Source organism: Ixodes scapularis, unplaced genomic scaffold (assembly GCF_016920785.2).
Source record: "Ixodes scapularis isolate PalLabHiFi unplaced genomic scaffold, ASM1692078v2 PGA_scaffold0__279_contigs__length_252992795, whole genome shotgun sequence".
Classification (NCBI taxonomy): Eukaryota; Metazoa; Arthropoda; class Arachnida; order Ixodida; family Ixodidae; genus Ixodes; species Ixodes scapularis.
Window position 1 is genome coordinate 79,329,499 of NW_024609835.1, and position 144,179 is coordinate 79,473,677.

The 144,179-nt window shown below is 47.2% G+C and overlaps 1 protein-coding gene across 1 annotated transcript; it reads right to left on the reverse strand.

Annotated features, from left to right (window-relative positions):
- Positions 1-4,674: 4,674 nt before the first annotated feature.
- LOC8027178 (lachesin) lies at positions 4,675-77,722 on the reverse strand. The gene is made up of 6 exons (XM_029976677.4): positions 77,293-77,722; positions 41,841-41,950; positions 36,639-36,864; positions 32,506-32,778; positions 9,102-9,389; positions 4,675-6,332 (listed from the first exon to the last, which is right to left on the reverse strand). The coding sequence occupies exons 1-6, from the start codon at positions 77,330-77,332 to the stop codon at positions 6,193-6,195; spliced, it is 1,077 nt and encodes a 358-aa protein (XP_029832537.3). The 5' UTR covers positions 77,333-77,722; the 3' UTR covers positions 4,675-6,192.
- Between the last annotated feature and the right edge of the window lie 66,457 nt (positions 77,723-144,179).

A 144,179-nucleotide genomic window follows, 5' to 3' on the forward strand; every position in this document is an offset into this window, starting at 1 on the left:
CGTAGAAGTGGAAGCACATTACGTAGAAGTGGAAAGTCGCATTTCCTTATGTAGCCGGAGGGGCAAAATTTGGTGATTAATAACGGAAATTATACTTCTTAGGTGAGTTTCACAATTTATAGGCACAATCTATGTGTACTTAGCAGTACGAAAGAAATATTGTTATTGTTTATTATGTTTAAAAAATTTTAAAAAAACAAATTTCGGCTGTTTGACTGTTTTCCCCCAAATTTGCAGGCCTGTATCTTAGAAAATACTTTAGTCAGAAGAGTCGTATTTTAATTCAATACGCTACTTATTAATGGAAGTAAATTAACTGAAATTAAAATCTGTATATGCGTGGGTTGGGGAAATTTTAGCAAGCAAACACGAGACAAGCACCAAAATAAAAATATTTTAAGTGCGACTTAAAAAAAAACCGTTCTTTATTTTTTTTTTAAACTCTACCCAGTCATTTAACTCTCTCTAGCGGTTAATATCTATTAAAAACATGTTGCATCATACTGATGGTGCAATGAATACAGCTCCTCTCCCGAGCCCCTTATCCGAAGCTCGGCACGGGGTGACCCTGTGTTGGGACGCATTGATTGCAACTTGTTATTTTGTGAAAAAAAAAAAGAAAAAAATATACACATATATATATATATATTATATATATATATGTGTGTGTGTGTGTGTGTGTGACAACGTGGCATCGGGGTCGTCGGAGCAAAAGTGCTCCACATGCACCGAGTGGGCGGACAACATTTGCCGCGCCTTTGCGACCACAGCCTCTCCACGGGAACGCTGTCAATTGCTGACCCCCCTGCCATCAATCTTGACAAGAAATGAAGTCCAGAAATTTATCCCAGAGTCATCGATCTACATCATTAATAGGTCCCAGAAGCTCAGGGAACCGCGGCGTGTGGTATGTGCCCGATCCCTATACAATGTGTAAGGTGAGCCCTGAAAACATATCTGCAGCGGCTGACTACTACATGAAAGACGAGTTAGAGTGTTCTAAGCAGGAGTCCCAATCAGAAGAACGTCATTTCCGTTGTGTCCGAAGGCCAGAAGACATTCAAGCCGAAACGTTTTATGACACGGTCAATCAGAGAAGCGTTTCGTGTATATAAAAGTGACCATCCCGACTCCGGCATCGGATTGACGAAGTTTTACTCCCTGCGACCCCGATGGGTTAAATGCAATCCCCAGCAAGAAGCGTGCGTTTGTGTGTACTGCGCAAACTTTAACCTCTCTGTCGCCTCTCTACCAACGGCCGCTGGCTCACAATTTGACGCAGCGGAATTGAACTCGGTGTTCATTTGCAACCCGCCATCGTGCCAGTGCCTTTTGGGCGAATGTGACCATTGTCCCAAAGGCCAGTCAGTGTCTTACACTCGAAAAACTCAACATTTCCGAGGATGAAGAGATAGTTTCGGCAGCATGGGAGTCAGGCGAGCTCGTGAAAAAGACTTTAGATCCGGTCACTTTTCTGGAAGAGCTTCGTGTGTCGGTCTCAAGGTGGATCATTCACAACCATATCAGACAGACGTAAGGCAAAGCCATCTATGAAGAAAAAAAGCAGTGCGCGCAGCGTTGTAGCATTGTCTTCCACATCGACTTTGCTGAAAACTGAACTGTTATCCTTCTTGACGAGATTCAAGCGTACCACTGGAAAAAAAAATCAGGTCTTAATATTTACGTGTGTATTGACGACTAGAAAGTCGACATACACTTTTGCCGTCATCAGTGACGACTAGCATCCTGACTCCGCTCATGCCTGTTTGGCTGTACAAAAAGTGAGAGAGTGGGTCGATGACAACCTTGCTGTGTACTCTCATTTGACTTATGTAAGTGACGGTGCCGCCAGTCACTTCAAGAATCGCTTCCAACTTCATGAATTCCAAAAAAAAAAAATGTTTTTCCCGAGGCCCAATTGCCAGTGGGCACGGGAAAAACGCGTGGGACGGAGTTGGAGGACTCGTCAAACACCAAGCAACGCTTCACACCTTGAGACAGCTCTTAGGAAAGGCCATACAGTCTGCAAAATGCATGATGAACAGTCTTTCCCAAAAAACTAAAAGGAGTGAATTTCACAATTTTGGACGAATACGAGGTTGTTGAATTCCGTGAACGCAAAAATGAAGAGTGGGTGGGAGTGCGCGCCTTTCCTGGTATTCAGTCGTGGCGTGTGTGGCTATGCAAAACATCAGAAGCTTCGACCTGTGACTTGGAAGTTGCACGGACTGTCGGGTCCCGTTGGAAAAAACTCCTTGAAAAAACCCTTAGAAAAGTGCACACCGTCAGAAAATGTTCGCGTCAAATTCTGTCAATTTTCAAACCTATGAAGGCAGAACTGTGTTGCATATGATGTGTAATTTATTATATTTAATGCTCAATTTATTATAACATGCCAAAGATGTGACTTGCTATACTCGAATGAATAAAAATATACTTTTCTCTCAAAGTAAGAAGTCGCAATTACTGCGTCGTACCACAGGGGTACACCGTGCCGAGCTTCGTGGAAGGGGCTCGGCAGAGGTGCTGTATCTATTACACCATCAATATAATGCAACATGTTTTCAATTGATATTAACCCCCATATAGAGTAGAATGACTGGTCAGAGTTTCAAAAAAAATCAAGAACGGAATTTTTTTTTTAATCGCCCTTAAAATATTTTTATCTTGGTGCTTGTCTCGTGTTTGCTTGCAAAGATCTCCCCGACCCGCGCTTAAATAAATTTGAATTTTAGTGAATGTACTTCCATTTATAAGTAGTGTATTTACGTAAAATATGACGTTTCTGACTAAATTATTTCCTAAGATACAGGCCTGCAAAGTTGAGGTAAAAACGGTCAAGGAGCCCAAAATTGATGCTTTTTATTTATTTTTTAAAACATACTAAAGAATAATAATATTATTCTTCGTATTGCTAAGTACATATAGATTGTGTTAAAACAATATGAAATTGACCTAAGAAGTATAACTTTAGTTATTAATCACCAAAGTTGCCCCCTCCGGCTATGCAAGCTAATGCTACATTCCACCTCTACGTGATGTACGATTTTTCGCGTCCGACAATTTTTTTTCTTGGTGAAAATAATTCTGATTTTGTTTATTTTGGACATCGGGAAATAACATATAAAATTATGGAGCAAATTAAAAAGGTCGACCAGCCACCCCCTGTTCAATCTTATCTGAAATCACCCAATTAAATGCAAAGGTGCAAGCGAGCTCGACAAGAATGACGGAAATAATCCCTGGAGAAGGGGAACAAGAGGGACAAATTACAGACACAAATCTCCAAACACAGCTAGGTGACTGGTGCGCGACCGAAAAAATCCACCTGGATTTTTTCGGTCGCGCACCAGTCACCTAGCTTTCCGGTACTTTCCGAGAAAAGTATGTAACTACCGACTTCAAAGTACATTCTCCAAATTTTGTCTCGGTGATATCAAGCCTTTCGAAGAACAGCCCGCTCATGTTGGTTTTCCCAGTAAGGTCGAGTTTAACCCCCAACAAAAAAAAACAAAAAAATGGCGTATCACGTGAAAACACGGAACATCTTTCGAGACATCATCCGGTCATTTCTCAGATACACAATTTGCCATGGTAAATTGTGTATCTGACCTGTTCCCTCCAACTGCATTTTTGAGGCAATGTTTTTCAAATCTGAGAAATATAAATATAATATAAAGACTGCAGCAAATGCTGCAGCCTTTTTCAATCATTATAGCGATCAAGCCCCACATAGTCTCAGCCTTTGCGCAGAAGCACTTCAAGTACTAGAGCTACATTCGGACAAGACACTCCTTGCAGTCAACAATATTGAGGCTGCATTCGTTGCAGTCCTAAAAACCAACAGGGCATCTCGTTTGGGGAGCGCTTTGCAGCGACTTCACAGCAGCTCAATGCATCTTACTCGTAATGAGACTAGAAACTGCCGTTTTCCTCATGATGCTCAAGAACTTCTAGCAGCATGCTGTATTAGTGAGCACTACATAAATTGCTTGACACAGGCAGTGCCACCACACATCCCATTTGCATTTTCAGAAACAGTTTGATTCCGTGCATGTTAACGGAGCACTTCCTCTACAGTGACCTCATCCTCTCACATCTGAAAATACAACTGCAGATGACTTAACATGAAACCAAACACATAAATGACCTAGAATACCGAGAGTATAGGCCAACGAACCAATGGCCAATAGTTAGGCCTGCACATTGAGCTAGCCATAAGATGCAGGTGCAGTGCTAACCTCTATTTAATCGGGCAGTGTCCTGGGCCGCCCAGCGACGGCCACCTACAACACCACATGCCATTCCATAATGCTTCACTGCACACAGCTGTACCACTTTTATTTGTCATTCTCCCTGATTTGGCCAACTTCCTTGTGGTATGCCTGACAATTCCTTAAATTTTCCAGGTGTTTTGAATTTCTTGACAATTTCTGGTTTTCCAAGTTTTCCTGCTTGCTAGACACGCTCTGAAATACCTGTGTGCAGCCGTACAAGCTTCTAAAATAAGTGTGCCTGAAATCTGTCACTGAAGCTTCCTTTATATTGCAAGCAAATAGCATTTGTCCTTACTTTGCACTGCAAGCAGATAGCAAGTGTGAGAGGCTTAAAGTCAAGCCTTTAAAGTAAAAATAACCCACCAAAATCTCTGGCACCATATAGTCACAGCCAGGCTAGAAGAGTATAAAGTATTTATTCGATAGAAAAATAGAAAAAATCATGTTTACTTTTACACAATAAAACAGTACAGTACAAATTCATGACACATTCGCTTCCAAAACATAGCACTTAGATGACAATTGGATTGTTAGCTACATAATAGTGATCTGTGCAACAACTCAAGCACAAGATCCTTAGTGCATAGTTCAGCTTCCATTGATTTGCATGCATGCATACTTGCCTGAAGTAGAACACAAGGTTTTGTTCGTATGTACAAGTTATGAATTATGAGAATGAAGTCCTCTAGGTTATTCAGAAGTAAATCGAAAGCTAGCAAAGGCTAACTTTCCTCCGTAGAAAAATATGATAAGAGAGCACATGAAAATTGGACAAGAACATGAGGAGTGCACTTAGAATACCAGTCGTGCAGTTAAATAGTCGTCCAATAGTAAAGGCCCCCAGGCATGAAAAGAGCTAGCCACAAAAAATAAATAAAAATAATACCGCTTATGCCCATGGAATAGGTTCAGCTTTAAGGCCCCATAACAGTGGCATCACACAATGAGACACCTACAAAAGTTCCTGCCACTTAGAGTATAGTATATGGTAATCAAAATCATTGCAGTGAAAATACTTGGCCAACTTAATATATATAACAATGTGGCAAGAACAATATTATTGAATATCAGATCTTTTAAAAAGTTATGTCAGATAAAAAATATTATGAGCTGGTTTGCTTTCTAAAAAGAGGACATGCCAAGCTACACTTTCTTACGACACCCACCCTTAATTAAATGGTGTAAACCAAGTCTATCTCACTTGCCAGATCTTTTAAGTAAAAGTTATACAAAATAAAATATTATAAGCTAGTTTGGGAAGCTTTTTTGAAATGAGCTGATTGCAAACCAGTGCATTTGAGATTTAGCTCCCTGAAGAGACACCCGAAGTTCAGCACATGTTAGGGGAGAAAACACCACCATAGGGTTAAGAAAGAGACCTTGATACGTGTTGAAATTAGTCATTAAAAGCAATACTAATCTAACAAATAAGTTACACTATGCTGCATCTGGAGCATACAATTTGAAAGTTTCATACAGTAAATTATTTCAGACCCTCACTTTGAAGATAAGAATTGAATAAAAAGAAATTAATGCCCTCATGGTCACCAATATTGGCAAATTTTGAAAACCTTCCAAATGCAATTGGGAGTCATGTCCTATGAGGCAGATAAAATGCTGCCTTTTGCATAATCCCAAAAACTCGAGGTGATCAGGCTCCTTGAATGTTCCTCCATAGCTCCATATCAATGTGAGAGCTGGTGAAATCTTAGTTCCTTGAAAAAGAGGTTGCGCACTTATCACAGCTGTTCGTTATGACAATGAGGGTGAAAGGGAAACAGCCAGCCATAAATGCTGCGACAAGGAAAAACATAAACAAGATATCTATGGCTTGACTAAATCGTTCCGGCTCTGCTGCTCTTAAGTATGGCTCTTCCTATCATCACGTTCCGAACCTGGCATAAAGGCAGAATGATCAGTGCTTCCCATTAACCCAAAAGAACAAAGCGGCCCAAGCAGCGAGCTGCAAGAACCACAGTGAGCGCGTCTGTAGACGCGTGGCACCAGATGAGTAAGACTTATCACAGGCTGGAGGGCAGATGACGTTGACAGTCTCTGGAAAGAGAAGCAAGCACAAGTCAAAAACAGACCAAGTGCCGCAAAGTTTGGTTCTATTACTAACTGCCCTCGTTTCCAGCTGATCGTGTTCTGCTTCAATACCTTTACATTGCCGTGGATCTGAGGCCCGACCGTAGATGCCGAATGTTCGCACGGAGTTATTGTTCGAGATGGAAGTTTAGCGCAGTTGATGAGTCGGTTTGTTGTCTGCTCGTCCCCATCGAGACTTACTATGCAGTGTGCATCATCCTACTCAAACACTCAAAGTTAAACTGTGGGCTGCTGCACCACTTCAGAATTAGCGATACGTGTTCTCCAGACTATCTACAGCAAAACCAATTGTTAAACCTGAAGTGTCTCTCTATTATTTTTATGTTGATACCATTCTTCCTATATGCTTTGTTTCATCATATGAGAAATGTACCAGCAGAAAACGTTAGACGCCACCAGAGTCAATACATAGCTTACATTGTGTCTTGTGACCACTTGGGTGGCACGGCGCGCAAAGCAACAAAATTGTCTCCTATCACTGATCTGCTTCATGATGTGCTGTTCCTTATGTCAGCACCCAGATCATAATTTTTATGCCCTTAAGTGCTTTACACAAAACAGATTCACTGCCTTTGTTCTTTACAATTTATTAAGAGTTTCTTTTTACCTGCCCTTTAATATTTAATCATACAACAATTTTCAATTATGTTTCTTGGTTACTTTCACAATATTTCCAAACATTCAAATATGAACCAGTTTAGACTGGAATTAACCATTATTTTGTTTACTCTGGAGCTCTACAGAGAGCAAGTTTGTGTAGTTAAGGAAACTCATCCACTTGAATCACTTTCCACAAACAAACTTGGAATTACAAAAAGAATTTGCTAATGAAGTGAGGCCCTTCCATTTCAAGTAAAACACAAGTGTACTACAATACAATATTTTCTACAAAATTCCGGATAACTAGGATCACAAAAACTAATGGCGAATAATACTGGTCGTTTTGGAGCATGCCGAGATCAGAAGACCAGATCTACGGTGGAGCGTGCGACTTGAACGGAGTCGCTCCGTCTCCTGATCGCCAGTGGAACATGACCAGTCCCTCTGGGATCGGTGGATGCCTTCCCGTCATTCACCTTACCGAGAATGCCTTCCCGCGGTTTCGAATCTTGAAGCATATGTTTTCGCAATCGCAGCACTAACGACACGTGTTCAGTGCATAAGCAAACTTAATCATGTTGTGAAAGACGCCTGTCAATAAGAGATGTGCATCAGTGTAGCCCACTTGCCTCTTCATCAGAATACTCGTGAACGGTGTCCAGACACATCTCGATTTTCGGCCTTTCTGCGGAGGACCGAGAAGGCAGTTGAATTTATGTGGGAGATACAAGCACTCCTCGTCGTCGTCGCTGCTCGAGCTGCTAATGCTGGAGGAGCTGCTCAAGCAACTTGACGACGAACTGCCATCAAGCAGCAGCAGCAGTAAGGCCGGTGGCACATCATGAGCGGCCATTACAAATTATTTTTTTTTTAGGCGACATTGGCGAGAGGGTGAAATGTCCCAATGCCCGGCGAGAACGGAAGTCATGTGTGCACACCAAGGGCTGGCCAGGCTGGCTTCCGGTCGAATCCGCCAAAATCAGCGGAGCGACTTTATCTCGGATCCGGATCGAGTTCTGGAGTAGGAGCTGATCAAAACGACGAGTGGAATATGTTCGTCTTGATCCCGATCACCCACTGAAATAGCCGAGCTTCACAAAAGTTGATCCCGGCACGCTCCAAAACGATCAGTGGAATTCATCATAAGTTAACTGCTCTAAGTTCCCTTAGCAGGTACACTGCATACATGAACAAAGAAACAACTGGTTTCTATGCTTCTTTTCTTTTTATAAATAAAAGACCGTCTTTAAAAACTAAAGAAAAACTAAAAATACTTGACATTTTTGTTTATACAGCGTAAGGTTGATCTGCCATCGAGGTGCAGTGACACTGGTTTACACTGTAAATAATAAATTTAGCCAGTGCAGTGCCACTGCTAGCCTGGGGTCTTTAATGTGCATCGTGCAGTAGTGATACACGACCGCACGCCAGTACGATGCTCATCTAGATCGAAATGGGCAAGGGTGAAAACGAAACTCGGGATCCCTGGGTTCTGCAGCGTAAGCTTTCGCTCCACGTACTCAGAGCTGTGGCGCGCTAACACCACACAGCAACCAATTTTCCTACTACTAGTGTGGAAGGAAGGGCACATCTGGCACTCTGACTTAAGAGGTAACATTTGGTGCCCAGCAATAGCCTTCTGGAGTAAAATGCTCAAAAGCGCAGATTTCGTGTTCACGCTAACAGTGTAGCACAGTGTGCACTCTGTGACACTGTCGGAACAAACATAATGTTGGCACTTTTCGCATTTTACTCTGAAAGAGAACTGGTGAGCATTAAATGTTAGCGGTTAGGTCAGTGGCCCAAGTCACACTTTCCGCCACACAAGTAGTTGTAACGACAGTCCATCGAGCCTAAGCGAAAAACTTCAAAAAGTCGGTGACAACTTGTTCGCGCCAACAGTGGCTTTGTTCAATTTACTACCACCTCTTGTGCACGTGCAGAAAAGTGTAGGTCAGTGTACTTTCAGCGTGTGTATTGAGAAACGATTGGAAGTACACCGCCATTAACTTTTTTTTGCCCCGGTGTAGCAGGTGCGGGTAAATCGAGCGAACCTAGTATCGCGCAGTGTAGTGCTGGGCAGGTTCATAACAGTGACGCAGAGGGACCACATACCGTACAACTCCACGACCTGCTCGTCCGACCCGAGCTTGTTGATGGCTTTGCAGGTGTAGTTTCCGTACTGCTTCTTCTCAATGGAGATGATGCGCAAGGTGGAGTCCGTGAACTCGTCGGCAGTGGAGAAGATGGAGATCTGGTAGAACTGGTTGTCGGTCAGGTGGTAGTCGTCCTTGAGCCAGAGCACTGAGGGGGACGGGAAGGCCTCGATGTGGCACTGCAGGTCCATGGGATTCTGGAGAGCCTGCCCGTAGCGTGGTCGGTCCACGGTGACCACTGGTGCGACTGCAAGATGGAAGGCAGTTCATGAGACAGGTGGGTAGCATTTCCATACGTTTAGAGCGTGGCTGTCTCTTCATCTGTCACTACATATATGCACTGACATCACGGCAGCAGGTACCGTGAAAGACCTTGCTGCTGCACGCATACCTACCTTCTGCAGCATGTTTCACTCCACCAAATTTGTTGTCTTGGAAAGAACAAGCAGGAATAACCATTGGTAGAGTGCAATGATGTCACGTGCAAGCCACGTATAGAGACCATAAAAAGGTGATCAAAATCTCATATTCCCCGAATTTAAGTAAGCACTAACTCATACTCGCAAATGAGCCAATATGGCATGGCAGTCTCATTAGCCCACCCAAGGTGTTACAGTAAAGCTTCATTGATATGTTTACAAAATAATGAGAGGGAAAAAGCTTATTTCCGGGAAAACATATAATCCAAACTTGAGAATTGTAGACACTAAAAAGAAGTCTTATCGCTCCTTTACAATGTCAATCTGTTTACGTTCTGGGTCCTAGTCCTAGTCAAGAACCGTAGGGATGTGTAAGCTTTCCTTAATTATCGACAACAATTTTCGCTTTCGGGACACTGTCACTTCAGCATACCTCAGCAAACCTCACTCATAAGGGCCCACACTTACATTCACTCACTTTCATCTTTGCAGGTGAGGTGAGGGTGAGTGAGTTTCTGAACCCCAAAAATTCATGAGTGTAAGGGTGAGTGAAGACCGGGAGGACCTTGAGGCTGTGAGGGGCGTGAGGGCATGAGGGTTGTGAGGGCTGTGAGTGCGTGAAGGCATGACGGGCGTGACGGGCGTGACGACCATGAGTGCGTGAAGGGCATGAGGGCCATGAGGTTCAGTGAGGGTGAGTGAAGGGCTGAAAGTTAGTGTGACTGTGAGGACGAGGGTGAGTGAGGGGCTATGGTGAGTTTGGCTGTGAGGGTGAGTGAGGGCGACCTAAACTGCCGACCTCTGCACTTCAGTAGCGGAAGACAAACTACCGCCAGTCACAAGCTCATGCTGCAATTAGCATAAACAAGAAAAATGCAAGGTTTGTTTGTCCCGTTTGTGTTCGTGTTCATACGTCATAGTGTTGCTAGTGTCACCAAGTCACTCGTCTCGAAGCCACTTCGAAGCATTTGCTGGAGTTATCAAGAGTGACACTTCAGTGCGTCAACACCTAAGCCGCATAAGTGAATGCACCTCCTCTGTGTTGCCAACTGAAATTTGTGTTCCCAGACAGAGCGAGCCTTTGGTGGAGTCTGGTTTTCAGCCGAACACCTACCTGAGCCCTAGCCAAACAAACATGGCATGAGTTACACCAGTAGAGAAAATCGTTTCTACGGATTGGTGTCGTCAGCGAGGCACAGGTTCCTCAACTGTTGCAACAAGTACAAGCGGTATACGTATAAATACAATGATTATGGATAGTAGTGGAAAAATTGCCGGAACACCTCAAGATCACCTGCCATGGCTTTATGCTTGCAGACTCTCCTGTTTCGACTAGATACAGTAAGCCAAGTGAGCCGAATCCTTACTGATCAAGTTTATCACACAATAATAATAAAGTAGACTGCACGCTGTGCATACTTTCCAACATTTGCTGCAAAACGATTGTAATTTCCGGCACAGGCAGCAAGTTTTGCAGAAACCTTCATACATCAGACTGTGCGGGAATTAAACCGGTTGTGATATGGGGTTTGGTCGTCCTATTGGCAAAAGGTGAACCATCCAATCAATGTTCTGCAAAAGATTGACCGAACTTTCCAGAAAACAGTATAATCCAGAAGCATATAAACCGAAAAAGAAAATGAACTGGGAACACATCAATGAGGTAATGTATCGGGTTTTACATTTTGGAAGAACCTACTTTTTTTTCTGCAATCTGTTCAAAAATGTATCAACAAAGTTCTCCCGTGGCGTGCAAGACTGTATTGACTGCATTGCAAATGTTAGTTAGATTGATGATGGAATGAGCAAGAGAAATTTTTTTTTGGTAAAACAATCACTACAACCATGATTGCAGAAATTTACGTAAAGAATGGTGGCATAACGTTAAAGCATAAAAACAAAACTAATATAAACGGTTGACTGACAGACCGGCACTTAAAGCCACTATGGTATCCTCCCTGCTCATTTTAAAGGGAAAGCAGGTTACCTAATCTCCAAAGCCTCTGCAATTCTTGGGACTGGGGGGTATATAAGAAGCACCCAAATGGAAAGGGTTGCATGTATCCCCTGCGACAGCTCATCAATTAGCCTGTCGGACCACCACCTCACTACCAACAGTGGCCACCCTCGAAAATTCAAAACTGCTGCAAGACGTGCCACGTCCCTCTTCACCATGCAGCTCTCTACAGCCTTTCCACAGAATGCTAGCATCAATATAGCCAAAGTTGATGTGGCTGCCGACATAAAGACGTGATCGTTGAATCACAGCACCCCGAACCAAAGCTTCGCAAGCTGTGGTCGTTGCTGTGTCTCCTGAAGGAACAGTTTCTCACCCTCTACATTCCTGAGAGCACTGTAGCAGTGGATGAAAGCTTGGTGCTGTACAATGGGAGGTTATTCTGGAAACAGTAGCTGCCACTGAACCGCTCGCACTTTGGTGTGAAGTTTTTTCTGCTTTGTGGGTCTGAGACAGGGTACACCTCTAACCTCATCGTGTACACCAGCAAGGGGACTGTTATGCCGGACGCGGTCAGTGCCATGGGCACGAAGGTCATCATGAGCCTCTTTGCAAAGCGTACTGCATCACTGTCGATAATTACTACCCCTCTACAAAGTTTTGTAGACAAACTCCTGCAGCAAAAAACGGATGTCTGTGGCATGTTAGTCCAACAAGGAAGGACATGCCCCTCTTCAAAGACCTCAAACTAAAAAAGGAGAAGTTGGTGCGTTCCAGCGAAGAAAGTGCATGGCCCTGCAATGGCACGACAAGCTGGTTACTGCTGCATCTCAGACATCATCTTGTTCGCGCGTGTGCGTCTGGTGTCGGACTAACGACGACGACAACCAACAGACAGTCTCGAGAACAACGCGCGAGCAAATCACTGCAATGGAACTGATGGCCTAGCCCAACTAGCTGCCGATGCCCGGTCTGTTGCAAGAGCACATCTCCTGTAAATACTTGTACATAGATTAAAGAGCACTAGTAACGTCTCTAATAATGTCTAGCAATGGCGACGAGTACCGAACCACCCTCTGAAGTCAACGGACGCAACTCCGAGTCTGCGGTGATGACGTACCAAGTACCACAGTTCGACGAGACGAAAGATAAGTGGACTTCGTATATTATCCGCATTGAGTCCTACTTCGAGGGAAACGGCATCATGGACGATGTAAAGAAGAGAGCGCTTCTCGTTTCGGCACTGGGCTCAAGAGCAATCGACATCTTGAGTGGGCGTTGCGCGCCAAGGAAGGTTAAAGAACTAACCTACTCTCAAGCGATTGAAATTCTCGAGGAATTTTACGCACCGAGACCGAACGAGATAGCTGAAAGCTTCAAATTTTTCACGAGGGTTCAGAAAGAGGAAGAGTCGGCTCAGCAATTCATCGTGGAACTGCGGCAGCTGGCCGATAAATGCAACTTCGGCGACATGTTAGACCGCATGCTACGAGACAAGATAGTGTGCGGAATTCGAAATATCGACGTTCAGAAGGCACTACTTTCCAGGCCCAAGTTGACATTGCAGGAAACTGAGAACATCGTGCTGGCGGCGGAGGCGGCGAGACAAGGTGTCAAACTCATGAAGCCTTCAGACGTGAAGTCAGAGCCGGAACTGCACAAACTGGCGGGTAAGCAACGACCGGGACCGTCACGCCAGTACAGGAAGGAAGAACGTGGACCATCGCTAGCGTGCGAACGGTGCGGCAGCAAGGAACACTCCGAGATGGCCTGCACGTTCAAGTATGCGAAGTGTTTCCAGTGTGGAAAGAAGGGACACATTGCAATAATGTGTCGCTTTAAGGGCAAGCGACAACAGAGGACGTTCGCACTAACCGAAAACTCCGCTGAGGACGACGACACAGCATTCTCCTCGCACCTGCTGTCCCTGAAACAAAATCCGATCGAGGAGAACAAGATCGTCGGTCCAGTTCGGCGCAAGTTCTGTTGGGGCGGAGTCGACATTATCATGGAGATCGACACGGGATCACCTGTGCGCGTGATATCCTGGGACGTTTACAACCAGCACAGGGAGAGTTGGCCAAGACTGGAGAAGTCAACCCTGAAGTTGTCTTGCTACTTGGGGCCACTGCCGATTGCCGGTAAGCTCACGCTTCCTGTTTCGTATGCCGACAAGACTGTCACAGCGTCGATGACTGTACTTCGCCGACCAGGACCATGTTTGTGTGGCCGAGACCTGATCCAAGCACTAAACAACTTGGGGACTCCTGTTCTCAGTGTGTCAAACGCGAAAAGCCAATGTAAAGGGGAGGATCTGGATAAAATCTTGACCGAGTACGAAGAGGTATTTGAGCGAACGCTAGGACTGTTCGAGATTCCACCCGCCCGCCTGTATGTCAAGGAGGGGTCGGTTCCAAAGTTCTTCAGGGCTAGACCTCTTTCGTATGCTATGAGGGACAAGGTTTCTGACGAGCTCGACAGGCTAGTGAAGAACGGCGTTCTGTCTCCGGTTTCACACTCAGAGTGGGCAACCCCGATCGTGCCGGTTACGAAGAAGGACGGGTCAGTCAGAATTTGCGGCGATTACAAGCTAACCGTGAACGCGGCATGCGTTACAGAGCAATATCCGCTACCTGTGATTGATGACCTCTTCGCCGCTCTCAACGAGGGAGACGTGTACAGCACGCTGGATCTTCGCGACGCTTACAATCAGATTCCCCTTGACGAAGAGGCTAAGAAACTGACGGTCATCAATACCCATCGAGGATTGTTTTGTTACAACCGTCTGCCGTTTGGAGTGTCTTCCGCGCCCGCTATTTTTAAGCGTACTATGGAGACTATGCTGAAGGGTATTCCAGGCGTGCAGGCGTATTTGGATGATGTCCTGGTGGCAGAAAAGAAAGAAGATGGTGGAAAGAGCCTCAAGGCGGTTCTGAGGTGCTTCCGAGAAAACGGCGTCAAGTTAAGGAAGGACAAGTGCACCTTCCGGATGCCAGAAGTCTTCTACTGGGGACACAAGATCAGCAGCGACGGACTGCAGCCTCTGGAGAAGAACCTGGATGCTGTGATGAAGGCTCCAAGTCCTAAGAACGTAAGCGAATTACGTTCCTACATCGGGCTTCTAACATACTACAGCAAGTTTCTTCCGAACATGGCTACTTTGCTCGCTCCACTCTACGACCTTCTAGCCAAGGATCGCCGCTGGACCTGGGGTCCCGAGCAGCAAGAATCGTTCGAGAAGTCAAAACAAGCACTGCGACAAGCAAAGATGCTGACGCACTTCGACCCAGCGAAGCCATTGCGCCTGGAGTGCGACGCATCGCCGTGCGGAATAGGAGCGGTGTTGTCGCATCGCGTTGGAAACATAGACAAGCCAATTGGGTTCTGATCCCGAAGACTGTCAAAGGCCGAGAGAAACTACTCTCAACTCGAGCGTGAAGCATTGGCGTTGGTGTTTGGAGTGTCTAGGTTCCGCGACTATCTGCTTGGTCGATCGTTTATTTTAGTCACAGATCACAAGCCTTTGGTTGGACTGTTTCGTGAGGACCGCCCGACACCAGTCATGGCCGCCTCTCGGATTCAGCGCTGGTCTTTGCTGCTGGGAGCTTACAACTACAGGATAGAGTATAAGCCTGGGCCAGACAACCAAAACGCCGACGCACTCAGTCGACTTCCACTGGAGACTTCCGAGGAAGCAACCGATGAGCTACCTGAGTATGTCCATTCGCTTCAACAGCTCGACAATACTCATCTTTCGTCACAAGTGCTTCGCCAACTGACCTTGAAGGATGAGGTCCTCCGTACGGTGAAGTCCTACATTCTCAGAGGTTGGCCTCGGGAGAGGAAAGTGTCTGATCCACGCATGCAAGCGTATTTTACTAGGAGGCTAGAAATGACCGTAGTCCAAGGTCTTATCTACTGGGGCCACCGAGTCATTGTTCCTGAGCCCGCACGAGACCAGATGCTGCAGCTTCTGCACGAGACGCACCAGGGTGCCTCAGCAATGAAGTCTGTCGCACGTACAATCGTGTGGTGGCCTGGACTTGACGGTGAGATCGAACGTCTGGCGAGCAATTGCCACACCTGTGTACAAGCAAGGTCGATGCCGCCGGCGAAGACTCCTGTTAATTGGCCTTTGACTCAGGAGAACTGGTCGCGTGTTCACCTGGATTTCGCTGGTCCAGTAAACGGTGCGATGATCTTGGTTGCGGTGGATTCGCACTCGAAGTGGATAGAGGCAATCGCTATGCAACATGCCACGACCGAGTCCACAATCACGGCATTACGCGAGATTTTTAGCCGGTTTGGCATGCCGAGAACCATCGTGAGTGACAATGGCACTCAGTTTACATCCGAAGCGTTTGCCATGTTTTTGTCCAACAACAACGTGAAACACTTGCGCACAGCTCCGTACCACCCACAATCGAACGGCCTCGCGGAGAGAGCCGTACGCACCATCAAGGAGGGTCTCAAGAAACTTCAGACCGGTAGTTTGTCTATGCGCCTCGCAAAGGTGCTATTCAACTACCGTAGGACGCCATTGGAGGATGCAAGATCTCCGTCCCAGCGGCTTTTAGGATACCAAATCCGCTCCCGCCTGGATACCTGCCTTCCGCCTCCTGCCTCTTTTCCTCTCTGCTCAGAGGGAGATACTGCGAGTAAGCTTTGCCCTGGCGACTCCGTCTGGGCACGCAACTTTGGGGAAGGGGAAAAGTGGCTTCCGGGGACAGTTAAAGAAACAACGGGTTCCCGCATGATCACGGTCAAGACGTCAGCAGGAGAGCTGAAACGGCACATGGACCAAATTCGTCCAAGAGAGAGCACGGCACCTGCACCACCGGTGAGCAAGACGCCACCGGTGAGCAAGACGCCTGAACCACCCCATCAAGATGCAGCCGCACCAGCGCAGCCTGACGCAGCGGAAGACGAGGCCGTCCCGGCTGTTCGGCGGTCGACAAGACCCAAGAAACCTGTTGACCGATATTCACCTTAAGGAGGGAGGAATGCTGCATCTCAGACATCATCTTGTTCGCGCGTGTGCGTCTGGTATCGGACTAACGACGACGACAACCAACAGACAGTCTCGAGAACAACGCGCGAGCAAATCACTGCAATGGAACTGATGGCCTAGCCCAACTAGCTGCCGATGCCCGGTCTGTTGCAAGAGCACATCTCCTGTAAATACTTGTACATAGATTAAAGAGCACTAGTAACATCTCTAATAATGATCTCTAATAATAATCTCTAATAATAATAACCTTGCTGAGTACAGTTCACGACGCGACGGTTGTCGAAGGAATCAACGCCCGGAACGAGGAAGTCGTGAAGCCTGTTGTGGTTTATCACTACAACAACACCGTGGCAGGTGTAGACAAGAGCCACCAGAACCTCTAGCACTGTCCGGCCGTGAGAGATGGGCCAAAGGTCTATTGGAAGATCTTTAGACACCTTTTCGACATTGGTGTCTACGAATCTTTTGTTCGGTACAAGAAATAAAGAGGCACACTAAATCAACTAGACTACCAACTAGACCTCATTGAGAAGGTGGTTGCAGCAAATCATGATGAGAGCCAGCAGAAGAAAGTTGGAAGAAAGTCCGACGATGAAGCCACGAGGCTTACAGCTCGCCATTTTGTAAGCTTTATTTCTCCAACAAAGAGCTCCCAGCCAGTGAACAACTTTATGAGGATCGACGTCCAGTCCAAGAATGCCAAAATAGCTTGGATGAGCTCTACAGCACATGACAAATGAACCCATGTTAAGGCTCTTTGATCCCCTCTACCCATCAAGGATCACAGAGATGCCTGTGCCTGCGGAACCGGAGCTGCTTTGGTGTAGAGGGATGGAACACAAGAGTATGCAGCAAGTTACACCAGTCGGCACCTCATTGCGACTGAGTTGCATTACAGCGACACTATGCGAGTGTGATGTATTCTGGGGGAAAGAACTCAAACAGTGCCAGTGCGTGTGAAACAAACTCGCTATTTGTAACCTTCATAGACGACTATACTTAAAATACACTGTGGTGTACCTCGCGAAGGTCACAAGCGAAGTGCTTCAGAAGTGTGACAAGTACAGACATGTGATGGAAAATCTCCACAACACGAAGGTGAAGACCTTGCATAGTGACGATGAAGAGTACACAAGCAAAGAGTTTGATGAGTACCTGGTCAAGCATGGCATAAGGCGTCAACTGACCATTCTGAGCAGAATAGAGTTGCCGAGAGAATGAACCGAACCCTGCTTGACATGACGAGGTGTCTCCTCATCGAGACTGGTGTCACCAAAGAACTTTTGGGCTGATGCAGTTGTCACTGTGAGTCGCATCAGAAACAAGTGCCCATCGAAAGCGGTCAAAGGATAGTTGCCAGATCTGTGGACAGGGGGAAAATTGAAACTAAACCACCTATAAGAGGGTACGGATGGAGGGCATAGTGTGCGAAACAGACAGTGCAAGGGGAGCAAGTTGGACCCAGAAGGAGTGAAGGGGTACAAGCTGGTGGCACCAGAAAGTAGACCGCTCCATTGTGAGTCGGGACATCACATTTGAAGAAGACTGCTTCCCATGCAAGCTTGCCCTGGCTCCAACCACCAACGTTGAAGCATGTGGCAACAGTAGAGATGTAAAATTTCATCAAATTTTGAGGAGCATGAAAAAAACTGATTTTTTTTTTCATGTTTTTTAGAGAAAATTATGAAAAATTTAAAAAGACGATTGAGCACAGAGCTATGAAAAGCTCGACACATTTATTTCGTTAACGCTGAAAAGAATTTAATTGTTACATTACTGCACCACAGAAGTCCCAGGCTCCAGCAGAGCTTCTGGTTTCAAAATCTAGGCACGATTTTATGTCAAGGCATTGATTTCACATCAAAGCATTAAGACTGACATTTATATCAATCCGTGTCTGATAATTCCGATTCATTCTTGCTTGACGCGTCAATGCTTCTTTGCTGTGCAGCGGACAAAGCCTTCTGGACATTCAGGTTGGAGTGCTTGTACACAAGCTTTTGCACACGATCCCCTGCGAGCCTGTTGCATAGCTTGGTGTGCACATTTTCAAACTCGGACAAGTTTCTTTCACGTGACACAGAAGATGGGGGTGTGGGTAGTGTTGCGAGATTTTTGCGGACTCGAAGGAAAAACGTCTGACTCCGTGTTTGTACAAAACGGTTCTGTTTATTGTCCTCTCAGTCGGCAGCGCGGAAGGGACCGAGCGGCGAGCCCCCGCGGGGGCCCTGTTTTATGACCCTCCGCTGGGGCTGCGGCGTTCTCATTATTTTCACCCCGCGAGGGAAGGGGCCGCGCTGGTCTTGCCGCGCGGACCCCACTTTTTGCTGGTCGATGTGACTGGCAGTGAGGAGACCGCCACAGAGGCCCCCTCCAGTTTCCTGACATGTGAGTTGTATAGCCGGGAGACGATGCGAGAAAAAAAAAAAGAAAGAAAGAAACTCAAAGCTGCGGAAGGGTCCATGTCACTGTCCGGACTCTGCGCTGGAGTGATGGGCTGGGTCCGGTATGCGAGGGGGAGATGACTGAAAATGCAGCTGGGGGGACATCGAGAAAGGCGGGTTTGATGCGGTCGATTGTGATGACTTCCTGCTTGCCTTTAACATCCAAAGTCATGGTCTTCGCTGCGCGTGCCGATACCTTAAAAGGGCCATCGTACGCCGGTGTTAGCGTCTTCTTGACTAAATCGCGGCGCACGAAAGCATGCGTACATGTCTCAAGGTCCTGGGACATGAACACTTTGCGAGAGGCAGGATTTCTTGGGGGCGTTGGCTGCAGTTGGTGGAACGCTTCTCGCAAGCGGTTCAAATAGGCACACGGTGATGGCAAGGCTTGCTCGTTCAGGGGGGTGAAAAACTCTCCTGGTAGCCGTGGTGCTGTGCCGTACACGAGTTCCGCCGAGGTGCATTCCAAATCGGGTTTGAAGGCACATCTGATGCCGAGAAGTACGAGTGGTAGGTGCTAGAGCCAATGCGTGCAGTCGTCCTGTGCTGTGAGTGCGGCTTTCAGCTGCCGGTGAAGTCGTTCCACCATTCCGTTAGCCGAAGGGTGGTAGGCTGTCGTGCGGGTGTGCCGTGCCCCGAGGAGCTGAGCTAATGCCGTAAACAGAGCACACTCGAACTGTCGTTCTCGATCTGTCGTGACGGTAGACGGGCATCCGTACCGGGAAATCCAGTGCACGACGAAGTTCTCCGCGACGGTCTCAGCTGTGATGTTGGAGAACGGTATGGCCTCAGGCCACCGTGTGTACCTATCCACGCAGGTGAGGATATAGCTAAATCCCTGGCCCGGTGGCAGGGGTCCAACCAGGTCCAAATGAATGTGGTCGAAGCAAGCCTCGGGGAGTGGGAAACGTACCAACGGAGTGATGTTGTGTCTCGTAAACTTGGAACGCTGGCAGTGTAGACAGCCTCTGCTCCAGCGGCGCACGTCAGCATTGATACTTGGCCACACGTAACGAGCTGTGACCAGTCGCTGCGTGTTGCAAATCCTGGGATGGTGGGGGTTGTGCAAGGCGTCGAAGACCGCCTTCCGAAACGAAAGAGGTACGAAGGGCCGTGCGTTGCCAGTTGACACATCGCAGGTGATCGTCGATGAGCCCAGGGGCAAGGGAATGTCACCGAGCTGCAGCGACGATTCTTTCTGACGCTCGGCTAGAAGGTCAGGGTCCTCACGCTGTGCTTCGGCCATTGCTAGAAAATCCACTGTCCCAGGTAGGGGCGAAAGTGCCGCCACCCGCGAAAGGCCGTTGGAAGCGGAATTGTCGGATCCTTGCACGTGTCGGATGTCGACAGTGAATTCGGAGATGAATCCCAGATGTCGTATCTCGCGGGCAGAGTAGTTAGTATGATTCCCAATGAACGCGAAGGTGAGAGGCTTATGATCCGTCAGGACGTGAAATGTGTTGCCTTCCAAGATGTGACGGAAGTGTTTTACGCTGAGGAAAATGGCCAACAATTCATGTCCAAAGGTGCTATACCTTGTTTCTGCCGGCTTCATCTTCTGGGAGAAGAATGCGAGAGGGTGCCAGTCACCTCGACGTATTGTTGCAGCACAGCTCCGACAGCGACGCTCGAGGCGTCTGTCATCAAACGAAGGGGGGCATCGGCGCGTGGGTGAACGAGGACGGTGGCATCGACCAGGCGGGCTTTCTTCGCGAGGGAGAAAGCAGACGCCGCTGCGTCCGACCATTCGACCAGCGAGTTAGGGCCTTTCTTCGTGCGGAGCAGATCAGTAAGAGGTTGCAGGATACGGGCACAGTCGGGTATGAAGCGTCGGTAAAAGTTTAGAAGGCCAAGAAATTTGCATAACTTGCGCAGTGATGTAGGTTGGGGAAAGTCACGTACCGCTTGCACCTTGTCGTCCAGTGGCGTGATGCCGTCTGGCGTGATGTGATGGCCAAGAAAATCGATGGTTGGGACACCAAATACGCACTTCCCTGGGTTGACAACGAGGCCGAAGGATCGGAGGCGATCGAAAAGGAGCCGGAGATGTTCTTCGTGTTCCTCAGTGGATGAGCTGGCGACGAGCAAGTCGTGGAGATAGGCAAACACGAAGTCCAGGCCTCGGGTCACCTCCTTGATGAACCGTTGGAATGTTTGTGCGGCGTTTCGCAGCCCAAACGGCATGCGCACGTATTCGAAGAGCCCGAAAGGTGTGGTGATGGCTGTTTTGGCGACATCCGAGGGTTCGATTGGTATCTGGTGATACGCTTTAACCAAGTCTATTCTGGTGAAGACGGACTTGCCTGCGAGGTTCGTTGTGAAGTCCTGAATATGCGGAAGTGGATACCAAACCGGGACGGTGTGGGCGTTCAGCGCGCGGTAGTCGCCACATGGTCGCCAATCACCAGCTACTGCTTTGGGGACCAGGTGCAGAGGCGATGACCAGTTGCTCGCCGATGGCCGTACGATGCCCAGTTGCAGCATGTGATCAAACTCGCGGCGGGCAACGTTGAGTCGCTCACCCGTGAGACGAAACGGTCGAGCGAACGTGGGAGGGCCAGTAGTCACGAGCTGGTGGGTGACTGAGTGCCGCACAGGTTGATCCAGGCTATTGGTCCTTGTGAGTTCGGGAAACTTGGCCAGCAGGTCCTCAAACATTGAACTCGGGGGCGCAGGACGTACCTCCGAGATCACGTAAGAAGACTCGGTGCCGTTGACGGAGAGACGAGTCGTTGCGTCAACGAGGCGGCGGGAATGCATGTTCACGGCGAGGTTGAAGTGGCTCAAAAAGTCTGCGCCGAGAATAGCCATGCGAATGTCCGCCACAATGTAGACCCACCGAAATGTCCGACGCAGGCCCAAGTCGATGGTCAAGGAGCGTTGACCATATGTTGGGATGGACGAACAGTTGACTGCGCGAAGCGGCGTTGTTAGGGAAAGGCGACGCTTCTCGGCTGGTGTCAATGGCAAAACGCTGACTTCCGCTTTGGTGTCCACGAGAAACCGGTGGCCAGCGATGCGATCCACGACGTAAAACAAGCGGCTTTGTCGCGAACCGGGAGCACCTGCCGCTGCTAGTGCCCGGTGGTCGGGTTTCCCTGCCACGAACATGGCTGGGAGCATTTGCGCGCAGCTGCCCTGAAGGTACGATGGTACCAGCAACGTTCGCTGTCCGGCGATACAGCCGCCGGTGAAGTTCGACGGGAGCTTGATCGCCGACGGCAAGACGACGAACGGGAGGCTGGCAGTTGCAGGTCTTGAATGGCCTTTTCCAAGCGGCTGAGTCGAGCCGCTATATCCGAGGAAGGTGCGGCTGCTGTGGGATCCGATGCTCGTGATTGAAAGCTGGTCGCGGCGACAACCGGGGGTGTGGGGTATTCCGCAACACGATCCGCTAAATCAGCCAGGCGCTCCAGGGGCATGTCCTCCGCCGCTGCAAGCACGACGACCATGTTGTTGGGCAAGCGCTGCAGAAATAGCTCACGGAGGAGCGATGTGTCGGCATCCGAAGTGGCGTCGCCCAGAAGTTCCGGTGCAGTAGCTGGGAAGGACGCTGGTCACCAAGCTTCTCCATGTTGAGAAGGTGCTGGAGGCGGCTCCGCTCCGACGCGGTCTTCCGGGCGAGGATAGCGGCTTTGAGGTTGTCATACTGGTTGGATGTCGGCGGCGCCGCGAGGATATCCTCTAGTTCGTCGGCGACTTCAGCTGGCAGCAAGGAGACGACGTGAAGATATTTAGTGGCTTGCGAGGTGATGTGATGCAGCTGAAATTGCGCCTCAACCTGCGCAAACCAGACCTCGGCGTTCTTCGTCCAAAATGGAGGCAGCTTGAGTCGAATTGCCGCCAAAGATCCCGTCGGAACGGCATATCCCCAGCAGCAGACTGTTCGCTTTCGGGCATGGTTGGAAAATTGCCGAGAACCGTGAAGGAGTTGCTCGTCCGGGGTCACCAATTTGTGGGGCAGTGTTGCGAGATTTTTGCGGACTCGAAGGAAAAACGTCTGACTTTGTGTTTGTACAAAACGGTTCTGTTTATTGTCCTCTCAGTCGGCAGCGCGGAAGGGACCGAGCGGCGAGCCCCCGCGGGGGCCCTGTTTTATGACCCTCTGCTGGGGCTGCCGCGTTCTCATTATTTTCACCCCGCGAGGGAAGAGGCCGCGCTGGTCTTGCCGCGCGGACCCCACTTTTTGCTGGTCGATGTGACTGGCGGTGAGGAGACCGCCACAGGGGAATCTGCAGTATGCGACAGGCGAGGGGACTCAAGGGTTGGTTGAAGCAAAGTCTTTGCCACCATGTGGATCGGTTCAGGTGTTTTGCAGACTCCCCAACTTTTCCTATGATTAAATTCCCTTGCAGGTTCTGTATTCCGCGACGTAAGGCCAAGCACGGTAAGGCACATGGCGTTCATCAGAGTCTCTTGCACGTCAGTTTTTGCACGCTCATACTCAGCGTCAAGCAGTCTTGGGTAGTAACGCGTTACTAGTAACGCGTTACTGTAACTTCGTTACTTTTTCGGTAACTTGTAACTGTAACGAGTTACTTTTTAAGAATGTAACTTGTAACTGTAGTTCTATTACTTTTTTCTGAGGTAACGATGAAAGTAACGAAGTTACTTTTGTCGTTACTTTTCAGTTCTTTGTGAATAATATATCATTAAACGAGTATAATCTAGCTATTCCTTGCACTTTCCAAAGTGTCTGTTTCGTCATTTTGAGTGTCAGTTGGCCTTGCACAAACTTGAGAATACGTTCTTTCTCGCGAGTCACTATCCGAATATAGCCACGTGTAGATTTCATGAAGAAAAAAAAAGAAGAATGTAGTTACCTTTACGCACTTGCTTGTACTTTGTGACTGAACACTTACATCTTAGTATATTGAAGCACTACCTCTGTTAAGGTTTTTTCTTTTCCGCGCAAGCATTTTAATCGGGTGAATGAACCGTGAAACAACAATACACGCGGAGGGAACTTCGTATGTTTCGTATTTTGATTAGCGTCACTACTTCGCACTGTGCATGTTTCGTATTTTGATTTGCGCCACTACTCCGGCGTGGTTTCAACGGTGGAGGCAAAATTTACTGTTGTTTGCGCAGGGCTTGTTTCTGGTTTGCCGGGTACGAACTGAAATATATCAAAGGAGTCCACGAACACAGCGCAACCGTCAACGAGCGAGCAATGTGCTAGTGCTACAAGGATAGGGATGTTGATGAGAACAGAACAAAGAACAAGCATGGCCGGCGTACAGAGTATTTTTCTGTGGTGAAGCTGGTTGCTAACTATTTGACCGCAGTATGCAAACTTTGCAACAAGGAGTACTCCGACAACAAGTCTTTGTGTTCAAATCTGAGAAAACACATCCAGTTCAATTTTAGTCTTTATTCTTTTCATAATATTGACTAATTTTCCAGCTAAATTATTAAGTTTGAATTTACCGCTATGGTGAAAGCCCGATTGATTCGTGTCTATATTTTTTTTCTTTCAAACATTAGTTTTTCCTTAATTTTTGTGTTATAGAAAAGTAACTGAAAAGTAACGTCGTTACTTTTTGAAAGTAACTGTAACTGTAACGAGTTACTTTTTTGTTGCGGTAACTGTAACGGTAACTTCGTTACTTTTTTGTGAAAGTAACTGTAACTGTAACAAATTACTTTTTAAAAGTAACTTACCCATGACTGGCGTCAAGTAGGCGGCCACTCAAAACGTAACGGCTAGGTAGATTGTATGAAGGCCGAAGCATCTTGAAAGCAGAGAGCGAGTGCTCATTTTCCACTAAAAAGAACAGTCTGTTCATCGCATACACAGCCCTAGCCAAAGCTTCATCAATTTTTTTGTTGCATTTCAGGTGTAATTTTGTCAACAAGAGAGGAGAAACTTGCGGATTTTTTAACTGAGATAGCTTCCACTGAGATACCGGTGCTTTGGTACTCACTTGATGAGGCCGCCAACAGCTCCTTAACTTCTTGTGGGCACTTTTTGCAGGACAAAAGATGTTTCGTAAGGCGTGTAGCATTGAGGAAACCATGCAAAGCGTCACAGTACTCGCGGAATGCTTGCAGCTTTTTCCCCGCAGTAGGCAAGTCACAGACGTTAAAATGTCTCCCAGCGTGCGATCATGGACGTACCATAGCAGGGACTTGGCTATACTATACGCCACGGTGAAGTAATGCTGCTGTAGTCTTCCTTGCAAGCGCACAGCTTCCGAGATCAGCTCCGTTGCTGTGGCAAATAGGCGCTGAGTTTCTTACCACACCACCAGATGGCGCCGCATTCCCTCCGGCGGCATGTGGCAGCGTTTCACGGTTTGTGAGCTCTGTTTTTTGGGGTTTTTTTTTTCGATTTATTCTGGTCAAAAAAAAAACTGTTTTGCTTTTTTACTAGAGATGCTTACATCTCTAGGCAACACCGATGGCAGAATCATGTTTCAAGTAGAAAACAGCTGGAGCGAGTCACATGATGTTGGTAATTCAGATCGTAATATACTGACCACAACGAAACTGAAGAAGTTAGCTCATCAGCTGGTGAAGACGACGAAGCTACACAAGACAATGAAGTTGTACAAGACGATGAAGCTACATAGCAGATATCCAACGTTACAAATCGTGGTACGCAAGCATCGAGAAAATCGGAGAGACGAGCAAAGAAGGGACCATGTCGAAGTGAATGTCACAGCTGCTGCATAGCCAAGCAAAACAATCGGTAAATCCAGAAACTCTACACGAAGCCTTATCTGCACCAGACAAAGAGGAATGGAAACTAGATAGATAAAGTGAACTGGACAGCCTTGAAGCTTCAGGAACATGGGAACTAGTGCCACAACCGAAGGACAGACAGGTCGTAAAGTGCCAGTGGGTGTTCCTCAAAGAAGTATGATGAGAATGGTGACCGGGAGCGGTACAAGGCATGGTTAGTATAGCGTGTGGATACTCCCAAGTTGAAGGAACCGACAATAAAGAGACCTTCTCTTCTGTTGTCAAGCTGAAGTTCATCAGGACGCTGCTGGCCATAGCAGTTGAGAGAAATTGGAAGATTCACCAGGTTGATACCACGGCAGCATACTTGAATGCTACACTACATGGAACAACCGCAGCCTTTCAGAGACTACAAGAAGGATGAAGTCTGCCTTCTAAAGAAGAGCTTGGATGGGATACGCCAGTCTGGAAGGGAGTGGAATCGCACAAACTGCTGAAGTCGGAAGGGACGACAAGATCAAAAGCAGACCCCTGTGTATATGTCAGCAAAGAGAAGAAGCATATTGTAAGAGTCTACATTGATGACCTCTTGATCATTGCAGAAGAACAGAAAGAGATTGCTGACTTCAAGAGCCGCTTGGGTGAGGAATTTGGCGCGAAAGACCTGGAGGAAGCCAGTCACATCCATTACATACGACTGAAGAGAGCAAAGGATGGAAAGCTGACTCGCAATCAGACGGCTTATGCCGAAGTCACCCTGGAGACATTTGGCATGGCAGATGCAAAGGTAACATTATCTATTCATCTATTTTGGATCCTGGAAGCAAGTACCAAAAAGGCGACAGCAATGACCGCACGAGAGAAGACCTGCCACACAAGTACAGACAAGCAATTGGTGTGTCAATTGCTTTACCTTCTCGGAGGAACCAGAAAGGACTTGGCTTTTGTCACTACTCATGAGTCAGTTCAACGAATATTCCACAGAAGAGCACTGGAGTGCACTAAAGCACATTCTTCACTACGTAAAGCAGAAGAACGATTACGCACTAATCTACCAAAGAACTGGGAAGGCCGGATTCTCAACGCGAACTTACAACGAAAAAAGTGTGTACGACAAATTTGAGAGAAAATCCGTATTCTCGAAACAAAATTGTCGTAACTTTTGCGCAGGTTACGACAGAATCCTACGACAGCTCCGAAGCTGTCTTATGCGCTTTTTACGATCAAATCAACATGGCTGACAGCGTTGCTCAGTTACTTGGTCGCGACGACCAACGGACATTTATTTTTCTACGTGCTCTTCTCGCGCGTCCCGACTTCAAGCAGCAAGAAAAAAGGAAGAAGTACTTGAAACCGACCACGACGAACATGAACGCTGGATCCACAAACACCCGGGAAAAGCAACAAAGGCAACGATCCCACCGACCAAGCCAGCTTGTCAGAATATAGGCCTAGCAGGCACTGCGACGTTTCGGCGACGGTTCTTGGCCAAGACCGTCTGCGCCACGACCGGCTGGCTTGCTGAATGAAATATGCCCGCGCAACCCTTGTGGACCCTTCCTGTATAAATAGTTTGATCGCTGAACTAAATTTCAGAGGCCAATCTCTTTTCCTTGTCATCTCGATCTTTTTGTTTTCCGAGGCAGCGGTGACAAACACTGTCGTCGAAAGGGGACTTTCATTGACTCTATCCCCTTGTTTTGTGTGATATAGAGCTCAAATAAACGCCATATGAATTACTTTCGCAACACGGTATGTACACTTTGTTATTAGTATGCCATTTTCATTCTGACACGACGCTATGTCACTGTCGAGCTATAACAGTTTGTGGGAGCTACGCGATGCCGATCCAACCTTTTTTTGCCGAGTGCCACGTCAGTATCGAGTTGCAATTGTAAAAGATCAGTCCTAAAGCGCTTACCAAGACGCGGTCTAACAGAGCGCGAATATAGCACTTCGATCAAACATGCGCGACCGCTCCAAGTGTGAGCAGGTACGTATTTGCATGGCTCTTGCTGGAAACTCTCGTAGTTCAAACGTATACCTTCTTTAACATCGGCTCACTCCTGCATTTCCGAGGTTGCGAAAAACGCTGTGGCGGTTTGTTTCTATCTACGTCGCTTTGCAAATGACTGGCACAGGGCTTTTAACAATAATGACAGTTGTGTTGACTTCGTAGCGATGGAGTTCATAGCAGTCAACGCAGCGTTTAAATCATGTTAGCGTCAATATATCACTGTACGGACACGAACCCGACAAGCGGTGGTGGAAAGGCCGCCTGTGTTTATCAGAAACAGCTTTAACACTAAACATTTACACACAGACAGGACAGGACATCCACAGACTGACGAGTAGTTAGACTGTGTTTGTTACTAAAAATCCGTGTGCTCTGAACTATGCCGAGCTCTCCGATTGGTTGTTCACATTGCTGAAGAAGCTGTCGCCATAGCAACAGCACTGGAAGTCGTTGTTTCTCCTTAAGAAATTGTAACGGTCATAACTTTCCTTTGCTCACTTAAGAATGCGTTTGTGAATACTGTTTTCGCCTCATCTTACGATGATCGTAACTTTACGAACTTCGTAGCTTAGTTGTTGTAGGTAAGAGGTTTTTTTATGAATCTGGCCTCTGGGAAATGTGTGCTAGCCTTTTGCAAAGCAGACTGGGCTGACAGGTAGTCATTCAGTGGTTATGTGTTCACGCTAGCTGGCCCTGCAATCTCATGAAGCAGCAGGAAACAACAAAGCACTGTGCTGTAAACCGTCAAAGCAGAGTATGTCGCCATGTGTTATGCTAAAAAGGAAGTTATGTGGCTACTGAACTTCACAAAGGAGCCTGGTGGACGTGAGCTCCTACAGGAACCACAGGTCTTCTAGCCGACAACCGGGGTGCAATTGGGCTGGCGTAAAATCAAGTCACGTCAGACAGAAGCAAGAACATCGATCTGAAGTACTTCTTTTTAAAAGAAAAGGTGGAAGAGGGAAAGCTGCAACTCCAGTACATTGAATTGTCGAGTAACTCTGCAGACCTCTTCACCAAACCCTTGAATGGAAGGATGACCCTCAAGCATTATGAACGTAGAGCTTGGACGTGAGGAGCATTAAGGGGAAGTGTTGGTAGTGTAATAAATCATTACGAGATGGCGCCACATACCCAGCGCTAAGGTCGCACAGATCCTTCCCCCTTTCTTTTTCATATTCCCATCACACACAATAAACAAGGTGGCAGCTTGACAGCTGTGTGTCGTCTTGTGGCTCACGCCAATCCACTCAATCTGCGTCCCCAGAAATGTGGTCACCCTACATACTCAACAAAACCAACAGAGGATATTGTTGCCCAAGTGCCTAGGGAACCCCAACTTTCTAAAGTCAGCGATAGCGTGCCAGCACTGATTACACCACTACCGAATTTGGAGGACATGAATCAAAAGCGTTGCCATGATGCAAATCGGCCAGTAGTTCTGAAGTATCTACCACAGAATTAATTTGCAAGCAGTGATCAAATGCCCACTTTTGTACCTGTGCCACTTGTGTCCATGTCAGTGCCTGTAAGGACATTGACGTGTGAGCCAAGATTGGATTGTACCAAAAAACAAAGGGAACCGACAAGTGACCACCCATATTTCAAGTAAACTGATTTTGTGTACTGGTAGCCACTTATCTCAGACCAGTATGTATTCTGAATTCGTAGATGACAAACAATCCTTTTCTCAGTGGGAGATATTTGTAACAAGCATAAAAACGAAACCAGGGTCAGTGGACTGACAGACCGACAAATGGAGTCAATACGCTACCTTATTCTCACCCCCTTTTAAGGGAAAGCGAGCTATCTACCTAATATGAAAAGCCTCTGCTACCCTTTTGACGGGACAGTACATATAAGAAGCACCCGGACAAGGTGGGGCGTAAATATTCCCCGTGACAGCTGGTGACTGAGTCTTGGACCAACCCTGATTGCTCCAGCTGAAGCAGTCTTGGGTACTCAGTTGCATCTTATCAGTACTCTGTCGGCCTGGAGGCAGTTTGAACATGAAATTGTTTCTGTCTTGTAACATAGCAACAATAGTATGAAGAAGAACCATATCAGAAAATGTACTGTCAGAATAAGAGTCTCGCCAGAGAGGTATGACTGTCTTCAAATTCTAACTAAAAGAGAGGACCCTGACGCGGTCTGAGCTCATTGCATACAGAATACGTGGCAATGTGCCATTTCCGAAAGACTTATGTGCAGAGTTACACTTAGTGCTGTCGTCGGCACTATGAACTAAAATAAAACAAGGCCGCCAAAAATAAAAAGATTACAGTCTAAGCTCATTATAACAGACCTGGTTACAACAGACATTTGGATATAACATACCGATTTGTGAAGTTCGGTTGGTTTTCCTCTATGCGCCATTGACTCAACTTCATATCTGCATACAACATACTCCTTTTACAACAGACCAAAATCTTGGTCAAAACCAAGGTCTGTTATAACGAGCTTAGACCGTATTTTGTTTCTGAAAAAATAGGAGCTGAGCACATAGCACAGCTTTTTTCTTGCGACTTCGAGTCGCCCTCAAAGAAATGTCCCAAAACATGTTTGAGAAAGGGCTAGACTATAGCTTCTAGCCTAGCTCTTCCTTGCAAGAAAAACATGTTTAAAAATTTGAGAAAAAGCTTTCTCATGCTTTTGGCTTATCTCTAAGTAACATCTAAAAGAAGCTAAATTACTAAGATTGCCAGTATTGTCTCATCTAAATTGCTGTGTTGCCACATTGCACATTTCTAATCAAACCACCTTGTAAAAAGCTAATTTTACATCTCTTAATTAGAAAAGATGGCACCCTCACCAGCTCTCCTCCACATAAACAAAAAAAGGGGTGATGGTGACGAATCCAACATCAGCATGGTCCCTATAAAGCCATTATGGCAAATTCAGAAGTCCTTACTTATTTTAGGGATGCACCGATCTGCATCTATGCACCAAGTAACTCCTCGAATCACAATTCCTGAACTCAGCATCAACCATTTTGTGCTAAATGCTCAATGCTGGAATAGCAATTTCTGCAGTGTTCCAATGATGACAACACTACTTGCACAAGCGTGTCGCTTCACTGGCATCCCCTTTGCACAAAAGTGTGTGCGAATGAGGCACAGGTCAAAGTCACCTGTTTACACAGCAGTATGGTTTTGCAGCACTGCAGAAACCACATTAGTCTTGACCATAGCACCCCATATGGGGGAAACCCTGCGGGTTTAGCACCAGAACAAGAGCCCACTTGGCAGTGGTAAAAGAAGGAGGAGAATGAGAGAACAAACATAGGACTAGTAAAAGTGTGGCAACCAACTGCAAAACTAAATGCCTCGTGATTACAGGCAACCATATGGCGATAATCAGGGGCTCCACCAAAGTAAGAAGTTTCTCAAGGATGCTTCTCTGCCCCCTCTGGCACAGTGCCCCTCCATGCCTGCCTCGCTCCTTTTCTCTCTCCTAGGTTTGGCGGCCAGTTTTAGCACTGACCTCTCAGGCTTTCCCCCTATATAGGAGCCTTGACACTGTAGCACAACAACACTGATGCTGAGTATAGGTGTGGTATACACGGGCGGCAAAGAAAAGCTCACCGGAGAAAAGCTCACTGCAAAAACCAGCAGATGCGGAGAAAAGCTCACCGACCTTTGAGCGGATGCGGAAAAAAGCTCACCGATTTTTTTTTTTTTTTTAATTCTTTCTTAGCTTAGCAGACAGGGTGTCAGACGTGGCAATTTAACACAATTAGAATTTGTCACTTCATTAAAATAACTGTCTTCTTTTTTGTAATAGTCTTAAAGTTTATTGGGCATATTTACTAATTCCCCAGAAATTAGTTATCACCCATTCTGTATATTAATGACTCCGCAAGTGTAAAATCTGAACATGGGAAACCTGTAAAAAAGACAACAACTTATTGACAGCTCGACAGTACACCGTCGGTAGCCCTGTCAGGTAAAGATGTTTGCTTTTTCCGAGCTATGAATAGCGGTGCGTGAACCATTTTCGCTCTAAGAATGTCTGGTGCCTGATAAGTAGGTGGTCTGTTGAAATAATCAGTGTAGGCTACGCTGTTTTCTTACTGTTATTTTCAAGATCCAACCTCCGGCTCAGACAAAAACACAAACACTGACACCTCACCACCACCACACTCCCGCATTGAGGCCAGGCGCCTGGCCTCGGTGAGGGGGTGTGGTGGTGGTGCGGGGGCTTGGACAGCAAGCACCAACAGGCCCCAACAAAGCAAGGAAGCTTGTCTTTGATTCGCTGTTGGCCTACATTAGAACGGCTGGTGTAGCCGGCCTCACATAGTTCTCCCTCCCCCTCCTCCTCCCCTTCTCCATTTCCCCCTCCCCTCCCCCTTCGCAGCAAAGCCTGCAACTGGCTGTGTCGTACCCTCCAATACCTAAATAAAACGTTTTCAACAACAACTAATAAAACTTTAGTAGTGAAAAGAGCTTCGTCCTGTCGTGTTAATTGTCTTCACTCCGTCTTCCTCATCTGAGCGGTTGTCATAATGTATAACATTTACCAAATCGCCCTTGCAGAAGACTATAGTTCTTACATACATTTTCTTTTTATTGAAAGCTGACGAATTTTAATGATAATAGATTGATATATGTTGCGCATGATCAAACAGCCTTATAGAAAAGAAAAAGAACCATTGGTGAGCTTTCTCCATATACGCTCAATGGCCGGTGAGCTTTTCTCCACATCCGCCAATTTTGTAGTGAGCTTTTCTCCAATATTCGGTATTCACACAAATACAAATCTGGCAGTTAAACACTGAGAGGCCCACCTACTGGCCATTCCTTGGAGCTCAAAAGAGTTGACTCACATTCCACCTCAACACCGATGTTCCTGCGAGCGCCCTCGCCCACGCTGTTGTCGGCGATGCAGTAGTAGGTTCCGCGGTCGTCCTTGGTCACATTGTAGATGTTGAGGACGTTGCCCTTGTACTCGGTGCCGCCGGTCGGGAGTAGGTCGTTGTTCTCTCTCCTCCAGAACACCCTGGGAGTCGGGTAGCCGCCAGCGTAGCACTCCAGGGACACATTAGTGCCCGTGCTGGTGACGATTGACCGGGTGCTGTTGTCCGAGATGATGGGAGGCACTGCAAACAGATGGCATGGTTAGGCTAGCCAAACATTACTGTGAAGACGATTTTGATGAATCCACCATCCTGTTACATCCTGTCTTATAAAGCACAACAACCAGACACTCATAATAAAAGGCTACAACAATATAAGTAAAATTCCGTGTTTACTGAGTTTATTTTTTGTGAAATTTGGTGGGTTGTTTTTTAGTTAATTTTCCGCTGAAAAATTGGGTTTTATCCGAGTTTATTTTTGCGAGATTCAAAAGTCCCTGAAATTCGGAGTTTAGTTTTACTGTGTTCTCAATTTTTCAAAAATCCAAATAAAGATTTTAAAAAAAGAAATTCCAAGGATACCTAAGCATTTCTTATGAGTTGTGAATGTGAAAGCATGAATGTCATTCTTCCGCTCTCTTAGTCTGTCTGCGGCGTACTGGCGTGGACAGCCACGTTTTGCTACTGCCAAGGTAGCGGCCGACGGACAAGCGCACTCTCGTGAAATGGCCGCGCCGCGCTGAGCTCGGCCATGCAGCCTCTCTGAAGTTAGCTCGTCTGGGCTCCGGGCCGCTCTGTGCACTGCGCCGCCATGGAGAGGGCTTCTCTGGTGGCGTTCCTTGGAACTATCCTACACAAGAACCAATGGGATTCTCGTTCCTTGAAACTATGACGCGCACCAGCCAATGGGAGCTTATCCATCAGATTTCTGCTACAGAAGACAGGCTTCGCTCCATTGGCACAAAGGAAAGTGCTGTTTAGCGCGGCTACAAAAGCTGATGAAGTCAGTTCGCTCTATGGGACAGTTAATGCTTTTCCATTAAAAAAATCTAGACATAAACATACCCTTAATTTATCAGAACTCACTTGCATAACATGACAATAATTAAACTCCTGGGCGTAGTCACTGGGAAGCATGAAAGCTTCAGCAGCCCTCCCCTCCTTTAAAATTAATGGGTTCATAGCCATCGCTGTTATAAAACACTACCCTTCCCCCCCCCTCTTCCTCTAAGAACACAAATAGTACAGTCTAAACTAGAAACCTAAACAATGGCTGTTGCTGCGACCCAAAGGTACTACGACCCGTTGTACTGAACGAACCTTGACGAGCTAAAACGTAAGCCCCCTCTTGTCAGTAGCCTGAAATTCTAAAGGAAACTATAAAGTGGCCCTTTCCTCAGGACCAGTGGCACTGTGCTTTCATAAAATTTATTTGTAAAATACTGCCTTTTTTCGCTTTCTGTTTCGCTGTTTTGGTTAAATCCAAATTGACAAAAATATTACTGCCGAGTGTTTTTTCTGATTTTTTTCAAATTTAATATAAGTTATAAAAATTATACATTTAAGTTTTCCTTCTTTCAAAGAACAATTGTTGACAGTAAAAGCCTGCCATCTAAAGTCAGAAATGCAGCCACTTTTTCTGAGTTTCGTAGTGCCTTGTCGCAATGAGTGCACCATGAAATGTGTATTTTTTTTGTTTGTTTTCTGCCTGCACTACAGTCTTGAAAGAGACCAGTAGTACAAATAAAGAAAGAGGGAAAAACTTGATATTCACATGAAAAACAATATATGGGACGTTCGAAAGACAAGAACGGCATTTGCTTTTACCCTAAAAGGATGAGGATCAAGTACCCTAATTTTAGGATGAGGATCAAGTACCGCCCATGACAAAATGCTGTATGAGGGGGAGAAGGGAGAGAAGGCCCCAGCAAAATGGATGGTTTTCGGAGGGGGGGGGGGGGGGGGGGCCAGGACCCATGGCCCCCCCCCACTCCCCCTGGCTATGTGCCTGGCGCCAGATGCCGAGAAGTTGAAAAAGACACTCCGCCATTCTCATTCTGTCGGTGACATTCACTTGACGTCACTCGCTAGGGGCACTGGCATCAACCACTCCAGTCACCATCTTCGAGGTCTCCTTGTATCCCACGTAGCTGTCGGTTGTCGTCTGGCCAGACCTTTCAGCGTGGTTTAGCAAGATTTTACGACTTTAAAGGGTCTTTTTGGGCAAAACTAGGGATTATCTAGTTTCACACGGTCGCAGTGGACAAGTCGTTAGCAGACTTGTCCACTGCGACCGCGTTGTTCTATCGGCTCCGTGCAGCACTCCGTTAAGGTGTTAACACTCCGTGTCGTGCACCATGCTCACGGCGGTAGCTCTTGTGCAAGAACTGTGATTTTTCTAATTTGGTGCTATGGTAGCACAGTCTATTTACTTTTTGTTTTTTTTTTGCTGGTTGTATTCCTTCCTTGTCTCTAGCAGAGAGTGTGTCGTCCTCTTTTTTGTGTCCTTCTTTTTCCTTCTTTTGGTGTTTCTGGTTTTGTTACGTCTGCAATTCACCAGCTGGCCTGTACTTTTAATCTTCTTTCAGCGGACTCTCTTTCTTTACTTCGGCCGTGTGACCCTGTTGCTTCATCGCCTCCGTGTCGTACGTCGTGCCTACTGCGTTCGTTCCTGTGCAAAAAGATACCGCACCGCTCACCGTGTACGCCGCTAAAGAAAATGTGGCGTATTTTTCGTTGGCGAGTGACACTTCCTTTTGAAGTTAAGGCTGTCGTCCTCTCACACCTGTTTGTCACCACTTTTGGGTGATGAAAAAGCCCACTTTAGCAAAGTTTTCATCTATAGGCTTTTTCCGCGTGTGGTTAGAGCATTCTACAACCGCGCAGTACACCATCGCTGAAACCATTTAAGTATAAATTGCATATAAGCAATTCGGCGAGCGACAAGACAAGCGACGGTGACCCATTTCCTTTCACTCCGTCACTTGCACAATGAGGCAAACCGCATGAAAGCAACGGGAGCAAGCGACCAAGGCGATGAGCAACGCTATCTAGAAATCCAAAAACCGAGCGACACAATGAGCAACAGTGAAGGCTGAACCACACGTAAGCTATTTAGCAAGCGCCGAGACGAGTGACGGCGACAGTGACGAGTCAGTGACAAGCGATGGAGATTCCTCACGGTCGCTTGTCGTGTCGATCGGTTTTTGGATTTCAAGAAATCGTCACTCATCACATTGGTTGCTTGCTCCAGTCGTTTTTATGCAGTTAGCCTCATTGCGCGAGTGACTGAGCGACAACGAAGCGGGTCGTCGTCGCTTGTTTCGTTGCTCGCAAGAAGAAGAAAATAAATGGTGCTATGGAGAATTTGGCAGCCTTGAAATGGCGCCGGCTACTCCAATCGTTGCTCGCAAAATCATTTACATGCGGTTTATAGTGGAAAAACCTCCGTCGCTCATTGCTGACTCTCGTCACAGACTTGCGGCTCATCTCGTTGCTCGCTAAATTTCTTACAGGTGGTTCAGCCTTTACACACGGTACTCGGCGGCAACAAGAAAATTAAAACAGCCGGCCCCCGAGATAAAGTTTTTTTCTCTCTTCAATTCAACGAAGCTTCTTCAACGATACGAAATTAACACACGCTACCAACGGACGCCTGCGTACCAAAGTCAGACAAACCGCGACACGAAGATGGCGCTCCCTGGCAATACAATACCTGCAGGATCAGTGAGTACCCCCTATAGGTACTTTGCAACCCTGCTCATTTCTTCACACTTTTGCTGCAGACGTTTTTCCCTCAAGAACCATAGTAAAACACAGTCCGCCTCCTTGCGGAGCATTACTAATGTCCCCCATTATGTAGAGAATTAGAATATGTGCAGGTGCATTTTAGATTAGATATATGTTATCTTATCAAGACGTGCACGCCTCAAATGCCAAAAGCATCGCTTCTTCCTCCGACAACCAAATCTTGCAAGAGCTACTTCGCTTTGAGTATGAAGAATGCGTTAAACTTGCTTTTTGTCTTGAGGTGAAAACGATTATAAAACGTTAATAAAAAGAGGTACCCATCCCATTTGGCAGAAGGAGGACGTTGGACGTACCTCTCACGTGGACCCAGACGTCGGCGGTGATCTTGCTGGTGGCACCAATGACGATCTGGCACTGGTACAGCCCAGTGTCTGTCTCCTGCAGCTTGGTGATCTGGAGCGTGTAGGTGCTGCTGGATTCGTCATGCCGAATGGAGAACCTCTGTCCTGGCACCACAATCTTGCTTCCAGTGGAGATGAACAAGTTGTTATTGCCTTCATTTAGCTTTACCCAGATTACCTGAAAGAAAGAGATACTACGGTCGACTCTCGACAGTTCGAAGCTCACAGGTACAGCGAAACACTTATATTAAGCATACTTCAAATTAAAAAAAAACACACACTCAAACCATTTTTTTTTTGTGCTATACTCAGCAGGAGAAGTTGATTTTTGCTTGCCTCTGCTAATGAAGATGTAGAGTTTTAACATTGCTCTGCAAATTGCAAACCTTTCTCGGGCCACATTTGTTAATGTCTTCACTAAAGAAAACATAAAATTGTAGCCCACGGTGCCACTAGCAGTTTCCACGTCAGCGGTACTTGGCCAGTTGGCAAAACATCTCGTAAGGTTAGGTGATGCCTCGCGGCACCGCGGCGCTCGGATCTGGTCGGAACAGAAAATGCCGCACAAAGCGCCCATGGCGCACCTTGCTCGTATGTTCCCTGCTTTAGTCGTGCGTCGCACTCATTCCCTCTTTTCTCCAACCGCGCACACAGAAGACGAAAGCGATGAGGTGAACACGGGTACAATTTATGCTTGATCAGCATAATCCCAAGACTTTTTCATGCTCCCAGAGTTGCCAGACTTCTCAAGCATGTACAAAGGTTCTTCGAATTAACCAGTCCAAGACGTTAAACTTATAATTACCACATATTTTTTTCCCAGGCACTTGTGTGTGTAATTATCGGGACCACGCCCCTGCTTCGAACTAGCCAAAACATTGAATAAACCGAATGAATTACCGAGAGTTATTGTATTTTTAACGGCTGGCATGGAATATGGCACTGCAACCCTTACACAAAGCTTCCAACCAAGAACCTCGGAAAGCCTGCTGACTTTCTCAGGCTCTCGCTAGACACATTTCTTATATGGTGGTTATGGTTTGATAGCTAGATGCCACAAATAAGAGCTGCATCAATGAACTTCCATATTTTAAATTATTATGTACACTGCAGTGGTGCTTCCAAGAAGTTTGCAAATTAGTTTTTTCTTTTTGTTTTTTCTTTAACAGTATTCAGAAGTTAAAGGGGGTTGCAAAAGAATTTTCAGGTAGTTAGATAATAAACACCACAAACTCCCAAATAAGCACCGTCTGGTGTACGAAAACACCCACACCGTTTCCCTGAGTGAGGTGAAAATACCAAACACTGCCCACCCCATCTAATTCAAGCGATGTTCGACGAGACTCCCTCCATGCCTTCCAAGGAGCGCAAGTTTGTCTGCTTCTTTTGCAAGGGTTTTGGTGACGTCAGAATGCCAACCTATGATTGGCTCTGATCGAAAGATAGTCGGTAGACATCAAAGCAAGCTGTCTTGATGTCTATCTACTATCCTTCAGTCAGAGCCAATCAGAGCTCGGCATTCTGATGTCATCACAATCCCTGTAAAAGAAGCAAACTTACACTCCACATAGCTTTTTTTACTGAGACTGCGATGTAGCAATATGTGCGATAAAAAATATGAGGAAAAGGGAACTGTTAAGTGATCAATGAAAAAAGAATAAGAGGTAAAAGTTGGCCAGGATGTTAACCTGAGACTCAGGTACAGAAACTTAAACTTTTCAAATTGAAAGGGACAAGCAAAAGAAGACAGACAGAAAAATGTTTGAAATGTCTGTCCAACTTCTGTTCATCATGCCTCCCTTCCACTTATGAAAGTTTCACTTCTCATACCCATCTCTGGTTATTTAACATCACGCTCAAGAGAGTTCATTTTCTGTTGTCTGCCCCTTCCACTTATGAAAGTTTCACTTCCCAAACCCACCTCTGGTTATTTAACATCACGCTCAAGAAACTCTTTAGACTTCTTATTTTGTTTTATAGATCAGCCTTCAATGTTTAAATGAGAGGATAATAATTCATATATGAGGATGAATGAATCAAGTTTGATCAAATAAAAAAGGATATTTGAAACTCGCCAAAAACACAATAACTGCAGAATCCAATTCAGTAGTAAACCTGGGTTCAGATTCCAGCTCAGCCAAATATTGTTTTTTGGAGGCTTTCAAAGTTTAATTTCCATTTGGTCAGCATAGTTCGTTTATCTGCATATTTGGATTATTTACTCTCCAGAGACCCCCAAAAAACAATGAATCTGCCCAATGAGAGCATAGTTAAATAAGTTAGGTTATAAACCTAATTTAACAAGAGTGAATAAAATTCTAATTTCATCTCATTATCATGGCCTATATACTCCGTGTCACTAGTTGTGTGCAGTGCAGGCGAAAAGAGAAAGGGCAAGCACTTGGAAGACGGGACGGAAGAGGAAAGCAATGGAAGCTGAGGGGAGAAAGAAACCTCTTCTCCACTAGAAAAGTTTGAGAGGAGAGGAGGTTTCTTTTTTTCTCCCCAGCCTTTCCAGTGCTTGTCCTTTCTCCCCTCGCCTGGCGTTGCCTTCAGCTGTACTGCACGCAACTAGTGACACGGAGCATAGAAGGGGTGGTATGACGACAGCTTGGGCATGGACGGGTTATCACCAGTGTTACCGACTGTTTTTTGCAAAACTCCCTACAGCAACTTTTAAAAAACTCTGCACGTCCCTACATTAACCACAAAAGTCCTTAAAGGGGCGATGCAACAATTTTCGTACTTTGCGCAAATACCACTTAGAACAGATCCCTGACGTTAACGACCTATGAAACACACGTTTGTTTTTCACTTCACGCAATAAAAGTCCCAGAAAAAAAATTTAAAAAAAACGAGCATCGTTCACCCCCCTCAACTCGCAGCCAGAACAAGCGATTATATGCCGCCAATGTTGATCATAGCCACGCGCTGGGGTTGGCGAAGCACAGGACACGCGCTGAGTTCCAGGCACTGTTATGGCTCGGCTTGTCGTCATTGCAGCGATTGGACACGGGCCACTACCCGAATGCTTCCCGAGCTAGTAATTATCACAAGCCCAAATCGAGTGCCCACGTAATGCTCGGGTCCAATCTATGAATCGCATTCAATATTGTCATTGGGCTGTACTGCCATCCCCACAGTACGTCATCAAATTTTGCAAAGGAGAGATTGAATGAAAATGATTGCTTTTGTCCTTGAAATTACACCGCAACAAAAGAATTTCTTGGCCAGAGACATTGTGTGCGAGTACCCCTGAGTCCCACTAGTGCCAGTAAGCTTGTGTAAAGTGAAAAACATTCCAATTGAATATCGTTGCACCGCTCCTTGAAATGTGTCCCTACTTATGGGAAAACTGCCCGGATCATAAACAACACAATTAAGCACACTCTTGCAACCGAGTACGGCCGAGAGAGACGAGACTTCTTAAAACCTCTTAAAATTTCTTAGGACGAGAGAACACACTGGCACGCTGGCGCCATCTATGTGATGACCCTGGAACTGCCTTCCACAAGAGTGAAGGTTTTGCGGGATTTCCGAGGTCAAATGTGCGTAATACCTATGATAAAGGCTCGTTTATAACGTTGACAAAAGTTTTTCAAACCAAGAAAAAATAATGCGCGAGAGAGATAGAAAATATGCTAGACCACAAAGTTTACAGCGCTACCCAATAGATGGTGCCAGTGTGTCCTCTCCCTTTAAGAGGTTTCAAGGAACCCAGTTTTAACAGGTCGCAAGAGTGTGAACGCGCCTTTAGAAGCTTCAGATGTGCTACTGCTTAGTTCTGAAATAACTACAGTTTTGTTTTTTAACAGTGTGTGAGGAACATTCCTTCAATTTGACATTTTAATTACTTGCCTGTGAAAGCACTGAAAAGCCCACAAATATATGGAGATGAATGGCACCAGCAACCAGGAACGGGCCCCATTTCAAAATCAAAGTTTAGAAAAACAGAAATTATGAATATGATAACAGCAAGCCCTAACCTTTGGCATCCGGTGCAGACCACCATTGCTATACCTGGACAGAGACTGAGCATTCGAAGATGAATAGTCTATTTTTCTTGTAAAAAAAAGAAAGAAAAAAAAAAAAAACTTTTTTTGGGGTAATGCTGAATATTGTTAACATACCGTAAATGACTTATTTTTCACGGACTAAATATTTTGCGATTACAGCGCCGTTCACACATATTCAACCGAGTAAGACCGAGAGAGACCAGACCGGTTTTTAAGCCTCTTGCGACGTCTTAGGACCAGCTCCACTAGAGCGCATCCGGTCCTGAGACGTCGCAAGAGGCTTAAAAACCGGTCTGGTCTCTCTCGGTCTTACTCAAGTGCATATGTGTGAACGGCGCTTTAGGTCAAAGCTGAAGTTTTAGAATCATTCGCGGGTTCTAATTTTCATGTCTCGGTGGGCTCTCAATATAGATTTTAATGGGCGCGTCCAGTCACCTCCCTTGCCTCCGAACGGAGTGACTTGAGTCAGAGCTCTCTGAATTTTCTCATCGGAAATCATCACCAGTCAGGAAATAACGTCATCTTTAGCTCCTTTGACTCTACGTGCACCGTCTCAGGACTCGGTGCTTCAAAGCTTGACTCCGAAGCCCCAATGTTACGTGCACCGGAAGTGACTTTTAGCTGTCTAGTGGAAGGAGTCAGTGACTCCTTGACTCCGAACCGCTATTGAACGCGCTTAATGTGTTTACATTTTACCGGAATCATTCGCGGGACCTATTTTTTGCTCATTGTAGGCGATTCCCGAAATTTGCGAAAATTAACTCATTTACAGTAATACACTCACATTCAGTTTATCACCACCAATGCTAGGGCCTGCAGTGAAGAGAAAAAGCTATAAATTACAACATACTATTTTGTTTATCAAACAGTACTTTTGTTTTGGTGCTGGCAATGTTTTGCAACATCCCTTTCTCTCTCACAAGTTCTCATCCAATGCAGAAAAAAAAGTTCTCAAAGCTCAAATTTGAATATTGTGAAAACTGGGCTTACTGAAAGCAAGAAAGGCACTAAATTGTTGTTTATGATGACTACAAACATAATATTAAAACAGGTTTACCAGCAATATAAGTACATTGCTAATGCTTCCCACTTTTGAAAACCGTTCTTAAAAGTTGGATGAAAGTTATGGTAGACTTACAGAATACTCAGATATATATTGAACAGAACACTCAAGGTCCACAGTGTCCCCAATGTTGACGACCCTTTCTTGGCTGATGGACGAAATCACAGGGCTCTGTTGGCAGGAGGCTGCAAAGATAAAGACAGGTACAAGGCACACAATCAATTTTAAATTCTGTAGAAACCACCTACATAACAAAGAATTCATTGTAGGAAACAGCGCGAAAAACACGAGGACGAAGAAGAAATACAGGGGACAGTGCTCGTCCCATGTATTTCTTCTTCGTCCTCGTCTGTTTTTCGCGCTGTTTCCTACGATGGATTCCCACCAACTCGCCCAACTATCCGTTCTTCTAAAGAATTCATTTCATTGAACCGAGCTACCAAATGTTACTTAAACAAACTGCTTTAGCAACAAGTGGGCTGCCATTACCGGGAGGTTAAGATTTCAGTACTTCTTTTTTAATACATATTCCTTGGACTAACTTCAAGAATAAGGAAAAGAACAGACAGTGCATGTGGAACGGTACAACTAGACAAAAGTGCCTTGGACACCAACCCCAATCATTTCTTATTATTTATAAAAAGCTAGAATCCAATGTCAAGAGGCCATTCCAAAAATTCTTTGCTAGAGTGTCCTGTATTTGTTGACAAGAACAAATATATTCAATCAAAACCAAAGGTCCAGCCCAGAGGAATGTGGCAAAGAAAACTCCTGAAGTCAGGTGAGCAGTTTCACATACCATACCTATGCATTCAAGTTCTCTTTAAATCATCATATTCTATATGTTCAGGCAGTCATACAAATTATATATTACTGATTCGATTAGATTTATTAATGAGGCTGTGGACGGCTTATATTAAATATCGAAATTTATGTTAGCCAAAATTTGTTCGCAACACCTCTTATACCGCAGCTATTGAAGACTTATCGAATAACATCACTGATCATGGATCACGCCAAATAATGAAATGGTTGGAAAGAACAGCGACGTTTTTCACATATTTCCAAATTTCTGTGGAGGTACTGAATCCCATTACACAGCATGAAAGCTACAATTATGCACACCTTCTGTAGCTTGCAACACACACAAAAATAAAAATCAGTAATTCCCCACAAGATATGAATCATTCAAGCGGGCGCCACAGTTTATCGGAAACATGGACATCAATGGAACAAGCAACTAGAAAAAAGATGGGGCATGTGAATGTTGTGGTCGTTTCTAGAGATAATGAAGAGCAGGAATCCTACTAAATTGATGAAAAATGAAAGTTCATCCATCATGTTGTTAGGATAGGCTTGTACTTGATGCAAAGATTCGGTAAGACTTGTGCCACTGTAGCAAGTTTGTTCAATTGCTTTGAGAGACGGGATTAAATACGATAGTTCTGAAGCGGGCCTGCAAACCATGCGAAAAATCCTGGCCAAATCTGTATACCTCCACATATGCTATACACACATATACACACACGCGGCATCTAATATGCCATTTGTTATTTGAATGTGCCATAAATCTAGCAAAGTAAAAAAAAAAAAAAATTACAGCAGTATTTTGGTTATAGCTGGCAAAATTGTCATAAACAATGAGTTTTTGAGTTGATAAATCATTGTGCTACCATTTATGTACCGAGACTCATACCGCAACTTCCGACCGATGAGAGTCACTGAGGCACCACACGTGTGGGAATTCTGCTATGGTAGGGACGCTGTTCACTCGGTCGTATATATTCTGCCTCTTGCTTTTGCACCTATGTTTTCACCAGGTCACCCTCGCCAAACGTGTGCGCTAATACCAGCAAAGTAGGAAGGACTCGTACTTGTCATAAATTTTCATAAAATACTTCAGCTCCAATAACCTGCCTTAAAATGACACAGGTCTCGTCACTGGAACTGAGCACTTTGGGCAATGCAGTACAACAAATATCCTGCCCTACATTGATTTTTTTTTTTATTCAGAACGTAAAAGCATGTCTGGCATGAGCTCTTCGCTCTGACTAGTGCAATGTTCCCATTGTGTTACAAGCAATTCTTGTTTAAATTCTTTGTGCAATCACACATACTGTAACATCCTGAAATAGCCCAGAAAGAGTGAAAGCAAATCAAGCGAAAATATGGAGTAAGCTAAAGGTTTGGCATGCGATCAAAAAAAGTTGAAGAAATGCTAGTTTTAGATTTTGTGACCTGCGAAACTCGTGATGCAGGGAGGTAGTGATGCACCAAAGATTACTGTCATTCCCAGTCAGCAATGTTTTGCGTATCTCTGGTCGGTGTCACCATTGACCAGGGCCCTGCAATTACTAGTAGAAGTGGGCTATCTTTGGGTGTTTCTTAAAAGTAGCAAATCCTACGGAAAAATTTAGGTGGGTTATCTTTAAGGCCCCCCCCCCCCCCCCTTGTGGGGCACCCCTCTGGATATTTCCATATAAGCATTAGTAGCATACAAGGTACAATCGCATTAATTTCCACACAAACAGACGTGTTTAATTATTTTTTATATTTTTTTTAAGTAAGTGCTACAGCCCAAATTTGATCACAGAGTACCTGAGAAAGAGAATATATTCTGCATAATGCGTCTCAATGGAGGTGAGCAGATGACACTCGAATAATAACTCCGTGCAAACATTCGAAAACCATGACCCGGCCTTGGAGCCACGGTAATGCAAAGGTATTCAAGCGGAACAGGCGCATCATTTGAATTGATTAATATTCAGTCGTAAAGTCGAGTCACGTTACCCAAAGCTCAATCGCACGCCCGATGTGCGCAAACAAATGTCGCTGCGCGCCGAAAGCTTATGATTCATCGCCTTAATTCCCAGTCGCACAAGGAGAGAAACGCAAAAAGAAAGAAAGAAAAAGCATAACTCCATGAGCGCCTGGTAGATCGACGACACGCCCCGCAAATAAACAAACACGCAGTAGCGTTTCCGAGTCAAGCAGCAGAGTAACAGCCTTCCCATCAAACTACACGCAAGGCCACCATTCCGCTGAGTCACCGGTCCGTCCATCCCACCTCCAGTCATCTATCTGGCTGGAGTGCCTCGCGCTGGTCTCTCTCTCGGCGTTTCACTCTCCGAGATTGAGCTCGGCCGCCAGACCACCTACAGTCAGAGAACGCTCAGCGAGGTGTAAAATTGCCGTCCATCGCTTCTTTCCCCCCGTGGCTGATGCGCACGGTGATTAGAAAGTGTACCGTAAGACAACAAAAGAACTTGGGGAAGGGGGGATCGTGCTGGCGGTGGCGGCTGTGGCTCGAAGCCGTGCAAGCAAGCATGCACGCCTTCGGTCGGTGGCCGTGCCGCGGTGGGGTTGTTGCGTGTTGCGGCGCCTGGTGGGCACACTCACAGGCGGCTCCACGCGTGTCGGAGGACAAATTGAACAGCTCGCGAGAAGGTGCACCGCCGTTGAATCCTCCCCTTCGACTTCTTTGTGGAAGCAGCTGCATCGACCTGTGGCTGCTGTGACTGCAGCTGCTTACGTGCGATAGACCTTCCCGTTTTTCCTGATGCGATTATCTTTCTTTTTTTTTTTTTTTTTTTTTCTTGTTAATTGTTATCATAACGAAGTTCGGTGAAATGTACGAGTGCCTTCATACTTTTGTGAAGAGAAAGTAAAGGGCAAAAAAGGTTACAGGCACGTAATCCTGCCTGAGCGGCCAAAACTGATAGAGACCTTTACTGGGAGTGGAATAAGAAGTCACGGCACTATACTTCGTTTCACCTTCAGTCCGAGCGCAGCGGACGCTACGAGCCATCCCAGCCAATCCAGCGCCGGGAGAGTATCACGTGACCTTGGGGTTGGGCGGAGCGACCATAGAATTATTATAATGTACGCTAGAGGTTCAACTGGCGCTAGTGTCTATGCGACTTCCGGGGGGCAAATTGAAGCAGACAGCAACCAGTCTACTTTTGCGGTGCTCCCGTGCATTCCTATGGGAAAACGCGCGTGAAATTTGCCTCTGCGCCGGAAAATAACACGAATGGCTTTTATTATTTCGGTTGTACCGGATAGTATGTACATTTATTAATGCTGTAAAAGTGTAATTGCTTTAATTACAGCAATTTTCTTTACCAATAAACGATGTTAAGCTTCGCTATATTTCAGACCCAAACCTATGTTCCATGGCAGGTATGTAAAAACAAGCGACGATTCTAAGCAAACTAACGATCGAAAAGAATGTAGAGTGTGTTCAAGGTTCGCTAGCATTGCGGTGGCGCTTATATATTGCTAATATGCCCGTCCTGTCACTCTATGAAAATGACTTTGTCGTGCATCTTTACGACGGTTAAAAAACATTCGAATGTAAGAAATAAAGTACGTGGACTACGAAAGGTGTGCTTTTTTTATTATTTCCTATGTCGGGCAGTTCTTATCGGGCCCCTGTTCACTGACTTCTCCCTATTTGCAAAGATTTGGAGCGTGCGGTTGATGATTTGAACCCAGAACATGCATCTTCGCACATAGCCATGAGCAGAAAGAATAAAGCAGTACTTATTTATTGCAAATCGGACTATATTAGGTGGCTTTCAATTTATTTTTATCGCCTGCATGGACAAGGAGTTACTTATCCAATGTTACTGCGTAGTTCTTGCCGTCTCTCTTGGTTTTCCACATGTCCTTCGTTCGTTTGACACGTATATCCATATGGTGGAAAGCGCCGATGCCATGTTCGCGCTAACAGTGTCCGACAGTGCACATAAATACACGTACGAAGCCGTTTTAGCACCGTTTTTAATCCGATGAATTTGAAAGAAAAACGCCGTAACTGACTAATTATTTCGTCGGTCTGACTGAGAAATGTTCCAAGCTTCCTAGTACGTACGAATTATTCGTGATGTTTGCTCTTATATTCGAGCGAGGAGAGAAAATGTACTCGCTTTTTCCCATAGAAATGCATTACCGGAACTCAATTTCCGACTGGTTGCTGTCTGCTTCAATTTGCAGCAGCACACTAGCGCCACTTGAACCTCTAGCGTACATTATAATAACTCTATGGGAGCGACACGCGGAGCTCGAGATCACGCGATACTCCCCCGGCGCTGGATTGGCTGGGACGGCGCGTAGCATCCACTGCGCTCGGACTGAAGGTGAAACTAAGTATAGAGAAAGACAATTCTCATACTATGGCCCGTCGAGTGAAGGTGAATGAAGTAAACACAGCGGGGAAATCGGTTTCTCAAGGATACTTTAAGAAACCAATAGTACAGAAGTTCTCACAGGCACGTCGCCATTGGGGGGGGGGGGGGGGGGGGCATGCGGCCCGGCCCCCCCCCCCCAAATTTTTGCATTTTGCTGGGACCTCCTCTCCCCCCTCCACCTCATACAACATTTTGACATAAGCGCCCCCCCCCCCCTCCCTCCCTCCCTCCCTCCCTCTCCCCCCCCCCCCGAAACAAGATCCTGGCTACGTGCCTGGGTTCTCAACCATCTATATTTCGCGGACCCCTTGTGGATCGGCGGAGATGATGAAGGACCCCGTTCGTGGTGGAAAGAGGGAAAAGGTACACGTGAAATATAAAAATGAGTTAATAAATGGACATGACTATGGGCTAGTGTAAAGCAGACTTCTCTTATTGAGATACACACGAGAAAACTCGCCCGAAAGCAGGAAAATTTTTCTCGATCTGAAAAAAAGACAACTTTTATTGCCATGCTTGACTGATGAGGCAGGGCTTCGCGGACCCCAAAGGATCAGCGGACCCCCATTTAAGAACCACTGCATTAGTAAATCGTAGCGCGATACGCGCTACGATTTACTAATGGTCATATGTAATGCGATTGCTAAAGAATATTTTTTTTCTTTTTCCGTGGACGAATTTAATAAGCATTCTACTCCTAAATGATTAAACAGCATTGTGGGTCATTGTGCCATTTTCAAAAGAAAAACGTGTAGAAGAAAAAAAACATTGCACAACTACACTACGATTTTTCTTTTTTTCTAAGATTTTTATTACTATGAAAAGTGGCGGATTTTGTGAATGATAGGTTTTGCTAGCGATAATTTCTGTATGATGTCTCTTTGTGCACTTAAAAGCAGGCCTTTTTCAAACTGTGCTGTGTACAGGCACGTAGCCAGGGGAGGGGGGGGGGTTGCTCACGGCCCCCCCCTCATACAGCATTTTGTCACGGGCGGTGCCTGCCCCCCCCCCCCCCCCCCCAACCCCCCGAAACAAAATCCTGGCTACGTGCGTGGGTGCGTATGAGAACTTTTTTTTTATGTGCGGATTGTGCTTCAGGTGTGGACTATAGTCAGGAAAATACGGTACATTTAATCCCCTTCATATTGCCAAAATAAGCGTCACAGACCCCCACAATCTCATTTGATGGTTTCGAATTTCACGCCAACAAAGAAAAACAAAATTTTGTCTTTGTTATTTTTTCATCAGGCGGGCTCATCCTTTCCAAGCTTTACTTAAAGAATATGCCACCAAATTACACCTGTGCTAATTTACATCACAATATCTTAAAGGAGGACCAGCAGAAATATTCTTCCGCCTGGCGGAAAGTCCTCCTCGCCCTCTTTCTTCTTTTATTGTAGCACGGCGAGGCGAGGGGAAAGGTCTCCTTTTGCGCCGGCTTCTTCTGAGAGGATAAGCCGAGAAAATCCCCATTCTGAGCGACGGGCGATCGGTGCGGCAGCAGCGACCTCGTGACTTAGAGGTAGCTTCAGCTCCTATCGCGTAATCTGCCCCATTTTTTGGCGCTCACCAAGCCTAGCCCCTCGGGTGTAGGTTTTACGGAACTGCAAGGCTGCGCCCGCGCAGTCATTGAATTTCCGCTTTCGAAGGTCTTTAGTTTAGCCCGTGGCAAAGTAAACGCGTACTTGAGAGCTGCGATGCATCCCCGCACCCATTGAAGGAACGTTTCATAGATATTTTCGGTTGATCAAGGAGCTCAAAACACATGCGCGAGAAGTGGTGACTTGAATATGTAAGGGTGACTCACATCTTCACAAAACGTTCCATCTTGAAAAAAACGGCTTATCACGCTCAAACCTGCCTCAAATTGGGATCGATGGAGAAGAGAACGATGTACCAGGCGCGGGCATCTTCTTGGAGGTCTCTGTTTTCTAGCAGCGAGCACAAACATTGTGTGCGTAACTCACACTATATGATGGCCAACGAATGTATGTGACATTTATATTTATGCATCCCAGCAACCACATGAGGTGAGAAGGCAGCTATGGTGTGTGTCGATACTAAAAAGTTCTAGTGGATCGTCTTTAGCTCTTGGATAACCGCACCCTACAACAATTTATAAGCTATAACCTTTCTGTGAGCATTTTTGATCGAGTGCGGCTATCGAAGCGTCCGATGTTATAGTTAAACGTTGCTTAAATCGGCGCTATAGCACGTGCTGCCACTTTAAAGTATTTCTGAGGCATTAAAAATAAAAAATAAAAAATCAACTGTAGCCTTTTTTTAACATAATACGCGTTTGTAATTTGTCTGTGCAAACACATTTTAGTTAGCACGGACAAACTATTGCCGGTCTTTCTGATTTTGTTTTTTAGAAATAAATGATATTTAGAAAACTGTCAATGCAACTATCCAACCTAAGTGGCAGAGCTCAGTGCTAGACAATACATGTTGCTGGGCAGAAATAGTAAAAAGCGCCGATGTCGCATTCGGGCTAAAAGTGCCACGTAATGCACGCGTACCGCTACAAGTGCGTCCGGGCATTTCACCGAACGCCGTTTCATCGAATGCCGTATCATCGAATGCCGTTTCATCGAAGCCGTTTCATCGAACGCCGTTTCATCAAACGCCGTTTCATAGAAGCCGTTTCATCGAACGCCTTTTCATCGAACAATGTTACAGTCTGTAATACTTTGGAGTTTACTTTAATTTTTATACACAACTTCATCTCATTCTCTCTTTTTTTTCTTCTTTTGTTTCTGCTTTTATATCACTGGGTGCAGTGGCGAGATAAGTTCCATCGTGAACATATCCTGCTTCGAGAAGAAAGCCTCCATGAAACAATGACCCCTCTCCATGTCACATGAAACAATTAAAAATGAGGCAAAAACAGAAAGCACAGACGCTTAAAAGTGTTTTAAGTGTCTGTCCTTTATTTGCAGCGTCGTGGTTTCAGCCATGTATGTACATGAGTAAGGCTTTTCAGTAAGTCGCATACCCAATTGTTTTTATTTCTTTTTATGCCAATTGCTTTTATTTTTAGTAGTTTGACACCACCTTCAAAAGAATTTCTCAAGTGACTACCTTAGTCTTAACAAATGCAAGGTGAAACATCTATAAAGCACTGTTATGCCCCAAAACTCGGTACAGAGCCACAACTGAGAAATTCGATGAAACGGCCCTTGGCGATTCGATAAAATGGCGTTCGATGAAACGGCGTTCGATGAAGTGTCCGTTCATTCGGTGAAACGGCTTTCGATGAAATGGCGAAAAAGTGAGGTTCAGGCTTGGTCGGAGATTGCTACGGTTACACACGTACGCTTTTTCAGTTCTATCTCGCATAAATAAGCTTCTTGCTCAAATAAACAGGGGCATCTGACTTTTCGCTCATCTTGGCCTTTTGCGCGACTGTTAACAAGTTCTAAAACAGACAAAGCAAAAGTGATTTAATTAGCTCAGGATTATAGGTTGAGCGAAATATTTACAAAGTTCAAGGTTCCCTGAGTCGTCTCTTGTATTCAATTCCCCCTCCCCTCACCACCACTTCCTTCCTCTAAATAAACAACGTAGATTATTTTATGAACCACCAGTAATAGAGCGTACTCACAAAACGTCTATTTGGCATAAGAAAGCGTAAGAAAGGCCTTGTTTAAATGTTCGAGCAATGAACTTGTTTTCTTACTGTGCGTGACACAGCTAGCACGAAACACAATATTGACATTTTTACGCAAGGGCCATGCAGAATTTAGTGTATAAGAACAAATTTATGCCTCGTAAGTTGGTGCCCAGCGGAAGCACTCTTTACCGAATTGCTTGTTTAAAAATAACAACTTTTCAAACATAAAAATAAAACAAAATAACACCACTTTTTTGGGGACCACTAAATTTACTGATTTACTATGTTAGCGTTGATTGTGCAGCGGTATGTGTACATTACGCGACACTGTTAGCGCAAACACGACATCGCGCTTTTTGCTATTTTCCCCAGCAGTATCGACTCGCACTAAAATCTACCGCTTAGGTTGGATACTCGCATTAACAGTTTCCTAAACATCGTTCTCTTCTAACAAAAAAAAAAAAAAAGTGGGAAACACCGGTGATAGTTTGTGTTAACTGCGTAGCGTAGGGTACCTAAAAGTTTTTTTACAATGTTAAATACAATTCTGTGTCACGTTAAAAAAAAAAATTGTCTGCTTTTGCCTTAGTTTCTTTGAGACACCGCAAATACTTCGAAGTGGCGGTCCGTGCTATGGTACCGATACAAGCAACGTTGAACCATAACACGACACGCTAGACTCGTCAAAAAGGGTTTTAATATTGTCTTTTCGCTCCATAGCCGCACTCGATGAAGAATGTAAACAGCGAGTCTAGCTTACATTTCGTTGTGGGGTACGGACCGTATATGGTTATCTAAGTGGCTAAAAGCGACCCACTAAAACTTTCTAAAATTCACATCCACCCTTGATGCCCTCTCACCTCAGGTGCTTGTTGGGAATGTGTAAATATGAATTTCATACATTTTGCTGGCCATCATGTTCTGCGAGTTAGGCACACAACAGGGCATTTTAGTAAATCGTTTTCAAAGGTTTCAGGCCACTTCAGGCGCGCGCTTCAGAGAATGCATCGAAGTGGCAGCGCGAGCTCCCGCTAAATATAGCGTGGCCTGAAAACATAGTCTGCTAAAGTTCTTTAATAATTTGTGCTCGCTCCTAGAAAACAGAGACCTTCTAGAAGATGCCCGCGCCTGATACATCGTTTTCTTTTCCATCGATCCCAATTTGAGGCAGGTTTGAGCGTGATAAGCCGTTTTTTCTTCAAGATGGAATGTTTTGTGATGATGTGAGTCATCCTTACATATTCAAGTCACCACTTCTCGCGCATGTCTTTTGAGCTCCTTGATCAACCGAAAATATCTATGAAACGTTCCTTCAATGGGTGCGGGGATGCATCGCAGCTCTCAAGTATGCGTTTACTTTGCCACGGGCTAAACTAAAGACCTTCGAAAGCGGAAATTCGGTGACTGCGCGGGCGCAGCCTTGCAGCTCCGTAAAACCGACACCCGAGGAGCTAGGCTTGGTGAGCGCCAAAAAATGGGGCAGATTACGCGATAAGAGCTGAAGCTACCTCTAACTCACGAGGTCGCTGCTGCCGCACCGATCGCCCGTCGCTCAGAATGGGGATTTTCTCGGCTTATCCTCTCAGAAGAAGCCGGCGTAAAAGGGGACCTTTCCCCTCTCCTCGCCGTGCTACAATACAAGAAAGAAAGAGGGCGCGGAGGACTTTCCGCCAGGCGGAAGAATATTTCTGCTGGTCCTCCTTTAAAGGAGCTGTGCAACAATTTCAGGGCTTTGCTTAAATAATTGTGGAAGTTGATGCCTGACACTTCTGCAGTGAACTACAGAAAACAGATTTTGCCTGGATACCCTAGTTTTTACTTAAAAAAATGAAAAAGATCCAGGTTTTTGCCGCCTCTCAACTCGTGCATCGTCTTCCGGGTCACGTGCACAGTGACGTCACTAGAGTAGGCGCGGAGTTCCGGAAAAGTTCTCTCTTTAGAGCCATCAGCGAGCAGCGAGAACTCATCCGCTCGCGACCGCGTGACCACCCGTCCTTGCCCGTCCGGCGCTGTCCCCCTCCCCCTCCGGCTTCTGGCAGCTGTTCGCGGTTTTGTGGACCTAGGATAGATGGCGCCACTAAAACTCCGTATAATAAAAGTTTTGTCGATGATACCAGGGTGTTGACGCATTCATATATATGTTGGAACGACAAGATTTATAAAAAAAAGTTACCTTTTATCGAGCAGGTATTCGCACAACTTGCTACCTTTCTTACAACGACCCAAGTGACGTCACGCCGCTTGTTTCTCATGGCCGCCGCTCGTGGCTGCAGGTCGAGAAATATTCCAAGTTTTGCCTCGCTATTACGCGGCGGAATCGCAACATTGCGATGAAAGGAGGTGTGTTTTCTGCTATTTGTGACACAGTGAACAATATCAAAAGCAGAAAATGACAATTCTTTCAACGTTAAAATCGTTGCACAGCTCCTTTAAGGGATTTATTTACACGGTCTCTCCAAAGGCCCAACAGAAATGCTCTTCGAGTCCTGGAGGTTCGGTGAAGACTGAAATAGGCTAGCCGGAAAGGCGCAAGGGATTTCCGGATACTGCATCCTGGCACGTGTCTCATCCACTCCGCCCTCCCCTCCTCCTCCTCCTCCTCCTTCTCTCTCTCTCTCTCTATTTCTAATCATCAACGTCTGCACAACACCATCAAACTAAACTCACTGTATGAACCGAGGCGACCAATCTTTGTTTCTAACTTGCAGTACTAATAATGCACGAAAGCAAAATAATAGCTCAATTGTAAATCGGTCAGGGGTCAAACATAGCATTAACCCACGTACGAACTTCATAAGCCCCTTTATATGGGATATTCACTGGATACCATATTTGAGGGCGCTGATTAGAGCGCGTGCTCAGAACCAGCTCACATTAATATGCTGCTGAGACCGGCAATCTTTATGATGCGGAATGCACGTTGCAAAAGAGCTGTGGCCGCCAGTGAATACCCCCTAAAGCTATGAGGGACCATATAGTTCCTTTTATTCGAGTCAATTGGAATGGAAATATAAAAGACAATGACTCAGATACATGGGGTGACATCTGTTTGAGTACAGGCGCTACCAAAATTTCGTTTGCGATGTAAAGGAATTCAAAATAAAATAAAAACCTGCTCTGTGAATTGTGTGCGGGAAATATGCGGTCTTACCTCTACCACTCATTATTTTCCGCTTGTTACCGCCATGGCGGCCATATGCACAAGCACTGACAAACACATGGTAGCGCAGGGGAAAAACAAGAGGAAGCGTAGGGGAGATATTTTTCCGATGATGCGTCATACAGAATTCAGCCCTACGAGGTCGGTACTATATATGGCACGAACAAGCGATCGCCAGTTGTTTTTTTCTCTCAAATGTTGTACGGCTACAACAAAAACAACGTGTGGGTGAAAGTCCTCCTTCAGGGAGTTCACCAATACTCTACTTGAGTAAATCAGAGAAGGACGTGCCGATGCCCTGTTCGCGTTAACAGCGCCGCGCAGCATACACTGCACCGCTGTGTAGTCAAACAGACCGCGAATATCTTAAACGACTGTCATAAAGTGCCCAATGGAAAATTGGAACGTCCGAAACGTTTTCTAGAATAAGAAAATAACTTCGGTCTATTTGGAGACTTGACGTCATATAAAGCCTTCCCTGAACAACAGAGAGAACGGCAAACCTCTGTGCGCATTTATTTTCATTAATGTCTCTATTTCCGATGTTAATCGCGTTTTCAACTGCTTTGACGGCTTCGTCTTTAGGCCGCCAGGCGCTGTGAATATCTCGTGCCGGAAATGCGTTACAAGTAAGGACATTACTGGTAACGCGTTAGTTTTTTTACTAACGTACTCGTTAGAGCCCCAAATGACTAACGAGTAATGTTGTTATTATTTTACGGTATCTCCTATCAAATTACGTTACCCGAATTACTCTTTACTTTCGATTAAAAAAAGTCCGCATGACTGATAACAAAATAATTTTAATTCTGTACACAACATAAAAGTGTAAACGAAACCCCAACTAAGCTACGTATAAGCGGCGTCATTTCAATTCAAACTCCTTCAGAAGACAGTTTTAACGTTCCTACGACAGGGCCCAAAAGGAGCGAGATTATCGCAGCCCGGAAATCCTAAGCGTCCTCGGTGCAGTAGATCACCGCAGCCGTACCCTGAGCAGCCATCACGCTGGAAAAAGAAATCCGTTCAGAAGGCAACAGTCTGCCGCCGCTCGAAGGATTTTACCTCCGCGTCCCTATTCGCGACTCCAGCGACCTATACACTCCGTGCGGGAACTATAGGGGGCGCTTTGAAAAACGCGCGCAGCGCCGCTAACGGAGGAGCTGGCGTTCGACTGTGAGGCGCGTCCAGCAGCCTGCGGCGCCTTTTCGCATGCCAAGCTGTGGCGGCGGAAGCGCGCACGGACGAAACTTTTGCTTTTTGAGCCGATAAGTTGAGGGTGACGTTGCACGAGTGCTGGGGCAGAAGGGCATTTAGCTGTACTCCACTTCTTATATATTGAGTTTGAGTCGTAATTAGGGGTAATTTCTCTAGTTGCGGCCGAAAAAGGAGTTGGAGTAATTTTCCGAAAAGCAAGACGGCCGCCACCTTAATTGCTCTGAGTGGGAAATTTATTTCGCTCGTCGCTGTAAATTTAGGACTGCTCGAACGATGATATTTGGAGGCGAGTGAGAGGTTCACGAAGTTTGTGCACGAAGTGTGCCAAGTTTCATTAAGACAGCTGGTGTGAAAGTTATGTTTCTAACGAATAAAGAAATAAAGCTGTACGGGGGTATCCAATATTGGACCCAAAATGTTGTGCTATAGCGGGCTGTGCAAAGTGCAGATTTGGGCACACAGGTGCTTGGACTTGACAGTAACATGACACAGCACTTATTATACAAAAAAAAAAAGGTGGCATAAGGAAACCAGGTGAAAATTTGGTTTGGGCGGCGTAACTCAATGGGAACCGGGTTTGATCATGAAAAGGCTGTCAAGAGAATACCACTGGTCGGGGGAGGTGGAGACTTTAGAGGTACGAAGGGACTAGTGGACTGTACTTCCAATTGAAACAACTTTACGAAAGGTGGTTCCAAAGCCGAGAAAATAAAGTTGTCGGCCAACACACGGTTTGGCCGCCAAGGGCTTTTGCGGTCAGCTGTTGTGTAATAACCTGTTGTGCGAGGTGCTGATTTTCGGCGCACAGGTACTTTGACATGACCGTCACTTGGCACAACACTTATTATAACAAAAAGAGTTGGCATAGCGAAACCAGGTGGAAATTTAGTTTGGGCGGCGAAACTAAATGGGAACTGGTTTTGACCGTCAAAGGCTGTCAGATAATACCACTCATCGCGGGAGGTGCACACTTTATCGGTAGGAAGGGACCAGTGGAGAAAAAAGAAGCCGAGAAAAAAAATTTTGTCTACAGAACTCGGGGTGTCAGCGTTTCCACATCCAAAAGGAGGCTGGTCAAGAAAGAAAGCACACCACATAAACTTCCATACTCAAACGTCCATTCTCCAGTGATTCCGAGTTTCATTGTTGTTTTCTTTAGATTTATATTTGTCACTTTTTTTACCTTTCGAATCTTTCTTCATGAAGTACAGATTGCGTGCCATACTTGTCCGGAAATATCATCGACCCGTACGATGGGGACGAAACTTCTTTGGAAGGCATTCCTCCAACGAAATTGGCACTGCATACCTGCGAGTGTGTGTTTGTCCCATCGGCGCTGACACATGTAGGCGTTACTGGTACGAAAACAAACGCAGAGCGCAAAGCGGCAGTGTAGAATATGTCAGCCGTGCCGACACAGTGGCAGACATGATCGGGAGACCAAATGTCTCACGTCGTACGGCACGGCTCCATCGTTGTCGCTGTCCTACAAAACATCGGCGAGGTGAAAAACTGTGAAACTTTGTCTCCACGAGATACGACGCAAAACTATTGAAGCACTTAATGACGTAGCACAGGCAGCACTTCATGCTGTGAACCCAGCGCAACCGCACCACTCCGACTTCAATGCGTACCAACGTACGCGGCGTGGTTTCGGTTTCGTTTTCTCGGGGGTTCTCGCTGCCTACCTTCGGTACCGGCCGCGCGGCGGCGCGCCAGTCGCGTCGCACGGAGTGTATAGGGGGCGCCACCACCAAACAAACATGGCGGCTGAGTCCAGGTCGCGTCGGCTCGGCCGGACCGCCTGAACAGGTGGCGCATTCAATTTAACAGTTTTTCTTCTGTTTAATGCCCAATTTGATAGGTATTTGAACTGAGACGGTTAAGTGTAGCCGGTGCACATAAACTTGCAAAGCATAATATTTTTTCCCCGTTTTTTTTTTTTTTTTTTTTTTTGTTCTCGTGTCAAATTTTTGTTTCGGAGATTTCGTTCAAAACCGAAACTATGGGCTCCGGAGAGACGATAATAGGCTCTTATCAGTTTTGATCATGTAAGGAAAGCGGCGATGACTACAGAATTGTTGCACCGAGAGTAATTTTCAGCCAACTCACATGCCTCGACCACGCGACCTATCTGGCCGCGAAATCGAGCTTTTGTGCGTATCCGTAAGAAACAGCTCCAGTCGTCTGCTCGGTCAACAATACAGGCTGCAGGAAAATTACGAAAATTAAGCAAGCGCTTTTTGAGCCAAGTAGCATGTTAATCCGCTGGTGCCCCACTAAGCAGCTTATACTCGTATTTCAATTCAGGTTTTAGTAGCAATCGAGATGTCATTTTGGCGAGCGGGTTGTGCATTATATTCCGTACTATGGTCCCACTAAAGTGATAATAGTACATTCTTCGGGTTGAAATATGAGCTTAGTTGACTAGCTATTAAGTGAACTGCTGAATAAAAGTATATTTGACAGAGAGTGAGATACTACTTAAACTTAGCCAACTGGTTCTAGCCGGCAGCACGGAGACAAACTGAGTAGAGTCTTCATCGGAGATTCACGCAGAACCTCTCTGTATTGAACTTTACTTCGAATCCTGAACGGAGAAAATTAGTATTTTTTGCGGCTGGTCAACCTGAGCAATGTAGACGTATATATATATTGCTGCTGGCTTCGACGGGGGTATAATATAAATATTGGAGGCGCGATAGATCAAAATGCAGTGACAGCTTCTAACGTTGTGAGACGCGTCCCCCACCTTTTGAAAGCAGATAATTTCCGTCATTCATCATTTGCAGCGAGCAGGTTTTCCTCAATCAAGTAAATGCGAAATCAGCCCAACTCCTTCAGTGTGGTCAACAGGCTTTTTCGGCGAAAAGCAGCCAAGATGAATAGCCAACGCACCGACCGGCGTGGGTGGCTCAAACTTGAAGCTAATCGAACAAAACCAAACTAAAAAAAAGCAGCTATCGAACCTTCCCATTTACTTGACTGCGACATTGCTGTTCCCTCCAGTGAAATGCCACGACTGTCGTCCTCAGTCCGCTGTTCTACATCCTTATAAAAAAACACTTATCAGTTACCAAGCAGTCGTCACTTTGAATGTGATTCAAGACAGACAAGAAATCAAAACATTTTTCCGTGACTCGTCCCCATCTAAGAAATCGAAAGCACGCGACCATGTGTTGTGGAGTAAAAGGGTTTTCAAAGACGTGATGGAAGGAAACAATCTTCTGAGCCTTCACCGCACTAACGAACACTCAGGCAAACTAAAGAAATTTTCGGACCTTCGTCAAATTAGATTGTTCGCCACCGCGCCGACAACACGTGTCCGCGAAAGCCATCAGAGACGCGGAGGGGCGCGGAGCGAACCTGGACCGGCTGGTTCCCGGTTTTCTCGCTTGGTGGCGTCCGTTTTGCTGGAGTCGCGAATAGCTACCCAGATGGTTCACATCCTTCTCTTCAAAACAAATAAATTCTCGTTCTGTCAAGAACAGAAAGGATAAACAAGTTTGGAAGCGTTGACGTTCCCACGCTTTCAATCAAAACAAGTGTGTCAGCGGTGGCCGGGTGCTGACGTGTCGTTAATTGGAAAGGCGACGTCGGTTTGTGAAGGAATAAAATAGCGTTTATTTTACCGGATTAACTTTGATTATACATGAAGAGGTCTCTTTTGCGTCCGTTACGTGGCGTGCATCCCGTCGTTCTTTTCCAGAGCGGTTTCTTCTTCCCAGGCAGGTGCTATGGGCTGGGTTCAGTTCTTCGAATCGCCATCGCGAAGCAACATTACAGTTGTCCGGATCGCGCTCGCGAAGCGTCACGTGTTCGAGGATATGAATTACACATCCTGCCAACAGTGAACGTTTTATTAACCTGATTAATGCAATCTCAATTTTTTTGTTAGTAATTGTGGCGTTATTGAAATTTTAGTATTGTGTGCTGCTTTGAATTGTTTATTTATATTGATGACTGCTGGCTTGTGCTGTTTGTGTGAGTTTCCAACGTATAAATGTGATCTGTACTCCACCCCTCTGCTGTAATGCTCTGGCGCTGCAGAGTACAAATAAATAGATAATCATTCTGAATTGCTGTATTGTAGCCAAAGTTTATAAGTTTATAAACGCGGTTTAGTATAAACAGCTGTCATATACTAACAGTGAAACACAAAGTAACAACAAACTAACATAAAGTAACGTCCGTTAGTCATGGCAAGTAACAACACCGGTATTTCGTTACATTTTCAAAATGGCAATGGAGCTCTGTAACGCATTAGCTTTTTTCCAAGCTAACGAGTAACGCCATTTCATTACTTATTTTCGGTAAAGGGCTCAAAACACTGAATATCCGATCCGCTCAAAGAGGCTGGCAAGCGAACCTGCCGCCACAGCTTTCTGTTGTAGCCGCTAGGTGGCGTCCGTATCGCTGGAATCACCAATAGTTTATATTAAGTTATTCAAGTTCGATCGAGGTGAAGTTTCTATTCGCACGAGAATTCGCGTGCAGGAAGGCGTTCGCTATGCCATCTAGATCCACTGAATTAGCCACGCTCCGAGTATCGGCACTCCATTGGCCGATTTTCTAGTGGGCGCCGTTAGTTTGATGCCTAGTGCATAGAGGGCGCAACTGGCGATCGTTGCGATTCAAGGATGCGACTTCCTGAGCTTTGAATACAGTGTCAAGCAGCTCAGGCTATATGTATATCGTTACTCTTTGCCACGGACTGTGTTAACAATTTGCGAGGAAGGAAAAGCGCTTTCCGCGATTTCAGTAACTGGAAACAACGATTATAAGCACCAATGTGGCTTAAGTGTCGTTACTCCAAAATGTAGCTGATTTAGCGGCTCGGGGCGCTGTCCGAAGGCAAACGCTCGCGAGTCGCGCCGCCCACTTCTTTTCGCGTGATATATTCATTTACCTTCCGGCCATTCTCTAACAATACGCCCCAGGATTACAGGTTACTTTCGCAGAATCAGTTCCTTGACAAACCTGCGGCTTAAGGGGTGTCCAAACAGGGCACTACAAAACGCACGACTCCGACAAATCGTGAAAATTGAAGCGGGCGCGTCCGCTTCACGCCCGCTTCAATTTTACCGATTTGTCGGAGTCGTGCGTTTTGTAGTGTCCTGTTTGGACAGCCCTTTACACGGAACCGACTATGCAGAAGGCACAAAACGGGAGGTAAACTTCGGCACTGTAGCTGATAGACCGGTTTTAGTCAATTTGTCTACCCCACCGCTGCCGCCATGCATCGTCTTTCTGTACAAGCGGTAACCCAGCTGACGGCCTGCGCGAGCAGAGCACGAGATGCCACGAGCTGTATCGCGGCGTCACACCTGCGTGGAAGGCTTCGTGAGATCGATCTACTGTGGTGCTGATTGTTGACAAAATCAATGATATCGTGACCAGCAGAGGGCGAGGTCACGGCCAATATCGAAAAAAACAGAAATTACACAAGCTTTACCATGCTGGGAGCCAAGGTAAGAACGAGTGTGCTCCGGACTTCAACTCAGTAGCCTTTGTCTTTGGAGTACCTTATTTAGAACGGTTAGGGTGAAATACTTCGCTTGCCTAGAAACATGTTACGCCAAGTAGAGCAACAGAGATGATCTCCGAATTGTTAGGACGTGAGGGCAGAGAGTGGCCGAAAACCTCTTAATTTCTCCCTTTCTTTTACACGTGTGCATACACGTGCACATGTGCTTCGTAGAAAACCAATAACTAGAACACAATAGTTGTTTCTTAATGAATTTACATTGTTTCTACGCATAATGGTGAGTAGTGGTATTTAATTCGTATGACAATCATACGCCATGTGTGTTGATTACAAATTTAGGTAACTTGACCACCTTCTTCATGAAAGTGATTCAGATACCCAACTTCTTCTCTCAGTCTCTCATTTCTTTCTTTTTTTTTCTTTTTTTTTTTTTTAAAGCAAGAAGTGCTCTTTAACGTTACCCCCCCCCCCCCCCCCCCCAATTTTTTTTCCGGCCGTCCGGCCGTGGATTTTCTGCTAAATTTAGCGGGGAAAATGGCGTCACGTCAGCTAAACAACTTGAGAAAAGTGACGGCGCGTGACCTATACGTCAACTTAGTTTCCCCGCTAAATTTAGGGGGAAAATTCACGTCGTGACCAAAACATCAATTCAGTTTTCCCGATGAATTTCGCGGGAAATTGACGTCACGTGGTCTATACACCAATTCAGTTACCCGCTAAATTTAACGGGAAAATTCATGTCTTGTGACCTAAACGTCAATCAAGTTGCTCCGCTAAATGTACTGGGGGAAATCGACTTCACGTGACCTATACACCTATACAGTTTCCCCGCTAAATTTAGCGGCAAAATATACGTCACGTGACAGAGCAATTGCCTCCCCCCTTCCCTCTCATCTTCTCTTCTCTCCCCACCCCTTCCTCTCGTAGCAACACCTTCTAGATAACCCTAGGGTGATGTTGCTCCCAGGGTGTTTCACAGAATTTCATGCATGATAAGACTTTGAAAATAAAAACAGCTGTCAATCTTTCTTTTCATATATTTTGAACCTGTTGTCGCAATCACGGGCTTCTCTGCAGGCGCACCCTCCGTCGAAACATCGGTAAGGTCGGAACTAAGCACGCACTCCCCGTTTGTGACACGGGCGTCCGCGAAAACCAGCTGTATCCTGTCGTGCAAGGGTCATCTCAGAACCAATAATATTATGTTTCGTTCCCATTTCCAGCTTTTCTTTTTATATATATATATGTGCACATATTGACAGCGAAATTCGCCTCTCCGAAATACACGTGTCCGTCCGGCGTCCGGTGACACAACGTAAACGAGTCATGGGAACGCGATTCCAATGATGACGAAATTAGTTGCACCTACAGAAAGAACGCCGAAAGCCAAAAAGATAAAAAGAAGGGCTGCCTGTGCCTTTCCGGCCGCTGTTTTCTCGGTACGCAGTGAAAAGGGCAATGCACGCATTAATCCTTCCGCCAGAGAAGCGAGTGGCACGATCCTTTTAAGGTGCCGAAATGTCACGGCGACCTACCCTATCTGGGCAAAGCACACCTTTCTGGCGTCATTTCTTTTTTCCTAGCGCAGTGGTGTCTCGCCCACACGAGCCCGTTGTAAATGCGTTCATTCTTGTCTCATTATTAAAAAACTACTCACACTATGAACGCTTCATTTTTTCTTGGGGGCGCGTGGGGGGGGGGGGGGGGGGGGGGGTCAATATTAACCAGACATTACTGTATTCATGGCAATGCGTACTTTAAAATGCGAAGGAAGTGCCCCTCCCAAGTCAGACGATAATCTTGCCCGATTCATGTTTTCTAAAACTTGAGATTTGCTGCATGTGCCGGGCTCGCCTGAAACAACATAGACTGACATATTGCCTACGATCAGCCACTGTGTACCGTCAACCACGTCATGTTCAACCCGGGTCCGGCTTATCTAGCTGTTTTTCCATGAGTATATGAAATGAAAGTGTCCTCATCTCGTTTGAGTACATAACCCTGACGTCGTCTTGTAATCTGTCAGTCAAACTGTCATCTTCTCCGAAGAAAAACAAACTAACAAAAAAGTCAGATGTCACTTCGCGGAGGCGAGGAAAAGAGCGAGTTATCGCTCTGTAAGGTATCCCATCGCAATCTGAATTTTCATAAAAGCAACCCACGAGACAGCGGTACTCGCCACAACACCAAACTGTTTGACCGCGGTAAAAAGACGGGAGGGGCCAAGAGCAAATGGCAGGGTTTTAACGAGAATCTTCGATATTAGCGCCATCCCACAGTAGCGGTTAGTCTTCGAAGACATTTTGCGACAACGAGATGTGTTTCGCAGAGAATTGTCGCTACCGTGGCATGCCGCTCACCCTTAATCTGAGACTAGAAGTTCCGCCTTCAGCGCGAGCTTTCTGCCCTTGCTAACACAAGTGGGAACGCGCAAACACGCGCAACCAAAGCACTGCGGAAGGCAGCGAGCTCGCGCCGAAGGCGGAGCTTCTAGTGTGTGAACAGAGTATAATAGGGGAGTTTGAGAATAACGTACGCAATTTTAGCTCACCTTAGCGATAACTTTAGCGCTTCTGTTAGCGCACGCCACGCAAGAAAGAATAGCAATTCTCCGCCGCGAGTCAAAACTAGGGCTGGGCGTCGATTAAAATATTCAACCCAATTGATCCCCACCCCTTAATCAATTAATTAATCGATTAATCGGTCTCGTTCATTTCATACATAATATATACTTAAAAAGCCGAAAAAAATATTTGCTTTTGCTTAGAGAACTAGAAATAAATCCTACTACTGCCTTTGTGTGTGACAAACGGCGCAATATATAATTTCTTTTTTATTTAGAATCAACCTCGACGTGTAGTAGAAAACAGTTGCAAAACACTCACACTCACAGATTATTACTTCAGCTACATGAGGCAAAGAAGTTCGTTGATACTCTCCAGCAAGAGCGACCTCCTTGATTGTTTACAATAGTTTCTGCTGCATTAAACGGACACACACACGACGTTTAAGGCGAGTTAACGTGCAACCTTCTGCGCTTGTCTTTAGTTGCAAATCTTGTTCCTACAGTTTTCTTTAAGTTAAAATTTCACCTAAAGTTTGCTCTTCATATATGTTTACTCGTCCACGTATGCGTGGCGGAAACAATTAATTGTTACTTTTCTTTTTGATTCGTAAAAAGTTTTACCGAGTAACCGGTTAAAAAATAATTGCGATTAAAGCACTACTCAATTTATCGGTAGGTTAGTAGATCAAGTGCACAGCCCTACCCAAAACCCGAGCACCTCGTGCTTGGAACGCCACCGAGATACTGCAACAATTTTTATTTCACACGCGAAATGCTGTTACATAAAAAGAAAAAAAAAAACATTTTTTTTTTCTTTAGAGTAACTTTGTAGATTTGCTTAGATGTGCAAATACGACGGCGGAACGGTCGACCGGTCGTGTCCGCTCGCGTGGCTTCGGCAAGAGAGATGCATCGTGTAGCGACATTCGCCGAAAAGCGTTCGCGCGTCACAAGCAGCAAGTTGACGGCGATCGTTGCCCACCTTGCTGCGTTTTCCAAACCGTTTGTGACGGGCGCCTCCTGTAAGAGTGCAACGACCTCCCGAATAGAAAATCGCAATCGCGAGGATGCCACGGTCGCGGCGCTGTAGCCGCGGTCTTGGGACTGGGAGCCGCCATTTTCTAACTGTGCTCGTCTTGGCTTCAGACAACTCGCGCATCACAAATCCCTTTTGGAAAAACGCAAACATTTTTTTTCACATTTGAACTAAACTACCGAAATATTTCCAGGCGCAGCTGAATGATTTCTTCATAATTAACGTGCGTGCGGCACCGCTGGCCGAATGCATCCACCTTCGAACGTATAGGAAAAGCCAATTAAGGTCCCTCCGAGTGATAGAAACAAGATGCCTCTAGAACTCAGCACCTGGCGAGTCCCCAGCATTTGATTGTCGCTCCGCAGCCAATTAACCATTAGCCGATAAGAACGCCGAATTACGAAGCAAGAATTCCTAACCCCTGCGTTTTTTTAAGCTACTGCTAACTATGTGCAAGTTCGTCTGCTTCTTTTGCAGGGGTTGTGGTTACGTCAGAAAAACGCCGAGCTCTGATTCAGTATCGACGCAAGCTGCCTCGCAATCCACCCACTATCCTTCAATCAGAGCCAAGAAGAGCGTCACCACAACCCCTGTAAAAGAAGCAGACGAACTTGCGCTCCGCATACTAGAAGACAAAATGAAGCCCCGGATTAGAAAGGCGCAAACAAATACAAGCGCTGCCTGAAGCCGAGTAGCGAGGGACCGTCACTGCGAGCATGCCGCGAGAGAGCATCGCAGGTAATCGTACGCCGTTCCTCGCGGAATTTCGGGGCGGCGTCTCCGGCCCACGGATGGCTGCAGCTTCCGTGGCGAATGCAGATGACGCCAAACCCACAGCGGGATCGAGTGAGCGAGGCATATCCGGAATTTGCCCGTCTCTTTCCATTCGGCGTCGGTAAACGATGACTTGGTCCAGTCACTGTATCGAGCTGCAACGATTGTGACCGACCCCCGCGCGCGCGCGAGCGGGGATCGGTTGCAACCGTAGCAACCATGCAAAACACGCACCGACACAAATCAATGCGCGTCTGCCGTGGTTTGCAGAGGGCAAATACGGGGCTGCCGAACGCAGCCCCTTCCACAAAACCACGACGGACGCTATAAAGGGGAACGACGATCGCTGCAAATCGTGACTCTCCGACTGCGCTCCATTCACAAATGGATCGTTGCATACGCAGAGAGCGCACACGAGAGACGAAGCGAAGGTCAAATGCTTGCGGCGTTCTCGATTTCCTCCTCGCCACTGGGAGAGAATACGTCGAAGACGTCAAACGGGAGGCGATGCGATTCAAGGTTCAAGGAACGCTTCTCGAACTATAGTTTTCTTACTTTTTTTTTTTTTTTAATGCGAAATGCGTTTCAACGGAGGCGAAGTGGGGGTTTGAATTAACAACCGCCGTCACATCGCCGTACCGTTCCGTAATGAGCTAAATTTAGGGCGCTGACTTCCTGCTCAATTTAGGGGAACGGGCACAGTGGGTCACGTAGCTCCGTACCCCTAATGGTCACGTGACAGTAACGTGCCACACTGCACCAGGTGAAGTGACGTCGCGGTATCACCTGACTCACTCTGCGATGTCGTGGTGTCAGTAGACACCGAATGCGACGTCTCGCCATGTTATCACCACGTCACCCAACGTGAATATGCCGGGTTGGGTGAAGAAAATGAAACTCCGTTTTTCGGCCCCGATGAATAAACTACGCATTGCAAAAAGCTTAAACTCAGTGCGAATGTGTCGTCCACGGGGGTGATAAAATGCGAAAAAGTTTGAGCACATTACGTTACTTGGATTAAGAGATACAAAAGAAGAAACAAAAGTCCTCTATGCGCCGACGTTCACCTAAGCCTAATATTCATCAAACCGGAATTTCAGATTGCAGGCGCCCGTAGCATTCATTTCAGCGAAAAAGGTTGTCAGTAAGAAAGGCGACATATTGCTTTCTTTTTTGAGGGAGGGTTTATTTTTTCTATCTTTTTTTTCTGAAATAAATTTTACCGGTTCAATATTGAATACCGGTTTGATGAATATTAAATTGAGATAAACGTGAACTCAAAGAAATTTTTTTTTTTTTTTGCTCTCTTATTTTTTTATTTAGGTAACGTATGTCATGTGCTCAATCTTTCGCATTTTATCACCACCGCTCGCGTTACATTCTCAATATGAGTTTCAAGTTTCTACTATGCGTATAGTTCATTTATGCGGGCCGGAAGGACGGATTTTAGTTTCTCGATCGAACCCGGTAGATCTAATAACATTGTAGACACCGTGAAGTCACGTGGCACCACTACTTCGCACCTATACGTCCGTTGTACTTTGCGTACGAGACCTTTAGGCGTAAAAGTCAAAGGACTGCTTCGTTTATTTATTTATTTTTGAAAGCAGAATACCTTTTCCCTAGCGAAGTTAGGATTTGCGCAGCCGTCGCCGCCCCGTAGCCGCATCGTGCAGTCTTCGGCTAAATTTAGCGATCCACCACTACCGAAGAACATGCACCCTGACATTAGCTCCGAGAGACGAGAGCTCCGAGCCCAAAACACTGGAAAAACGAATACAATACCTGCAAGAAACGGAGCACGATACATACTTTCGGACGCCAGCCGTCAAGTCACGCACGGCAAAATCGCTTTAGTCAACACACGTACTAAGGTACATCATTTCGAAACCTTCACCGAACCTCCGACGAATGATGATTTGGAAGAATACGCCATTGCCAAAGCCATGGAGCATGCAACCCAACGCCCTAACCCACATCTTACGTTCATATTCATAGACTGGCAGCGTACCCTACGAAATTATGCCAACAATACCTTGAACCCTGTCACGGCTAGCCTATAGTTCCTCGAGCAAATGTCCGGCACCCGACAAGAAATTCCGCCTTTTATAGGGCACCTGGGCACCAAGGCGTGCAGGGAAATGAAACAGCCTATTGTTTCAACCGCGAAAACTCGCCGGTCCCCGCCACGTAATGGCCGACAGTCTACTCGGCGGGGACAGCAAGGAACACTGACCAAGCCCTGCGGAAGTCGCGGCTGAAAGAACCGCGGGAAGAGCGGGTTATGTACCCCCCCCCCCCCCCCCCCCCCCCAAAGACCATGTCGAGAGAGCGAGCCCAGACCAACATCACATTAAATACTCACACCCCATCTTCCACCACATTTACAAACGTCCCGACTCTCTCACCTACCCCAAATGCGTAGATACCCCTCCGTCGTTGACACCTACTGATTCTGTAAGCCATCAACCCTTCCCCCCTCTTTTCCTGGGAGGAAAGGTTGGCTCCACTTCCAGGCACCGACGTACCCACCGCACTTCAGGAACTCGTCGACCATACCGGTCCTGGACCGGAAAGCCTTTTACAAAATAAAGTGTGCTCTCCCTGTCTCTCAGACATAGCTCCGCCATGATGAGCATCAAACGGGAGACTTCATTTCTAGGCCTAAGCATATTTTCGGCCTCGCCCTTGGCCAAGTTCCCTCAGTATCCCGCAGTGATGGGCTCTCCGAGTGCTCTGCGGGAAAGCAGACGCGGACGGGCATTATTCAGTGTATGAAATCACTCCCGATTCTCTAGAAATGCCTCCGCGTCTTCTTTCCCACCGTGTGCAGATTGCCCCAACCTGGTTGGGCCGATCCCCACGATCCACCGTTTGGCTCGAAAGCGTTGCCTGCGATAGGACAACAATAAACATCAAGTTTCAATTGCTCATTGTCCCCGGGCAAGCTGTGTTTTCATGTCACTTTTTTTTTTTATAAGTTTTTTTTCGTACTTGGAAGGGGAAGCAAAGTTCAGAAGTCGATGTCACGAAACCGTGGCCAAGGAAGTGACGTCACGCACGTCAAAAATAAATCCGAGGTTATTTTGAACGCGTAAATAAGAAAACAAAAGACCTGCGAGGCTCTGATGCGTGACGACGCACTCCTCGCACCGCGGTACACCAATGAAGCTGCGAACACGCTACCGCATCCGCCACGGAGGCGCCGTCGGCTCCTTTCATCCGTCTGTACTTCTTACCGAAAAAAAAAAAAAATCGTGTCGTGTGTTTGAATTGGCCCAATGGCACACCCAGGTTGTCTCCGTCCACATATCTCGTACGGAATTCCACATATGCGACTTACGGGACTCCCGACCTACGGGCACTCACTTCTTGCGCACCCGCCATCGTCAAGCGGCACGAGTCCGTGAACGGTATCTCCAAATGCCACAAACAGCACATATGGGAGGAGTGGACGAGGCACGGCCTCTTTTATATCATCCCCCTCTCATTTCTTGTGGCACCTACACGTCGTTCTACGGAAATTTATGCAGCCCTATGAATCGATTTGGTAGGCTTTACGCGTGCTGTGCGGCAACGCAGACGCGCGGGGTTTGTTTACAGAGAGTTCGACTTGGATGCAGGCGCATACGAAAGAGCTCATTGAATACAATACGCGCATTAAGAGGAAACCCGGGTGGAAGCAGTACAAAAACACGGAGGAATCGTCCTCGCCCGTTCGATACCTCAAAACAAGAACTTCCGATCGTCGCCAGACTTTCGTGCTTTACACATTTGCCAGGGTCAACGTCTGATGGACAACTGCACTTTTCTATCGGGACTCGGAACAAATAAGCTTTCCTTCGTGTCGTGCAAAACCTAAGACTGTAATAAGGAGAACAACAACAACGAAACTTTGGAGCCGAAGAATAAGGCACGACGGGCGTTCCCGATAAAAGAGAACGAGAGCTCTTGCTGTCTTTTATATTTTCTTCGTCTTTCTTGGCTATATATCGATGGCATGAAACTCTCTTACTACATAACATTCAAATACAAGTAAACACGGCACACAATGAACCGCTGCCATAGAACTTATTTTTAATCGTACTAGATACGAAGCCAAGGATTGGTAAACAAATTCTTCGAGAAAGGACGAGAGCGTCATGAAACGACTGTCCGTAGTGTGCGATGCTGCCCCATCCGCAAATTTTAAAGTGTATCATTCTCTCTTCGTGTTTTCACTATATACGCACTGCTTCATTTGTCTTTCATTTGTCGAAGTTGCTGCAGCAGTCCAAGACGTGCGGATAGTTCTGCAACGGAGTTCCTGGTACTACCCGGCAGGGTCACTGACCTCACCACTTAAGTTGTTAAAAACACACGCACCAGTCAATTAAGGAAGACCGCAACGAAGCCTTTAGACCACTAAACGCCCGCATGCAGCAAAACGAATTGCATGCGTGGGTAATTCTCGCGTTAAAAACATAAGCGAGGCGGTGCCTGAAAAAAGAAACTGCACACCCTAAAATATCCCACGAGAAGAAACACGACTGCGCGCAACAGGTCCTATTTCTACCGAACAGATGTCTTTTGAGATCGAGATGGCATATATACTACCGTCACGGACACCTTAAGGAACGCAGGGTGTGGCGACATTTCATCACCGCTCCGCAGCCAATGAGATTATTGTATCAGCCGATAAGAACGTCAAAGAACAAATCTCAAACTAATAAGCCACTCCCCCGCGTTTCTCAAGCTGTTCGCGACATAGGGCGCTTCAAGCAAGTGCTGAAAACGAGGCATAAGACCATATTACCTGATATGATTGTAGCTCTATGCGTGTATATCTATTCGCCAACTTGGGCAGCTCCTTTCCAAATAAAATTGTGTTTTGTGTATGTTTAGGCAGCCGGAAGTTTTTAGCTCCCAAGGGCGTCTGGTGTCTCAGCTGTAGATGAGCAATTTAGCCAGTGCAGTACAACCGCTAACCTGGGGTCTTTAACGTGCACCACGCAGTAGTGATACACGACCGCATGCCAGTACGATGCTCATCCAGGTCGAAACGGGCAAGGGATGGGGATTGAACACAGGATTCCTGGGTTCTGCGGCGCAAGCTTTTGCGCCCCTTCCCGATCCTGCAGCGATAGTTTTTTTTCCCGGTCACAGAGACGCTGTACTTTGAACACTCTAAAACGTTTGTCGGAGCTTAACTGTGTACGAAATTTAAAAGCGATGACATTCATATGTGCGCGTGTGGTCATTTCCAACAGAGATAAAGTCAAAGTTTGAAGCTCCACGTGTCTGCATACGACTTCTATCTTTGGCGATATACGTATACGTGATCGATGGCACGTAAGAGACAACCTCAAAAAGGCGTAGACCCGGTATCTGACAACGTTGGAACGTCCGGTTAACCTCCGTGGAGTCGGAAACAAAAGAAAACTACAACGCACACAATTCTACATACTTGCAACCCGCGTGTTGTATACCCGTTTTTCCGTCCATATACCGAAAAATACGAAAGAAAGTATATTGGCGATTTTTCTCGCATGTTTTTTTAAGCTATTTCCGAGACTTCGTCTTTCGACCGCAAGGCGCTGTAAATGTCTGATTCACTCAAGAAGGATGGCGAGTGAACCTGGCACCACCACAGCTTTCCGTTTTACCCGCTAGGTGCCAAAAATTTCGATGGAGTCGCCAACGCCGAATAATATTTCGGCCGATTACGGAAGAATTTTGTCCCAAACAATACTCTTCTGAGATTTACTGTCATTTTATTCTTGGTGATTTCGGGAAAATGATAGAGTTGACGTAGAAGCCAGCGGTATACACTCCCGTTTTTCACGAGACAGGAAAGGACCCAGCTGCTTGCTCAAGCTATTAAACGAGAGAGCGGATGTATTTCCCCCCTTTCAGCTGTAGTTTCGCTTGCCTTTGCGCGTCTACCTTTTTATGCGACGTTTTGAAGGATTCTCTGCGCCGGAGTGCACACACGTGCAACACACAATTGCGCCGCTTTTATCGTAAAAAGGAGCTCTTCCCAACCCTGTCAGAAAACGCCGAGAATCGGAAACCGAAAATAGGTGGCGCACTAAGATTTTAAATTCCATTACACACGATATGTTACGCATTTTCGGAACGTTGCCTTCAGAGGCTCTCGATTTCTATCCGGATGCAACTTTGTGTGGCGCATTTCGGAAAAGGTGAACAGTGCGAGTGCACAGTTTTGATGGGCACTCAATCTGCGGAAGCGTACTGACACCCATAGGTTTTCCTTCCCTGCCCCAAAAAGTTTATTTGATTATTTATTTGTTTATTTGTCTACACTGCCAGCCTTCACTTTCAACGCCTAAGCAGGGAGTCGTACAAGTGTCACCGTGCACCATGTACCAAGGTAACCGTGGAAAGTGAACTAGCTAGGGAATAAAGTGCTTATATCATTATTAAAACTAGTAAGTGACACCGAATAACACCTTTGGGAAGCTTGCCTCATTCATTCACAGTGTTGGGAAAGGAGGCGGCTTTAAACAAAGTCGTTCTACAGGACGGTTCAGTGACAGTTAGATGGTGTTTGTTTCTTGTCGGCCTAGTTTCATTAAAACGCAAATTACCTTGGAGCATATTAAGAATAAATTTACAGCGGTCTAGTTTTCGTCGTGTTGACAAATCGCACAATCCAGACAAAGCATATAAGTCGGAAATTGAAGACATGAAACTATACCGATTATACACAAAACGAAGTCCTTTCTTTTGGACTGCCTCAAGCATATCGATTAAAGATTGCGTGCGTGCGTGCGTGTGTGTGTGTGTGTGTGGGGGGGGGGGGGGGGGAGAGTCCCAGACAACAGCTGCGTACTCTAACGTGGGTCTGATAATAGTCTTATAGGCGCTCAACTTTGTTTCAGAAGTGCAGTGATAAAGATTGCTTTTAAAAGTCACAGTTTCTGCATGGCTTTTTCGGCTATAGTTTACATGGTCGTTTTAGTTTAGATCTGAAGTGATTGACATACCCAGATATCGAAATCGATCAACACCAGTGGTTCGGCGTTTATACAATAGGGAATTGTAGTAGACCGTTTCCGGAGCCCGCTAAGCACCCGGATAGCGCTCCGTAATCCGCCACAAGACCTTGAACTATGCAGAGAAGGCTGGCAGCGCGCATGCGCAGCTGCGCCGTTTTCTTCAGGGATACCGCAGCGGAGGAGAAAAACGATCTACTACAATTCCCTAATACGAGAAAGACAAATCTATACTTTCACGCGTTACAGTCATTTGAACATACTTTTTTGGAGTTCAAGACAATGCTCCACTTTGCGCATCACGAATGAATCGAAGAGAGACTGCGATTAAGGCATTCTTGGTCTGACAGCATATTCTTAGATGGTGAAACACCATCTAAGAATATGCTAAAAATATCGCAGAAACCTCATAAAACCGCCGGAGGTTAACCACAAAGCGCACTGATACCCATACAACTTTTCCTTCCCTGCCACAAAACGTTGCCCACAAGAGTAAGGGGTATTATTCACTGGGGAAGCTGCGCGCTTTATGGTTAACCTCCGGCAATTTTGTGAGCTGTCCACGATATTTTTAGCATATATTTTTTTTTTTTTAGAATGCGCATTCTACTCTTCCCAGCATTCTACTTCTAATTCAAAATAGTCACGGAAAAAACGGCAAGTGAAGGTTACGCCAAAACCAACTTTCGAGTTTCCCCGCGCTTTTCTGGGTGAGATCAAATGTCAAACAAACAACCAAAAACACGGCATTTCAAGAGCTTCTTTTCTTTTCTTTTTTTTTTTTTTTATTGTTTCGCTGGCGCGAATTTTCCTAGCATTCATTTTATACCATCAAACGTTTTGTGACCCGTCAGGGACAAGCTATAACTACGACTACTACCACAATAGACAACATTTTGCGTTACGCTTTCGGTTACGCCAGTAAAACCTTTCAGCCTCAGACCAAACTTAAAAATGCAATAATTTCGTGAAAAAGGAAAGGATTGTTGCTTGTAATTTGAGTTATTAGTTCAGATGGGTCTATTAATGTGTTGATCCAATTTTGGCGTAAATCAGGGACTATCAAAATTTCGTCAGAGAACGCGCTGTAGCGAGCGTTCGCGGCACACGATAAGTTGCTTCACTCCCCGCCGTCCCCGATCATGCAGACGACAATTACGCGCGAAAACCGTCTATTGCATCTTTCAACATAGTTGGCACACTGCCATGCTTTCCTGCCTTCCGTTCCACGAGAAGATCGAGAATACACAATGGGAATATGAAGAGCAACACCGACAGCGTTGAGAAGGCGGGGCTTGTCATGCAAGGAAGCTGACAATGATCGGTCCCAGTTTGCTCGGTGATATAAATGAAGTTCCGACCCAAAAACCAAGAAAAGACGGGACTGCAAGAAACCTAAAGCCCCTTGATAGAATTCACTTGAGCCTGAACAACCCCTCCAGGCAGCGGGCGGTGCGTGACAATCATCTTGAGCCAGGACGACGTGGTGCTAGCAGCCTCAAAAGCAAAACAAAAATCTGCTGTTTTTTTTTTTTTTTTCTCGCGTTTTTTGTGGGTGTTTCTTTTTTGTTTGCTAGGTTTAGCGATTGAACAATGCCATCGCCGAGTTGTCGGGCTGCAGCCGTCGAATAACGAGATAAAATGGTGTCCTCCCGCGCCCTCCGTGCCATGGCAAGGACGGCAATGTGCCATGGGGCCCAAGGGAGCCAGGGCCCTTCATACTAGCTATGGGGGAACCAATGCACAAAGGAACGCATTCCTAAGCGGGGGGTTCGGTGGGAATTCGGTGCGGCGATTGAACCTCTTCGAGGCGTCCTTTATCGTGCCCTCTTTGCAACAAGTATACGCTGGAAATATGTCTTTTGTAACGCAATGATTAACGCTGTGCAGACAGTGACGAGATGTCGGAATCGGTAGGTAATAATGTCGAAAAACAAATCATGACGCATGAAGCGTGACCTAAAAAGTCACGCCTTGTTGGCTATAGCATGTCTCAGCTAGGACGCCTACAGAAGCATAGCTTGGGACTTGACAAAAAAATGTAAACAGCATGTCTCAGCTAGGATGCCTACACAAACATATACTGTATATTGGGACTTGACTAAAAAAAAATATACTTGGGAAGACTCACGAGGCATAATTCGGCTTTTCTTTCGTTTGCTTTGCCAACCATTGTCCTCAGTCGGGCACGGATCTCAGAAACCGATGGGAGTACCAAACAGTGGTCAACACCTGAGAGTCATTCCTTCACTACTCTCTCCTCGTGCAAACAGCGCACTGAAACGGACGAAGGTCGGTTTGCAAGGTTCTGTCCCTCGCAGTGATGGGCGATCCCCTCATTGCGGTGCAGGAAGGGCCAATGGAACAGAGGAAGGCTTTGAGCTGGTTGTAGCAACAACGTTCAGAATTCGCCAGCTCCATTTTAATATCATGTTCTGAACTATGTCGCGGGTTTAAAGCGAAATGCAAGTATTATGATTACACAAGAATGAAACCATTCATAGTGACTTTTGGAAAGACGGTCGCTGTAACGCGAACTGTCATCGTGGCCCTTCTGAGAGATACTGGCTGATCGACGTGCGACTTCTCGGTAGTGCTGACAAAGGTTGTGGCGTCGAGAGATGTGGCGAAGAGCAAATGGCAAGGATAGCATCGTGTTTCTGGCTCCGTAAACACGAGGCGCAAAAATAACTCCTATCACTATTAGCCTGTTACCGTACGAGCTCCTTGCTGATGAAATACTGTAATTTACACCTACTGATTGCCCCGCTTCATTTTACGAAATCACTCCAACTTGTTTAACATACAAAACTAAGGCTGGGCGTCCATGAAACATTTTAACCCGATAAATTGAAACTCTTTAATCAATTAATCAGTTTCGCTAATTTCGATGCATAATATATTTACACCCTTTGTCTTTGCTCATTTTTTTTTTCATTATTATTATTATGTGACAAACGACGCAATGTATACTTTTTTCACATTCAACTTTGGTGTGTTTTTTGAGAACAGTTCAAAAAAACTAACTACAGCTTATTTTTACAGTTGTGGAGGCAGAGCATTTCGTTTATATCCTCTGGCAGGAACGAGCTCATTTGCTCGTTCATAAGTCACTGCTGCGCTAAACAGACACTCGCTTGGCGCTGAAGTAAATAACAGTGTGAGGTGTAATCTTTTCGCTTTGCGGTGGGTTGCAAACGTCGCCTTTTACATTACATTTAAAGGCCGACGTACACTTCGTGCTTTCCACTTTTGCCCTCCTCCTCCTTTTCTATGTCCTCTACTTTTTACCTTGCCTCAGCTTGGCTCCCCTCACAGTTAAGGAGAGGGAAGTGTTTGTTTGTTTGTTTATTTTATTTTTGACACAACTGTCAGGGATTATCTTCCCTGTAGAAAACCGAGGCTGGTGCGTCGGCCTTTAAACTTCGCCTAAAGTTTACCCGTCATATTGGTGTACTCCTCCAGACTGTGAAGCGTCTAATACTGACACTTCACAGTAAAAGTGGCGAAAGATACGCCGCGCCTCTTCCCTTTCAAGGAACGAAGTTAAAATTTAGCGTTGCTCATGTGCCCTCGACCCAACCAACTGCAAATGAGGCCACTCGTTAAAGGAAGGCAGAAGGCGGGAATAATTGGTTGCCCCGAATCCCTGAGTAGAATAGAGCGAAAAAGAAAAAAAACAAAATAACTTAGTTTGTGCTTTTGGTCCTTTTGGACTAATCCTCTATCGTTGCTGGGCCCAGTTTCGACTACAGTAAGTCCTGTTGGTTTCGGAGGGCGCCCAGCGATTTTCGTCAAGGGCTTGGACGGCGTTCGGCGTGTGCCAAGGAAAGGCCACACCAGGCCCTGCGGCTGCAGGGAAACTCCGTCGTCGGAATGTCCCAAATTGGCCCCGTGAAGATCCAGTCAATTGTCCAGCTGAGCCGCCAGGGTTCTCTCTCAAACCGTCGCCAGTGAACGACGCATCCCCCGGCTTCCCCGTCGACTTTGGGGGCAACGAGTTGCCGTTGGTAAACAACTTGGGGACTTTAGATACATAAAATCCATGATCAAAATAACTTGACTACTCCGAAATTCAGTTAAAATCAGTGGTCTTTTCTTTTTTTTTTTTTTTCATTTTTGAGTTTGCGATATAAGGGAAACGTAAATGTTATTTTTCTTTTTTTGATTAAATTCGACTGATTAACCGGTTACAAAATTTATCGCAATTAAAGGATTAATCGGAACGTTAATCGATCAATCGCCCAGCCCCAAAAATGATAAGCTCGCGGTGTAGAGGCTTGGCTCACACTCGCAATTTCTTCGTCGTGCCCAAATTGTTTGTTGGATTGCAGCCACGTAGAAAATCCCCTTTCTATGAATTAGTAGAGGTTCCGCAGGCCAACCACACGTTAGAAAAGTTGGGGTGCGTCATTTATCAAGATACTATTACATTGACCCCATTCTAGATAGCATTAGAACTGTGTCAAGTAACAAATTCTTGGGCATATCCAAAGTGTTTGTTCGTTCTAGTTAACTTCGTGAGGCAGTTGAACAGCTGAAACGTTCTAAAACATTGACACCGTGTCGCTAACAAACATAAATAACAAAACTCCGAGAAAAAAAAAAAAAGGTCGCATACGTTAATAAAACGTATTCAAATACTTCCAAAATAAGAATGGCAATATAATTTATCAGCTTCCTTGCTTGGCTTCTTGACTCAAATAAAACAATCAACTAAAATGCCAACCAAGACCTACAGAACAAATCGCGGACATATACAATTCGATTATTACAATTGAAACAATACGCGAACCATCAACGGTGCACCTGTCCTACTAATCCAAGAGGGCGACCTAATTATGTTCATTGAACTAACGAATCGCCAGCGTCCTGCCACGCAATATTCCCTGGCACGCACGTGTCGATCAAAAACTAAGGTGCTTCACCTTTCCCGCGTCACGTGCCCCAAAGGCTGACACACGCCGCCGCAGGAACATGCATGAACTATTTACAAAACCGGATTTTCTCATCGTCGGACGTGAGCAGCAGCGATTCCATCCACCGCGGCAAACCGTTCTACTCAAAAGCCACCGCCAAAACACCGATAATCGCGCACCACTACGAGGTCTTCGTTCTCAAGACGCAACGCTGAAGACAGACAGCGCCCGAATCATCAAAGAACCGCGCAAGCGCCAAGAGACCGAAAATTTGAAGGTTGAAGGCGCGCGCATTCCAAACCGATGATCGCCACCGCACCCGAACGACGCCGATCTCGGAAGGCTACGGTTCGCGGGCGTCGCTTTCTTTGTCCCCCTGTCCGAGTTTTTTCGGCAGGACCGGGGGAACAACAAAGGGTCTCGGGCAGGAAGAAGCGTCGGCCCCCCTCCCCTCCCCACGCTCCGGAGCGGGCCCACACCTAGCCGCCACCGGAGATTCGCGACTGGCTTCGGCAATGGCCACTAAGAGAAGCTACGGGAAAACAATCGGTATTACTCACCCAAGCACACCAACGAGGCGAGGAACACGAGGACTTCCATTGCGGCGGAGATCGCTGATTTCGTAGGGTCCGTCGAATGGCAGTGGGCAGGTAGGAAAGACAAGCAGGCGAGCGGTGCACCGATCTACAAAACAGTGCGCTCACTGCAGCGCCGCAGCCGTTGGACGTTGCTCGTTCGCAGGCTTCACAAGCGGCCGGGGCGTCGTCGACTCTTCGTTTTCCCTCGCCGCTTCCCTCTTTCCAGTTCGCTCGTACTTCCTTCTACCTTCTTCCTTTCTCCCTCGCTCTCCCGCCGCAAAAATATTCGAAATAGTCACGTGACACGACGTACCTGAAGATCACGTGACGGTGTCGTTTTCGCTCTCTTTTCCTTGCTGGGAAAGGTAGGGGAAAGAGGTCGCGGGAGAGGGCTTCCTGGCGGCGGCCACCTGTTCGGGCACCGCGAAACCGAAACGGCGCTTCAGGAACGAGAACGAATGGAAGGGGGTGTCGGTGGCGCCACCTGGGAACGGGCGCTGAAGAACATCTGTCCTGGCGGGTGATTCGCTCCTTCGCGTCGCGTCGTTGTAACGTGAGAGGGCTTGTCTGGAACAGTGTTGTACATCTTCAAAAATAACGAAAGTTAGTTCCTCGTTCCTTCTGACTTTTGGAACGCGTTCCCGTTACAAGGTCTTTATGCGAAAAAGGAGCTGTTCCCCTTACAGTTTAAAAAATGGAACGCATCGTTACATATATGTTACATTTGTATTTTGCTGACTACCATATTCAATTAGATAAAAGTTGTTTTCTGCTTTTTTTATCAATCCCATCAAATGACAACATACGAATTTGAATGTAGTGATGGAAGGACTCCAGGGACCCTAACTGGACCCTTGGCGGGAAAGTCGGCGAGTAATCGGGCGACTGCGATTGGCCGGCGCCAAAGTCAAGTACGGTGTCAGCCAATCACGGTCGCTGGATTTCTCGCCGACTGTTTCGCCAAATGTCCAGAAGAGGGGGGAGGGGGGGGGGGGGGCGATTAGCGGCACCGCCCCGGGTGCCGCTGACCCTAATGATGGCGCCACTGGATAAAAGTGCCGCCAAGAAGATCGACAGCGACACTCGCGTACGCTCGTACTTTATGCTGAAACTTCTACGCCCAAACGCTAGGATCGCGACATCCGACAGCATTACAGGCTGGTTTCTGTGACATCGTTTGTTGCCACTTTGAGACCACTTTTGATGTATGGGCAGGTTATGACGCTAAACACACTAGTCGAAGACTCCTTCCAGGCGCCAATGCGAGGGATGCCGGTAGATGTCAGCAAGAAGTATAGGTAACCTTTTGTGGAAAGAGGGTGCACGTTCTCTCCGTTCGAATCAAAAAGCAGGCACGTAGCCAGGGGGCGGCCCATGGCACCCCCCCCCCCCCAAATCTTCCATTTGAGACCTCATCTCCCCCTCATACAGCATTCTGTCATGGGCGCCCCCCCCCCCCCCCCCCAAAAAAAAAAAAAAAAAAAATCCTGGCTACGTGCCCGTGTCAAAGCAACCATGAGCCCCTTCTCAGTGAAGGCAGGTCACAGAACTTCAGAACACTTGGCTGGTCACCTGACTGATTCTATTGAGGCGTCAGTCCCTAGTCCTTGTACTTTGTTGGCCACAACGTAGTTCGAAAAATTGTGTCGACTTGCAGCAAAATGTAATATCTTCAAGGGCAGAGAGTTCGGGTAGGGTAGAAAGGAGAAAACGAACTGGTCATATATTTCTCTTTGACCTTCCGTATTGCTTAGGTAGAGTAGACTCTTCCGCAAACCACGATCATGATGACATGAAGTGTGCACTTTTAAGTTGTTGCCAGAAATTGCTAAAAAAAAACAAAAAAAAACTATTTTATGTTATTGTAGTGAGTGCGCAGGCGAGCTGGTGGAAATTAACCATTCTGATGTTAGCCTGAGACTGAGGCAGGAAAAGAGGAAGTTTCAAAGTAGAAGAAAAAGGAACAGTCGAGGATACGTCTCTAACACAGCTAAAGACAAGTTTATTCGGTCACCCTCTTATATACACTCCACAATCTTCACCCCAGAACCTTCGCGACCTCCAAAGCCAAAAGATAACAAAGAACTCATCTCTTTCCACCACAATAATCAAACGACCTTGACAATCCTACGAAGCCCCCTCACCAACACAACCTAGCTCCTCTCTCCCGGAAGACGATCGACCTTCGCGTACATAGCACACCCTCCTCCTCTCCTCCCCGGCCCACAATCTCGAAACAACCCCGAAACAAACGACATCAAATCCCGAAACAAACGACATCAAAAGGGTTGTAAAGGAAACAATAAGAATGAAATCAATAGGCAACTGCATTAGTCAAGTGTCGTTACAGCTTAGCAGCAGTGCAAAAACCTTCTTGCGGATTTGAGAGTTTTGTTAAGTGGTTGTTGATTGTGAAAGGGTGTAAGTGGTTCCTCCTTTGTGTCTTTGGTTTGGATCAGGTGGATTGGTATCTTTTGTTGCCGGGTTGTTTCGGGATTGTGGGCCGGGGAGGAGAGGAGGAGGGTGTGCTATGTACGCGAAGGTCGATCGTCTTCCGGGAGAGAGGAGATAGGTTATGTTATAATGCAATTAAATGCAAAGGTGCAAGCGAGCTGGACAAGATTGACGAAATTAATCCCTGGAGAAGGGGAGCAAGGGGGACAAAGGACAAACATAAATCTCCATACAACAGCTAGGTGACTGGTGAGCGACCGAAAAAATCCGCCTGGTCCGGGTATCGAACCCGGGACCTCTCCATTACAAGTGGAGCGCTCTACCAACTGAGCTAACCAGGGGTTAGACGTCAGTAGAGCAAACGGGTTTTATCAGCTGCCACCAGTCTAACACCAAACGGGGTGAAGCTTGCAAATTTAAGGTTATGTTATAATGCAATTAAATGCAAAGGTGCAAGCGAGCTGGACAAGATTGACGAAATTAATCCCTGGAGAAGGGGAGCAAAGGGGACAAAGGACAAACATAAATCTCCATACAACAGCTAGGTGACTGGTGAGCGACCGAAAAAATCCGCCTGGTCCGGGTATCGAACCCGGGACCTCTCCATTACAAGTGGAGCGCTCTACCAACTGAGCTAACCAGGGGTTAGACGTCAGTAGAGCAAACGGGTTTTATCAGCTGCCACCAGTCTAACACCAAACGGGGTGAAGGAGATAGATTCACCCCAAACGGGGTGAAGGAGATAGGTTGTGTTGGTGAGGGGGCTTTGTAGGATTGTCAAGGTCGTTTGATTATTGTGGTGGAAAGAGATGAGTTCTTTGTTATCTTTTGGCTTTGGAGGTAGCGAAGGTTCTGTGGTGAAGATTGTGGAGTGTATATAAGAGGGTGACCGAATAAACTTGTCTTTAGCTGTGCTAGAGACGTATCCTCGACTGTTCCTTTTTCTTCTACTTTGAAACTTCCTCTTTTCCTGCCTAAGTCTCAGGCTAACATCAGAATGGTTATTTTATGTTAGCAGCGGGATTGCATTTTTGTTACCACTCGATTGAGCAACTGACGTTTTTCTGGCTAAAGAGCGCAAACTGAATGATCGACACTCAACGTGAGGACGCAAAGGTACCTGTAGCTTTGAATGCACTATCAGAGGAAGTTGTCCTCGAGAATAAATACATTAGCAGTATTTGTTCCGAAATAAACTACGGTACCATTTGTAGTATTTCTTATTTAGTAATCGAAAACTTCAGGGAAACCCCAAGATAGTAGACCTATACCATGACCTGGATGAGCATCGTCACTTACTGAATCACTATACTACTACATGAAATCTGTTGGGAAGCGGTATCCACATGTACCTTAAAGGCAGACCACTGCAACATCGTTGTCTAAACGTTTAGGCGTATAATTTGCTTTACTTCTGCATGTATCTGTTCATGGTGCTGTATATATTTCTGCGCGTATCTGTTCCATACACTCCAAAAAAAATTCGTGCTTGAGAGGCCCTTCAACGCCCCAAGAACTCCTTCAGCTCGCAAAAAAACGGGTTCGCCTCAACCACTGTCGCCCCTGGGGCACTAGAAAGGCAGCTGGGCAATGAAGAACTCCTCCGCATTAAACGAGGAGTTTAAAAGAACCCCTCGTGTTTTTTCACAAAGAACCTTTTTAAGGTCCGTTCGCACTCTTGCGACCGAGTACGACTGAGAGACGAAACCGGTTTTTAAGCCTCTTGCGATCTCTTAGGACCAGCTCCGCTGCACCGCATCCGGTCCTAAGAGGTCACAAGAGGCTTAAAAACCGGTCTGGTCTCTCTCGGTCGTACTCGGTCGCAAGAGTGTGAACGGGCCTTTAGGGGGTTCTTAAAATAACTTTTAGGCTGCAAAATATGGACCAACCAAAGAACCCCGAAAAGTTTTTTTACGACCAGATCTTTTTTTTTTTTTTAAGTGTACACATACATCTCTAACAAGCCCAGCCCGGAAATATTTACCACAATCCATGGGCTTGCCGACGTAAACCCCGACCTATTCTAGCTAAACGGATGGAACACTGAGCACTTAATTCTTCTCTTGCTCCATTCCCGATGCCTTAGTTTTTCCAATCCTCATCAGGAACTTCTTGACAAGATACGGATCTTGTGCGCAACTGCAGGAGGGCTTCCTCTTCAATCATTCAGAAGATGTGTAAGTTTATTGATCGGGCGCTCGCTCAGCACATCACAAGTAGATTTGCTAGATTGTAGGCAAAGTTCCAGTCTGGGAAGTTCTTACTGATCGAAGAAGAGTTGTCAGAATTATCTAGGTAAAAATATTCTGCTCACCAATCAGTGCAGGGTGCCAATAGAACAAGCTTTCATATTTATGATATTGAATAAATTTGGAGGCAACGCTTATTCAAGGAATTGGCGAAAAACACCAATCTCTAATGTTGCTCGTGCTACCGAGCTGTTGGTCCTCGCCCATCGTGACCGAGTTTGCGTTTTATATAAACATAACCTAGATTTCGTCGTCTCAAAAAACAATCAAGATGCAATAACTCGAAAAAAAAGTTGCAAAGCGGTGGAAGCCATGTTGTTATTCTACTTCAGAAATCGTGGTCTCCTTTGTTATTGTCACTATCCTGCGGAAATACGGTAGTTACCTGAGAATGAGATGTAGGTGCATGGGGGTGGGGAAGGACAATATTTTTTCTTGATTATTTTTGTCTCCGCGGCTCTCAATCCGAAGCCATCGTTGCATCGACACCTCACTTTAAAAGGCTGGTCCTCCCTAAAACCATCCGCAGCAAGGTAAACCGATGCACAAGTAAAATATCTACTGAAGCGACGCTTTTCACAGCCAAAAGTGGCTTCCACGCCAAGCGTGTGTGACGAGCTCGTTTTCGAACTTCAGGCATGCTTATAGTGTGTCTCACTATCTGCGTGCAGTACAGGCAAGGTAACGCCAGGCGAGTGGAGAAAGGGCAAGCACCAGAAGGGTTGGGGAGGGGTCAAGAAACCTCCTCTCCTCTCTAACATTTCTAGTGCTCGCCCTTTTCTCGCAAGCCCTCCATTGCCCTCCTCTCCCATCCCGCCTTTTCAATACTCGTTCTTTCTCTCTGCGCCTGGCGTTGCCTTCGCATGCACTGCACACAACTAGTAACACGGAGTATAGTCTCATGGCACTGCATTGTTTAACCTTTTGGTGAAAAACACCGAGGATAGTGTACATTTTCGCATCGTAAATCCTTGGCTGAAAATTCCTGGTCTCAGTTTAATTTGAATTAATAAAAATATTATATTAGAGGAAATCGGTATAGCTGTAGATATTTGGCCAAGCTTGCATCTGACGATGCGTGTACCATTTCTATAACTATCTAGAATTCCGAATGAAGGCGAGCGCGTGAGGAACGGATTTTCTAAGAACTGAGAAAATTAAAACACCAGTACCTGAAAATCACGTTACCTCGCAAAAGCAGGATCATGGCAGCCACTCATGGCTCTAAACAAAAAAAAAAAAAATAGCTTTTTTTTTTTTTTTTTTGTGGTGCGAAATGGTTGCAGAACGTACGCACTGCTCGTAGATCCTGCATGTTTTTTGTTTCTCTGCTTTATTTTTAGGTGAACTGTAGTCCACCTTCGCTTTCTGTGTTTACAGTGAAGTGTGAACCCAGTGAATGCCTCTGAAAACATGATGTTATGCTTTCTTTCTGAATTCCATTCGAGTGTGTTACGAGGTAATCATCTACGAAGCGAAAACTATGCAGGTCTCCCGAACAGAAACATGCTGGACCAACGAGTAGAGAGCAACTAAACCTTTGCTTCAGTTTAAAGGCTCGCATTTAAAGGCAGTTAAACAAGAAATTATTCAGTCGGTCATCTCATCATCATTGATAAAGTCATGCACTATGGGGAGGGCAGCCTAAAGAACAAAAGCCCTGCGACTTTCGCTTCGGCGCGCACCTGCCGAGCGCTAGACGACCACGCCCACATATAGCGCAGGGTACCCCACAGAAATTGTAAAAATGGTGGCCTCTTGACTATTAGCAAACAAGAAAGTGAAAAGAAAACAGGAAGACCCAAGAAATTTCTTACCATTCCGCGCACTCACGGGTTCTCGCACCACATCAAAAAACTGTTGTCAGAGCATTGCAACAGACCCATCACGTGTAAGAACAAGGTTTCAAAAATTGTACAATGACTTAATGGAGAAGATGGCCTAAGAAAGAAATGCGAAAAGAAACACGAAGAAAAATTTCTTACATGCGAAGAGAGGGTAGTATCCTCGATTCCACTGTCTTGCGGCAAGACTTACATTGGGCAGTGTGGGCGCCGCGGTGCCTCTAACCACCCCTAAAAGTGCACGTGAATAGCTGCGAGGGATGTAGGCCCATCTTTACCGAGGCGACGGCTATGAAAAAGCACCCTGACCGTTTGGGACCGGAAGTAGTCGAGGCCTTCCTCGTACAGCGTCATTTCTGATGCCCTCCAGAGAAAAAAGGAAGAAGGAGCTCCCCTCTTATCAGGTGCCTTCTTTGTGCCTCCCGGATTTGCATAGGCGTCGCTATTCTCCTCCCAGTAAAAAAAGCCCGTGCGTCTGCTTTTTCGCACAACGCGCGGAGAGCCAATCAGTGCAACTTACGGAGGCAGATCAGCGAATGACGATGCCGAAACATCTGTTTAGACCAAAGTTGTGACATTAAGCAATGCAAGTGTGACGTTTTGCATTGCTTAATGTCACAACTCAGACTGCGTTTCTTGGTCTAAACAGATGTTTCGGCATCGTCATTCGCTGAGCTGCCTCCGTAAGTAGCACTGATTGGCTCTCCGAGTGTTGTGCGGGAAAGCAGACGCACGGCGATTTTTTAGAGTGTAGAAGATTAACCTGTCACTCAAAATTCTTACAAAAGCAGCTTTCCTCTCCTCCTTTCACATGGTGTTCAAAAGTATGCGATGTGACGTCAGTGCAGGGAGGCTATACACCAACTCATGTTTACAAACAAACCAGAGCGCCCGGAGCGCCCCTAGCGGACGCCACCGGCGCCGCGCATGCGCGATGGGGGTGTGGGCAAGAAGCTCGTCGTCGCTCATAAACAAACCATTGAAACGCGATGTTGTCGGCGTCGGTGTGAGTCCCCGCGCTCTTTTTCGCGTTGGAATTGTTGATTCTACGTCCTCCTAACGATGTCTGACTACTTGAGCGGCGTCAGCGAAATTAACGAGGCTTGTTACACCGCAAAACTTCGCGTGAATAATCCAACATGCGGCGGTTCATTCCGCGTGGACGCCGCAGAATGTACGCTAAAGCCTGATTCACATGATGAGATTTCGCTCGCAATTTTCAGTAGCGACGTCGCTCGGACTGCAAATGCGTGAACCGTAGCTGAGATGGTCGACGTCGATACTGAAAATCGCAAGCAGAATCTAACCAAGTGAATCGGGCATAACAAGTCGGTGATGGCCACTGGTAACAATGATCAACATCTCCTTGTATCTCCTGTTTACGTCGAGCCTGCTTACCAACCTTCAAACTTAAGTCTTTTGAGGCCTGCACTTACTTCTTATCGCAAGTACCGGGCCCACGTTTGGTCTACGGGCCGGTGTCCTCTAAAAGAGCAGACGACAAGCAGAAACGTTTGAAAGAGCAGACGACAGTTCGAACGATCAGGCAACCGTTTGAACTTGAAGACGCACTGAACGTAGTCCGCAGGTGGTCCGTACAACTTGACGGTTTTCCGGCGCTCATTTTGGAACAAAACAAATAAATCGAATGGCTAAAAGTATCCGTGAATTCAACCCAAAATGCTTCCCGCCCAAGCAATCGTGGTCCGACGGCGTCTGGTTTTCCCTTTTCACGGCACATATCCACGTTCTCGGACGAGCCGAGCGTATGAAAACTGACCCTCAAACCCTTCTCGACCTTTTTGGTACAGCCCCAATCGCAGCATTTTAACAAGAAGGCAGGTTTTTGTCTGGTTCCTTTCAATACAACGCAGGAATACACGTCTCACATGGGCACTCCCGCCCACAGCCCCGGACCGGAAGTGCGTCCGACGCGCCACCACCACGCCGTGACGTAACAGAGATGTGCGAGTGTAAGACGGGTCGCGGAGGAGGAAGCATACGGAACGCCAAAGGGAGAAGGAGGTTTCCCTCTCTCTTTTTCAGCGTTACGTCTGCTTCCTCCTCCCCGGCCCATCTTACCCTCACCCTTCGTTCTTAGGTTGCAACGGACTATAACACTCCGTGCGGGAACTATAGGGGGCGCTTTGAAAAACGCGCGCAGCGCCGCTAGCGGAGCAGCTGGCGTTCGACTGCGAGGCGCGTTCAGCTGGCGTTCAGCAGCCTGCGGCGCCTTTTCACATGCCAAGCTGTGGCGGCGGAAGCGCGCACGGACGAAACTTTTGCTTTTTGAGCCGATAAGTTGAGGGTGACGTTGCATGAGTGCTGGGGCAGAAGGGCATTTAGCTGTTCTCCACTTCTTATATATTGAGTTTGAGTCGTTATTAGGGGTAATTTCTCTAGTTGCGGCCGAAAAAGGAGTTGGAGCAATTTTCCGAAAAACAAGACGGCCGCCACCTTAAAGGGCAACTCCGGTCCGTACTTTCGATTTTGTGATTACTACTGTTTTTAGTGCAGTCAGCGTCTCTGAATTGCAAGGTGTAATTTTTTTCTCCTTATTGTGTGTAGTTTTAAAGATATCGACGTTTCAAAGTTTTGGTTGGGGCGCGGCCAACAAAACCGAAACTAGCCACTCGAGGCTCCGGCAACACTGGGAATCGGCTGCTATGTGAACGTGACGTCAAGATCGTCCTCGATCAACGAGTACGCAGGCCAGCGGCACCTACTCTGTTACGCTAGCCGTCTAAAGATAGGAGGTAAGCTGATTTTGTTTTAATTCTGTATACGTGGTAGTTATCCAGCCCATGTAGCGAGAGTTAGTGCGTATACCCAAAAAGCTAGCGACTGAAAAACCCGTGAACGCGTGCGGTGCCATACTCGGCTTCCGCCGCCATTTGTGCGTTATGCCATAGTCGTCGCTTGTATACACAAACGCTAGCGACTGGAAAACGAGTGAACTCGTTTGCTGCCGTACTCGGCGGCTGTCGCCGTGTGTGCGGTCTTCCGTACTCGTCGCTAGGCCTAAATTATCATCGGGGCTCCGTGGATGGAGCGGCGTTGCTCTACGCCCCGCTATGAGTGACGTACAGTACGGGGGGCCCTATCGCTTTCGCGCTGCTGGTCAGTCCTGCAGACACGAAGCTTTGAGGCCCTCCGGCGCGGGCCGCGGCGCCCGAACACTCGTGTGCTGGACTGTACACGTCTGTTTTTTCGTTCTTTTTTCCTCGCGCGCGTAAAAGCCGAAGTCTAAAGTCCACTCGTCGAACAGCGTCCACCCACACCTTCTGCAATTTCCGGTCCGTAGGAAACTTGTGAAAAAGCACCTCCGTGTTGCGCAGCGGGTTTTTTGAGCAGCCCACAGCGCTTCAAGTTGCACTCGGCATCTTTCGAGGAACAGCTGGGCAGTCTTGGGCGCACCAAGTTGCTCGCTAAAACGAGTCTTGGGGTCCTCACAAGAAAATAAACAAAAGGCTATACCGAAGCTACACGGGTTATAGATAAAAGCAACGACTAAACACGACACTCACAAGCCAAAGTAGCGGTGGTAGCGGCTCAAAGAAGCGCACTCCGCGGAACGCCCGGACCGTAGGAAAAAAAGAGAACGATACGGACGTCACGGCCCAATGTTGCTTTAGCGATCGGCAACCCGCTGGCCGCCCGCTAAGGAGCAGCTGGCTCGCGGCGGGTCGCATTTTTATTATCGGCATTAGTTGAGAATGCGGCGTCCGACGGACGTAATATTTTGGCTGGGGTCATATTTTGTGTCACTACATCGATACCAGTAATTTATTTCATTTTGAGTTTTGGCCGGAGTTGCCCTGGGCCCTCCGGAGCTTAATGCGATCGTCTGTTTATGTTGTTATATTGCGTAGTAGGTGCAAGTTAATATGCAAACAAAGTTTTAGATTACAAAACCGTTTATTAGGCAGATGGCAGTAGAAATATATCGGGACTATTTTCTTTTGGAAGACAATCCCCCATTTCCTGCCCATCGCTAAAACTTGACCAATGAAAATGCTGCATCTCGCGGTGAATGCGAGCGTTATTATTGCAACACTTTTTAAGCTTGTAAATCAGAGTTTGAGAAAAACGTAAACTGATTGTGGTGCGGGAAACATAGTCCGCAATTATCGCTCCAAAACCAGGGAACTATGTTTTCTCCCCGCAAGATTGTTGCTAGGGTGTGATGCGTCGGCGCGTCGCCTCGTCTGCTTCCCGGGACGTCTGCAAACGTGCGTTTGCGGGACACGTGTTCCTTCTTCCCGTGGATCCCGACTCCGAAGCCAGCTTTGCGATCCTTTCACGTCAACGAGTCAAACTTTCCCTTGTCATCTGTGGAATGCGACTGTGTATTGCAGTAGCAGCGCGACGGTGCGGTGCGACGAACGGCGACTGCCGAGCACAAAGTCCGGGCCCCTTGACGACGGTCCGCGCATGTTCGAGGGATTCCTCCGCGGGTCGGCGGTCGGCCGCGTTGGTGACGCGCAGTGACGCCGAAATCCTTCGCTTGCTATTGGCTGACGCGTAAAGAGATGCCCCTCCCATTTTCCGGGGTCATCTCAGAAAGGGGGGCGTGCCGGGGACTTTGATAGCAATTTTAACAGGGAAATCCTACGCGCATGACGGTAATTTTATGATTTTTAGGATCCTTAGGGCCTGTAGATTGAGTTACCGCCATAAATAGACCATCGCAGAACGCTCCGGAGGGCCCCTTTAATTGCTTTGACTGGGAAATTTATTTCGCTCGTCGCTGTAAACCTAGGACTGCTCGAACGATGATATTTGAAGGCGAGTGAGAGGTTCACTAAGTTTGTGCACGAAGAGAGCCAAGTTTCTTTAAGACAGCAGGTGTGAAAATTATGTTTTTAACGTATAAAGAAATAAAGCTGTACGGGATATCCAATATTGGACCCAAAATATTGTGTTATAGCGGGCTGTGCAAAGTGAAGATTTGGGCACACAGGTGCTTGGACTTGACAGTAACATGACACAGCACGTATTATACAAAAAAAAAAAGCTGGCATAGGGAAACCAGGTGAAAATTTGGTTTGGGCGGCGTAACTCAATGAGAACCGGTTTTGATTATGAAAAGGCTGTCAAGAGAATACCACTGGTCGGGGGAGGTGGAGACTTTAGAGGTAGGAAGGGACTAGAGGACTGTACTTCCAATGAAACAACTTTACGAAAGGTGGTTCCAAAGCCGAGAAAACAAAGTTGTCGGCCAACACACGGTTTGGCCGCCAAGGGCTTTTGCGGTCAGCTGTTGTGTAATAACCTGTTGTGCGAGGTGCTGATTTTCGGCGCACAGGTACTTTGACATGACCGTCACTTGGCACAACACTTATTATAACAAAGAGAGTTGGCATAGCGAAACCAGGTGTAAATTTAGTTTGGGCGGCGTAACTAAATGGGAACTGGCTTTGACCGTCAAAGGCTGTCAGATAATACCACTCATCGTGGGAGGTGCACACTTTACAGGTAGGAAGGGACCAGTGGACGGTATTTCCAGTTCGAACCACTTTGCGATAGGTGGCTCTAAAGCCGAGAAAACAAAATGTTGTCTACAGAACTCGGGGTGTCAGCGTTTCCACATCCAAAAGGTGGCTGGTCAAGAAAGAAAGCACACCACATAAACTTCCATACTCAAACGTCGATTCTCCAGTAATTCCGAGTTTCATTGTTGTTTTCTTTAGATTTATATTTGTCACTTTTTTTACCTTTCGAATCTTTCTTCATGAAGTACAGATTGCGTGCCATACTTGTCCGGAAATATCATCGACACGTACGATGGGGACGAAACTTCTTTGGAGGGCATTCCTCCAACAAAATTGGCAGTGCATACCTACGAGTGTGAGTTCGTTCCATCGGCGCTGACACATGTAGGCGTTACTGGTACGAAAGCAAACGCAGAGCGCAACGCGGCAGTGTAGAATATGTCAGCCGTGCCGACACAGTGGCAGACATGATCGGGAGACCAAATTTCTCACGTCGTACGGCACGGCTCCATCGTTGTCGCTGTCCCACAAAACATCGGCGAGGTGAAAAACTGTGAAACTGTGAACCCAGCGCAACCGCACCACTCCGACTTCACAGCGTACCAACGTACGCGGCGTGGTTCCGGTTTCGTTTTCTCTGGGGTTCTCGCTGCCTACCTTCGGTACCGGCCGCGCGGCGGCGCGCCAGTCGCGTCGCATGTAAAGTCCCTCTAGTATAGAGGGACCTTAGTCGCATGGAGTGCGACGCGACTGGCGCGCCGCCGCGCGGCCGGTACCGAAGGTAGGCAGCGGAGCCCCATTTATTTATTTCCAATACTACTAACCCCATTCGGGGTTGTTGTAGGGTGGTACAGTTTGATATATTACAAGCAGAAAAATAATATTCAACACACAATTTGCAGGTAAATATTCAAAGCAAATATAGAAGTCGCGAATGAAAAATTAGTAAACAACTTCAATACAATAGATACACTGCACTTTTAAAAACAGCATCAAATATTAGTTTATGATGAAAAGTGGGCATCTACGTAATCGAGGAAGATTTCAATAGAAGAGGAATGAACAACGTTTTGAGGCAGGTGGTTCCATTCGTTAATGGTTCGGGGAAAAAAAGAGAATTTAAAGCAGTTATTATGAGCGACGTCTTCCTCGTAAAGCTTGCCATGGTTGTACCGTGTTAATCGTTTGCTTTTATGGATAAGATAATTTTCTTTTGATAGGTTGAAATGATCGTTGGCTAATTCGTACAGAAATTTAAGTCTAGCTGTTTTTGCTCTTTTTTCTAAAGAGGAGAGACCCAGTTGCCTGCAAAGTTCAGAGGGAGAGACGTGCCTACTATACTTATTGCAAATAAACCTCGCGGCCATTCTCTGAACTCTTTCTATCTTATTGATGCCGGAGACTGTGTGGGGAAACCAGACGACGTTGGCGTACTCGAGCATAGGACGTATTAAAGTTTTGTAGGCTAGTAATTTAGTGGCAGGAGATGCTAATTTTAAGACACGTTTAAGGAAACTCAGTTTGTTTAGAGCTTTATTAGTTGTGGAGTGAATGTGTGACTCCCAACGTAAATTTTGACCTATATTGAGGCCGAGGTATTTGTATTCACCGACTTGTTCCAAGAGGTTATTGCCTATCTGGTAAGGAAAGGAGTAGTGTTGTCTTTTATTGGTTATGGTCATAAATACAGTTTTATTTGAATTTATTTCCATCTGCCAGTCGTGGCACCAATTTATGATGCGTTGAAGCGCATTATTTAGGTTAATCTGGTCATTTGGGTTATTTATTTGTGAGTAAAGTATGCAATCATCAGCAAAGAGGCGAATTTTTACGTTCACATCTTTGACCAGGTCATTTATGTATATTAGGAACAAAAAAGGTGCCAGTACTGATCCCTGTGGGACTCCCGATGAAACTTTGCCTTTGAATGATGAGTGCGCATGAAATGCTACGTACTGGTAGCGATCTGAAAGGTAGTCTTCAATCCACCTGAGAATTTTTCCTGCTCCTAGTATAGATTCTAGCTTAAACAATAGCTTTGGGTGAGATACCTTGTCGAAGGCTTTTGACAGATCGATGAATATGGCGTCAACGTGTCCTCTATTGTTTATGACAGTGCCAGCAGTTCAAACAGACATCGGATGGCCGGAATCTTCAACTTTTACGATTTTGGCCGGAATCGTGTCCCCTCGCCTCACAATTCATGTTTGGACAGTCCTTTACATGGGCCGTTTCAACGATCATTGAGCCGATTGTTGGCATGTGTCAACTCTCATGGAGCTCAACTAAGTTGTCCGGTGTTGTCCTTCCGAGTCAGCTTAGTCCGCGGACCTGGCACGGACCTCGCCGAACGAAGAAAAAGTGGCAATTGAGCGGGTTTAAAATCTCAATAACCGCGTGGTACGACAGGTCCCCGGACCTATTTTATGACGTTTGCCCACGTGATGCACAACATTCAACAGGTCCGCGGACTCGTCCCCGGATACGTTCCTGTGGTACGCGGATCAGCTCTTGAGTTCTGGATGTTTTTCTTCGCCTGGAACATGGCGGATTTCGAACCACAAAAATATGTTATGTCACCGATTTCACGGGAACATGTCCGGGGGCATGTCCGCCGTGTGAATACACCATAACTAAAACAGAGTATGTAGAAGTCATGTACCGCGTGTCGCGCTGGGGGTAGCCCACAGTCACTCCTATCAATTCGCGATACGAGAGCACCTGTGGAATTATTGATCCGAGTAAAAGGTGGCGCGGAAAGTTGTATATACTATCGATCAACACACTGTTTCTAAACAAGCCCGCGCTTGCCTGCGGACAGTACGCGGGCGCAGCGTATACTGTCCACATGCGGAGAGACGCTTCGCCCGAGGCGAAGTGTCTCTGCGTATGCGCAGTGCCGACAGCAGCGCCACCGCAGTGGTGTGACGTCAGAAAGGGAATGAGAACGGCAGGGCGTTTCTTCCGGAAGCGCGACCTACGTGGCACGCGCTCATTGTCTTTCGTCGTGTTTTGACTGCGTGTGCGCGTTCGAGTCTCACGCGAGCCGCCGAAAGCAATTGCTCGCGCTGGAGGGGGCACCAACTGAAGCTCCTCCCTTCCGTTTTCGTTCCTATCAGTGACGATAAGTATAGAAATTCCTGATGGTGTTACGCGGATGGATAACTGCTTATTTCAATGGTTCACGGGGAACTAGATTCCTCTGCAGTTCTACACGGACAAGTCAGATACTGGCTTTAAAGCTATTTAACACAGAGCGCTTTTTCCCGGGCACCGCACAACCGGCCTATATATCATATATGCGTTGTAAAGGAAACATCGCAATTGCCTTTCTGCGGCGTCACAAACGCGTTCGTTCCCCCCCCCCGGCCCCCCCCCCCCCCCCCCCAAAAAAAAAAAAGGAAGAAAATTCGCACCTGTTTTTTGTCGGGGTTCCATTCCAATCGCCTGATGCCTTTATGACATCGTTAAGCCACGCCGCGCTATCCAGTGAGTCACAATGCCAAAACTGAGGCCCACGCTGTGTTTACGGCCCTGCCCTCGGCAATGACTCACTCCAATCAATGAAATACGATCCCCTGGCCTATATATATATGTGGCACGTTGCAACAATACCCAGTCCACATGCTCGTCCCCAGTCGGCTCAAAATCGATTTTTTTCTTGCCGGGGGACGTGGGGGGCAGAGGGAAGGGGGGGGGGGGGGGGGGGTACAGCTACACGCCGACGCGATATTAGTCGGCTCCCTGCAGAAACTAAAGAGAGCTGAGTCTCACCGCAGAGACAACGCCAATGTTTCCGTTATGCGGTGACCGTCCCCTCGGTCACTGGAGCGTATCGAAGTTGGGAGAGCACCTAGATCAATATCTCGCGGCGTGGGAACGGACGTAGAGGGACGCCACGTGCCAGCGACACTCCCGTACTACAAAAAACAAAGAAAAAAAAGAAAATCTATAAAAAATTGAATAAAGAGCTTTCTCCTTCCCAAGTGCGCCAAATATCATATAGGCCAAAATGAATAGTGGACATTGTTCTTCTCTGCGGGCGACTGCTCTAACATAGGCTAGCAGTCGTGCTGGAAATGTTAAATTGCTGCTTTTCCATATTAAACTAATGTGGTGCCATATTTCGTCATACAGAGATGCGGCACTTCCTTACGCGGTGAAACTTTTCGGCCCCATGGATTTTGTTTATTTATTTATCTAAAGATACTGCAACGCCTCTTGGGGTCATTACAGGAGAGAGAATACAAAAATACATGAAAAATCAAATGTCAGTGGTTCAATTACGAAACAAAACAAAACAAATCACTCGCGTAATTACACATTCATTGAAAAAAAAGCACTGCAAATCGTACAAATGGGTTGTAGGAGTTAACAATAAAAACATGCGCACGTGCAAAATCCCAGCACACAAGTTTCCAACAAGTGACTTTCAGTGCTAATCTCAAAAATAACTAATTGTTAAAGTGCCCCAGACTGTTGTGCCTGTTTTAAAACAGGCACAACAATCTGCGGCAAGGTCGTGCGGTTTAACAGGCACGACCTTGCCGCAGCGCCAGTCGAAAGGAACCGCGCTTTGTGATAAAGAGGCTGGGAATATTAGCGTTAAATATTTCGAGACCCCGCTTGGCGTATCGTTTTAGAAATGCGCTGGGTATATTATCGGACCCTCCAGACTTCTTAGCTTTGATATCGAACAAAAGAGAAAAAACACCTGCTTCAGAAATTGAAATGTCTACCATGATAAATTCGTTTTGTCTATCACTAATGCTTGCCTTGTCATCAACAGGAATATTTAGCGCATTATCAGAAAACACAGACTGAAAAAAAAAAGCAAAACCGTTTGCTACACTCTCTGAGTTATCAACAATTTGACCAGGTATGTAGCAAAGGGGGGGGGGGGGGGGAGGGGGCTTTTGCCCCCCCCCCCTAAATCTTTCATTTTGCTGGGGACTCCTCTGCCCCCTCATACAGAATTTTGTCACGGGCGCCCCCCCCCTCCCCCCCCCCCCCTTCCCCCCTTCCCCCGAGACAAAATCCGGGATACGTGCCTGAATTTGACCATTAACTTCAAGACTAGGAAAAGTCATTGTCGCAAGGGACAGATAGCGCAAAAACCGTTTCGGATCTGATTTCATAAACTTTTTGCATAGACACAAAAAAGAAATGGCTCTTCGGAGTGCCTAAGCGGTCCTTCAACAATTCAGAAAGACGCGAAACTTCTTGTTTATTTACTGGTTTCTTTTTTTGCGCTTTCGCTTCACCTGCCGTTTTAGATGCAGGATGTCTTTTGTTATGCATGGGTTGCATTTCTTTCTGACTCGTTTCAGAGGAACGCATTGTTGAATACAATGGTTTACTATTCATTTAAAATTCTCCCACATTTCATTCATTGTAGTCGCAAGCTGGGTGCCTTTAGTATCATTCCTAGTCTTTCATATACTGCATGTCACTGATAAACAAAATGTTTCTTTTTAAAATAAACTACACAATGCCGACTGCTCTACCCAATCGTACCACTTACGGGGTGAAACGTACTAAAGTTTCAGAAGTAACCGCTATCTTCTTCAAAAGTTATTAGTAATTTTCTGAAATTTTCAATGTGAAAATGGGGCCGGTTCCCGGTAGTCGACGCCATTCATTCCGATGTACAGGATGTCCGCGAGAAAGCCGAACCCTGTTTTTTTGCACTGCAAAAATGAAATAGACATCCAGGAGATCTCAAACTTCGTCATAACCGTAGCCCCAGCCGTTCGAACAAGATGCCAAAGTTTCAGCACCAACCGTTATCTTATTCAAAAGTTGTAAGCGATTTTCTGAAAATTTAAATGGGAAAGAGGCAGCCGACGGTGCTTTCGAATACATGGAGCTCTATGAGCGCCAAGAACCGAAAACGGGCAAAAATTTCAGAAAATCACTGATAACTTTTAAATAAGATGCCTGTTGGTGCTGAAACTCCGGCGTCCATGCTCGAACGGCTGGGGCTACGTTCTGACGGAGATTGAGCTTTCCGCGATGTCTACTTTATTTTTACGGTGCGAAAGGCAGGGTTCGGTTTTCTCGCGGACTCCCGATGCATTAACGGGCTTCGTAAATGTGCATTTTCCCATTGAAAATTCCCGAAAATCACTTATAAATTTTGAATAGTGTTATGGTTTGCTCTGAAACTTTGGCATCTGGTCTGGACCGGTAGCGCTACATTTGGGTAAGGGTTAGCATTCGGCGACGCGTAACTTATTTTGGCGAGAAAAATAAAGCAAATTTTCTTTTATATATTATATTTAGACACGCAATAAATTTTAAAAAAAAATATTCCCGCTTTCCATTTTGAATACTAATCACTCCAATCTTCGGAAAGCTTGACTGATGATGCCCGGAGAGTGAAAGAAGCTCAGAAAACGTTTCAACAATGAAGCGCGATCTGCGGCGGAAAAGTTGGAGCATTACACCTCACATATGTTTGCTGTGCCAGTGAACATCACATCTTATGTTCAGAAACAAAATGTCCCGATGAGTCTTGCCATTCATTGGGCCTATCTTTGTTGTATTACTGTGATTAAAGGCCCGTTTACACACACGCGATCTCTTAGGAGCGCATGCCTCGAAACCTTTTAGTAATACCTCTTACAACGAGAAAACACACTGGCGTGAAACACTTGGAGGTTTCGTCTATTTTCGATTTCTTTCGGACATCGTTCTTTCTTTCTTGGTTCGAAGATCTTTTGTCAGTGTTATAGCCTATAAGCGACCATTTCTTGGTCATTTATAGGCTCTAAGGCACCTATTTCCAGTGCCACTCCAATGCGGCAGTGGAACCGCAATGGAGCTCTCCAATGCGGTGCCAAGCCATGTGTTTGCTTCCCCACACGGCACGTCGTAGCCAGTATTTCTGTTGTAGTGTTTATTTTTCTCTTTGTGCTGTTCGCGCGGGGCTGCAATTGTCGTCTTGAATGAATCTCTGTGGAGCGGATATTCACTCAGCTGGAAGCCTGGAAGTGATGCTTCACGGGCAGAGAAATTGCTTTTCGGTCAACTTGAATGTAGTCAAAGCCGCCACTTGCCGCACGGAGCTACGCCGTGGCGAGCTCGAGAACTTCTAGCGCTCATTCCATCGTGCCACTTGGAGGGCAGTTTCTCTAGAAACCGTAGCATATTTAAAAAGCAAAATAAAAAATAGTTTTTTTTTTTCAATTTTATTTACCATTTTTCTTTAATGCTCAAATTCCAAGCTCTGAATATACGTATACTTTCCGTCATATTTTCATACTGTTCAGTCCTTTCCCCAGAGCGCAACCGCGCTTTCGGGGAGAAACAACCGACAGTCACATCGGGCTACTGTACGATAGGAGCTACGGTTCAGACCAGCGTTCCAACATCACTAATCGCACATCGATCAATTGAACTTAATCCCTCAAGTGGTCTTAAACTCTTTAATGCAAAGCGGAATGTCCATCTGCGACGCCCCCCTCCTTCCGATCACGGCCCGACCAGCGGCATCAACGCCCGACAGTTTACGTCATCTCAACTTGTCGTTACACCACTTATACGCGAACACACGGTCCCATCGGCGATAATTCCAGGTTCACCAATCTTCTGTTCACAACGTACAACACTGCCATCGCGATGTTGCTGGTGTTTTGCTGACACGCAGAAATACAGAACTATATGCGCTGACTGCCGGTTGGCACTCGGCATCGGAAAACAGAACCGAACTCAGCACAGAAGGCACCCAGCCATTCGGAAGCAAAACCTGCCTGTCCTGGACGCAATTTCCGCGATTTCCATAACGTCGTCAACGTCGACACATCCACTGCGGACCGTGCTGTGGACACATCGTTCCGCGTGGTCCGCACGATTCCGCGATTCGGAGATGGCCCATGTGGACGTAGCGCTGCTGGCACTGCTCCGGAAGTTTGCTGTTTCTAGTGGCTTCGTTTGCTCGCTTGATAAAATTAGTGGTAAAAACGTCAATGCAACCAAAATGCTCTGCACGTTTGGTCTGGGGGACGGAATTACAGGCGGCGTTCGCTGCCACTGAGGCTTAATAAAGTTAATAACTTTTATTAAACAACGTGTGCGACGTGCTCGAAAAACGAAGCCGAAAGAAGATGAGTCGGGAGGGCGGAAGCTTTCTCCCGTCTGCCTGGAGGAGAAAAACGTCTCGTTCCTCTCTTCTTCTCGTGTCCGCTTGGGGGCGCGTCAGCAGAAGGGAGGAAAATGCGCCGTTGCTACGTTTTTCGTCCTTTTTTTTTCTTAGAGTGTACTCGGTTGTACTCAGTTGCAAGTGTGTGAACGGGCCTTAAAGGCCCGTCCCCACAATTGCAGCCGGCTACCAACGAATGAGACACGACCGGTTTTTATGCCTTTCGCAACGGCTTACCACCGGATGCTTTGCTGCGGAGCCGGTCGTAAGTCGTCACAAGAGGCTCAAAAGCCGGTCTTGTCTCAGTCGGTCGTAGTCAAATGTGAAGACTCCAGCAAAACGGGCGCCACCAAGCGGGAAAACCGGGAAACAGCCGGACCAGGTCGCTCCGCGCCCCTCCGCGTCTCTGGTGGCTTTTGCAGACACATGTCGGCGTGGTGGCGAACAATGTAATTTGACAAAGGTCCGAAAGTTTGCATGAGTGTTCATTAGTGTGATGAAGCCTTAGTAGGTTGCTTCCTTCCATCACGTGTTTGGAAGCCCATTTACATCCACAACACACGGTCGCGTGCTTTTGATTTCCTGGATGAGGAGGAATCACGGAAAAACGTTTCGATTTCTTGTCTGTCTCGAATCACATTCAAAGTGACGACTACTTGGTAACTGATAAGTTTTCAAGTAGTCTCACTATTTGGTAAGATTACTTGGTAAGACTTCTCATTTTTATAAGGATGTAGAACAATGGACTGAGGACGACAGACGAGGTGTTTCACATGAGGGAACACCAATGTTGCAGTCATGTGAATGGGAAGGTTCGACAGCTGCTTTTCTTGAGTTTGGTTGTGTTTGATTAGGTTCAAGTTTGAGCCACCCACGCCGGTCGGTGCATTGGCTATTCATCTTGCCTGCTTTTCGCCGAAAAAGCCTCTGAACCACACTGAAAGAGTTGGGCTAATTTCTCAATTACTTGACTCAGGAAAACCTGCTCGCTGCATATGATTAATGAGGGAAATTATCTGCTTTCAGAAGGTAGGGGACGAGTCTCGCAAAGTTAGAAGCTGTCGCGGCATTATGAATTTTATGATCTATCGCTTCTAATATTTATATTATAGCCCCGTCGAAGCCATCAACAATATACGTCTACATATTGCTCAGGTTGACCGGCCACAGAAAATACTCCGTTCAGGATTCGAAGTCAAGTTCAATGCAGAGAGGTTTTGCGTGAATCTCCGATGAAGACTCTCTTCAGTTTGTCCGCATTCGTCTCCGTGCTACCGGCTAGAACCATTTGGCTAAATTTAAGTAGTATATCTCTGTCTGTCAAATATTATTCAGTAGTTCACCTAATAGCTAGTCAACTAAGCTCTTAATTCAACCCGAAGAATATACTAATATGGCTTTAGTGGGACATAGTACGTAATATAATACATAACCCGCTCACCAAAATGACTTCTGGATTGCTACTAAAACCAGAACTGAAACAAGAGTATCAGCTACGTAGTAGGGCGCCAGCGGGTTAAATGCTTCCTGGCTCAAGAAGCGCTCGCTTAATTTTCGTAATTTTCCTGCAGCATGTGTTGTTGACCGGACAAAAGCTTGATTTCGTGGGCATATAAGTAGGGTGTGTACTTTCCGGTGTTTATTTGTGAGAAAAATCGGCGGATGTTTTTCGGTGTTTATTTATTTTCGAAACACCGGTGTATTTCGGTTAAACGTCTCACGACGAGGCTAAAATCGGTGATTATCGGTGGAAAAATGCGATTGATCACAGACAGAGAGTTCAAATTTTATTCACATATTTCATACACTTCTCGAGGAAGTATATATGTCTCACACTTGGTTATTATAGTGGATGCAAGCATACTTCAAGAGGCTTGCATCCGTCATGGCAGCGCGTTCCTTGCGGTTCACAACCCGCAATTTTGAAAACACACACTCCACATTTGCGCTGGACACAGGAAATCCCAAAATGTCCAGCGAGGCTTGGGACAGTAGTGGCCAGTCAGGTAAATGAAGTTTCCAAAATAACACTGGATCAACGGTGCTAGTCACAGCATACTGGCGGTAACAAAAAAACTCTGATTCTAGGTCACTAAGCTAGCTCTCGTCTCGGGGGACCAGCCGATAGATACTTTCATAAGGCACAAAGCCCTTTGGAAGCTCCACGTTTATGCACGGATTAACAATTGGCACGTAGAACCAGAACGACGATTCGTCCATGAAATCTGTAGCGTAGTCATCCTGAGCTTTCCGCTTACTTCCCATCCTGGTGGCCTTCTACTCCGCGTGACGACGAAGGGAAGCAAGTCTCACGTTGAGGAAACCCGTAGACGCGGGACGGACGCGCCTTCTCAAACACGTCATCAATTTTTTTTACAGAACGGTTCTTTTATATGCAGCAAAAAACTTCCCCGCCAGCAAAACCCTTTTTCTGTTTCCCCAAAAGCCCATGGAAACTAAACAGATAACAAGGAACGCATCTCACTTCTGAAAGGTCAGTAGCCCTCTACAACACGGATGTTGGCAGTGTCTTCCAGGAACCACAGCAACCTCTAAATGCATGGCTTGCACCGACATTACTTGGCCAGACACAATGGGGAAAGGGCACGTGAGAGCATACCCTCCGCTGCGTTAATTTTTCCACAAGAGGTGGCCATGGGCGACACAATGGGGGAAAGGCGTGTGAGAGCCTAGCTTCAACTGCGTTAACTAGACGCTTTTGACCCTCAGAAAGGAGGGCGGACTGACGCCACGTGCAAGCCATGTATCGACACTGGGAGAATGCAGGATGCACGAGATAACACGTTTGACGAACCATTACGGGGAAAGGGTTTCGCTAGGTCGGAAACGTGCAACGACCGGTGTTTTTCGGTTTTAACCGGGCGAAAATATTCAACCACCGGTGTTTTTCGGTTTTAACCGATTTTGTATTTTCGTCACCGACGGATGTTTATCGGTGTTTTTCGGTTAAAACCGGAAAATACACACCCTACATATAAGCCGCATGGTCGAGGCATGCGAGTTTGCTGAAAATTGCTCTCGGTGGAACAATTATGTAATCATCGCCGCTTTCTTTAGATGATCATAACTGATTAGAGTTTATTTCCGTCTCTCCGGAGCCCATAGTTTCGGTCTTTGAACGAAATCTTCGAAACGAAAGTTTGTCATGAAAAGAACAAAAAACACAGGGAAAGCAAAACTATGCTTTGCAAGTTTATGTGCACCGGCTACACTTAACCGTCTTAGTTCAGATACCTATAAAATTTGGCATTAAACAAAAGAAAATCTGTTAAATTGAATGCGCCACCCGTTCAGGCAGCCCAGCCGAGCCGACGCGACCTGGTCTCAGCCGCCATGTTTGTTTGGTGGTGGCGCCCCCTATAGGCCGCTGGACTCGCGAATACACACTTGCAACCGAGTAGGACGGAGAGAGACAAGACTGGTTTTTAAATCTCTTAGAACGTCTTAGGAACAGTTCCGCAGCAGCGCACCCGCCCCTAAGAGGCTTAAGAACCGGTATTTTCTCTCTCGGTAGTACTCGGTTACAAGTGCGTGAACCATCCTTAGGTGTGTGAACGGGCATTGAAAAAGGAGCAAATCATTTTTAAAAGGCTTAATTGGAACACATCATTCTCCTTTTACTTCCCCCCCCCCCCCAAAAAAAAAAAAAAAATAATAAGGTTATTTTGTGTAATATGTGGAGCTCACCAACTGCTCTAGGTTCCGCCCATTACTACTGGATTGGCGTGGCTGCTCCGTTTAACATGTTCGCAAGCACGATGTCACCCTGTAGCATGGAGGTAGGTAGAACAGGAGGTCAAGCCAGCCAAGTGAGAAAATACCAAGTGAAGCCAGAAGTAGAGATCGCGGTCGGTGGGAGTGCTTCCAAGGTGCCCAAGTCCGTCCCCAATAGCGTTTTTGGCCATCTTTGAGGGCATATCCCTCCAAACCGGAAGTCTTCCACGGCTTCGCCTCTGATGGCGTGATGTCGCCTTCAGAAGCTTGCTTCTATTCTGCCGTCTACACTGTCTGTTAGTCTTGCGGGCAGACGCGCGGAAGCGTACGGCGTCGTCTGCTCAGATTCTGTTACCACCCATAGAATTCCAAAAAAGCAGGGGATATATGAGCGATGAAAACGGGCACCGCGCGGCAGTTCTCATATCAATCCGTGGTGTCTCTACCTCTATGTAACGTACGCGCCTAGCGGCGCGTCGCCGCCCGAATGCTGGTTGGTCCAGACGTCCTGAAATTTGCGCGCAGTGGTGAGTGGCGGCGGAAAAGCAAATATGGCGACCGTCTGTTTGATCAGTTCGGTTTGGGTTTTTGCTATGTGCGGCTCGAACGATCTCGTGAAAGTGTTCTAGTTATACGTATAATACAATTAAATGCAACGGTGCATCTAGTTGTTTGCCAAGTTAAGGAGGGGACACATGAGCGGTAAAACTGGGCGCCGCGCGGCGCTCTTTACGCACCACTTGGCTAAACGCGGCGAAATGTGTGGGTACAAGGCACATCCATACAAAAGCCCGTCGCGCGAGGGATTTGATATCTGCACAGCTTCAACTGGGGAGTCACGTGACACCCCAGTGACCCCACCTCTCTACGTTACGCATCTCTGCCGGTGACGTGAGGACCACGCGACCTTCCCTTTCTTCGTGTCTTCTCGGTCGGCGTTATTTGGGTTCGTGGAACGTCAAGCTGATCGCTCCGCGAGCGGGTATACGCTCAGCTGCTGCGAAGCGGCGTTTACGGGTGGACCGAGTGTGTTAACATTTTTCTAATGAGCCGCCTCAGACTGCAGCCACGAAGCGGCGTGAACGCTCAGGGAGGGAAGAGGGGGAGGGGTTAACACGCGCCCTGTTATACCGACAGAAATGCGTGAAGCAGAGAAACGACGTCACTGGAGCATCACGTAACCCCCCGGTTTATGCTGTGCAAATAGCAACTCCCGTCGCGCAACGCACACATTTGCTGGGCCATCATTGGCATCGAACGTATAATGACAGCTAGTACTTCGCTTTTAAACGCACTATTTATACCCGAAACGCTTAATTAAACCATCCAAACTAAAAAAAAAAAATAACAAGCGGCGCATACTTTTTTGTGCTACTATTATATTATGATTGGAGCAATAATGTCGAAAAAAACGTTACCGCAAAAGGTATGTTCACAGCACTATCAACGCCGTGTTTGCTTTTCTTTTCTGCCTGATGACCCTAATAAAACGTCCAAGCAGCCCTAAAAAAAAAAAAAAAAACGAAATTGTTCTAATGAAATATTGTGTAGACTGTGTGGACATTGATTAAAACTACAACAACAGCAACTGGGGAGGTGTACATCGTGTCAGTCCGGAGGGAAACATGCCACTGGACGAACTCCTGAACGCCTCTACTAACTTATAGGCTGAACAGAAGTTGAGACTGAACAAAAAAGGCTAGCGAAAATCACTTGTTTGAGACGCGACAAGTTTTCATGAGGCACTGGGGAGCTTTTGTTGGAAAGTACAGGGTGTCACAAAAGAAAATTTACACGGTCTTTTTTACCGCAAAAATAAACTAGGCATCGCCGAACGCTTTCTCCGCCCAAACGTAGCGCTAGAGGTCACAACCAGATGCCAAAGTTTCAGCCCGATGCGATAACTTAATCAAAAGTTATAAGTGATTTTCTGAAAATTTCAATGGAAAAATGGCGGCCGACGCAGTTTTCAAACACATGGGGCTCTATGGCGCCAGAAACCGAAAACGGGCAAAAACGGGCTCAATTTTCCCATTAACATTTTCAGAAAATCACTTATAACTTTTGATTAAGTTATCGGATCGGGCTGAAACTTTGGCATCTGGTTGTGACCTCTAGCTCTACCTTTCGGCAGAGAATGAGCGTTCGGCGATGCCTAGTTTATTTTTGCGGTAAAAAAGAATTTCGTCTGCTTCTTTTGCAGGGGTTGTGGTGACGTCAGATCGCCGAGCTCTGATTGGTTCTGAATAAAGAATAGTGGGTAGACCTCAAGGCAGCTTGCTTCGAGGTCTACCCGCTATCCTTCAACCAGAGCCAATCAGAGATCGGTGTTCTGAAGTCACCACAACCCCTGCAAAAGAAGCAGACGAACTTGAGCTCCGCATTGACTTCACGTCAAGGAAGATACACCGAATGAAATAACTATCAAGTTTTATGACCGCGACACTAAAATAAGCAGTGGCAAAGTGTTATTCCCGAGCATCATAAAAACAATATGCGTGGGAGTAGATACCTACCAACGTTGTCCAAAATACTAACCCAACAGAGAAATTCCGAAACACACAACACGTCTCTTCGTCTCCCGGCGGCATCGTCGTCGCTTTCGCCCGTCTGCTATTTCGCCCTTGTCTTAATGGGTCTGCGACGATCGCCACACGCGACCATGAAACGGCATTCTAGCATTCCATCATGCACGAGCCACGGTCTAACACAAGCGTCTGTCAGCGTTTGCCGATGCGCGGTAAAAAGCGCCCGAAATAAATAAAGGATGTAAACAAAATAAATATGCAGTCCAGAGCCGATGAAGTCCTTTGAGCTTTTCTGTTCTTCTTTTCTTGCATAGCGTCCGGGAGCAAGGTGGGTGAGCGTCATGACGAACAATTAAAACGCGACCTAAAAATATGCGCTTTAGCAAGCCAGGTGCACTGCTCAAAATTTGAGAGCTATGTGCCTTTCGAAGCGAAATGGCGGAAACATACCTAAATAAACCTGACGCGAGGCAAACACCCGATTTCGTCCATGTCAAACGGTTCGCAAACTCTTAGCTGTGTAGATTATATCTTAGTACCGAAAACATGGTCGCAATCACGACAGGTGCACGATCCTCAGAGTAGCAGAGCCACTTTTACGGGAGCCGATACATTTATTGAGAATCAAATCGCGCAAACGGACAAATCAAGCCAGATCGAGCAAAATAGTTGACGTAACACGCTGTGGTTACGGCAGCCTCGCTACGAAAACAAACACCCGCACAACACATCCGAAGGCGTGTACTTGCGACAGGTGTTAGCTGCAAACTTCGCTGGTTGAGGATATCTTCCACTAAACAACTCGGTGAACGCGAAAATACTCGCAATCATAAAAAAAAAAAAAAAAAAAAAAAAAAAAAAAAAACATGGGAGTTCTACGAGCTCGACAGTGTGTCAAACGCTCGCCGCAAATGCCAGCTGCCATGTTTGTTTTCGTTTGACAATTGAAACCAAAACGGAAAAGACTATCTTGTAATATTTTTGACAACAATAATGATTATATAGAATTTCTTTATCAAACATAAAATAACTCTTATGAAAGACTGCAACGTCACAGAGAAACAAGTTTACAACAAACATTGGGTGTCTCAGGGCATCTTTCAGTTGTCAAAATTGTATTGCTGCTACCGCGCTAACATCGATCGACGTGTCAAACAGTTGCGAACTACAAAATAATATCTAAGGTACGTGTGCTCAGATTTGTTCATGACGTAGAGTCACGGGAACTATGAATCATTCTGGTTAAAAAAGCGCACAAATGACGAGGACAAAGTAAAGAACGAACACGACAGACAAGTGTTACATGAATCACACATGACTACTTCCGCAGCATTTAAAAATAAGAAATACACCTATCTAAAACTTTCGTTTCTCGTGCCAAACTCAAAAGAGGCAGCAATGTGCCTCTGCTTGCTTTTACACAAAGCAACCACAAAAGATGCTACAGTTTTCGTTTTAACACGCTCATTATTTGATGCACGGAAAACTTTCTCCTTTCAGCCATCAACGAAATCATTCGGCAAGCTTACTTACTACATTGACTATGGCAAGAAACGCTTAGTGACTTAAACAATGCTTAAGCGCACAACGACCTGATGAAGGTCAATAATTTAATAAACATAACCCCAAAATTGAGGACACACACAGCCTACAAAAAACACACCTTCAAGAAGGTCTGAAACCTATGCTTGAAACCTCGTTGAACGTGTGCTTTCCGGTCCGGTTTGTGTCTTTAGTGTCTGACCTTTGTTCAGCATGATTTCCTGAGGTCAGTGCATCACGATGTTGAACGAGGAAATAGCCAGAGGGCTTCCGACGTACAGCACTACGATCTAGTCAAAGAACAAGGCAGGTATATTTTCTTTTCCCGGTGATGTTTGCCGTGATGGTTGTCTCATGGACAGAAATGTTGCTTTCAAACGACTATAGCTTGGCAGCCATAGTTCATAAAGTTGCCGGTAAAGTAAGAGTACAGAACAGGCCTCACGAAGGTGATACCCATGACTAGCCTAGAATCTTCCAATTTTCACTCAAGTGATGAAACACAGACCAGTAAGGCTGCTGCGCAGAGTAGCTATTTTGCTCAAAGGTTTTGTTGGAAGGTGAATCACGAACTTATTCATGTTAATCTCAGCAAAAAATAATTTAGAACAAACTAAAAATGAGTGCATTACTTACGTAAGCAGTAAGTTTAGGCAAAAATTTGTCCTGTATGACTCACGTTCACTCCAGCTATAAAAATTGAAGCACCCATCCCTTCCCCCCTCCAAAAACAAAACAAAAAAGCAAAAAAAAAAAAGCAAGAAAACAGCTGGGGTTTTATCCAGCTGTTCTTTGCAACTATACATCACTTCGCTTCGTGCGGGAATTCAGTCGCCACATGTGTTGTGCCTAGTCACTGAGAAATGTTCTTCTGCTTATCTTGCAATTTGGTGAGAATAATTATTTATGAAACAGACATCTCTTTCAGAGATAATTACACCACTGAAAAATGTCTATTTAAAACACAAATTAGTATTTCAGCAGACGTCGTTCTTTAGACATACCTTCCCACCTGTCTCCATTATAGCGAACCGTAGTATTGCGCATATGTAATGCGCCTCTTTCCTAAATTAATTGCTAAACACATTTTAATGAAAACCCGTTACTATGAGAATAAATCGACATACGATTTCTTCACCTCAGGGCTATAGTACGAAGGCGCTCGTGCGTGTGTCACAGATTGAGAACGATGTCACAATGTCACAGATTGAGAACGACAGAGTGCACCAAAAGATCACAAGCAAGCTAAAAGAGGGCTCAAGGAAGTGGGTGAAATTCTTAAGAATTAGAGTGTGCGCACGACTCTGGTCAACAGGAAAGACACAAAAGAAAGGTAAGTGGGGATGACAAAGGTGAGCCAAAGGTATACGAAAGCAGTCAATAACTTTGGGATCCATCTTAGTTCTCTATAAGCAAAGAAATAAGAAAGAATAAAGGATTTGCTCCTACACCAGATGGAAATAATCTGGCATAGAAAGCAGGTCTATAATAAAACCATGGTCATGCAAAAGAAGTCCACCAGTCAGATCTCTGCAGACGACGATTTGTGTCAGGAAACCAAGAAAGTCGTATAAATCACAGAAAGAGAATAGTTGAAATCATTCCAGAAAATTCTCGGAAGCACTCCAACAGGCCTAGGTGGTATTCCAGTTGAGCTTCATTTTGATCCACGATTCAAATTGTGCCCATAATACGTGGTTAGGACTTAAGAGGAAGAAATAATCTTTTTTTCATAGTTAGGAGATTAGATAATAAGGAGGGATAACGTTATCTCCAAAGAGAAAGGAGATAACGGTGGCAATGGGCCATACCGGCCAATAACAGTAACGTCGATGTCAATGTGATTGGGCCTGATGTATCCCGACTTCTGATGTGTACACTAGAGCAGAGTATGCACGTCTGGCGTGTATTAGCCCCGAGAAGTTTGCGTGGGGCCCCCTTACGGCGAACCGGGGTGACGTCACAGCGAGGACAGAATTTTTCCAACTCGCCCCGCTCGCCTTGTGGAGGCTGAGACGACGTTAGCTGTTGGCACGCTCGTTTCTGTTTACTGTTTTGTGCGCGTTTTTCGTAGGAAGTGTGAATTTTCATATGTGGGATTATTGAGGTTTGGTCTGTAGCTGCGGGCGAGGGCAGGCAGCGCGTGAATCACAGCTGGTATTTGAAAATGTAGAATTGTGGCCACACTTGCAGGAGCGTCACGATAGATTTACATATCACACAGTCAATGCTGTTGATGGTCTGAATGAGTCGACAAGTTATGTAAACTATTCCGTTTGTTTTATTTGTATCCCAGCTTTTTGACAAAAACGCAGAAGCTAAAAAGCTGCATGCTGCAAGAGCAACATTAAATATATATAGTCTGGGCCATGAAGGGAGAATCGCAAGTGAGAAAGCCCAAGTACAGGGGCAAAGCAAAGAAAAAGAAACACAGGCAAATAGCAGTTATTTCTTTGCATCTCTTTAATTTGCTCGCATTTGACCTTTGCTGGATTCAAACAGAATGGACTCCACTGGTGGTATCCTTGGACTTGTTTATAATATTCCCCAAGTAATGTATAACAAACATTAATGAAAGTCTCTAGCTCGTTGTTAGTCCCTTCTTAACAATTTACGTGTTACTGGCTGTAAAAGTGAGATTCGAGCTAAATCAAATTGTCCTGAAGCTAATATACCAGAAGCTTTTCTCACGCAAATTGTCACCGTCCACAGGTTCCACATTTCGTGCAACGAGCGCAGTATCTTCCACTGAACAGCCGTTCGAATGCTTGCTGTTCCTTCTCTTTTCCTCTCAGGGAGCCCAGCTGTAGGGAGTTTGGGGGCCCTGGAAGCTCTTAGGGACCTGAAACAGCGTCTCTTTTACCTGTAAATGACAATTAGAACTAAACGGTCTATTTTCTGGATACACAAGGCTGAAATAAAAAAAAAAAAAAAACAATTCCCGGAAAGGTATAAACATTCCAAAGTACGGAACTATATTACTTACTGTGCATATTTCGGCAGTTCAATACATCTCATACGGTGCAACCGGGAGCAATTCGGCCGTTTTTCCTGCTATCATACAAACACATTTCCAGTAATTGTGCGTGTCCTAAAAAAAAAATGGAAGTCGCGCTCTAATTTGACTCTGTAATGTCAAATTAGAGCGCAGCTCTTGAGGAGGAGGAGGAAGAGGGAATGGTACGGAGCGGAAAGAAGGGTACATGGGGAATTTGCCGTGAAGTTGTGGAACAATTTTCCGGTAAATTCCTCCGCTAAATTTAGCGGAAAAATTTCCCTGTTAAATTTGGCGCGAAAATGTCCGCGCTATATTCAGCGTGACAAATTGCCCGCTAAGTTTGACGGAAAAACTTCCCCGCTATAATTAGGATAACAAATTCCGCTAAATTTAGCGGGAAAAATTTCACGCTAAATTTCGCAGGATAGCGGAGAAATTCTCCGCCAAATTTAGGCGCCGTGCGACGTCACGTGTGACGTCATTAGGGGAAACGTCCATTCATGCAATGCGCGGTTACGCCAACGGCTATTGCGACGCCGCTCAAGCCGGAAACGGGCGCCTAACAGCTGCGCTCTAAAAGAAGAAAAAGAAAGATGTTTACAGTTCTCTATAATGCCGAATGAGAGCGCAGCTCTTGAGGAGGAAAAGGGAAGGGTACGGGGGCACTGTATTCCCTCATCCCCTTCCCCTCTTCCTCTCCTGCTCCCCTAACATTTAGCGGTAAATTTACCAACATTTTCCCGCTAAATTTACCTGGAAATTTAGCAACATTTCTCCTCTAAATTTAGCGGGGAAACTGAATTGGTGTTGAGGTCACGTGACGTGAATTTCCCCACAAAATTTAGCCGAAAAGTTTACCCGCTAAATTTCCCGTGACGTCACATTCATTCACGTGACGTCAAACGCGACGTCACATGTGACGTCACGGGGGTAAAATGTTCTCGATAAATTTAGCGGAAAAACATTTTCCCGTGTTGAGTGGCGTCACGTGTGACGTTATGTGTGCCGTCATTATGGGCGGCGTCCCATAATGCAACGCGAGCCGAAAACGGGCGTCTAAGAGCTGCACTCTAATATAAAACATGCCTGCATACGTGTACGAAGACCAGGGTGGCCAGATGCGGCCGAGCGAATAGGCTCCTTGCACTGACGTCACATCGCCTACTTTTGAACACCAAGTAAAAGGAGAGGGAAGCTGCTTTTGTAAGAATTTAGAGTGACAGGTTAATCTTCTATAATCTTCTGGGAGGAGAATAGCGACGCCTGTGCAAATCTGGGAGGCACAAAGGAGGATCCTGATAAGAGGAGAGCTCCTTCTTCCCCTTTTCTTTGGAGGTGGTCGGAAATGACGTCATGTGCAAGCCACGTATAAGCAAATACTCTTCCCCAACCAAGCCCAAAAGAAGCGGCGTGACCTTCGTGAAGAACCCCAAAACAAGCGGAAGTTCAATAAATGTACACATTCTTGAAAATAGTTCATTAATAATAAAATGAGAAAGAGAACTAGTTCAAATACGAAGGCGAACTCGCTCAAATACGAAGTCAGCGTGCCATGCCACTATCCGCCGGATAGTGGCATGGCACGCTCAGTAACACGCCAGCTTGAGCTCCAGTTCTGGTATCGTTCTTGGAGGCGACGATTTGGAGAAGCCCATGGTCGTCAAACGTGCGCTGGAAAGTGACCGAGAGTTCCTCACGTGTTTTTTCTGTTGCCATGTGCTGAACGAAGTCGGCATGATGAGCGCAGATCTCGCACTTTTCTTTTCTCAAAATTTCCTTTATTTTAAAAGTTATAGGCAAGTTAAAATTACAAAAACAAGCAAAAAGTAACCTCTCTCATGACGTCTTTGGTTGCTTGAGTGGCCGTGAACTAGAGGAGGGATAGTCAGCTCAGCGAGCGCTCACGGCTGCCACACTCCGTGTCGACGGCGCGAGAGGGCATTACTAAAGCGTGTTGTGAATAGGCTGTATACAGCGGGCAGCTAGAGCGGCTCTCATTGCATTTGCTGCGCGATTAAACAGTAAATCGGCATGACACTTCATTGGCCACAAACGGCGGCAAACACGGGGTAAAGATCGGTTCAGAATAAGAGTCACTTCGCGCTGCCGTACCGCGAAACGGCCAAAACGCAAGACAAAGGTACCCGCTGACGGCCTTCGGAACGCTCGGAGCCGGTCGGATTCTCCAGTCCGTAAACGACCGCAGCGCCGCCGCGTACATCCGGGACCTTTCCGTGTCGGCGCCTGATCCGCCTGATCCCACTACTCCTTTCTAGTATGCGCCACCTTTTCCACCGCTAGGTGGCGGGTATTTCGACGCCTCATTTCTTCTTTCTGTACTTTATAAACTGCATTTATTTCTTTCTGATGTATAGTACTGAACAAAAACTGCTTTTTATAAATAATTGAAACGGTTCGCGCCACTTATATCTTGTATTTCGACTAAAAAGAAGCTTTTAGCGACTCTGACCAGTAGTAAGCACAGGACCAAAGACGTCACATTTCGCGCGCTTTCGGTACCGCGGGTCGCCCCCGTTGGTGGAGGAGGTTTCCGCGTCGTCCGGTTAAAATATGACGCACTGATATTTAGTTACTCTCTCCGTGCCCGCTGGCTTGCGCGAGCCCCAAGAAACGTGGAAACCGTAAAAAAGGTAGACGCTTAAATATGATTGCAGGGCCCCTTTAAGTGCGATCCAAACCAACGCTTCTTTTTGCGCCTGTAGGTCGTGCGGCTACAAATGTGACGTATTTTCGTGACGTCGCGCCACTTCTTCGCTCCATCCGGGCGCGCACAAAAAAGTTGGATAATTTCAACTTCTTTCTCAACGCGCTCAAAAACGCGCGGTGACGTATAGGGCGCTCCTGTGTCCCGGCCAATCGGTGAAGCGCAAGCTAGTTCCGGCTCCGCGTTTCTTCGCCGCCTTCTCAAAGCAAGTGACAAAAGCGCCCGGTGCGCATCCACAATTGGCCCTCTCCTCCCCCCACTTTTATTCTCTTCCAACATAACAACGCGATCTCTCTCTCTCTCTCGCTGCCTTCTGGCTGCGACAGACTGGCCTGGCCGGCCAGTCTGTTGCGCGCGTGCGCGCTCGCCGGAAGCTGGCCCGTCCAAACCAAAGCACACGGTTCTGACTCAGAAAGCGCGCCCGGAAACAGCAAAAACGTCAGGAAATGCGTCACATCCGCAGCCGCACGACCTACAGGCGCAAAAAGAAGCGTTGGTTTGGATCGCGCTTTAAGCTGTTTCCTTTTCCCCCTCTTTACAATATCTTTTGCCATACTTCGACCACTTCGAAGCCACTTTGCGCAAAATACAATGGCAACTTGACACGACGATTGCGACCACCGCGACTACCGACTGGCAAGATGGGAAAGAGGGCAAGGCGCCAAAACATTTGTGAATGGATAGTAATTGTTTTGTGTTTGTGACGGACGGTAGCTTGCGCCACCTAACCGCGGCGCCGAACGAACATGCTGTTTTTCGCGTTTTTGACGACAAACGCGCTGTCAATGAGCATGACGAGCAATAAAATAACAATATTTGCGGGCAAACCGCGAATAAGCCCAAATAACGCGACAAACGACTGGAAAAATCTACCAGCGACTCGGTGAAAAAAGAAGCCCAAATCCGCTTATAATAAGCGGAACTGGCCAGCCTAACGAAGACTATATCATTTATTCACGGAGAAGCTAGATTTATGCAAAACAACCTGCATGTTCCACGAGCATTTACGCGCACAGTCGGGGTCGGTGTCTAATTTGCCATCCGGCCAATGGCCTCTGATATAAATTCCATTTGAAATGCCTGCAAAGCGTGATGTAGCATTCTCCTCATTGATGAGCAAGCAAAGACCCGTCGCACAATCGCCTAGCGTCGTTTGGACGCGGGTAGGTTGCAGTGTTGCGGAATGGGCACCCCCATTCCATTCCAATTCCATTCCGGGGAATTAGAGTTTTCGATAATCCAATTCCTTTCAATTCCTAGGAATGGAGGCACTGAGCCCATTCCCACTCCTGGAATGGCTGAATCGTTCCATTCCATTCCTTTAATTCCTAAACGCAAAAATTGGCACTTGACAGCTACATTTTGTTGCCGGCATAAGCAGCATAAAGCTGACATTATCAAAAACAATTGCAAACAAAGAAAAGCTAAATTCCTCAAAAAAAGCACTGAATTTGACTAAGCGGACCGCTGGTGTCAGAAAGTGTTTATTTACAATGTACTGCAAGCATCGAGAAAGCCCCTTGATATGTCGATGCTTGTTTTAGACATCGGTCCCGCGACCGCGTGGCTCGCAACAAACAGCAAAACTTAAATCCACTCATTTTCTTTTCTGCTTTTTTAACTTTTTTGCATTTGAATTTTAAGACATACGCGGCCAGCGTGTTTGTTTGATAAGGCCATAAAAATATCCAGTCCGTGCGTGGCGCAGAAATAAGCTATATTACTGTATTCTTCAAATACAGCAACACGGGTACACTGCTGGAACTGACTCTATGCAGAGCGGCAAGAACACATCATCTGACAAAGTGAAACCTCTACGGCGCAGAACGAGGGACCGTATAGACCATGTCACGAAACCTGCTTAAAACGCACAAGTTCACGCTTGCTTTACGAATCTGAATATTTCTTATCATATTCACTTCAATTTTTGGCTAGGTTCGCCTGCACTTTTCCACCCTTCGCAAACTCACGCTCGTGTTTCCTCTTCAGATGGCGAATAAAGTTCGATGATATACGCCGACTGCACCGTGTATAGTTTCGTTGCACAACTTTCAGCGTGCAGCTTGTTTATTTTCTTCGCGACTAATGTAGAAGAATGTCTTCTACGATGCCACGACTCGATCTGTATTTATCTTGTCTTCTCGTCCAAATTGTGATGTTCCTCTTCGCGCTGATCGAGTGGCGGGTTCAGGCAGCAGACGGTACCAACCGATTCGTTCTTCTACCTCGGTGTCGGTCGTTCGCGTTTTGGCGACGGGTCGGGAAGTCAGCTTTGACAAAGCTCTTCACATCAAAAAAATTGGGTTGTGTGTATGTTTATACAGCGTAGAACTTGGTCTGCCTCACACGGGCGACGAGTCTCCCAGCTGTAGATGAGCAACTTAGCCAGTGCAGTACAACCGCTAGCCTGGGGTCTTTAACGTGCATCACGCAGTAGTGATACATGACCGCACGCCGGTACGAAGCTCATCCAGATCAAAACGGGCAGGGGTGGGGATTGAACTATTCACATCAAGATAACAATTAACGGGGTAATACCGCACCGTTTGAATTGACATTCCCCGTGTTTCCTGAACAACACCGTCCAACTGACTTCTCACCGCCTCAAATAGGATCCAGGACAAGGAGCACGAATGCAGACCATATTGCCGAAACGCGCGGAAGCCAAAACCTCAGTGGCAGGCAGCTAGCACCCAGCTCTCCTTCTCAGTTGCCCTCACAGCAACGGTCGCGCCTCGTCTGGCGCGGGACGATCTTTCTGCAGGTCTAGTCAGTTCGGCCACACCAAGAGCGGTGACCATAATCTACTTCACCTTACGATGGACCTCAACAGACAGCACGAGAGCCATCGAAACCAATCCAGTGCTTTCTGAGTGTCGCGTGACCCTGCAGTCCCGCTCACGGTGCTGGATTGCCTAGGGTGACTCGTAGCGTCCGCAGCGGTCCATCGCAAGGTGAAACGAAGTATGCAGAGACTAAAGTCAAAGGAAATGAGCGGGAATGCGCTAGCTTGCTTGTAACCCCAACCCACTAAAACATATAACACAAAAAAAAAACAACAAGCATCGGAACAAAGACCAAGTAATAGGCGGACTTACACTACAAATGCAGTACAAAAAACAAGCCTCGGAGCAAAGCGCAAGAGGAGAAGAGGGAAGTGAATCTCGCTTTGGGGTTTTAATGCCGAAGCAAACCCACATTTCGCACTTCAAAGGAGTGCGCACGAATGAACGTGGAAAGCTGCAGGGTTGGCTGCCTGCTAAACAACGCACCTCGAACCATAAGAAAACAATACCTGATCATCTTTCGACGGGTAAACGAGTTAAGCAGTTTCCCGCTCATTTTATTTCTGAGCAACTGACTCGCTGGCTGGCTCAATTTAGCTAAACGTAAACACTAAAAAAAAAAAAAAAAAAAAAAGAACTGTGCCTATTCCATTTCCATTCCATTCCGGGCAAAAGGCACCTAATTCCATTCCCATTCCATTCCTCTCAACATTGCCGCCATTCCAATCTCATTCCATTCCGGGGTCGTGAAAATGCGGAATGTTTCCGGAATCATTCAACTCCGGAGTGGCAACTCCACAACACTGGTAGGTTGACTAGTGGGATTGCCTTCACCGATAGGTTTCGGTAATTGTAAACTAATTAGAAAAGTTAGTGACAAACACGCTTAAAAAAGGTGCAGAAGCACATCGGTATCGGTCTTACTCAACGTCTTGTACACCGGCTGAACAAAGTCCGCTCGTCGAAGTGGTTGCGGCACACAACGGCCGACGTTGACGGTGCCCTTCCCATCCTCAGGGTTTTAACATCGACGTCTTTGAATGGTGAAAGCTAATACCAGATTTTTTTCGGGATTTGCAGTGCGGCATGGAACAGCAGGTTAGCATGATCGCAAACTAGGATATGGGTGCAAAGAAGCGAGCCGGATGCGAGATCGCGAAGCGGAGTCCTTCACTTCACGTCACGGTAAACCTCACCCAATCAGGGCGCGGCGACCGCAGCGACGCTTGTGTTCGCTCTCAAGGCTATGCTGGCGTACTACGTACATAAGAATCTATTTCATCATCTAATACCCGCTGAGCCTGGTGAATACGAGACAGAGTCAAAAAGTAACCTTAATTTAGCAGTGAGATAATCTGCGTTGCAAATGTGTTTTTTGACCTACCACAAGAAAGAGCTGTGCACGCTGGTCTGGCGACTTGATGGAAAATGTCACGTGACCACAGCACTTCCGAAAACGCCGCCCCTTTGTTAGCATGAACCAGGGAGGAGCAGCATTCGGTTATCCGATTTTTGGGCGCAGAGGGCGAAAACCTTGCGGATGTTCGAAACTTTCACGACCTGCAGGGGGAGCATTCGTGCCTATATCAAAATGGCTGTCACCTCGATGACGAGGCTGGGTCTGCGACGCGTACGTAATTATAGTTTTGCTATATACAAGCAGTATTAGGGCCTTACTTTATTTTTTCACGACAGAAAGGTGTAAGCGAGCAATTTCGTTCTAAAGCCGATCATCCAGGAGCTAGGGAGCGTGATGCTCACACCGCGGTACCACCATCGCTGAAAGTTGCGAATTCATCGCAGGATGCTAAAGCATAACGGAGACGCATGTGTATCGCTTCGGCAGGTGTACGAGTGGCCCAAAAAGTTTCAAAGTGAAGCGTCCAGTTTGATGGACGCACCTTCCTGCGGCCGGGCTCACACTTCAACGACGCTGGAGCCAGTGGCGTAGGCAGAGGGGGGGGGGGGGGGGGGGGGGGGTGTCGAAACCCCTCCCGAAATGCCAAAGCTAAAGCGCACATGAAATGCCAAAGCTAAAGTCATATACGGGAAATGGCGTGACACCATCGATGAAGTGGCTGAAGAATTAAATATTAGTCACGGCTCGACGCACCATATCATTCATGGAATTCTGCAGCACCACAAACCATCTGCCCAAAAGAGTCCAAAACAACTTACGCCGGACCTTAAGCAGCGACGTGGAGGTGCTTGTGAGACGCCACTGCGACGCTACGAAGCCGAGGGAGATGATTTTCTTCGACGCATTGTCACTGCTGATGAGTGCTGGGTACACTACGTCCAGCCAGAGACAAAGCGAGCAACAACGTCACCAAGGCCGAAGGAGTTGAAGACAGCGCCAACGGAGGGTAAGCTAATGCTCACGGTTGTTTGGGATCATAAAGGCTCAATAGTTGAACATTATACATGCCCAAGGGACTCACTGTGAACGGTGCATTATACTGCAACCTGCTTGAGACCACTTGAAGCCTGCAATCCGGTCAAAGCGTCGCAGATTGTTCAGCTCAGGGGTGTTGCTGCAGCGCGACAATGCGCGCCCTCCCATGGCACGTACGACAGCGTAAAAAATCAAAGGACTGCGGTTTCGATGCCCTCAAAGGGGCTCTCGGGGAAAAGAAGTTTGATACAGATGATGACATGAAGGCGGCGGTGCATCATGGCTCTGGGAGTCATCCACAAGATTTTCTTCCCCCGGCATCTATGTATAAGTGAAGCGTTGGCGCACATGCGTCGAGCGAGGAGGTTACTATGTTGAAAAGTAATAAAGGGGTTTTCCATAATGTCTATTCTACTACGCAAATAAAAAATAAATATATTTAATTTAAAATTAATTTCAATTTAAAATTCATTTGCTTTTATGATTGTTATAAAATACCAACGTGCTCAGCCGCGATGGCGCTCGAGCTCGGGCGAGCAGTTGATATAATTTCCCTATGAATGGAACAGTAATGGTAGTAAGCGGTGGGAGCCAATCAATCGCAAATCCATCGACTGCATCACGGCGAAAGCGCCAGGAGAATTTCAAATATCGAGCGCGTAATCACGGCGAAACCACCGCGCCATCTGCTTTCCGCTTGTGTAAACTGGAGCTTCAACACCGCCGAAGCCTTGTAAAGTTTGCTATTTTGACCACCAGATGGCACTACAATCCTGGAAATAAATATAAGACATTTTGGGAGTTTCGACGGTATTACAAGCTAGCTAGGCCCATCGCGATTCGCGAATCACAGCGCTCCAAAGATGTATCGAACAAGAAGTGATGTCTAGAATAACTCGATAACAATAAAACGATAAAGCGCTAATAATTATATTAATGATGATAAAAACCCTCGTGCTCAGCGTTGCGTTGTGAATTTGGTTTTGAGTGCAAATAGTTTTCAACCTCAAATACAAAAACCCCATACAAAAATGGAAAAAAAAAAATGGCAGAAGAAAAAGGAATTTAATTCTAATATTTTCAGAACAGCCATCCTTAATTTTTTTTTCATCTTTCGTTTATAAGAAGCTTTGCTGTTTTTTAAACATAGCCATAAAAAATCAGATGTCTCATATTGTTCCCTGCGAAATGTCGTTCTCTTGATTAAACATATTTCTGTTGTCTCTGTCTCTGGTGGCGTTTCGGGTAATATATATACTTTCATATATATCTATATATATATGAAAGTAAACGTACCTCGTAGCTTTTCGTGGAGTTTTATTACATATAGGTCGACGTTTCGGCCTAAATATATATATATATATATATATATATATATCTTGTTAGGATGGAACTTTTGCTATCCGTCTTTAATCCCAGAACCTAACTGCACATTTCCCGTCGTCGTCGTCTTTCCCATCCCGTGTTCGTCCTCTCGCGGCACGTGCGCGGCACCTGCGCCTGGCATAGTCCTTCGCCAGACACTCCGCACAGGGGCCCTAAACTCGTCAAAGACAAAGTTCGGGCCGCACTTGACAGAGCGAACTGATTGGCCTATCACGACGATGACTGTGCGCTTTTTTCGCCGACGTCCAATCAGCGCGCTCAGCGAACTTTCGACTCCAACTTTGTGTTTGACGAGTCTAGGGCCCCATGGCCGCATCGCTCAACGTGTGGGCATCAAGAAGGACAAGGTCCCCTTGACGTATTGTTGCAGGCTTCCGGTGCCGGTCGTAATAAGTTTTCTGGGCCTGCTTTGCTTTCTCTTGGTGATCTCGAGTGAAATCGAGTGCGTCGTGCAGGCGCCGAGTGACTCCCTCCGCAAAAGCATGACATTCTGAAGCTGGTGGCTCGCTGTCATCCTTGAGTTCCACCACTTCCCACGGGGTGCGAAGCTCTCGGCCGTAGCAAAGAAAGGCTGGGGTAAATCCGGTGACGACGGTTTCTGCCGTGCACGTCGCGAAAGCGATTTCAGGAATGTGCTGGTCCCAGTCTCTGTGGGTAGAACCATATGCTCTAAGGCTCTCCTTCATCATGCCATTGTGCCTTTCTACCATTTGTCCTGATACCCTGTATGGCACAGTGTGGCGGTCGGCGATCCCCCAGTGGCTTAGGAGACCTCGCCACAGTTTACTGACGAATGACTTGCCGTTGTCACTGGAGATGGAAACAGGTGTGCCGTGTCGGCAGAAAACTTGCACCATGCACTCTATAATGGTTTTGCTGGTTGCTGTTCGTAAAGGAAAAAGTTCGATAAACTTTGTGAATTTGTCGATTATCACCAAAAGGTGTTTGTTGCGTCTAGGTGTGGTGGGCAGAGGTCCTAAAATATCCACACTTAGCTCCTCCATCGGTGCAGTGGCCCACTGGCTGCTCATAAGTCCTTGAGGCTTCTGGCGGCGGGCTTTGGTGCGTTGGCACACTTGACAGCAACGAACGTGCCTGGCGACGTCAGCTCTCATTTTCAACTAGACAAAGCGGGAAGAGACGTGTTTTAGAGTTTTGAAAAGTACTGCTTGAGCGCTTGTGGGATGTTCATGTGACATCTTGAGTGCCAATTGGCGAAGGTGGGTAGGAAGCCAGGCCACCTTTCTTTCCCCGCGTAGTTGAACGAGGAGGCCGTTGGCTTCTACTTCGGTTGTTTCCGCCAAGTCCGCCAGTAGGCGCCGGTCAGGGTCATCATCAGTAAGCTTCATGCCTTCTTTAACACTCAGGAGCCTCGACAGAAGAGTGCCCTGCTTTTGCTCGCCAATTAATCTTGCTCTGTCGCTCAAGCAGGTGACATCGTCGATCAGGGACACTGCTGCAGCTGCCTCAAAGGTGATCTGAGGCTCCGGCTTTGGTGCACAGATGGAAAACAGCGTTTCAGGCAGGCTCTGATCAGGTATGTCTACAGCTGGAGAGGTGCCCTACTGAGGGCATCTGCTGGGATATTCGCAAGCCCACTCCGGTGCTTGATTTTGTAGTTGAAGCCCTGGAGTCGAAGCACCCAACGCTTGACTCTTGGGGAGGCATGGTCGGTGCTGAACATTCAGGATAGTGAGGAGTGGTCGCAGTGGATTTCAAACTCGGTAAACTCGAGGTAAGGTCTGAACTTGTCTACTGCCGAGACCACTGTGAGACACTCCCACTCCTGGATGGTGTAACGTCGCTCAGATTCAGTAAGCACCCTGCTGATGAAGGACACCGGTTGCAGTTGGTCTGGGCCTTGCTGTAGAAGCACTGCAGCTATGCCAACTCCGCTGGCATCTGTTTCGACGACGAAGGGCCGATTCAGGTCTGGCAAACTCATCACCGCATCGTGAGCCAGTGCATCCTTGAGCAAGGGGAAGGCATTGTTGGGACCGAGGGGGTTCTCCGGGTAGCGTCACGCAGGGCCAGGCCAGGAAAGGAGCAGCGGGCAGACTCCCGTCCAGGAACATGACGAGACGGGAGGGTCTCTCGCAACTAAACTTTGTTTAATACATATGTACAAAGTATTTACAACGTCCGAGAGCACGCCTTGCGGCCTCTCGTTTGCTCTTTTTATACAGTTGCTGTTGATGTTCCCGCGGTTGGCAGCCAATGGTGGCCGAACTGCCAACGAACGTCATGTTCAGGCCCCGCCCCCACTCATCCTCTCGAGCGCGCACACACATACACGCACACCCTGCAGCGTCGGACGGGCTTCCTAATCCGGCGCCGGGGCATTCTTGACCTCGATGAGCCGCGCCAGGAGTCGGTGACGAAGGGTCCGCTGTCAGCTCGTGAGACGTTGACCGTGATGGAGATGATCCCCTCATTATGCGGCGTCCTGCCTCGGGAAAGGTTTAGCGGGATAATCCGCAAGTGGCGCCGGACGAAAACTTGAGCCGAACGTACTCGGCCGGAAGTCCCACCGCCGTCGTCGTCCCCCGGAATCCTCTCCCGGTAGGGCAGCTGGTTCATGGATCGACTGACCCCCGCAGCCAGAGAGAAGAGTCCGGCTCAGCTCCGCTCCCAGGTGTGGCGGCGTCCACGCGGCGCCGGGCGACGTGTTCGGTCAACAACGGCTCAGACGGCCGGTCGCCGATCCTAAATGCGAAGGCCAAACCCCGCCGGGTGGACAAGAAGGGGAGGCGAAGGAAGGACGTGACCTTCGCCAAGGCCTATCGCAACAACAGGGAGGGTCTGGTCCGGGGCTTTTCCGTTTTCACAACAGCGTGCTCCTGCTGGTGATTCCAGATCCACTTTAGGTCATTTCTCAAGAGATTGGTGAGGGGGCGGGCAATAATGGAGAACTGTTTGATAAAGTTCCGGTAATAGCCAACCAAACCCAGAAAGGCTTGCAGCTGCTTGACTGTGGTAGGTCGAGGGTAGTCGAGCACCGCCAGCACTTTCCCCTCGTCCGGCCTACATTGTCCAGGGCTTATTACATGGCCCAAAAACTTTAGCGACTGGCAGCACACCTGAATCTTGTCGGGGTTCATGGTGAGTCCTGCTGATCTGATGCGCTCTAGGACTTCTCGGACATGTGTAACATGGCTGTCCAGCGTCTCTGAATACACAAGTACATCGTCCATAAATGCCATAGCAAATCGGTGGTCGATTCCATTCAGGACTCTGTCCATCAGCGTTTTAAAGGAGGCTGGACCACCTGTAACATTAGACGGCATCCTTGTAAACTCGAAGGTGCCCTGGTGGCATATGAACGCCGTCTTCGGAATGTCGTCCTCGCGCATAGGGACTTGGAAAAAACCCTGCGAAAGGTCAAAGCTTGAGAACCACTCCGTTCTCCCGAGTTGTGCCAGCAGCCAGTCGGTTCGGGGCATCGGATACACTGGCACCCTGGTGCGTGCGTTGAGCGGCCGGTAGTTTATGGCCAGGCGAAAGCCTCCGGACTTTTTGGCCACCAGAACAGGTGCGCTGGTTCACTCACTGGTGCTCTGACGCACAAGTCCCTGTTCCCGCAAGTCTTGAAGGCAACTGTCAATGATCTTTTGTTTCTTGGAATTGACGGGGCGCAACTTGCAACGAACGGGTGGACTGTCTCCTGTGTCAATTCGGTGCTCGGCAAGGGAAGTGCAGCCGGGAGTTTTGGTGAAGATTGGCCCGAAGATCTCCAACAATTGCTTTATAGGAGCATACACTCCCGGGGCCTTTGCGGAGTCTCCATCGCCTTCGGTAGCACTTTGGCTGGATGTGGTGGCGCAAGTTGACTCCTCTCTGAAGAGGTTCTCCAGGGAGTACGAATATTCTTATGCCCCAAGCTCGCTGCTTGCTTGCTTTATGGCCCACAAATGGAACAATGCGCTGGGGCTCTGTTCCAATTGTCCACCCCCCAAGCGCAACATGCAAGGAGATATCTGTCACTGTAAGGAAATCCCTTCCTAAAACAATGTCTCTGCAGAGGTCGGGCATACACAGAAGACATTGTCTCCGGGAACCGGCCGCCCACCGGATCTTGCACCGAAGAGATGCAGTAGATTGGGACCATCCTGTTGCCAGTCGCAGCGTGCGCACTTCCCTTTTTTGACTGGCACCTGTGGCTTGAACAGCTGCGATGGCCGGCCAACTCACGAGACTGACGCTGGAGCCTATGTCGAGCAGCGCCTTGAACGTTGATGACCCAGTGGTAACGTCAAGGAGAGGCTCTTTTCCCCCGGCAGTAGTCGCCACTTGCAGCGCTCTGTCCTAGATGCTCACCGGGACATCATCTACCAGTGTCAATTTCCCCGACACTGTGCTTGAAAATGGCCAAGCTGTTAGCACCTGAAGCAGAGACCTGGACCCAAACGCCGACCCGTGGCACATGTGCGAGCGGAATGACCGATTCCTCCACATGTCCGGACATCGGCGGAACTGAATCTGCAACTCCCCCTGACGTTGTGGGTCCTGAAAGCTGGTCCCTGTAGGAGGCTGGTTCGATTGCCGCAGGGTGGAGTGGCCAGCGATACGTCGACGGCATAGCGACTGTTGCAGATGACACATCCGCTGCTAGAGCCGGTGCGAGAGTAGTGGGAATTGCAGCCTCCGTCCCGGGGAAGTCGCTGTCGCCTTGTGCCCGAAAAGCTAGGTCACGGGCCACCTGTTTGCTTCGTGTGGGGGGCAGCTTGTACTGAAGACGCCACCAGGCAGGCTCCATGAGGCCGCCCGCTGCCTTGGCAAGCTCGCTCGAATTCGCGTACTGCGTCCCTTCCGCCAAATCCTGGAGCTGGGGATGCATTTGGCGTAGCACGCGGTCGACCTTTTCTGAGTCGGGCACCTCTTCCCCGATTCTCTCGCAAAATTCGGCGATGATGTAAATGAATTTCTTGAGGTTCTCCTCGGGGTGTTGAGTGCGGTGTCTGAACTCGTACTTTACACGTCGCTTGGCGTCGATTAAGGCAAACTCGGCACGAGACGACGTCTTGAAATCATCCCAACTGCCGAAGTCACCAATAAAACGCCACCATAATTTGGCGCTCCCTTCCACACTCCAAGAAAAAATGGAGGAAAAAAGTAGCAACGGCGCGTCTTCCTCCCTTCTACTGACGCGCCCCCAAGCGGACACGAGAAACAAGGAGGAACGAAACGTTTTTCTCCTTCTCCAGGCAGACGGGAGAAAGCTTTCGCCCTCCCGACTCATCTTCTTTCGGTTTAGTTTTTCGAGCAGGTCGCGACGTTGTTTAATAAATAGCTGTTGAGTTGATTGAGCATCAGCAGCAGCGAAGGCCGCCTGTAATTCAGTCTTCTAGTCTAAAAGTTCAGAACATTTCGGTTGCATTGACGTTTTTATCACTAATTTTATCAAACGAGCAAACGAAGCCGCTAGAAACAGCGAAGTTCCGGAGCGGTGACAGCAGCGCCACGTACACTGGGGATGGCCATCTCCGGATCACTGTGTTCCGGATTGCGCAGGATTGCGGGACTCGTGCGGCACGGAACTACAGCTGCTACAGTCACTACAGGAGCAAAACCACGCGGAACTGTGTCGACGGTTTCGACGTTATGGAAACCGCAAGAACTGCGTCCAAGACAGGCAGGTTTTGCCGCCGGCTGCCTGGGTGCCTTCCGTCCTGAGTTCGGTTCTGTTTTCCGATGCCAAGTGCAACCGGCGTTCAACGTGGTTCTGTATTTGTGCGTGTCAGCAACATAGCTGCAACATCGTGATGGCAGTGTTGTAGGTTGTGAACAGAAGACTGGAATTATCGCCGATGTGACCGTGTGTTCGCGTATCAGTGGTGTAACAACAAGATGAGATCGTAAACTGCCGGGCATTGATGCCGTTGGTCGGGCCGTGATCGGAGGGGGCTTGGCGTCGCAGGTTGACATTCCGCTTTACATTAAAAAAGTTTAATACCACTTGAGGGATTACGTGCAATCGATTAACGTGCGGGTAGTCATGTTGGAACGCTGGTCTGAACAGTAGAAGCTCCTATCGCTATCGTACAGTGGCCATGTGACTGTCGGAATTGTCTTGTCCCCGAGAGCGATTGAGCTCTGGGGCAAGGACTGAGCAGTACGAAATCGTGACGAAAGTACGTATATTTACTTTAGGGAATTTCGGCATTAAAAAACAATAATAGGTAAAATAGAAAAAAAAGCTACCCCGTTATTTTGCTGTTTCAATATAGCCGCGCGCAAGGTCACGGACTTGTAGAAGGTTCTCGTTTATTCTTGCTGCGGACATAACTTCTATCGTTTATCCCTGCTCTTGTTTTTCTATAAAGTGCATGTTCATTCTCGCCCCGAGCGCGCTACGCTCGAACCTTCTCCGCCGAATCTTCGAGATAGTGACTCACTCTAGATAAGAGGCCGCCGGCGACTTTGTCCAGTCAGTTTTCGCCCCAGCGTTCGACTCTGCTCTTTCGCCGACTTCGACGCCCGCGACGCTCTGTTATTATCTTTTGTCCCTCTTTTATTTTTGGCCCAAGTTCGCCACATTAAACGTTTATTTCTTCCTGTTTATTTATTGTTCCTTTGGTCACCACCCGTGACAATATACTACGGTTCCTGGAGAAACTGCCCTGCGCGCTGGGATGAGCGCTAGAAGTTTTCGGGCTCGCCACGGCGTAGCTTCGTTCACTTAACACGTGCCGCAAGTCGCGGCTTTGACTGCATTCAAGTTGATCGAAAAGCGATTTCTCAGCCCGTGAAGCATCACTTGCAGCTGAGTGAGTATCCGCTGTACAGATATTAATTCAAGACGGCAATTGCAGCTTTGCGCGAACAGCACAAATAGAAAAACAAACAATACAATAGAAATACAGGCTACGACGTGCCGTGTGGGGAAACAAACTCATGGCTTCAAACCGCATTGGAGCGGCTTGATTTATTGGCTTTCAAATAATTACGGCAAGATCTAGCGTTTACTTTTCAATAAGAGATTCATCCCCTGAGCCATTCCAAATACTCTCAGAGGTATGACATTGCTGGGAAAAACTCAACATGCTGGGAATATTTTTGATTGCGTAGGGAGTCACCGAAAAGTTCCGTACGTTCAAAACGACCAGTATAAAAGACGGAAACGCAGAGCAAGGGTGTAGTGTTCGGGTTAGTGTGGTGTTCTGTTGTATTGCAATTTGTGTGTGCCGTGCATGTGCGCAATGTATGATCACCTGATGTTAGTAATAAGCATAATTTGTGTATAGTAGACAACGAGGTAGAGGGGCTTAGAGTGATAAACCGGAAGTTCGGAAGTGGCACCCCCCCGGTTGCCGCCATGTTTTACGCAAATGTGACCACTCGTCACATGACCAACCCAAATACGTGACGTCAAAGAAAAGATGGCAGCGCCCTTGGCCTGCGGGGGCCGTTAGAGACGTGGGCGACTTGATCCGAGCAGAGGAACGGGAATCGCGGCATAGGACCGGTTGCGGTTTAATACCATTTCTACGTTTTTCTTGCTCTCTCACGTAGGTGTAACATGAGAATTCCACGACCCGCGTCTTTTCGTAGGGTTTTCGCTCGTAGTCGACGTGATTCTTGCAAAAGAGTAATACAAAATGAGCCGCACGTTGGTCGGTAATCGCCAAGCGTTGTTTGAACGTCAGTTGAACATCACAGGTTTGCTGTGTGCATCACGCGTGGAAGAACAATTTTGGAACGACAGCAAGCAACTCAAGTCCACTGGAGGAACCCTGGCGGGATTTATTGCAGCCGCCAAATCACCCTGCCGTCGTAGTCTTCCACCGGAACAGAGCAGCTTCTTTGGACTTCACGATGCGTGCCTTGTACCGAGTTCGGTGAGTGGTTTCTGTCTGCCAGTGTCCCATTGGTGCGAACTCTTCTTCCTTCGGCTGCTACAAAGCTCTGTGTTTCCCGGAATGGACGCGATGGTGCCGTGCAAAGTGTCTCGACTGCCGTTGTGTCGCCTCAGCAAGTCCCCAAATCGCCAAGTCCTCCACCGGAACGACGCAGCTTCTTTGGACTTCACGACGCGTGCCTTGTAGCGAGTTTGGTGCGAGGCTTTTGTCTGCCCGTGTTCCTTTAGTGCAAACTCTTCTTCCTTCGGCTGCCCCAAAGCTCTTTGTTTCCCGGAATAAACCCGATGGTGCCGTGCAGAGTGTCTCGACTGCTGTTGTGTCCGCCTCGGCCAGACGCCAAATCGCCAAGTCGTCCACTGGAACGAAGCAGCTTCTCTGCACGTCACGAGGCGTGACTTGCAGCGAGCTTGGTGCGAGGTTTCTGTCTGCCCGTGTCCCATCAGTGCAAACGCTTCTTCCTTCGGCTGCCCTAAAGCTCTGTGTCTCCCAAAATGGATGCATTGGTGCCCTGCAGAGTATCTCGACAGCCGTTGTGTCCGCCTCGGCCAGACGCCAAATCGCCAAGTCTTCCACTGGAACGAAGCAGCTTCTCTGCACTTCACGAGACGTGACTTGCAGCGAGTTTGGTGCGAGGTTTCTGTCTGCCCGTGTCCCATCAGTGCAAACTCTTCTTCCTTCGGCTGCCCTAAAGCTCTGTGTCTCCCAAAATGGATGCAGTGGTGCCCTGCAGAGTGTCTCCACTGCCGTTGTGTCCGCCTCGGCCAGACGCCAAATCACCAAGTCTTCCACTCGAACGAAGCAGCTTCTCTGCACGTCACGAGGCGTGACTTGCAGCGAGTTTGGTGCGAGGTTTCTGTCTGCCCGTGTCCCATCAGTGCAAACTCTTCTTCCTTCGGCTGCCCTAAAGCTCTGTGTCTCCCAAAATGGATGCAGTGGTGCCCTGCAGAGTGTCTCCACTGCCGTTGTGTCCGCCTCGGCCAGACGCCAAATCACCAAGTTTTTCACTGGAACGAAGCAGCTTCTCTGCACTTCAGGACACGTGACTTGCAGCGAGTTTCGTGCAAGGTTTCTGTCTGCCCGTGTCCCATTCGCGTGAAGTTTCCTGAAGGCTTATCGTTGGCCGAGTGTGTTTGTGCACCACAGCTTGGAGTATGTGGAGTCAAAGCTCAAACCACAGAACCCAGATGTCTGGTGTTCAATCCCAACCTCTGCCCATTTTGATGTCAATGAGCATTGCACCGGCGTCCAGTCGTATTTCCCTACTGCGTAATGCTTGTTAAAGACCCCTAGACTAGCAGTGGTGCTGCACTGGCTAAAGTTGTCATCTAAGCAGAGATGCTGACGTCCATTGGGGCTAAGTGATTTCCCTCTGTCTAAACATACAAAACACCACTCTTCTCCCCTTCCTTCGGGCGAATGCTGGTGGCCGTTGAGCTGTCACAATCTCTGGTCAGTCAAACTATAAAGGCCTCTTGGTCTCTCTGAACTTCGTAGCTTGCAAAGATTCAGAGGCGGTAAAAATGTTTCAGAAGTTGCTTTTTTCTGAAATCATGTTTTTTTTGGTGTGTCCCACCACGTCTTTATGTATGCATTTTGTTGAAGAGGGAAAGTCCTTAGTGCTTCTTCCTCGGTGCTGTAATGCAGCCATGGCCTTGTTACTGCCCTCGAAAGATGACCAACTTCGTGAAAAGCTGTCGGAGAACCACCCCTCTTTCAGCGGCACTTTGCTGACGACACATGTGATGTATCCGCAGCTTGAGGTAGTACCCCAGCATTGTCTTCATCATGATAGCACAGTGGGAGTGATGGTCAATCGTTTGAGCGAGAAACAGATGATCAAACCTCCTAAAAAGTGGGGTCTTGGAGGCAATGCCGATTGTCACCGTCTGCAGCTTTAGAAGCCAGTTTCGGCCCCTTTTGGCCACCTTGTCGAAGTTTCGCCGAAGCACCTTTTCTGCTATTGTGCACAAGTGCAGGACGTCCTGGGACGGGCTGTGGAGGCCACCAGCGTCTTTGGCAAGCACCAGACCACGTTTGTCGCTTGTGACCAGCGCAATTCTGGAGCATTCCGGACACTTGGTTACTTTGGCAAAGTTTACCGCCACTTTCCCTGCGATGTACTCGACAACGCACTCAGGGAACTGAGAAAGTGGCTGGTAGGAGGTGGTCTCATGGGTTCCTTCGCTCGTGGCAGCTTCATCTCTTGCCTGGACTTGCTGGCGGCAACCTGACGAACTGACAAGGAGTGTTGCGGTGCCGTCGACCTGGCAGTTGCCTCGGGTTGAGGGCTGGACATCGGCGACCAGGCACTTCCTATAAGCAGAGCGGAACTCGAGTGCCGTTGGGTTGTCGTTGTTGCCCGTCCTGGTACGCACAGTCGCAAAGAACAGTTCCAGGTGGTTTTGGCTCAGCTTCCTCGTCAGCAGGCACCTGAGTGGTGGGCTTGGGCCCCAGACCAGGTCTTCAGCAAGGCCCTTAATGGACTCCAGGACGAGCAGGAAGCCGAGGATTGGAGTTTTCCTTGCTCCTTGACTCAGTGGCTGGCCCGTGAAGTCCTTCAAGCCTCGGAGGTAGTGTGAAGCCTGGTCAATGCGTTTCAGCATGGCGTCCTTGTTGACGGCTCGAATGGGGGCCTTCCTTCCACGTCCAAGGGGGTGACAGGAGTTGCTCAGGTCGAAGATGTTGTCGACTGCTGCTGCAAACTCTGCGGTGGCCTCCACACCCTCGAAGCCTCGGATGCCCTTCTCCTTGCAAAACAACAAGGCACAGCTCACTGACCGAGTCAGGGTTTAGGCCGCCAGGGAGACCTTCATTTTTTTGGCGCTGGAAATCAATGTGTTTCTTGCGCAGCTTGTTGGCAGCATGAAGGCCCTCTTGTTGCTGCAGGCTGTCCAGGGCCTCGAGATATTTCCAGGCGACGACCCTACCTGCCCCATTCCTGATGCATTGCTTCTCGGCGAGCAGGTTGCGCATTAGTTTGAGCATGTGGCAGGCATCCAAGAGTCCATACACCCTCCTGGAGGGGTCAGAAGGGTTGGGAAACCAGCTTCTCAGCGACGGGCCAAAGCACACTCCAAGTGCTGTCAACATGGAAATGTTGCAGTTGGTGCCGTCGCACGTCACGCTGATGCACTCTGCTCCGGCCTCCTCCAGCTTGGTGATATACTGGCGCACAAGGTTGGCCCGAATGTTGCCGTCCAGGCCGTCGATGAAGGCATAGCCCAATGGAATTTTCCAGCTTTTGTTGACTGCGACCGCCAGAAACACAAGTGCATGCTTGGCATAGGCGACGTAGTCGTTGTTGAGGATGCCGTGGCCCAGGTCACAGTACCCGATGACCTCTTTGCCATCCCAATCGACTTGTTTCTTGATGCTCATGTCGTCAACCATCAAGCTGACTAGAAGTCGTCCCTTCTGGACTTCTTGTGTTACTCTGTTGAATGACTCCCTGGTGAAGCCTGGGTTTCCATCGATCACCGCTGCCCATTTGCGAAGAGCACTCGGGTGTGGCAGCCTGACGTGCTTCCGCAGAAACTTGTATGCTTTTGCTGAGTAAAAGTGCACCGTGAGGGCAAACTTGCGCACATCCTCTGCGTACATGTTGTTTGGTTTCCTGGATCTCCTCAGGACAAGGTTGCGCATCGTGTCTGTAAAGATGTTGTCAACAATGTTGACTGCTAAGCCAGGAAGCCTCCTTCTCAGTTCTCGGAGAAGGACGTTCAAGTTCTTTATCCTGGCCGTCTTTCTGTTGACCTTCTTCTTTGCCTGCTTAAGCAATTTTCTCGCTCTCTGCAGCTTCCGCCTAGTGCTACGCAGAAGATCCCTGTGCTGTCGTGGCGATACAGCTGAATAGTTGTGACCACCGGAACAAGCGTGGCGCCGCACACACACATCTTCGAGCGTGGCATTAGGTGTTGACTCCGCACTGTTTCCAGGTCCAGTGGCAGTGCTGGCTTCGTGACACCGCACAGACAGATGTTCGGGCATGGTCTCGAGTGTCGACTTAGCACTGCTTCCCGGTCCAGTGGCGGCGCTGGCTTCTGGAGTCTCCCTGGGGCTTGGTTGAGTGGTAGACGAGCCAGGCTGCCTCTCCGGAAGAGGAGACCTGCCAGCAGAAAAAAAAAAAAAACGGAATCACTACAGTTCATCTAATCTTAAACAGGGCAGCTCTCTTGGTGCATAATTTTTGTCTTGGCAATGCGGAGCGCGGGTTCATCGGCTCCTTTTGCAGGGGTCGTGGTGACGTCGGAACGCCAAGCTCTGATTGGTTGTAATTAAAGGATTGTCGGCAGACTACAAGGCACCTTGCTTTGAGGGCTACCCACTACTCTTCGATTAGAGCCAATCAGAACTTGGCGTTTTGACGTCACCACAACCCCTGCAAAAGAAGCAGACATACTTGCACTCCGCATATCAGATCTGCCGAAAAATTAGAACTGGTGTTCCTTGCAACAAACCAGAAAGTTAGCCTCACATATTTCTTTTATTAACCCAGCTGAAGCGACTCCCTAAAAATATATACATGTCACACCAGATAGGAAGTTCGCCTATACGGCCATTTTTATTGGATATCGACATGGTTTTTCGGGTTTTTTTGCCTTTGACAATGTGCGTCCAGGATTGAAATTGCATTACCTAGTTGCCTAAAATATCATATTTTCCTCTCCGTCTGTATGTTCTGCTGCTGTTCTAGGTATTTTTAGTGTTGTCAAGGTAAAATCTGAGCGTGATAGTATGTGTATGGAGCAACCGCCCATCGTAGTAATCAGTATGTCTTTTTCAGGCAAATAAAAGTGATCTACAGCAATGTACCTGTGCCTTTGCTTGCATTGCTGGCGCTGAAGAGTGTCCACATGAGACTGTGCTCGTTGTCGTTTCCGAGGTGACCGTTCGGACGTGCGTGCCGGAGGGTCGAACTTCGTTGGCACACTTCCTTTTCGGAGGTACCTCTTGCTGCCCAGCTGGTGAAAGCAGTCATCCTCAAAGTGCGCTGAGCACAACTTGGAGTACCTGGTGGGTGTCCAGTCTTCACAAGGCATTTCCTCCATCCACGCCCTCAAAAGTTCTGGATCTCCCAATGGGAACCTGTGACAGTATAGGAAAGTGTGGGTGGTGAAGTATCAGGAAAAAAATTTCGAAAACTATGAAAGATTTTTTTTATTTTCAGAATACGTAAAAAAAGTACTAATACCTCTGGTCAAGACGTGAACCCTCTTCATAAATGTACAAAAAACTTGTTCTTTTATAGGGTTATTTGAGCTGCTCACTTTTAGGAAACTACTATAGCATAATGGTTACGTGTTGGTTTTACTACTGATATCACCCTCCTCTGGAGAGTTGCCATTAGATAAGAATGCCATACTTTCCAAGACAATCAATTCCCCCTTCTGGATGCATGAAAGTAAGTGAAGAAATCAAACATGCTTCCAGCATAATGCAGGTTGTATTAAGGTGCTTTCCCCACAGAGCACGCTTGCAGCCGTTGCAACTCAAGAAGTAAGGGCGACGTGAAGATGGCCGTGAAGGAGGAAGCAGAGAGAACGCTAAAGAGAGGAGGAGGTTTCCTCCTCCTTTCTCCAGCGTTCCGTCTGCTGCCTCCCCCTGGCCATGTCTTACCTTCGCCCTACCTAAGGTGCTCAAAAAATACGCGCGAAACAAAACATGCTCTGAAGTTTGCATAGCCAGCAGAGCATTGTGTAACCATAATGTATAGTCAGTTGCAACTCAAGAAAGTAGGGCGAGGGAAAGTAAGAAGAAGCAGACGGATCGCTGGAGAAATGAGGGGGAAACCACTTTCTCTCTCCAGCGTTCCGTCTGCTTCCTTCTCCCAGGCCTTCCTTTCCCTCGCCCTACCTTCTTGAGTTGCGACGAACTATTGTAAAATTTAACTTAACCGTGAAACGTGACCGCCGAGTTCTGCCTACCCCTGTTGGTGCAGGTCATAGCAGCACACGTGTTCGGCATGTTTGTTTGCTTTTGCGTCTACTGGTTAATTCACCAAATTGGCAATTCGAAGTAAACCAAAAAAACACATGAGTGACAAAAACGAGCGCCGCGCGGTAGTTTCCATGGCAACTTCCGCGGACGCTGTGACGTGGCGGCTTGGCATAGGTCCACGTCACAGCGTCCTGGGCTGTTTCTATGGGAATCGCTGCGCGGCGCCGGTTTTTGTCGTCGCTCATGTGTTCCCTGCTTGAAGTGTGAAATCACATGTAAGCAATTTGGCGAGCGACGAGATAAGCGATGGCGACCGGCTTCGCTGTCGCTCGGTCAGTCGTGCGACGAGGCAAACTGCAAGAAAGCGACGGGAGCAAGCGATCAACGCGATGAGCGACATTTTCTTGATATTCAAAAAACCGAGCGACGCGACGAGCGACAGTGAGAAATCTTCGTCGCTGACTCTCGTCGCTGTCGCCGTCGCTCGTCTCGTTGCTCGCCAAATCATTTACATACGGTTCAGCCTTAAGAGAGCAAGACGAGGCGACGATCGAGGTATGAAATGAAAAAAAAAAAAAACGCACCAAAAGTCGTCTGCTTTGTTGAGAGACAGTATCTGTATCAAAAGGTTGAGGTGGTGTGCTCAGTCAGAATTTTTTCCTAAAATAAATTTTTACCAAAACAAGATAATGTAATGGGGCCATTAAAATTGTAACAAAAAAAAAAAAAGAAAAACGTTTTGCGTTTTGAGATTTCTGCGCGCGCTAAAACTTCGTCTGCTTCATCGGCCCGCTTTGTGTTTCATCCATAATTCAGTAAACACTCTCTGTACCCGTGTTACGGGGTATTGTCACTTTTTAGAATAACTTATTCCCGCTTCAAGACCGCGTAACGCAGATACAGGGAAGTGTTCAATGAATTCGGGATGAAACCCAATGCGGGCCGATGAAGCAGACGAATTTATTGCGCGCGCAAAAGTTCTCAAAGCGCACAACCTTTTTTTATTATCTGTGTGAACATTTTTCTAATGCCTGCATTACATGGTTTTGTAGCGGTAAAAATTTATTTTAAGAAATTATTTTGTCTGAGCACACCACCTACCTTCCGATACATACACTGTCCCTGAATATAGCAGACGACTTTTGTTGTTGGTTTTCGGTTCTAACATCGATCGTGCTCTCTTACTTCGTTAATTCAGTAAAATAACCGGTACACGCAAAATGAAACAAACAAACGCGTGTGCTACTATTACCTGCACCAACAGGGGTAGGCAGAACTCGGAGGTAACGTTTCATGGGTAAGCTAAATTTTACTACATTACGGCTACATAATGCTCTGCTGGCTATGCAAATATTCTAAACATGTTTCGTTTCGCGCGTATTTTTTTAACAAGTTCTACCGTGCTAAACTATTTATAGTCTTTTGCAGCTCGAGAAGGTAGGGCGAGGGTAAGACATGCCGGGGAGGAGGAAACAGACGGAACGCTGAAGAAGAGAGGAGGAAACAGACGGAACGCTGGAGAAGAGAGAAGAAAACCTCCTTTTCACTTTACCGTTTTGTCGGCTTCCTCCTCCCCGGCCATTCTCACCCTCGCCCTACCTCCTTGAGTTGCAGCGGACTAGACAGCCCGCATTCACGAGGAGCTGCAAGCGTGCTCTGTGGGGAAAGCATCTTAATACAACTTGCACTATGCTGAAAACATGTTTGATTTCTTCACTTACTTTCATGCATCCAGAGAAGGGAATTGATTGTCTTCGAAAGTATGGCGTTCTTATCTAATGGCAACTACCCAGAGGAAGGTGATATTAGTAGTAAAACCAACACGTAACCATTCTGCTATAGTAGTTTCCTAAAAGTGAGCAGCTCAAATAACCCTATAAAAGAAAAAAGTTTTTTGTACATTTATCAAGAGGGTTCACGTCTTGACCAGAGGTATTAGTACTTTTTTTATGTATTCTGCAAAGCACAAAAAAAAAGTTATATAGTTTTGGAAATTGCTTTCTCGATACTTCACCACCCACACTTTCCTATATTGTCACAGGTTCCCATTGGGAGATCCAGAACTTTTGAGGGCGTGGAGGGAGGAAATGCCTTGCGAAGACTGGACACCCACCAAGTACTCCAAGTTGTACTCAGCACACTTTCAGGATGACTGCTTTCACCAGCTGGGCAGCAAGAGATACAAGAGATACCTCCGAAAAGGAGGTGTGCCTACGAAGTTCGACTTTCCAGCACGCACGTCCGAACGGTCACCTCGGAAACGACAACAAGCACAGTCTCATGTGGGCACTCTTCAGCGCCAGCAACGCAAGCAAAGGCACAGGTACATTGCTGCAAATCACTTTTATTTGCCTGAGAAAAACATACTGATTACAACGATGGGTGGCTGCTTCGTAAACATACTAGCACGCTCAGATTTTACCTTGGCAACACTATAAAAATAACTAGAACAGCAGCAGAACATAGAGACGGAGAGGAAAATATGATATTTTAGGCAACTGGGTAATGCAATTTTAATCCTGGACGCACATTGTCAAAGGCAAAAAGAAAACTCATGTCAATATCCAATAAAAATGGCTGTATTGGCAAACTTCCTATCTGGTGTGACATGTATATATTTCTAGGGAGTCGTTGCAGCTGGGTTAATAAAAGAAATATGTGAAGCTAACTTTCTGGCTTGTGGCAAGGAACACCAGTTCTAATTTTACGGCAGATATGATATGCGGAGTGCAAGTATGTCTGCTTCTTTTGCAGGGGTTGTGGTGACGACGTCAAAACGCCAAGTTTTGATTGGTTCTAATCAAAGAGTAGTGGGTAGCCGTCAAAGCAAGGTGCCTTGTAGTCTGCCGACTATCATTGAATTACAACCAATCAAAGCTTGGCGTTCCGACGCCACCACGACCCCTGCAAAAGAAGTCGATGAACCCGCGCTCCGCATTGCCAAGACAAAAATTAGGCACCAAGAGAGCTGCCCTGTTTAAGATTAGATGAACTGTAGTGATTCCGTTTTTTTTTTTTTTCTGCTGGCAGGTCTCCTCTTCCGGAGAGGCAGCCTGGCTCGTCTACCACTCAACCAAGCTCCGGGGAGGCTCCAGAAGCCAGCGCCGCCACTGGACCGGGAAGCAGTGCTAAGTCGACACTCGAGACCATGCCCGAATATCTGTCTGTGGGGTGTCACGAAGCCAGCGCTGCGACTGGACCTGGAAGCAGTGCGGAGTCAACACCTGATGCCACGCTCGAAGATATGTGTGTGGCGCCACGCTTGTTCCGGTGATCACAACTATTCAGTTGTATCGCCACGACAGCACAGGGATCTTCTGCGTAGCACTAGGCGGAAGCTGCAGAGGGCGAGAAAATTGCTTAAACAGGCAAAGAAGAAGGTCAACAGAAAGACGGCCAGGATAAAAAAGCTGAACGTCCTTCTCCGAGAACTGAGAAGGAGGCTTCCTGGGTCAGCAGTCAACATCGTTGACATCTTCACAGACACGATGCGCAACCTTGTCCTGAGGAGATCCAGGAAACCAAAGAACATGTACGCAGAGGATGTGCGCAAGTTTGCCCTCACGGTACACTTTTACTCGGCAAAAGCATACAAGTTTCTGCGGAAGCACGTTAGGCTGCCACACGCAAGTGCTCTTCGCAAATGGGCCGTGGTGATCGATGGAAACCCAGGCTTCACCAGGGAGTCATTCAACAGAGTAACACAAGAAGTTCAGAAGGGACGACTTCTAGTCAGCTTGATGGTTGACGAGATGAGCATCAGGAAACAAGTCGATTGGCATGGCAAAGAGGTCATCGGGTACTGTGACCTGGGCCACGGCATCCTCAACAACAACTGCGTCGCCTAGCCAAGCATGCACTTGTGTTTCTGGCGGTCGCAGTCAACAAAAGCTGGAAAATCCCATTGGGCTATGCCCTTATTGACGGCCTGCACGGCAACATTCGGGCCAACCTTGTGCGCCAGTATATCACCAAGCTGGAGGAGGCCGGAGCAGAGTGCATCAGCGTGACGTGCGACGGCACCAACTGCAACATTTCCATGTTGACAGCACTTGGAGTGTGCTTTGCTCCGCAGGTGAGAAGCTGGTTTCCCAACCCTTCTGACCCCTCCAGGAGGGTGTATGGACTCTTGGATGCCTGCCACATGCTGAAACTAATGCGCAACCTGCTCGCCGAGAAGCAATGCATCAGGGATGGGGCAGGTAGGGTCGTCGCATGAAAATATCTTGAGGCCCTGGACAGCCTGCAGCAACAAGAGGGCCTTCATGCTGCCAACAAGCTAAGCAAGAAACAGTGATTTCCAGCGCAAAAAAAAAAGGTCTCCCTGGCGGCCCAAACCCTGAGTTGGTCAGAGAGCTGTGCCTTGCTGTATTGTAAGGAGAAGGGCATTCGAGGCTTCGAGGGAGTGGAGGCCACCGCAGAGTTTGCAGCAGCAGTCGACAACATCTTCGACCTGAGCAACTCCTGTCACCCCCTTGGTCATGGAAGCAAGGCCCCCATTCGAGCCGTCAACAAGAACGCCATGCTGACATGCATTGACCAGGCTTCACACTACTTCCGAGGCTTGAAGGACTTCACGGGCCAGCCACTGAGTCAAGGAGCAAGGAAGACTCCAATCCTCGGCTTCCTGCTCGTCCTGGAGTCCAATAAGTGCCTCGCTGAAGACCTGGTCTGGGGCCCAAGTCCACCACTCAGGTGCCTGCTAACGAGGAAGCTCAGCCAGGACCACCTGGAGCTGTTCTTTGCGACTATGCATAACAAGACGGGCAACAACGACAACCGAACAACACTCGAGTTCCGCTCTGCCTATAGGAAGTGCCTGGTCGCCAATGTCCAGCCCTCAACCCGAGGCAACTGCCAGGTCGACGGCACCGCAACACTCATTGTCAGCTCGTCAGGTTGCCACCAGCAAGTCCAGGCAAGAGATTGAAGCTGCCACAGGTGAAGGCACCCACGAGACAAATTCCTACACGCCACTTTCTCAGTTCGCTGAGTGTGTTGTTGAGTTTATCGCAGGGAAGGTGGCCGTAAACTTTTCCAAAGTAACCAAGTGTCCAGAATGCTCCAGGATTGCGCTGGTCACAAGCGACAAACGTGGTCTGGTGCTTGCCGAAAATGCTGGTGGCCTCCACAGCCTCACTCAGAATGTCCTGCACTTGTGCACAATAGAAAAAAAAGGTGCTTCGGCGAAACTTCGACAAGGTGGCCAAAAGAGGCCGAAACTGGCTCCCAAAGCTGCAGACTGAGACAATCGGCATTGCCCCCAAGGCCCCACTTTTCAGGAGGCTTGATCATCCATTTCTCGCTCAGACAACTGATCATACTCCCTCTGTGCTATCATGATGAAGACAATGCTGGGGTACTACTTCAAGCTGCAAATACACCACATGTGCCATCAGCAAAGTGCTGCTGAAAGAGGGTGGTTTTCCGACAGCTTTTCACGAAGTTGGTCATCTCTTGAGAGCAGTAACAAGGCCATGGCTGCATTACAGCACCGAGGAAGAAGCACTAAGAACGTTTTGTCTTCAACAGAATGCATACATAAAGACGTGGTGGGACACACCAAAAGAAACATGATTTCAGAAAAAAAGCAACTTCTGAAACATTTTTACCGCTTCTGAATCTTTGCAAGCTACGAAGTTCAGAGAGACCAAGAGGCCTTCATAGTTTGACTGACCAGAAATTGTGACAGCTCAACGGCCACCAGCATTCGCCCGAAGAAAGGGGAGAAGAGTGGTGTTTTGTATGTTTAGACAGAGGGAAGTCACTTAGCCCCAATGGACGTCAGCATCTCTGCTTAGATGACAAGTTTAGCTAGTGCAGCACCACTGCTAGTCTAGGGGTCTTTAACAAGCATTACGCAGTAGGGAAATACGACTGGACGCCGGTGCAATGCTCATTGACATCAAAATGGGCAGAGGTTGGGATTGAACACCAGACATCTGGGTTCTGTGGTGTGAGCTTTGGCTCCACATACTCCAAGCTGTAGTGCACAAACACTCTCGGCCAACGGTCAGCCTTCAGGAGACTTCACACTAATGGTAGACGGGCAGACAAAAACCTTGCACCAAACTCGCTGCAAGTCACGCGTCGTGAATTGCAGAGAAGCTGCTTCGTTCCAGTGGAAGACTTGGCGATTTGGCATCTGGCCGAGGAGGACACAACAGCAGTCGAGACACTCTGTATGGCACCATCGCGTCCATTCCGGGAAACACAGAGCTTTGTAGCAGCTGAAGAAAGAAGAGTTCGCACTAAAGGGACACTGGCAGACAGAAACCTCTCACCGAACTCGCTACAAGGCATGCATCGTGAAGTGCAGAGAAGCTGCTTTGTTCCAGTGGAAGACTTGGCGATTTGGCGTCTGGCTGAAGCGGACACAACGGCAGTCGAGACACTCTGCAGGGCACCACAGCATCCTTTTGGGAGACGCAGAGCTTTAGGGCAGCCGAAAGAAGAAGAGTTCGCACTCATGGGACACGGGCAGACAGAAACCTCGCACCAAACTCGCTGCAAGTCACGCGTCGAAAAGTGCGGAGAAGCTGCTTCGTTCCAGTAGAAGACTTGGCGATTTGGCGTCTGGCCGAGGCGGACACAACGGCAGTCGAGACACTCTGCACGGCACCACTGCATCCATTTTAGGAGACATAGAGCTTTGGGGCAGCCGAAGGAAGAAGAGGTTGCACTGATGGGAGACGGGCAGACAGAAACTTCGCACTAAACTCGCTGCAAGTCACGCGTTGTGAAGTGCAGAGATGCTGCTTCGTTGCAGTGGAAGACTTGGCGATTTGGCGTCTGGCCGAGGCGGACACAACAGCAGTCGAGACACTCTGCACGGCACCATCGCGTTTATTCCGGGAAACAAAGAGCTTTGGGGCAGCCGAAGGAAGAAGGGTTTGCACTAAAGGGACACGGGCAGACAGAAGCCTCGCACCAAACTCGCTACGAGGCACGCGTCGTGAAGTCCAAAGAAGCTGCGTCGTTCCGGTGGAGGACTAGGCGATTTGGCGACTTGCTGAGGCGACACAACGGCAGTCGAGACACTTTGCACGGCACCATCACGTCCATTCCGGGAAACACAGAGCTTTGTAGCAGCCGAAGAAAGAAGAGTTCGCACCAATGGGACACTGGCAGACAGAAACCACTCACCGAACTCGCTACAAGGCACGCATCGTGAAGTTCAAAGAAGCTGCTCTGTTCCGGTGGAAGACTGCGACGGCAGGGTGATTTGGCGACTGCAATAAAGTACTAAAATCCCGACAGGGTTTCTCCAGTGGACTTGAGTTGCTTGCTGTCGTTCCAAAATTGTTCTTCCACGCGTGATGCACACAGCAAACCTGTGATGTTCAACTGACGTTAAAGCAACGCTTGGCGATTACCGACCAATGTGCGGCTCATTTTGTATTACTCTTTTGCGAGAATCACGTCGACTACGAGCGAAAACCCGACGAAAAGACGCGGGCCGTGGAATTCTCATGTTATACCAACGAGGTAGAGGGGCTTAGAGCGATAAACCGGCGTTCCGGTCTGCACTCGAAAGTGACTCCCATAAGGCGGCTGCCATTGTACGCAAATTTGACCACTCGTCACATTACCGAACCAAATGCGTGACGTCAGAGGAAAGATGGCAGCGCCCATGCAGCGGCTGGCCCCAGCTGGGCCGGAGCTTGTCGGATGCTATGTTGGTTGTCGTTCGTCTCGGCGAGTTGATTTCAGACGCAGAAGCCGTCATATGAGGCCGGTCGACAGCGACTTCAGAGTTCAGCGTGGTGTCTGACGTAGGTACAAGGTGAAAATACGGAGGAACGGTGTGCATTTCGCTGGTGACCGACGGCGGGAATGGCACGGAAGAGACAATCTGCTCTACGTTGCTCGCACCTCGGATTGATTCGGATACCGCTAGGATAAAATTTAAGGCGACGTTTCTGTGCTCTCGTTGACCGTCCGAACCTTCGAGATCTGCAGTAATGCGTGTGCAATATATTTGGATACACAGTTTAGCGACGGAAATTGCGCGAGTCGTGCTTGGCAGTGTGCAATCGTGGTGTCGCTTCGTTCAAATGCCCGAAGGCTCACTTTGGTTGTGCGGTGCACCGGAGAGCTGCCTTGCCGCTTGTAGTGACGTGCTAAATGGTACTGTGCTGCTTCCCAAATTGTTCCGGCGTAGACGCGCACTTTCACGGAGCACAGGTGTGCGGCGCGCCGAAGAGCTGCCTCCAAGCTGGTAGTTCCTGTGTCGTGCTTTAGGTGATGCTGTGCTCTCTACTAAATTGTTCTGGCGTAGACGTGCACCTTCATGGAGTACAGGTGTTGCAATTGGTATTGATTCCGCTGGTCTGTCGCACGTTTCGTCGACACCTAAGTTTCAACACTCGTTACGCGAATTGCAAGCTGTATGGACATTTCATCGCGCGTGTTACCTACCCAGTCCACCCATTCACGCCGCTTTGCGACGGCAGTCTGTAGCGGCTCATTACCAGAAAAGTGGTCTCACATCGATTTCAGTTAAGCTTGTCCACGACAGTCGCCAGACCCCGAAGGAGAGGATTTATTTGGACAGAATGTCACTAAAGCAGTGCAGCTTCTTTAGTGGTCAGGATAGACTATTTTCTGTCTGTTTTGTTATATTGTCTCGGATGCTTGCTCCAGTCCTATTTTCTATCAATATTTACTATTCTGGAAAGTTCCAGGCCATGCTCAGCTGTCATTGTATGTTCTGGTGGAGGTGCTGCGCACTTAACCCATAGCCCTTCACTCTGTGTCTACCCTGGCGGCTCCTCAGCCGAGTTGCCCGATAACAAGACACGGGTGGCACACTATCCCGAGTCTTAAACCCCCGGTGAGCCGTGAACCAAGTCCTATCCCAAGCCCGACAGCAAAATTGCAAGACAAGGGAGTACCACAAGGGCGAAACTTGGAAATACACCACGAAGAACTTGAAATCCAAGCCAGTCGCTGCTACCAGCAAGAACCACCGGAATTAGGTCTTTTGCCAGAAAAACCGAAGCTGACTAAGCCAACAGTGACAACCCTGTAGCAGCAAACCACGTCCGCTCCCACCATCGTTTGCATGCCCGTCGCACCTCGCACTCTGATGCCCTTTCACGCAAGGTGCATAAGACGTCGAGGGCTGGATTGAACAATATGACCGTGTCGCCCGCCACAGTGGGTCGATGGACAACCAGCTCGTGCAGAACCTATACTTCTCGTGGAAGAAACTGTGAGGCACTGGTTTGAGAACCACGAATCCTCCTTAACGTCGTGGGAAGTTTGCAAGATCGAGCTGAAGTGCATGTTTATCAGCCAACATTGACAAGAGAGAGCCGAATTCCTGATTCTGTCCAGGACACGGCCCCAACGAGAGCATCACCACCTTCGTGGAGGATGTTTTTTTTTCTGATCGAGCACCCACGCCAACCCTGATGCTACAGAAGACAAGAAGTTAAGAATCACATGTTCCTCATGTGAGGGACAACACCTTCAGCAGCCTTGTCCGCAACTCCACGACAACAATTGAAGGGTTCATATCAATTAAGCTTCCCACATTGAATGTACACTGCGGGCCCGAGCATGTCACTATTAAAAACTCCCCAGCGTCGCGACACTCGAGTCGTCCAGCTGCAACTTCGACGCCAGCCCCCCAGGCATCCGTGACATCATTCACAACGGTGTCCGGGAGGAGATAAGGAAGCTAGTTCCTGCCATCAGTTGCCCGGCTTTAATTTTGATCGCCGAGATTTTTTTCAGAAGAAGTTCGACAGGCATTTCAACTGGAGACGTCTTCGAGCGAAGCGGCATCTGACGAAACGAGGGCGACTTATGCCACAGAGTCACAACGACCACCACCGGCTACCTGTTACTATTCAGTGCCAATTCAACGAAACACCCCAACGCCGAAGCATTCCTGACATCGAGAAGAACCAGTGCAGGTCCGCGCTGAACAAAGTACACCGAGGAAAACGGAGGTACTGCGAATGGCCGATCGAAAACCACTCTGCTACCACTGCATGAGGCCGACCATGTCTACTGGAGGTGCCCGTACCAATGAATTGGCCTGCAAGGGTTCGTGCCGAACGACCCTCGACCACGTCTCGACGAGCGTCCGGGGAAGATTGAGGATTATCTTCGGCGGTCTTTGTCCCTGGTGCCGGCATTACCCCGAAGCTCGTGATCTACTTCATCTGGACGGGAGGTAAGCACGACAAAGCAGGTGAGCGGCCATGCAAGGAGAGTTGATCTGGTGGCGTTTGTCGTCCAAGGAAAATACCTAATAATTTGCTGACACTAATTATCTGTGTCCACGCCACGAAGCACACAATTTACAACTTTGAGGGAGAATGCCGCTCAGTGACCTTAAGAAATAGAATGGTTGGTTGATCTCAAAAGTGGACTGCAAGCATCACGAGACTTCACTTTGCCACACAAGACTTGCAGAAGTTGCAGTGGTCGTGGGATGCACAATAAATCTCCATTACAAAATGGAAGTGAAATGGCTTGGATAGCAAACAAACATTGCTGCCAGCTATCAAGTCAACGGTACAGCAAAAGGCACAGCCACATAACCAATACATGCCCGAGCTTGCTGCATTGATGCAGAAAACTACCAGGAAAATTTTGCGGATTAGAAGCCAGCCCTGCAGCTTCAGTGAATCAGATGTCAGTGGGCGCACATGACGTATGATTACAAGACGGCATCAGTCGATTAAAGTTGCTACTCGACCAAACTGAACACCGACGTGCCAGGACCGTGATCCCAGAACAAGGTCCACAGGTATTACGACCGAACGCCTGACAGGAGACTCTCGCAGAAGGAACTCGTTCTGGAACCATTAACTAAGAATCAATAATTATGTAATCCAGTGGAAATAAACATATTTGCTACACTAACCAGATAAACCTATTTCCGCTTGCCTTTACGCCTTGAGATTTTATACACCAAGAATTGTGTTCACCACACGCACAGGTCCTTTTGAGGACACTCGCATCTCTGACCCTTCAATATTATTTAATGGGACATACCAGACTGGCAGACTTGTTGCATTGGGCTGCACTCATTCCACTTTTCCTGAACAGACTTCTGAGCATATACTTTAATCGTATGTGTTGATGCATTGTTATATAGCAGGACACTTCCTATACGTAGACCCTTTGCAGAACCCCATCAAGCAACACAACTGTTACCATCTTTTTTTCGGCGTAAAGCACACAAATGGGCCCCAGTTCACGTCAACTGCTAATGCAGCATTCGAGTCCAATAGGCGCTGAGCCGAGTTCACAGTGATGGCGGACGTAACATTCTTTTCGAACAAATGACCAAAGTGTGAAAGCCTGGGGTAATTAGAGTAGTAGCTACTGTAATTTGTTTCATCACAATTTGGCAAACAGCAAAGGCTACAGTCTTGGTGAGCCAATATGCACGTTGGAGAGAGACACACCTTCGCTCTGCCTCTCTGATTGGTTCGAGGAAGCTGTGGCGGTTGTCCCTTTCCAGGTTACGATGATACAAATTATAGGCAACTCACACTTTTCAAAAAAGGCTATTAAAGAGGCCGAAAGGAATGGTGAACATTTTTCAACAAGACTGCTCTTCAGGCAAGGGATGAACACAAATATGAATCATCTTATCCAGGTAATTAGAACAAGTAAATAATTGACTGACTAATACAATGCACTCTTGATGAAAAAAAGTATTGCTGCAATAAATCCTACGAAAGAAAAAAAAGGTGCAGTTAATCTATGCATACACCAAAACAGTTCTTATTGCAAGTCGAATACCTTTGAAGCAGGTGCCTGCAACGATTTATTCATCCCCACACTGAATAAAACGTCATCCTCGTAGCTGAAAATAAGTGTGCACTTCGCACTCACCAAAAAAGGAAGAAAGGCAATCGAATGTAGAATCGTCAATTAGCACAAAGGGTTAAAGATCGCAGGAGCTTCCTCGCTAAAAGTTGCTATGGTTATTCGGTGACGCAGGCCTGAAACAACTTCTCCTAGGCCCTAACGCGACGTATACCTTTCGCGTCGATTCATAGACATTTCAACGTTCAAACAAAGCTAAGAGAACGCGAAAATTTCATGCTAAAAGCACTCAAAGTTCTATCGATCCTCGAACACATCCCGGAATCCGAGCACCGGTACGGCGATACGGCTGATGCTGTCTCACAGGTGTTAATATCCAGATGATCCAGAGCGATCTTGCGCAAAAAGGGTATAAAGTCTCATTCCTTCATATTTTCACATCATGCCTGCGCCAGCAAGCACGAAAAAGCCCGAAATCGTCGGAAAGCCGCTGCACATCACGGCTGCCGCGGCTGCCGCGCACCGAACAAACTCGCATCCGCCTGCTCTCGGCGCTGCCATCTTACCTTTGACGTCACGGCTCTTGTGAGGTCACGTGACGAGTGGTCACGTTGGCGTAAAACATGGCGGCAACCGGGGGGGTGCCACTTTGGAACTTCCGGTTTATCACTCTAAGCCCCTCTACCTCGTTGTGTTATACCTACGTGAGAGAGCAAGAAAAACGTAGAAATGGTATTAAACCGGAACCGGTCCTATGCCGCGATTCACGTTCCTCTGCTCGGATCAAGTCGCCCACGTCTCTAACGGCCCCCGCAGGCCATGGGCGCTGCCATCTTTTCTTTGACGTCATGTATTTGGGCTGGTCATGTGACGAGTGGTCACATTTGCGTACAATGGCAGCCTCCTTATGGGGGTCACTTTCGAGTGCAGACCGGAACCCCGGTTTATCGCTCTAAGCCCCTCTACCTCGTTGATAGTAGAGGATCCCAAAGCA

Excerpts from the sequence above, each read along its gene's own strand:
- LOC8027178 (XM_029976677.4), bottom strand. The coding sequence starts at position 77,332 with ATGGAAGTCCTCGTGTTCCTCGCCTCGTTGGTGTGCTTGG. Across the intron at positions 41,951-77,292 it reads CGCCTCGTTGGTGTGCTTGG|CCTCCTGCCAACAGAGCCCT; the intron begins GTGAGTAATACC and ends TTATCTTTGCAG. Across the intron at positions 9,390-32,505 it reads CATCGGTGTTGAGGTGGAAT|TCGCACCAGTGGTCACCGTG; the intron begins GTGAGTCAACTC and ends TCCATCTTGCAG.